The sequence below is a fragment of the Ascaphus truei genome, chromosome 5 (assembly GCF_040206685.1).
Source record: "Ascaphus truei isolate aAscTru1 chromosome 5, aAscTru1.hap1, whole genome shotgun sequence".
Taxonomy (NCBI): domain Eukaryota; kingdom Metazoa; phylum Chordata; class Amphibia; order Anura; family Ascaphidae; genus Ascaphus; species Ascaphus truei.
The window spans coordinates 55,977,384-56,079,883 of record NC_134487.1 but is presented as its reverse complement, the minus strand read 5'-3'; the positions used below and the strand labels follow the sequence as shown (position 1 = coordinate 56,079,883).

The following is a 102,500-nucleotide window of genomic DNA, read 5'->3' as shown; positions in this document are numbered from 1 at the left end:
CACGCGGGCGTAGTGGAGCTTTGAGGAGGTGAAGAGGTGGCAGGGTGGGTGGGAGTCACGTGGCGGGCGCCCAATGGGACAGTCAGCCTTGCCGTGGCCGCCACTGCCCTGCTCCTCCCGTTGGCATGTCCAGCAGTGCACGGGCAAACAGGTATGCACCATTAAGCAAGTGAGGGAGGCACGTGGTGAGAGCGCCCCCCTCCCTCCCCTCCCTACGTCAACCGGGCTGCAGCAGTGGGGACCTCCTGTCCCGGGCAGCGATCGGTGGATCGAGGGACAGGAGGAGGGGAAGGGGACAGGAGGAGGGGAAGGGAACAGGAGGAAGGGAAGGGGACAGGAGGAAGGGAAGGGGACAGGAGGAGGGGAGAGCTAACGCAAAGGCGCATACTTGCGGGAGAGGGCACGAGCAGAGGGTCGCGGTGGTGAGAAGGGAGCCATGTGGGGACCAGGGGGTCGCACGAGTTTGCTTGCAGGGAAGGAGCAGAGGGGCCGCAGCATGGAGAGTACTTACCCTCCAACAGATGTCCGGGCAGAAAGAATGGCCGCTTGTTGGGGGCGGGCTCATATAGAGCCTGGCCGCGCGCTCACAAAGCCTGGGAGCGCGCCAATCCGCTGTCAAGTAGGGGGAGTTTTTTTTTTTTTTAGCGCGAGCAGGAGAATTTTAGCGAGAGCAGGGGAAATTTTAAAAAACCTAGTGTGCTGCTTGGGCCAATATTTACTCGCCCGGGGGTTAAATCCACACGCCCCAGGCGTGTAAATGTATAGGATTGTCGAACACTGTATATACATATATATATATGAGAAAAGAGAGAGAGCGCACACCCCATAGCATAAAACTGTGTATTTAATATTAAAAGGGAAGGGAGGAGGGGGGGGAAAGAAACGCACTCACAAGAGTAAAATGACAATAAAGCAATTTGTGATAATATCACCACCATCCGGTCTCTGTGCTGCAAAGGTCCACAAATATAGGCTCCCTCAGGGCTGCGTGAAGAAGTCGTAGCTCGCCGGAGGTGTAGTTTGCCGACTCGAAATCAGTCCATGAGGTCCCAGAAATCACCTCTCCACCTTTAATGTGGTGTCCTGGGGTGTCAGTACAATACTGGTCTGGTTGGAGTTAAACACTGAACAGTTTTTAGGTCTAAATAGACCAATTCCGACAATATTCATTCAAGACTGCAAAGGGCTATTGGACAAAATAAATAAAATTATGGGTGGATATCAAATTTAATTGTCCCTAGTTTGCATGCAACCCCACAGTATAATTATAAAGGAAACCCTTTAGTGTCCCAATTGATAAGATTCAATTGCAGACGTGAATGCTATTATCTACATTTGGAAACAATTAATAACAATGATAAACAATAATGGTATATTGTTGGATTAGAATCCTAAATGCCTGTGTCCCCTGTCTACCCCAATGGATAGGCATGAGACCTCAGACATGGGCCATGTATTAACATGAATTAGAAATAAACTGGATATTTAATAATGAGCACATAGTATTTAATAAATATATTAATATATTAAGGTTAATACACAATATAAACTAGATCATTAATTTAAAAACACACAAGCAAAAGCACACATAATATTATAATTATCCTTGTGCACAAATTCATTTCCTCATTTAATTATTCACATGATTTTTATAGTTCACATTATTGATCAATTCTACACAATATTTGAAACCCTTTGCTAGCAACTGCGCATATGCCGGGATTCATTTGCTTTTCATTTTGTCATGCAGGTGACTGTGGGATACAAGGTCTGAGTTTGCAGTTCTCCTGTTTCTTTTGCAAAGAAGACACTAATAATTAATCCTTGTGACCCTTTACAAATAGGTCAATTAGATATTCAAGAAGGGGCTAATCGTCTCCCATCAATTCATTCTATATACAAATATATAAAAATTAAAGAAATTAAAATTATTAGATCATTTTAAACATCCCAAATCACTCCTTATAGTGAATTCATTTCTTCTCATCAAGTATTGAGTTATGTTATATAGGTCCTAATGGCCCATGTCTGAGGTCTCATGCCTATCCATTGGGGTAGACAGGGGACACAGGCATTTAGTACACCTTAGGGGGTCCGATCTGCAACCGGGTGGGTGTCTATGGGCTACATACATATACACACACACTCTCCCACACACTTCCCCTCACTCCTTCATATACTCTTCCACACACTTCCCCTCACTCCATTCTATACTCTCCCATACACTTCCCCTCACTCCTTCCTATACCCCTCCCCTGTTCACTCACATCTTTCTATACTGCCATACACTTTCCTTATAAGTAGATATCCCGCATGCCCTCGTCTCCTGTCACTGCTCTCCTGCTCCGGCGCGCGCTGTTACCCCCACCCTCCCACCTCGCGCTCCCTTCTCACGCACCTCGCTCTCCACTTTCTTCACCCGCAGCTTTTGCCACGAGTTAGCCAGCTGCGCTAGCGGCATCTTCCCCGACCGAGCAGCGCGCAGAGCCGGGGCTTCCCGCACGAGCCTCAGTGGAGGGAACAGTCTGTCTTTCCATGGCTGCTCGCCCTCTCCACAGCCGCTGTGGGGGGAGTGGTGGAGGAGAGCCATGGTGGAACCCCTGGGACTGCTCCATGGAACCCCAGGGTTCCACAGAACCCCATTTGGGAAACGCTGGCTTAGAAAATAGTAACTAATTATTCTCTGCTCTTGTACTGGCTAAACCAATGTTATACAATTACCTATTGCTTTACTTGCTTCTCCGCCTTTCACCTGTTCTCTCTTCTTCACTCACTACCATGCCACCTTGTCTCAGTTTGTTATGCTCTCTCAGTGGGGCTTATTCTGTAAGAGGTAATAGCTCAAAAGTGGAGCCATTACATGGATATCCCCATTGAAGTTGGCTTACAGAATAAACCCCAAAACATTTCTACTGATGATTAAGTCCTGCTAAATCCTTTTTAAGCAACGATCTGCTGCATACCACAATATTAAAAAACAAAAGAAATATGGAACTGGCAAAAGGTAATTAAATCGGGTTTAACTAAACCACCTTCAGAAAAAGTAAGAGGGCAATGCTACAGTTCTCAAAAAGACAACAATTGTATTAAACAAAAACCATAAAGCTAAGAAACAAAGGAGCACTCAAAGAAGCCTCTCTAAAGCATTGAATTGTAAGAGTAAAACATGAATGTGCAATATTACAGTCAAAACAACAATATATACGCCAAATAGAAAGTATTCACCAGCAGCAGTAACTCGAGTCCACGCAGAAGTTCATTAATGAAGTGGTGTGTCATTCAGGGACCACTAGGCAATAAAATACATCCCAGAGGAATAGACAGTCCATATACATATATATATATATTCGTAGCACACTTTCCCCTACCTTATGGGAGATTTGGCAGCTACGGTGTGTGTGTGGCTGTGGTGCGTTACCTGTGGCAGGGTATATGAGTGGGCACCCTTCGGGCAGAGTCTCTTGCAGGTATATAACCTGTGGGGCATCGTCTGGCATATTTGTTGCCCGGTGGCCAGTACTACGACACTCCCTTGGCAAGCAGGATCATATTTTCTACTGATGAGCCTGGCTTCTCTCAGACCAGGAGATTTTCTCACTTGGTCGCAGACAGCGAATATTGACGTGAGGGCGGGGACTCGTCCCACTGCAACCACGTGTCGCGGAGGTTCTCAGAGCTCTAAAGCCCAGTCATGGACCTGCTGTTGCGAGGGCGTAAACATGGTGGTCTGATTGGTTTACCAATTTGACTGTTATGTAGGGCACCCCAGGTCTGATATCTATGCAGTGCCTCCAAAAGTAGCGCACTTTCCCCCACCCTATGGGAGATTTGGCAGCTACGGTGTGTGTGTGTGTGTGTGTGTGAGGGTGTGGTGCGTTACCTGTGGCTCACAGGTCTGAACCTCCGCTGCTGGGAGCCTGGGGTGCACCTGATTCGTCTGGTGACAACTGGGTGGGATAAGCTCCTTACAGGCAGGGTGTAAAAGACGATGCACAGGCTTTAGGAGAAAAATGTAGTAGCTCCAGCTACTACTTTTTTCTCCTAAAGCCTGTGCATGGTCTTTTACACCCTGCCTATTTGGATAGACTGGAGCATGCTGACGGTTTAACCCCTGGTTCGCCTATTGAGTGAGTACACTTTTATACTGCTTACCCATGAATGCTTTATTCTCTAACACTAGCCCACCAAGTACATTACAGGTTAACTTTTTTGGTGCCTTATAGATTGGGCCAGTTTGAACCTGTGGGCGGAGTGTATATTTTGAGACTGCATTTCATATGTTACCGTCTGGGACTTATTCTCTTAAGAAGATTATATTGGTATCTGCCTCTGGATAGCATCACTTGGGGGTATTACTCATATTTCTCTAAGACCCTTACAGGAACAATACCAATAATACACACACTCAAGTATATACTAACAACCTTTACTGACCGCAATAATATCGGTACTCTGTACAACACAGTAATATAGACCCCAACCTGATACCACCAGTGAGTTTCCCCCAAAGAACATTGGGTGCCAGGCACCAATACCCTGATGTCCCTTTTTTCCCAATGTCAAGGCCCACCCAAAGTGTTGGAGATTGCGCTATCCTGTGATGTGTTGGTGCACTTAGTTGGGTACCTTCCCGGGGTTCCAGCACCCAGGTAATGCCGATGAACAAAGGGGTCCGTCTGATCCAACGTTGTTGTCGTGGTCCGAGACGGCGTTCGCCTCCGCGTGGGGTGAATTCCGGCGTGGATATATCACCTGAGTCTCTTGCAACTGAGATGGTCTGGTCCCAGACCACAGGCCACAATCACCGCGCGGTATCTTCACTGTGTCCCTGACACTAGACAGTAAATTGGGGAAGCGTCCCTATCTAAGGGGCCTTCCCTGAAGTAGCCACATGCTACACGTGAGCGGGGTCTAAGGGGCAAACTAGGCCTAGTCTCAGAGCCACTGGTTCTTGAGACCCTACCTCTCTGTCTGGCTCCCTTCTCCGACTGGTGTGGTCTCCTCAGCATGCCAAATGTATCTCTTGGTGAGCAGGGGAATCCGGCCGCGCTATTGGCTTCTGCGGCCCATGTGTCTAACAGCCCGAGGGGCTGCTGGGGATTGTAGTTCCCCTGCGGAGTGCTTCTGTAATGGCCACCACTATTGATGAACCTTGATGTGCTGGGTGCACCAACATGGCCAGCAGCTCTTCTGCGCATGCGCACCGTCTCGCGCATGCGCTGCCACACTGAAGATGGCGGCGCCCTGCAAAGGGAGCCGCCAGCGACTCGGTCGCCTGTCTCAACTGCCCGTAGCTCTCCCCACACTCTCCCATCCTCTGCTGCCGGACGCAGCCACAGCGGAAGGTAAGGGGGTGAAGGGGGACCGGGCCACATATAATAAAGATATAGTTGAGAAACTGATTGAGTGAGATATACTTATCCGCTCTCACTCGCTGCGTTTGTCGCAACATCTCCCCTCATTCATCTCAACATGTACCGAGGAGGCCCCTTCATAGAAATATTATATCCTGCACAGCCATTGTGAAAAATCCCCAGTGGGATGTAAAACGCAGCGAGAGAGGAGCGGATAAGTAGATCTCACACTCAATAATCAATTTTGTCATCTATCTCTATGTGTCATGACCAGTTGCAGAGACTACTAGGAGAATCACAGTTCAGAATAACTCTGTTGTATTAATCCATAATGTACTGTAGTTGCTTTAAATCAAAATGTATGTCTTTATGTCCAATGTCTGTTACATACAGAGTTTGCATAGTGAAACATTTCAGTTACATATCAACCATGTCAAAAACAGGTATGTAACAGTATAGGGTTGATCCAATGTTTTTTGCTTACTAAACCATGAAACCAATTATGTTTGTATCCCACATTGAAGTGGAATCACGATTGTCCATGCACCACATTTGGTATTTTATATAACAGTTAAGCTCAATGAAAGGTAACTAATGAAATTCTTAATTAGCATTTGTTCACAGTACTGTGGTGTTATAAAAGCCTCTATATATCATCAAGCCTGTATTGTGAAATCTTTATTACTTTTCCTCCTTTAGGCTTTATTTCTGCTATAAATCTACTTTCTTGCTGATCAGACACTAACAGATACAGCTTGTGACGAATTGGGCCGCAAGGTTTCCTAAAATTCATAGGAAGCTCTGTCCTGCTGCCGATTTTTGTCAGGTTTACTGTAGGTACCTACAGGGTTAATGTGGGGCATCAGGATTTTGCCCCTTTATTAAAGTGTATATTGTATGTGTAATATGTGAAAGCAGCGGTAGTGCTTGGGCCAGTATATTTCCATGTACATTGTATTGTGTTGTAATATATATTTTTACTTTGTGAAAGCTGTGCTACAGCTCGTCTCCACTCCACTCCACTAAGGGCTAACTCTGGACTTGCTCTGCTAGAGCCCTGTAAGCCCTGGGGGCTGAAGCAGTCATATGCCTGGGGAGGAGGAAACCCATATATGGGCATTTTCCTGTACCTACATCCTGTGGACTATGCTAAAGATATGCCCAAATATGGTCATACCTATCTTCTTGGCTTCCGGGCCCACCTTCATCACCAGTAATCTCATCAACTGTGCCTGTGCCGTATGCAAAGACCAAGACTATTGCTTTCCACCAGACTGATTGGTGTCACCCTGATTGGGACATGGGTATAACTACTGCCTTCTCCCCAGCCTTAGAGTTACTTATTCTTGACCTGGTTGCCTTTGTAAAGGGTATATGCTGACAGGGGACTCACCTGTATAGACAGTAAGCAGATGGGGAACTGAGGAGACCCACTGCAGGGGTCTCGGGTGTCCGGCGGATCTGCGGTCTGTGTGTGCAATGTCGGCCGGAGCTGTTGAGTGCTGAATCATGGGGGTGAGTTTCATCAGAGAGAGACCCCCAGGGACAAGCTCAGCACAGCTGCAGGATACCAGCAACCATCATCACTTGGAGGAATGCTGCCTGGAGAGTCGAGCTGCAGCAGCCTCTAAAGGTATGTTTGGGGCATCCAGCTGAGGTGGGTGACTGTCCCCACAACAGAGGGCTACCAAGCCACGTTCCCCTATGTGTCTGGTAAAGGACCACGTTTTGTGGGGAATCCAGCTGCAGCGGGTGTTGATCTCAACTACGCCAGCGAAGTACCCAGTTGGCTACCTTCTACCTTCAGCTGGGTAGCCAAGAGGCTTTTGTGTCTGGTTTCTTTGTGTCTGGTAAAGGACTACCTTTGTGCTGGGTGCATCCACAGGCAGTGGACAGAGGCTCCTTCACAAACCCAGTGGCCAGGAGGCATTCATCTATCATTGGCTACTTGGCCTGGAGGCTTTTAGCCACTGTCCAGTACTTTGTGCTGTGAAACTGCTGGGAAGTTACTCTGGGTGGGTTAAATAAACTATTTAAGCTCACACGAGCCCTCATAAAGACTAAAAGAGCCCAGAATTGCTTGGCTCAGGCGGCATCTTGGAGGACTGTGATACAGCTCTTTTTGTGAGTATTTGCCCACCCCGCCATTTCTTTTTTCCAATATCTGTCCTGGGTGTGTTGGAATCCCTGTTGTGTCCCCATATAATAAACCCCAAACTGATAATACTCCTAGTGTGACCTGTGTCTCAGGTAGCCCTAGGGGCTAGTATAGGGTTGATCCTACCCACAATGGATATCCAAAGTTCTGGACACTGATTGGGGACCTCTGGTAATGAAGCAAACACGTTACGTGACACAGCTATTCGGAAGATTTGCAGCTACCCGGACTGTGGCAGGGTCCTTAATACAATTTACTGTGACACGTCTGCTACAAGTTAATTAACCCCTATATTTTACTATGTAGTAAATATTTTAACGGAAGATATATAGAAAATGGTAGAACAAGCCGTCAGTGAAACATGAGTAATGTAGAATCAGAAACACTGGACATTCAATGTATTACAGACCTACTCATCATAAATACATATTGGACAAACCAAGATAGTTGGTTAAAAAAAACTGAATGTAAGAAATACTATGGTTGGTGTCTATTTTGTGAATAAAATGAGGTTTGTGAAAATAGGTAATAATAAAAACAGTGTTGATTTTTATAAGAGTGCTTGATTTGCTTGTTTTTCATTTACGGGTGCGCCGACGAGTATTCTAAAACTTGCCTTGGAAAATCTGGGGCTACCACCAACAAGATCAAGATACATGCAGGGTACATGCTGCAAACATTTCAGAGATATTTCTGCAGAGACTAATGGCCCATCGGACTAACACAGCAGGGGTCCCTGGCAGTCCCATTCAGTTTGAATCGGACTGCCAGGGAACCTCGCTGTTAATCCGATGGGCCATTAGTCTGTCTGCAGAAATGTCACTGAAATGTTTGCAGCATGTACCCTGCATGTACCTGGTCTTGTTGGGGATTGCCCCAGCTTTGTTTTAGAATACTCATCGGCGCTACAATATGATGAAGGATTATTTTACCCCTGAAATGGTTGAAGCTCAAACTGGTATACGTGAAAGTTCAGGAAGATTTGGAACGGAGAGAGAGATCTCTTATCAGGAAGAGTGCAGAATAGGCGAGGTTTTCACTAAACCAGGGCAGATGCGGCATTGGTAGTTGTGACATACAGTATACAGTAGGGGAGCTGGTGTCTGTTTCTGAAACGCAGATTGTGAATGACTTCTGTTACAAACCTCTTTGCCAAGATCTTGTAATGCAATAAACCATGGTGGATTTCCTCTCATTCTTGAAACTCGACTTTCTTCCAGGTCACTTTCCACACATCCTCCTAATCCCACAATGACATAAGCATATCAGCTACCTCAAAACGTACCATTGCCAGCATCAATGCTAAAAACAGGTCCATATCACCTGGCGCAGGCATCTCCTATCTTCTCTGAAGCCCCCTCCATATTTTCAATGCAAAGACAGTCAACTCAGAATAATTATTCACTCAATAAACCACAGACAGCTATTAAGAAATCTCTTTATTCATATTCAGTGCTTTTTCCTCCCCATTCAATATTAGTGTCATAGAAAAGCACCTCTCAGGACAGCTAAGAAATAAACTAGTATATATTATTGAAAGAAACAGTCACTTTCTACGCGGTGTTCTCTGGTTTCGTTATACAGAACAACCTAACTGAAATAATATATATTTTTGATTGTAGGTTTATATTTCTAATGCAACCCATGACATTTGCTAGCACTATGCTATCTACATGTTTATGCACTAATCATTTAGCAGAAATGGTTCTCTTATCCTGCTCTATAGATCCTTCTAACAATAGCACATACTTGCACGCAATTCTAAGTAAACATGGGTATGGTTTCTATCAAATTGAGAGGGTTTGTGATCGATAAATCTTTGTGATGAAGCTAAAGTGTAATTTGTGTCTATATGTGAAATGCGTATTATTATAGTGATTTGTACTTTTTTATTTTCGGTTCCGGGAGTTTCACAATGAGTCCAATAATACAATGAAGTCGCTAGCACAGGAAACACTGCAAAACACTTTTACCAACTTCCTTTGGGAAAAAAAATATGTTTTTTTAAAAGGAAAAATTATTATTGTCATTATAAAATACAATACAAAAATAAACTCTACATTTGTTCTTAAATTCTGCTGAAGGTGCTTTCAACTGGTCCATGTAAAACATAACACATGGTAGGGTAACTCCTTCCCTGCTGGAAAAGCATAGAATACATTGCACAGCAATTCTTTGCAGGTTCATCTTGCAGCGATGAAGTTAAAATCAGTTTAATGAAGTACCATCTATCTGTATTCCATATATTAATATATATACTCTAGGGGGATATGCATTAAAGTGCGATAGTGGCGATCGCACATAAACTCCTATTTAAGTCAATACTGTAGGAGGTCCCTAATTGCCACTATCACACTTTAATGAATATTAATGCACCAATATATGGCAAGTTCTGTGTTTTTCAATGAACTAAAATATATTTGGACAGGTAAATAAATAGGAAATCTTTCAGCAAAAATAACTTTTGGTTCTACACAATTATAAGATCCATACCAAAGTTATATAACTGTTTTCTTAACTCATGAACTTGTGTTCAAGATTGTGCTCTGTAAAATTCTGTGGGACATGAGGTTTTGTAGAACTATGGATAAATGTTATCAATTACATTACATTTACAGAATACTGTACTTGCTGTTAAAGGGTACTTGCAAATGTCAATAGCTCCCAATAGCCAACAGCAGATGGTAAGAGCTACTGTAGTCTAGCAAGTAACCTCCATATAATCTCTTGCATGAATGAACTCTAAGGCCCAGATCTACAGAGCTCCGTTATTGACTTAACGATTCGTTAACTTCAGCTAGGGCATTGTCAAGTGTCAACGGTAATCTTCAATGCTCAATAATGAAGAGTCGGGTGCTGTTTTTGGCTGGAGAGGGCTTTGCGTTACTATAATGGACATTAGTGCTAATGATATGCAAAAATGGTGTTCCCACACCATATCCACAGAGCTCCGTTATAGTGAAGCAGTGTTAGGACCTACAGATGGGCCATGCCATGAACTGGTGGTAGGCTTAAAATACCTTGACCAAAGAATTGAAACAGAATGGACCCTTTCTTATACACAGATAAGTATTTAACTATATAATATGTCAAGTTAGATGTAGCACTAGGCCTTTTAATCTTTTGTTCCGATATAGTTAATGCAAGGATTTAACATTACGTTAGTTAGGTCACAGCTAAAGGTGGTGTTGCTCACATCCAGAACCTGACATAAGTCTTTTACAGGGTCTGGATAAGTGTAAGACCAGAGTTAGGTATGATTTAACTATCATATTGTTATTTATGGGGTTCTTCTCCTCTCTTCTCTTTCTAAACTTTAATTAAACACCTATTCAGGGTCTAGATGGAAGCCTTTCGTTAAGACAGGCTTAAGCTTAACGCCATGTTATTTGAAGCTAACGCAAGGCAGGCTCACTTAACATGGTGTTAAGCCTGTGCTAATTAAATGACTAGTTATTATTAGCATTGTAAATTTGCATTAACTTAAGGGAACAGAATGTCCAATACTGATTTTGATAACAAGACGTTATGAACCCTGGGTTATGAGCTCTGTGGCTCTGAGCCAGAGGGACCTATGTACTAAGCATCGTAAATGACATTTTTTTGCATAAAATTGACGCACAGAAATCTCAAACAAAATTGCGCTTGTGTGCACCTATGTACTGACCATATTTTTCTCAATGTGCGCCGTCAGTATAAAAAAAATATTTTTAGTCAAATATTTTAGTGTGCACAAATGTTAATGGTAAGTACAAAAAGAAAATTGGATTTGCGCACCAAAATAAAAGTACTGTAAAATGTGCGTTAAATCCCCCCAAAAAAGTCTGTTTATATTGTTAGGGCAGAATTAAGATCAAGTTGCTATTTACCATCCGAAAAAGTATTTGATGCAACACGGATGTTTCATTATATACTGTGGGTAAACAAGATGTTTTATTTTCACAGTATGGAGATTATTAATAATGACACTAATCATTTATATTTACTTATACTATTTATAAATAATAAATATACATCATTCTATTTTATTTATATTGCATCAATCAAGTATCCAACAAATGATGCAGTATGTCAAAATTAATTTCAAACAACAAACTATGCATTGTGTGTGTAGGACACACATTTTATGAAGGTTTGTACTAGTTTTTAGCACACAAATGTTGATGCACAAAAAGAAATGTAAAATATGACCTTAGTACATAAACCCCTAACATTAAATAGTCCTAATGATACTGATGTTGATATTTTACCTGTTTGTATTGGTTATTAAGTCATCAAAAAATAATAATAAAATGATTTAAAAATATACTTTTATGCAAAGTGTACCAGATATATTTAGAAGGTGCAAATCACTTGCAAAATTAGACAGTAGTGATTGTACTCCTTCTATGAATATACATTTAATTCAAATATTTGAAAGTGAAAAAGTCCAACATTAATACCCACAGTTGACATCAGATGGCGCTGCACATGAATTATTGTTCGTTATTATTTTCCTTTTTGGTTTTGAAATAATTTATAATAAATATGTTTTCAACAAAGTGCAATCAGTGTGTGTATATATATATATATATATTATATATATAGTTAAGTTATGGTGGGTAAAAAAAGTGACAAAAACCCTCCACAGTAAAGCATATAGCAAATGGAAATATCCCTGTATGCTCATTTGCATGTTTTAGACAGGTCTGCAACCCCGTCTTTCACCATTATCACCCAGCACACAGCACTTCCACTGCAGCAAGGGATTCTGGGAAATGACATGCAAATGGTCACACAGTGTCACCTTTTGCTTCAAATCCATGTTTAACATGGTTCCCTATAGGCTTAAGCTTGCTGCATGGTCACAGCTTTCAGCACAGCCAGGGTTAAGATGCATAGCCAGCAAACCCACCATAACTTAACTAAGTATGGTAAACCCCATCTTCATTGCTTCATTGCATAGCCAGTTATCAGTGTGGGGTTGGTTAAGGATGGGGTTTACCATACTTAGTTAAGTTATGGTGGGTTTTCTGGCTATGCATCTTAACCCTGGCTGTGCTGAAATCTGTGACCATGCAGCAAGCTTAAGCCTATAGGGAACCATGTTAAAAATGGTTTTGAAGCAAAAGGTGACACTGTGTGACCATTTGCATGTCATTTCCCAGAATCCCTTGCTGCAGTGGAAGTGCTGTGTGCTGGGTGATAATGGTGAAAGGCGGGGTTGCAGACCTGTCTAAGACATGCAAATGGGCATACAGGAATATTTCTATTTGCTATATGCTTTGCTGTGGAGGGTTTTTGTCACTTTTTTTACCCACCATAACTTAACTAAGTATTGTAAACCCCATCCTCATTGCTTCATTGCATAGCCAGTTAACCGACCCCACACTGATGAGACCCATTAAGGTCGAAACGGCTGTCTGTGGGTGGGTTTTCTGGCTATGCATCTTAACCCTGGCTGTGCTGAAAGCTGTGACAATGCAGCAAACTTAAGCCTATAGGGAACCATGTTTATGGTTTTGAAGCAAAAGGTGACACTGTGTGCTCATTTGCATGTCATTTTCCATAATCCCTTGCTGCAGTGGAAGTGCTGTGTGCTGGGTGATAATGGTGAAAGGCGGGGTTGCAGACCTGTCTAAGACATGCAAATGAGCATACAGGAATATTTCCATTATATATATATATATATATATATATATATATATATATATATATATATATATATATATATATATATATATATATATAGCTGTGGAGCGTTTGTCACTTTTTTTTTTACCCATCATAACTTAACTAAGTATATATATATATATATATATTTTTTTTTTTAAAGAACATTGCATTTATTATCAGCAGCCAATGACTGCCAAATTGAAATTTAGGAGTGAGTGGTTGGATACTACCCAAGTGTCATGCTGCATTATCTAATACAGTGAAATGGAACTTGTGCTTTACACTGCTCACTACACCATTGAATAATTAGATCTTTCTGATAGTGATGGTGAATTTGTGCATACAAATTGCCTTTAGCATATTCAGAAGTTATTTAAAGTCTCCATGCTCATGCAGTGATTAGCATGGTGGGGTAATACAGCAAGGATTTCTAGTAATCCACAGAACTCATTATGGCCCTTGGCTCTTCAAAAGGGGCCAAAATGACCTGCTTTGGTGGAATTAAAGAAATTATATCTCCTGGATCAGGGGAGGAGTGAACTCTATCTATCAGACTAGTGACATGTTCCTCGCGATCCTCATATAAAGTGCTAATGTGGAGTATAGGGTGAGTGGGATTACGGTTAAATGCAGTCATTGGCTCTGGTTTCACCTGGTTAAGAGTTACACTAGATGTAGCAGCCCCAGAAGTTGCCATATGGTTGAGACTGCAGGTGAGGAACGTCCCAGAGACCGACACATCTCTGCAGCTCTCAGATAAAGGGTGATTCTCCTTCTCAAGATCCTTTGCCGGTTTTAATGTATCTGTAAAACAAACAAAAAAAAACATCCTGCTCAACTTCTTCTGTTACTGGCTTTGAATAAATGTTTATTTTGAGAACAGTTCATGCCTGCGGTCTTCCTACCTTAAACAATGATCATGCTGTAGTACCAAGCTTAACTGAGTGTGAGAAAGCATTTCCAAAACAACAAGGCTTCTTCTTGATGGCGAACACAGACCTAGGAAATATTATGTCCCAGACCCACAAAAGCTTTAGCTCAGCTCCTATTTATATGAATGGGAATAAAGGTATGCTACAGTGTGGATCTGGGCCTATGAGAGAACATCAAATAACTCAGCTACCCCTATTGCTTGCCCTTAATGTTCACAATAACCCACTGCAACAAGCAATAGGGGAACCTCTAGGGGTGTGATGTTCTCTGCAGAAGGTCATTGTTGCCTTTGTTCTGCTTATATATTTACCACTGCTGTTAATCTATGTTTTCCTACAAGAAGGGTCTGTGGCTCTCAATCAATATTTTGTAAAGCTGTTATCTCCTAGCTCGTGAACATCTAAGCCTATGAGCAGCATTTTCATATACTACCAAGGAGAAGATAGCATATTAAATAGAGGTCTGTGAGAGATTGGAAGACCAACGTAGCCAGGTCCAGGCTGAAGTTCTTCCTCAAAAACAAGCCTTGGTTTTTTTTGTGTACGGCTCACGGAAGTGACACAACACTGGAAGAAATAGCTGCCTGCTACCTTGGCGTACACGAAAATAGGGTATTCGCATTAGACTTTTGTGTTCCAATGTGGTTGGATTGAAAGTGCATCAGTTCCTTACCATGAGTGCAAAAGATGATACATTTTTAAAACGTATTTGCTTTACGGCACGAGCATTATCATTCATTTTATAATGCAATCCATATACATATCAACCCCCTTATAACGCTGTGCTTGGGGGTCCAAAGAATCACATTGCGCTATAAGCGGATCACGTTAGAAATTATTGTACAATGCATACAATTGTACATTAAGTATTTAAGATACCAATAATCGTGTTGTAAAGTATTCATAAATACGAAAATTGGGAGCCACACTTGCATCGCGTTATAAGCGGATTCGTGTTGTAACTGATCGTGGTATAACGGGGTTGAGCTGTATCATGTGTCTAACATCTTTAAAGAGTATATGAAGCACAAGGCTAAACAACAACATGTGATAAGAATAGCGGAGATCAGGTGCCTGGGGGCTTGGTGCTTCAAAAGCAGAAAAGGAGCGCCACCTTGTGGGAAAACACTATTGAAAATGTCAGTACATCTGCTCCATTCACGAAACATCAGTAATTCAGACTTGACACTGCCCAGGATGACATGGGTGAGTGTGCAATGCATCCATTAACCCATTCAGTGCTGGAGGGATCAGCATTGCAGAGCAAGTGTTGTTTGGTAATAATTGCTATCAATTTCATGACAGTCAAAGCTCCAGAAATGTGCACTAGGGTAAAGTTCACATCATTTCTATAATCTACAAAAATGACATAAAGAATATTTGGGGCCGTGCAGCACAGAGGTAAATATAAATAAGAACCACCTCAAACAGGACAGGGACCTCCGCAATTAGAGAATTTAAAGAATGTATCAAACATAATACTTTAATCATTCATCAATAGTTACAGAAAGGAAAGGTCAGCCATTAAAACACATACTGTAAACCCACTCACAGACATGTTTCAACCTTGATGGGTATCATCAGTGTGAGGTTGGTTACTGGCGTTGCATCTCCCAAGCCCTTGCTTAAAAGCTGTGTTTAAAGCAGCATGCATTGGCTAAGGGTTGCTCATGTAATGTGAGCATGAGATAAAAGGTGGCACTGTGTGCTCATTTGCATGTCATTTCCCAGAATCCCTTGCTGCAGTAGAAGTGCTGTGTGCTGGGTGATAATGGTGAAAGACAGAGTTGCAGACCTGTCTAAGATATGCAAATGAATATACAGTAATATTTACAGTTGCTATATATATATATATATATATATATATATATATATATATATATATATATATATATGTGTGTGTGTGTGTGTGTGTGTGTGTGTGTGTGTGTGTGTGTGTGTGTGTGTATATATATATATATGTATATATATATATATATATATATATATATATATATATATATATATATATATATATATCACAGTTGTGTGGGGAAAAAAAGTACACCCTCTTTGAATTCTATGGTTTTACATATCAGGACATAATAACAATCATCTGTTCCTTAGCAGATCTTAAAATTAGGTAAATACAACCTCAGGTGAACAACAACACATAACATATTACACGGTGTCATGATTTATTTAACAAAAATAAAGCCAAAATGGAGAAGCCATGTGTGAAAAACCAAGTACACCTTATGATTCAACAGCTTGTAGAACCACCTTTAGCAGCAATAACTTGAAGTAATTGTTTTCTGTATGACTATCAGTCTCTCGCATCGTTGTGGAGGAATTTTGGCCCACTCTTCTTTACAACGTTGCTTCAGTTCATTGAGGTTTGCGGGCATTTGTTTTTGCACAGCTGTCTTAAGGTCCAGCCACAGCATTTCAATCGGGTTGAGGTCTGGACTTTGACTGGGCCATTGCAACACCTTGATTCTTTTCTTTTTCAGCCTTTCTGTTGTAGATTTGCTGGTGTGCTTGGGATCATTGTCCTGTTGCATGACCCAATTTCGGCCAAGTTTTAGCTGTCGGACAGGTGGCCTCACATTTGACTCTAGAATACATTGGTATACAGAGGAGTTCATGGTCGACTCAATGACTGCAAGGTTCCCAGGTCCTGTGGCTGCAAAACAAGCCCAAATCATCACCCATCCACCACAGTGCTTGACAGTTGGTATTGAGGTGTTTGTGCTGATATGCTGTGTTTGGTTTTCTCCAAACGTGGCGCTGTGCATTATGGTCAAACATCTCCACTTTGGTCTCGTCTGTCCAAAGGACATTGTTCCAGAAGTATTGTGGCATGTTCAGATGCAACTTTGCAAACCTAAGCCGTGCTGCCATGTACTTTTTAGAGAGAAGAGGCTTTCTCCTGGCAACCCTTCCAAATAAACCATACTTGTTCAGTCTTTTTCTAATTGTACTGTCATGAACTTTAACATTTAACATGCTAACAGAGGCCTGTAGAGTCTGAGATGTAACTCTTGGGTATTTTGCAATTTCTCTGAGCATTGCACAGTCTGACCTTGGGGTGAATTTGCTGGGACGTCCACTCCTGGGAAGATTGGCAATTGTCTTGAATGTTTCCACTTTTGAATAATCTTTCTTACTGTAGAATGATGGACTTTAAATTGTTTGGAAATCGCGTGCGTCATCGAAAAAAACTCAAAGGCCAGGTCATGCTCTCCGTCGAGCGTGTGCCTACTATAATCTCGGCCTAAGCAGAGGGATGCAGATCATGGCTGGACTATTGAGATACTGGTGACAATACCTAAAATAAATGCTTTCCTGTAAGGGCATTACTGCTGTACTGTTTTTGTGCTTATCTACAGTAGTACATTTTAATGCGTGTTCCTGCGTTTTTCTCGTTTCAAATATTCTTTTAACAACCTCATAAAGCCTCCAGGTTGGGTCTCATAAGAACAAAGCTGTTTCTGCTCATGCTACCCACTGATTGTATAGAGGGAGGCACAGCTGCACTTGGAAGAAAGCATCTTTGCTCTTCTTTGATAAGTTACACATGGGCTGTAATAGATGGTATGATGGAAAGTGGTCCTGGGTTTCATCTGAGCAGTGATCCATGTATAGCCATGCATAATAATGGTATATTGCTTTCCTCTCTGTTGGCAGTAAGTCCTGGTAAGAACAGGTATGCCAGCAGTAGTTATGGAGGTTTTCCATCATCCAATGGTGAGGTGCCCTAAGTATGGAGGGGAGTGGCTGTATGCTCTGAGTCCCTGGGATAGTGACATCAGGGATGCGCCGGCCTCCTGAAGTATATAAGGCACAACACAGTTAGTTATAGTGTGTTCTACAGTGTTCTCTACAGTGGAAGTAGTGTTCTGGCAGCTGTGGAAAGCTGTTAGGAAATTGTATGGCCTGCATAAGGGATTGTGGGAACACTTTGTGACCCTAGTGAAGTAACTAGCGGTCCAGGTTGACCAATCAGCCTGTCTAAGCCACTCTGTGTCCAGGGACCTGGCACAGAGAGGGTCTCCCTAGCAGAAGAGGGAACCCCACTTCAATTCAGGAGGGCGTACCTGACGAAGGGACAGCACGGAGGGATGTGCGGCTAGAGCCGGCAGCTGCATGTGGCAGTCTGCCACATCACCGTCTACAATAAAGATGCCCTGTTTAAAGATACCCCCACTTTGTGAGTGTGAAATTACTCGCAAGTGGATGGCACCACCAAGAAGGAGTTCCTCACCAGGACCATCTCCCTGCGGAAGCATAGACCCTGATGAGGTGGAGGCGCTGCCATGGATGTAAGTTGAACTCGCACCCACTACCTCAGCTACCTGTCTGTTGAAAATCCCCTACTAACATCAAGCGGGAGACTCAGGGGTTCTGTTGCCTACAGGTGCACCATCACACACACACGTAATGGGAGTTGGTTATTAAGAGTACCCGGGCCAATGTGAGATTGGGGGGGGGGGGAAACCCGTTACACATGTAAAGTTTCACATAGGCTCCCCCAGCTCAGTAGGGCTAGAGTCTCATCTGCTTCATTGGCTTATAATAGTTTCTGCAAGGGAGCTCTGTGATGTTTTGTTTCAAGTCATTATGTGCTTCCAATTAGTGCATCTGCTTTGGGTTTAGATGCTTGTACTTAGCAGTGCATCAAACCTGTGTGCATATTTGAAAGCAGCAAAGTCTGCTATATACACTGAAAATACCCACAAAGTTATAAAGAGCAAGCCCACAATATGCACTTTGTGACTTCACTGTCAGTATAACCTTAATTGAGAAAGTCCGAACATCACTTAAAGCAGCAAAAGGTGAAAAATACTACTGTATGTTTTTGTTTTAAATAAATGAGTTTTGTAGTATTAGATAATAGTGTCTGCATTTTCTTTTTAACTCCTAATGTCATTTTGTTTTGTTACAAATAATTTTATTGAGTTTTACAGCATATGTGGAATCAATACCTCACAGCAGGTATCAGATACAGTTGTATAGAATCGACTCTACACATCTACGTTCAACATTCCATATTTCTAGTTAACTGGTACATTAACGTGGTCTTCGCGATCCTCTAGGTCGATCCAAGCAATATTGCTGTTTATTAAACTTGTACAGGGGAACAGACAAAAAAGTCAAAATTAATTATATTCGATCCATGGTTCCCATGTTCTACAAAAGGTATCTGTTGATTGTTTCGTGAATGCAGTTAGTTTCTCCATTATCATTACTTCGTTAGTTCGTTTCTCTACTGTGTGTCTGGAAGGTGGGGCTATTTTTTTCCATGAGGCCGCAATTCAGCACCTGGTTGCTGTCAATATGATTTAGATCAGTCGTCTCAGTGGGTGGCTTATATCTTCTACTGGCTTTGCTAGTAAGTATATGAGGGGGTCTACTGGGATCGTTTCTTCTGTTGTGTCTCTTATAATTTCTTGGATCATAAGCCAAAATTTCTCTATTGCCGGGCACGTCCACCATATGTGGACCATATCCCCTTTCTGTCCGCAGCCCCTCCAACACAGATCTGGGACTTCTGGGTATATCTGTCTAAGTCGATCTGGAGTTAGGTACTAGTTGAATAGGATTTTAAATATGTTTTCCTTTGTTGTGGTGGAGATTGATATTTTGGCCGCATATTTCCATATATCCTCCCATTCATCTCTGTCTATAGTAACATTTAAATCCTCGGCCCATTTAAGCATGTAGTTATGATCTGGGGTGTTTCCTGACCCTCCATTCCTAGGTAAATTTTTGTAATCAGCCCTTTCTGATATACTCCCCTCTGGCAGTATGACTCAAAGTTGGTCATCTCAGGAAAGGCTGAGTTATGGGATATTTTGTTTATAAAATGTCTTAACTGAAGGTATTTAATATATATGAAGGTCAGGAGCCTCTTCTTTGTTGCATAATTCCTGGAAGATGAGGATCTTCCACTTACCCAGGTGGTCTGCTACTGTCCGTATGTTTTTATTATTATACTGGTCAAACTGTTTTGGTTCACATCCTGGTGGGAAATCTGGATTATTGAGAAGAGGAGTTAATTGGGATGGTGATGAGGCGAGTTTATATTTTCCTTTGGTTCTATTCCAGATGGTCCATGTGCAGCCATCGTTCCCAATTTGAATATTTTAGTATCTGAATCCTGTCCCCCGGGGGACCACAGGGAGTTTGCTAGCGAGGTACCCCCTGAATAATGGGATTCAATACCCAGCAAAACAGCCTCAGATCAGCGTTCCAAACCACCGCCTGCCTCAATTGGGCAGCTTGGTAGTATTTTAGTATATCTGGGACCCCCATGCCTCACCTCGCTCTTGAAGCCAACATGACTGATCTCGCCGTCCTCAGCCTTTTGTTCTGCCAAATAAATTGGAAGATTAGCCTTTGTAGATTTTTAAACTCTGAGGTTGGGATTTGAATTGGGATGGTCTGGAAGTAGTATAATAGTCTAGGGAGAATGTTCATTTTAACTGATATTATTCTTCCAATCCAAAAGATCTGGTATTTATTCTTAATGCCATTTTTTATGTTTTTTAATGTACTGATCATCCTTTGGTGGCTACAGCAACCATTTGGAGAGTCCCATCAACTTCCTCTTTTGAAACAGACTCTGACACACACCTTTTTGAGCTCTACCCTTTGGCAACAAAGTATCACACACAGAACAGCAGACTATTACTCTGAAAGCAGTAACAATAATAAAAGGGTAAAAGGGGACGATAGACAGCACTCTGATAGTGTTAAATATATGCAATTGCAGGGTGCACGGAACAAAAGGGGACCCTTATTCCCCTGTATAGTACTAACAAACCTACGTAAGTACCAGCACTCACTGTCTAATAGCTAAATGATGAAAACAGTTGTAATGCAGAATAAACATTTAATAATAAAATGATCCAGAAATAAATCAAATGTGTTTGCAGAAACCAGTATCACAAATGGGCATGTCACAAAGTGAGGGGTGGGGGGGGGGGGGGAAAGGAAAAGGGGAAAAAACATGAAACACAAGGAATATACAGAAAAAACGGAGTACTTCCCTAAGCCTCCCCCTATACCTGGTCAAATCAGACACCCCTGAAAATAGATAGTAAACATATAGTGTAAGCTAAATACAGCTAAACAGCTAATAGCAGGGCAGCAAGAATCCACTAATGGTACAGTTAAAGCTGAACACAGCTTGCAAGAAAGCAGCTTGCAAATGAGCACCAAGAGTCCACACAGTCAGTGAAAGGTTAATGAGAAATATAAATGAAGTGGTCAAACCCTCAGTGGCTCTGCTCCTTCAGCTGCTCGTGTGGAGTGCTGAACTCAGCACTTTCACTGACTGTGTGGACTCTTGGTGCTCATTTGCAAGCTGCTTTCTTGCAAGCTGTGTTCAGCTTTAACTGTACCATTAGTGGATTCTTGCTGCCCTGCTATTAGCAGTATATGTTTACTATCTATTTTCAGGGGTGTCTGATTTGACCAGGTATAGGGGAAGGGAGGCTTAGGGAAGTACCTCTCGGTCCTTTTGGACCAGGGGGAATGGGCCAGATGAAGAGGTAGTCCCTCGAAACGTCGCCCCCCTAGCATACTTTCCGTTCTCCGTTTTTTGTGTATATTCCTTGTGTTTCATGTTTTTTCCCCTTTTCCTTTCCCCCCCCCCCACCCCTCACTTTGTGACATGCCCATTTGTGATACTGGTTTCTGCAAACACATTTGATTTATTTCTGGTTCATTTTATTATTAAATGTTTATTCTGCATTAAAACTGTTTTCATCATTTAGCTATTAGACAGTGAGTGCTGGTACTTACGTAGGTTTGTCAGTAACAATAATTTGTTACACTTGGTAATATAATGTTACATATCAACTACAGCGTTTCACAGACTGCAGCACAGTTAGAAGGCGGCCATTTCGTTAGGCACAAAATCAGGATTTTTACAGAGTTATAACAGGAGCACAAACGATTGCCATTTCAGGTAAGAATGTAGAATTATACATTGGAAATTGCTTATAAAAATAAGAAAAGAAAAAGGTGGAAAGTACAGTAGTAGTGCTGCCATAGGTGACTGCAACACATTGCAAACAAAATATTTTAAGTTTATCTGGCAACAAATTGGTTACGGAGAGAATAATAAGATTACAAACGCTGTTACCTGGAAATTCTGTAGCTTTTAATGCTACCTATTGTTAATTGTTCATAAAAAAAAAGGTGGTCATAGAATTAGACATTTCCCCCCCAAAAACAAGAAAATGTTATAAATGGTATAAAAAAAAATTATGCTTCAGTGGTAAGTTATCGCATTGTATAACAGTGATAGGCTCCGAGCCACATAGTGGATACCAGAGTCATCAGATACCAGGGCATTCAGAGGAGACTTATGATCAAAATATAAGGTAGGGGTCTAAATGAGCCTTCCCCTTTAAGTAACTTTAGTAAGTCTAAAATGATGCTATAATCAAGTGGGTAATAATGTATAGTGCATATACATTTTGGAGGACCTCGTAGCAAAAAAGAGCCTAAGGCTGCGCTTGTAGTACTGGTGACGGCGACGCGACCGTCGCGTTAAAACAAATGCATTGTCAGCGCTTATAGTTCACGCGACGGCGACAAAGCGACGGAGCGACAGTGCTGCCAAAAATCTGGTAGTCACTGATATTTGTTTTTTTCAGCACCGATCTCTCAATGTAACCAATCGGAGAGCTTCTCCATCCCTCTACCTTCCCCTTTTCTGAGGTCACTGGCCTTGTAGCCAGCGACGTCGCCTAAACTTGAAATGTTTCTTTCGCAATGGCGACGTCATCGGTCGCGTCGCTGGCACTATAAGCGCGGTCTAAAGAGGAAGGTGAGATATATTTAACAGTTGGAGGTCTGATTTGAAACTATATTGGTAAAAAGAACATCTTTAACCTACGCTGGCATGAATTATATAAATGAATATTGCGACTCATCTACTAATGTTATATTTATATTACTACTAAGTAACTTCTGCAGCAATTGTGAGTGCATGGCATATTTGAAAGAGGTTATAATGGTGAAACTGACAGATACTTTACATAGTACCCCAGACAAGAGCCCGAGCTAATCATCGAGTTCTATGTGTTTAAGTCAAGCATACGGCAACTCGTAAGCTCAAGTTTTAACATGATGGCACTTTCTGAAAATTAATCAGGTTAGTACTGTACCCATGATTTACAATATGTGGGCTGTATATTCAGTGTACTGTACTACTGGATGAATATACAGGTAGCTGTGGAAGATGCATGTGAAGGTCTTACCTTTTACAGAAGATGAGATGTGCACAATCACATTTTCCTCTTGGTTCAGGAAACCACTCTCTTGACTTTCAGACATGGCAATAGGAGCACTCTCCTGAATCTCTGATTTAGGTTTTGTACTGCTAAGAACGTATGGATGGACATCCAAGGAAAAGTGACGAGCATGCTTTTTATCACCGAAGGTGCTTGGATCACTCTTCAGGGGCAGAGACTGTGGAGAGGATTTGGAAGAAGACTCTACGTGGGGGGCTATTAGGCTGTCAGTGGCAGTTTTCCGTCTCACTGGCTTAGGCTTCTCAGGTTTGCTGTTTTCAATTTTCATTATGGCTAATTGTTCCTTAAAGGGTTGGGGGAGAGTGTTGGAGCTTGGGATCCATTTCATTTTCTTCCTCGGCCGCTTTATAACAAGATGTTCATTGACATCTATGTCTGCTGGATCCACGCTGGGGTCCACTGTCTGAGTCCCTGAATCACGCATAGTGGGTGTTGTGTCATAATTAGACTGAGCCAGCGCTGCAAGCAACTGACGAACCACATTATCGTACATCAAGTCGCTCTCATTGGTGATGAAATCCAGGCGGTTTAGGGATTTGATGTGGTCCCGGTTTTCATTGCAAAACAAGGCAAGAATGTTGATATCGCAAAACTGTGACTTCTGCCACTGTTTCTTTGTCTTGATGCCGACCTTGTTTAGTTTGTCAAAAATGAAGTTAGACTTCCGAACGATGAAAAGGTGGATTAAATTGATAAGGATGATTAAATTCATGAAACTAAGAAGAGCGATGTCCACTGATGCAATAATTCTTTGGAGCTGAACAGAGGGCAGCTTGCAGTTCACTCTTATATGTAGCTTCGAGCTGCTAGTTTTATGGTGGGGCTCACCCAGTGCACACGTGAATTCATTCTGCTTTTGTGTGGCGTAATAGGTGCTTAAATATGTCATTGGTATAATGCTGAAAAATATGATGAGTAAATGTCTGGCTAAATATAGTTTGGCTAAAAAGTTACTCCGACCTCTTCTTTCCAGGTACTTTTCAAACAGATTTTGTTCCGGGCTTTTTTCCTTCTCTGCATTTTCAATGATCTCTCGCTTTTCTCTCTCGGTGATGCCCGGTCCTTTGGATTGGATTTGCTTCTCTATTTTGGGGGCTCGCCCCTCTGCTGCTCTGTGGTAGCAGTTATCAACCTCTTGCAGCAGGAAGTTGAGCTCTGAAGTTAATCTCGTGGAGGCGAGGAATTCCCAGCCTAGTACAGGAATGTACATTATTCCAGCGAAGGCCAAGAGGGCATAGGGCAGAAACTTGTGCTCAAACAATGAAGGCCATTGACTCACATCCACTCCAGGTAGCGCATCCTTTAGCTCTGTCCAGCAATATCCTCTGGCATACAAGGCTTGGTCACGGGTGAAGTTGTGTGGTGTATAACAATAAATTGGTTCCTCTGCATAACAGAGAGAAAAGTCACTGCTGTGGGCTTAACCTACAAAAGAAGCTCTGAAAAATAAATATATTTAAAAATGATAGAATTTTTGATTTTATGGTTTCGTCAAATAAGCAGCATACCCATCAAATGTAATTTTCTGGCAACATAATAACATTCTGCAGAGCCCATATGTTAACATATCCACAAGCCAAACGTTATGCTTCAAGTAATTAATGAATTTGGACAAGACACGTCAATGGGATTCCATTACGTAAATAAATAGGGATAAGGTTTTAGCTATTTTGGGATCTAATGCTTTCATGTACTGTATAACAGAAATGTTGTTGTTTTTTTGTTTTTTTAACAGATGCACCATATATAGAAAAAGAACATAATTGAATGCAATGCTTGTTTTTATTAAAATGACCATGCTAACAGATGAATAGGATCTTTTTCCAAGCTTGATTAGCATAATTTACAATACAGACACATTCCATAAATTAAAGAAAGGATCCAAACTTGGAATAAATGCGGAGCTCTGCGTAGCAAGAAACAGGGGCTAAGGCCTCGGTCCCGCTGCGCTCGTTGGCGCGGGCGGCCACACGCGAGTTCCCCACCAGCAGGGGAATCCTCCCGAGCCGGTCCCGGTCCCCCCTGGCGGCACATCGCACTACAGTGCGTCAGCCGCTATGGGACACAAGAAAATGGTGATCCCTAGCGTTGACGCGTCACGTGGTGTGGCTGTGAGATAATGGGGAGGGGAGGCTTCGAGAGGAGGAGAGGCTTCGGGGAGCGGGGAGGAGAGTGGAGTGAAAGCAGCATGCCTGTCTGTGTGTGTCTGAGTGCGTGCGTGCCTGCCTGTGTGTGTGTATGTGTCTGAGTGCGAGTGCCTGTCTGTGTGTGTGTATGTGTGTGCCTGAGTGCGTGAGTGCCTGCCTCTGTGTGTGTGTGTGTGTGTGTGTGTGTATGAGTGCGTGAGTGCCTGCCTCTGTCTGTGTGTGTGTGTGTGTATGAGTGCGTGAGTGCCTGCCTCTGTCTGTGTGTGTGTATGTGTGTGCCTGTGTGTGTGTGTGTGTATATGAGTGCCTGTGTGTGTGTGTGTGTTGCTTACCATCAGCAGCTCCAGCCCGAGCCCGTGGAGGGAGGGGGGGGAGAGTAGCGGGTCCCTCCGCTCAAGCCACGCCCCCCCTCCCTGTCAAACCTCCCACTCCCGCCCACCTCCCGCTCCCTACAGACCGCATATCGCGGTCTGTGTATGTCAGCACACCGCCTGTCTGCAGTGCGGGCGCGCTGACTCTGGGAGCGGGGCCTTAGCCTAACAGATATAATTAAAAATGCTTTATTGATGGGGCGACAACATGGAGGTAAAGCAGGTTATTGCTCTAACGCGTTTCCTGCTATTACAGCGCTTCAGCAGAGAGCGTCTGATGAAGTGCTGTAATAGCGTGAAACGCATTAGTGTACTAACCTGCTTTACCTCCATGTTGTCGCCCCATCAATAAAGCATTTTTTAATTAGATCTGTTAGCCCCAGTTTCTTGCAACGCAGTGCTCCGCATGTTTTCCAAGTTTGGATCCTTTCTCTACTACATTTCCTGGCTGGATGCACGCACCAGAAGACAGTTTTTCACCATATCATGAGTAATTCTGGCATTATATGGCCTTTCTATGGATGAAGATTGAACTTTAATAGCTCTAGGGTGATTTACCTGTCAATAGGAACTGTTTAGCCATTGCTATTTCACAGACAGTTTGTGGCTCAGAAAAGCTCCATACACAGGCATTTATTTTATCCCATTAATGAGCTTTCAAACAAGTCTATATTTCCACTCACTGGTGATACAATTATAACTGTTTTCGAATTTAAAGACATTAAGAAGAAAACATATGTTACTACATGACTAATCCTACACTCTGATGCTCTGATTCCAGGTACCCACATCTCTACTGTTTTTGCTTCAAATTCCATAAATTCATAAACTCCTTCAGTCCTGTGAGTTTCTTCAGCACTTTAGGAAATACACAGGACACATGTAAAGTAATAAATAAATGAAGCTATAACGATACCATATACAATTGTGATAAAATCAAATAGTTCTAATACTTGTAAATTAACCAATGTGCTGCCAGAGAGACCAAACGTAATGCATGGCTGGTGCTTTTTGGAGCAAACGGGTTAAAAGAAATCGCGATTATAATTGCATCTTACAATACCCAGTTAAGATCTATACCGTGAAAGTGCACTTTTGTTAAAGATGAACTAATAGAAATATGACAAATGATAATAAAGTTCCCTTTCAGAAGGTGGCAATAATTGCAAAGTAGCTCTTAAGTGTTATATTAGGTTAAAAACACAAAGGCCCATATTTACTAAGGTGTGCTATGACATAGGACAAATACCAGCGCCAGAAAACACTCCGGGCTCATTTAAGTGACAGGCTGTAAGGTGTCTTCTGGCGCTGGCAGGAGTCTGTTGGCAAAGCATCACTTAGTAAATACGCCTGGTATATTTGTGTAATACAGCTAACACAAAGAAAGTTATGGTGAGTCAAAAAAAAGTGCCAAAAATCCTTCACCGTACAGTGTACAGCAAATAAAAATACCACTTGTGAGCACATTGATACTTCTCAGGCTGGTCCATCACCCTGCCTTTCCCCATTTTCTCTTAGGATACTATGCTTCCACGGCAGAAAGGGATTCTGGGTGATAAATCACAGTGCATCACTTTTTGCTTCTTATCCATTTTGACATGGACCCCTATAAGCAGTGTTCGACAAATAGGCATAACCACACGCCCGTGGCGAGTGGATTTAGGCCGCTGGCGAGCCGTGCTTTGGCTCTATGAATTCCCATGCTCGCGCCAAATTTAATTTTTTTTTTTAAATAAATAAATAATCCCTTTCCTTCATTGGGTTGACGCGGGTATCCTCCCCTCCTGCCCCCCAATATCCTCCCCCCCTGCCCCCCGATATCCTCCCCCCCTGCCCCCCAATATCCTCCCCCCTGCCCCCGATATCCTCCCCCCCTGCCCCCCAATATCCTCCCCCCGATATCCTGCCCCCCGATATCCTGCCCCCCGATATCCCCCCTCTGCCCCCGATATCCCCCCCTGCCCCCAATCCCCGCTTGCTGCCCGGGGCGGGAGATAGGCTGAGGGGGGTCCCCGCTTGCTGTCCGGGGCGGGAGGTAGTGTGTGTGTGTGTGTGTGTGTGTGTGTGTGTGTGTGACTGACTGTGTGTGTGTGTGTGTGTGTGACTGACTAACTGTCTGTGAGTGTGTGTGTGTGTGTCTGTCAGTGTGTCTGAGTGTGTGTGCACATCTGTGAGTGTGTGTCTGTGAGTGTGTGTGTGTCTGTGAGTGAGTGTGTCTGTGTGTCACCCTCTCCCCGTGTCACCCTCTCCCCGTGTCACCCTCTCCCCGTGTCGCCCTCACCCTCTCCCTGTCGCCCTCACTCTCTCCCTGTCGCCCTCACCCTTTCCCTGTCGCCCTCACCCTTTCCCTGTCGCCCTCACCCTTTCCCTGTCGCCCTCACCCTCTCCCTGTCCACCCTCTCCCTGTCGCCCTCACCCATCCCTGTCGCCCTCACCCTTTCCCTGTCGCCCTCACCCTTTCCCTGTCGCCCTCACCCTTTCTCTGTCGCGTTCTCCCTCTCTCTGTCACCCTCTCCCTCTCTCTGTCGCCCTCTCCCTCTCTCTGTCGCGCTCTCTCTGTCGCCCTCTCTCTCTCTGTGTGTGTGTGTCTCTCTCTCTCTCTTTGTGTCTCTCTCTGTATCTGTGTCTATCTCTGTGTGTGTGTGTGTCTCTCTCTGTCTCTCTCATCTCTGTCTGTCTCTCACCCACACTCTCTCTCTCACACTCTGGATCTCTTATTTACCCTATATATCTTAACTGCCCTATACCTACACCGAAATAACCTATACTGCTTTCTTCCAGATCTAACTCTCGAGCTTCACACGGAAGACATCGGAATCCCTCCTAAAGCAGAAGACAGTTAGGGAACACCTCCCCTCCAATGTATAACATTGCGGGAATGAGGGTACCTGGACATTGAGGGACTGCGGATCAGGTAAGATCCCAGGCGGGATTGCTGCTTTAGATATTGTGATGCGGGGGCGTCCAGGCACTAGTTATGGGGTTCAGGAACATTTCCACACACATACACACATACACACACACACAAGTAACAAGGACTAATTGTAGTATAATGTAATACAATAAATAAACAAATGTCAAAAACGAATGTTGTTCTTACTAGGAATTTATTCATTTTATTTTTTTTAAAAAGCGGGTCTGAGGGCGGGACTAGGGGCGGGGCTGGGTGGCGAGTAGATTTTTTGTTCGGCGAGTAGAATTTTGGGTGATTTGTCGACCACTGCCTATAAGCTTATGCCTGCTGCATCAAACACTGGGTTAAAGAAGTGCATAGCCAGTAAACCCACTCACAGATGGCTGTTTTGACATTTTGGATCGCATCAGTGTGAGGATGGTTATACTGGCTTTGCAATTTGAAACTGGGAGAGGTTACAACCGGACACAAAGAAAGTTATCGTGAGTAAAAAAAAAAAAAAGTGACAAAAACCTTCCACTGAACAGTGTAAAACAAACAAAAATACCACTTATGAGCACATTCACGTGTCTCAAACAGGTCCACAAACCTCACACCAATTAGACCCAAAAGGTTGAAACAGCTGTCTGTGAGTAGGTTTACAGGCAATGCACTTCTTTAACACAGGCTGTACTGAAAAAGCTGTGTAATGCAGCAGGCATAAGATTATAGGGATCCATTACAAAATGGATTAGAAACAAAAAGTAGCACATTTGGATGTCATTACCCAGAATCTCTGGCTGCAGTAGAATCATTGTATGCTAAGAGATAATGGGGAAAGGCACGCTTGTGGACCTGTGTGAGAGATAACTTGTCTTGCCTTCAAATATTTTCTGAATAAGCTCCTCACCCCTACCACACGCAGCACTTATCACCTGAGATCTGACTCCAAGGGACTTTTCACAGCCCCAAGGTTCAACAAAGAATCTGCCCGCTCCTCCTTCTCTTACCGTGCACCCCAAAACTGGAACAGTCTACCGGGGACTCTCAAAACCACCGCCAATCTAACTTCTTTCAAAGCTAAAGTTGTCTCACATTTTAATGTGGTCTGTAACTGTTACATGCGCCTATAACTTATTGTATCTTTAACTGTTCATGCAATGTCTTCATATTTAATTTATAACCCTGGTAACCTAATGTAATGCAATGTCTTTATATATAATGTATAACCCTGTTCACCTAATGTACACATGTATTTCTAACTATATATCTGTCATCATAACTCTGTACCCAGGTCATGCTTGAAAAGAAGAGGTAACTCAATGTATTACTTCCTGGTAAAACATTTTATAAATAAATATGAATGTGTGTAGTATTTTTATTTGCCATAATACAACTACATACTTTTAAGGGAGCAATCCAAGCACTTTTTTGTTGTTGTCTTTTCTTCATTTATTATTACAATGAAGCAGAGGGTCTCCAGGGCCGAATCCCTTTCATTTAAACTCAACAGACCCCTTGCTTCTGGAGATACTTACCTCTGAAGGGGGTGCAGGTACCTGTGCAGTTTTCTGCTGTTTTCAGCTCCCTCATCAGATGGGCCAAAAGAAAGTTGCACCGGGTGACATCACAGCTTCCTATTGGCCTGCAGGGACCGGGAGCTTTGAAAAACAGCCATATAGTGAACCCTGGAGTAGCTACCGGCACTCCCTACGGAGGTAAGAATCTCCAGAAGCAGGGATTCCCGGAACTGAAATGAATGGGGTTCAGCTCCAGAGACCCCCTGCTTTAATCCTGTATTTTAACAAAAATTCAGAAGAAAAAACAGCTTGGTTTGCCTCTTTAAAGACAAGTTACAAAATAATGTATGTGTTCACCTAAGTAGCTGTACACAATTTACTATACAATATGATGATTGAGATTTTCTTACTTTGTCCTTGAGATTCTGAAGTGAACCATCTTGGTTGTATAATATTACTTCCTACATTGGAAGAATCTATATCAACAAGAGTGCAGTAACTACAGATTCAACACTAGTGGGAGTATGTATGTATAGCTTTAATTATATAGCGCCATCCAGTTACATAGTGCATTACAATACGTTACATAATATTATAATACAATGGGAATAAGCGCTTCAGACATCAAACAATAGGAAAAAAGAGTCACTGCCAATCTAACTTGTCAGTGGGGAGAACTTACAGAGACAGTGGGAGGGCGTTCTGGTAAATGTGTCTGCAAGGGGCCAAGGTCAGTGCAAATGGGATTTATGGTATCAGCCAGCTGAGCTACCTATATATTTCGTTAAAGAGGTGTGTTTTAAGAAAGGTCGTAAAGGTGGAGAGAGGGTGTATCAGTCGGATATTGAGGGGAAGGACATTCCAGAGGTGTGGGGCAGTTAAGGAAAGAGGTTTTATGCAGGAGAGGGCTTTAGATACAAAAGGAGTAGACAGAAGACATCCTTGAGCAGAACACTGGAGTCGGGCGGGTGTATAGCAAAAAATTAGGGCTGAGATGTGTATAGCTTTAAAAGAGAGTAGGACAATTTTGTAAGTGATACAGGATTTAATAGGAAGGCAGGAGAGGGATTTCGGCAGGAGAGACGCTGAGACAGATTTAGGAGACAGTGAAGTGCTTCTAGCACGAGGGTTTAGGATAAATTGTAGGGGAGACAGGTGAGAGGCAGGGAGGCTGAACGGCAGAAGGTTACAATAGTTGGGGGGGAGAGAGAATGAGGGCCCGTGTTAACGGTTTAGCAGTAGAGTATTTTTGCAATGTTACGGGGGGAAAAAACTACAGGTTTTAGCTACATTGTGAATGTGAGGGAGGAGTCAAATGTGATCCGTAGACAGCGTGCTTGTGATACTGGGTGTATGATAGTGCTGCCAACAGTACACTCAGTGGTTGATTTGGGTCCCTGCTGTCCGTATATGTCTGGTTATGTTGTACCATCATATGAGTAACCTGTTATTATCTTGCAGGCTCCAGAGTGATGGATGGTGCATAAAATTCGTTCCAGTGAAGACATGGGATTTTCCACCCAGGGGAGAGTGTAGCCATAGCTGGTCCAGACTGCATCTCTGCCTCCTGTCATGTAAGTCCTGATAGCTACAGGCTGTGGCAGGCTATGCTAGGGGCACTGACCCACCCTCATGCTGACTCTCTGAGTGACAGAAATGGGGGTGACTCAGGATCTGTGTACAGACAATCATGGTACAGACCTTGTGCCCTCCCCTTCTGGAGTCTCTGAGAGTGCCAAAATATAGGCAGTTCCCTTCCACCTCTCCTAGGGAGAGGAGGTGTGTTCTGCGCTTCCTGGCTGGGAGTGAGACATGCCAGTCAGTCCCTCCTGGGCTGTCTGGTAAAAAAGAGATCAGAGGCATCAAGACTACTAGAGACCCCGGCACCATCCAGAGGCCTGGGACCCTCTGACATCCATCTGCATCCGCTGTATTCCATCTGCAGTGACTGCTCAAATAAAGCCCTTTGTTTTATATACCCCTTCCTGAGTCTACAGTCTATTGGGTAGAGGTGTGAAATAAGTCTGTTCTGGTGGGAACTGTCTCTGGACATCCTGGAGCCCACCACAACTTGAGGCGCTGACACCCATGAGTGAAGACTAAAGATCACCAAAAGCCTGTCCTGTTCCCCTCACCATCATGGACCACTCAGCTCTACTGGACCCTCACAAGTATGACCGCACCACAAACAGCAGTAACCAGTAGTACATCTTCCAGAGAGGGGGAGAGACAGAGACATATATATATATATCCAAAAGAGGTCACTGGCACTCCTAGGAGTATAGGTATAAGAGCAGTGCTTGGCCTATAAAGATGAATAATGCATGTAATCACCAGCAAGGTGATAAAAAAGACAGCACTCACCAGGTAAAGTCCAAATAAACTGTATTCAGAGTGTTTCACACAAATTTGTGTGAAACACTCTGAATACAGTTTATTTGGACTTTACCTGGTGAGTGCTGTCTTTTTTTATCAACTTGCTGGTGATTACATGCAATATATATATATATATATATATATTGTGACAGAAACCAGGGGATGGTAATAAATTCCATATATAGGGCTCCCAGGATACTGAACAGTTTCTATTCTGTTTGGCCTGGGAGTGCAGCCTTATAATACATACACTCCATCCCACAGTTTGGCAAGCGCTGGAACTGAGGGATGAGAGATCCATACCAGAGTTTGTCTGCTGCCTGATTTCTGTCACCTGTCATGCTAATTAGAAATCAGGTATGTAAGACTGATTTCCTGTTTCCTCTCCCCTCTCCCCAAGAGCCTGGAGACAGGAAGGCTGCTGGAAGCAGAGAGGGGGAAAGCCTCTCCCCAAACAGGTTAAATGTTTCTGTTCCTTTTTGTCTAAAACTGAAAAGTACCTTGTTTTGTTGTTGGAAGTGGAAAAGCCACTTCCACCCTGAGTTAGGGAAAATCTAAGTTAAGTTATCGCTCAGGTGAGCAGCTTTTTGTTTTGATGTGTTTCTGTTGTATGCACTGTGGCAGTCTCAGTGCCTGGGACTGAATAAACCAGGCATAGCCTGCTTAAAGGAACAGCACGTGACGCCTCGTCATTTAACCTACCCTAAAAGACCGTGTTCTAACAGTCCCGGACAGACGGCGGAGCCCCGGAGTAAGCCGTTTGTCACAATATATATATATATATATATATATATATATATATATAAAAAATATATATATATATTTTATATTTATATTTGTGTGTGTGTAGCAGGGTAACCTCCCTTGCCTCCTCCCTGGCAGTCGCTCGGGAGGGTTTGTGTGAGTTGCATCAGCCATTTTGTGGCCATGGTCCCCCCTTGTCCTAGTTGACCCCCCCTTCTTCCAGAGCGCGCGTGAGGGAGTGAGGGAGCAGGTGCGCGAGCAGCGTGTGACTTGGAGTTGCGGCCGGTTGCCGGGGACGCGAGCGGGGCGGTTGCTAGGGACGCGAGCGGACCAGTTGCTGGGGACACGATTGGGCCGTTGCTAAGGCCGCGGTCGCGTCGCGAGGGTCCCGGCGGCTCGGGAAGCAGGGCGCCGCCATGTATAGTGCTGTTGCTCATGCGCAGGATGCCAGCTAACGCGAGAGGCCCCAAACAGCTCGCGCAAGGCAGGACGGACAGCCCCCAGGGTGCACAGGGGCAGAGCCACATGACTCCAGGGAGCCAATAGGGCTGCAGATCTCCCCAGGAGGGATATAGATACATTTCGCGGGGTTTTGCACACAGCAGTTGGTGACTGGAGCAGCTAGGGGGAAGCAGGTAGGGTGCAGGGGTTAGTGACTCTCTGTACTAGGCCAGCAATCCCCTAGGCCCAGATAGCCCTGAGTCATCCTAGCTGAGTATTGTAGGGACAGGCCCTAGGTTAGGGAACCTGCCCCATTATCTATTGGCTAGTAGTGTACCACGGACAGTGATCGGTTGCTAAGAGGGAGCTGGACTATCTCCACGGAGACCAAGCTAGCAGTGACTGAGGCCTGCTGGCAGCAGACAGACCCTAGCCAAAGTAGAGACGGTGCGGAGCTGTAGGAGGATATCCCGGCGGATACGACCCCAGTGGTATAGCGGCACCTGTGGCTGGAGCCCGGGCAGGTAACCCACAACTCACGTGCACCAACAAGGCCTATCACCAGACATAGTGGCTGCGCAGTCACACACACACTTGTATATGACTTGGGAGTGCGAGACATTGGGTTGGGGTTACTGGACACAGGGTGGGATCACTCTTTGGAAGGTTAGCGTCCGCCGTGACGCATAAGGTTAGCGTCCGCCGTGACGCATAAGGTTAGCGTCCGCCGTGACGCCTATGTGTTAGCGTCCGCCGAGGCGCCTAAGGTGGTAGCGGCCGCCGCGACGCATAGAGTGTGGGCTACTGCTGTAGCGCAAGTTAGCGTCCGCCAAGACGCCCTGGTCAGGTTGCCCTTAGCGAGGGACACCTGTTGTTATGTGTTGATGTTGTATTCATGCTATGCATAGTAGTAAAGGTATTAGTCATTCTCAATTCTGTTGTACGTGGTTATTGAATGTCCTGCGAGGAACCACTCCCCCTCTGGTGGGAGCCATCGCAGGTGGAGGCGCTGCACCTATTGTAAGTGGTTATCCATAGTATCGTATTGCCCCAGCTTCCCCATGGCGGAAGCTCAGCCCTCCTGGTTACAAAACAGGTACAACACCACACTGATCAGAAGTCAGATACACCTACCCACCTAATCTCACTTAGGGTGGGGGTAAGAGGGCTACATACATATGGACTGTGTGTAAGGCTGCGGCCATCTTGAGCTTGGCACTGCAGAAAGAGGAGGTCCTGGCTGTTCAGGATTTCTTCCGCGGACTGGAGGTGGCGTGCTTAGTCCTGACGGAGCCGGCAAAGGGAGAGGTAGTGTCCAGGGAGCTAGTTAAGCCCCCTGGACTAGGCCAGACCCGTTCCCCGTAGGACCCAGCTAGTTTCCCCTACACCGTAGTGGAGTATTGTAGGGCTGCCCAGTAGTAAAGGAGTGTGTGTGTGTGTGTGTGTGTGTGTGTGTGTGTGTGTGTGTGTGTGTGTGTGAGAACCAGTGACACAGACGGAACCACAGCGGAGGATTCCCCAGGCCTGGTGGAACGGCTACGCGGTGCTACCGGACGTAAGGAGAGAGGGGATTGTGTCGGACACCCTGCATCGTGGGATCACAGATGCGGCCTATATTAGGAAATAACCTGGTGTACACGAGTACCCAGGAAGGAAACCACGTGCACCAACACTACACGCGGGAGGGTAGCACTACCTTCACTTACTTTGGGTATTATATATATATTATTGACGGATACCTTGCACCTTTAGGTGCCCAAGGGTTATTGGTGAGTGTTACTGTTATTATTGTATGGGTACTGTGGGACCACATTAAAGAGTGTTGCATAAACCTTGTTATTTTTTTTTTTTAAATCCGCCTTAAAAAAAATGGCCTTTATTTCTTAGTGAATCCCGCTTTTGGCCTCATGTCTAAAAAACGTGATAAATAAATGCATAGTCGGACGCAAATGCACTGATTTTATCACTGCTTTGTGAATAGGCCCCAAAGTGTGTATAGTTATTGGGTGAACAACAAAGAGCTAAATGATTGACAGTGTGATTTGGGGCTGTGGATATGCAATTACATATGCCAGTTTTTTTTTTATTTGTGCATATTTAGATAAACGTTTGGAATTGCTTTGTTGAATATTTCATTTTTATAAGTCAACTCGTAAATAAATAAATGACATGGCTGCAGTCTACTTATGGGTTTGGCCCAGTGTTCTGGCCCAAGCTCACTGTAGCTAATGAGCAGGATCAGGCAGTATAACTCATCCTCTTTAAATGTACCTTCTATTTTCTGTAACTTTATTGGAGTGGGTATATAAGAAACATAGAATAACTTTGGGGTAGCATCTGTGAGAGGAAGTCAGAAAAATTAACGCCTTTCTCTGGGATAACAGTGAAAGGTGTAGTTACTCACTAGGCTGCTGATTCCAAAAGGAAGTGTGTTTGCCTGGACAAGTAGGTAATTAGCCAGAGCTGTTCCAACTAGCAGGGAAGGGCGGGGGGTGGGTGGGGGTGGGGGGAGGGGTAGGGTTGCAGCCCAACTAACAGAGAAAATGGGGAGTTGCCAAGGCAACAGGCTGAGAAGCCAACAGAGAAAGTTACATTAGTAACAAGTTAAGACTGGGGAATGACAACAGCCTCAGAACAGAGAAAATATGCAATCTGGTTCCAGGACACCCAGCCAAAGGCTACGTGTTTCAGCCTGTCATTCCAGATGTAGTGCTTGAACCCTATTGCTTTAACATAGATCAAGAAGAATTTGGTAATATCTACACAATAGCAGGTAGAAGCCGATGGGCTGTGTATACAGCAGTGTTGAAAACTCTATATAGGCATACCCCGGTTTAAGGACACTCCCTTTAAGTACACTCGCGAGTAAGTACATCTCGCTCAATAGGCAAACGGCAGTTCACGCATGCGCCTGTCAGCACTTCCTGAACAGCAATACCAGCTCCCTTCCTGTACCCAAGCTGTGCGCAAGCAGGGAGCCTATAGAGCCTATTACACATGTGTTATTTACATCAGTTATGCACGTGTATGGCGATTGCAGCACAGTACATGCATCGATAAGTGGGAGAAAGGGAGTGCTTCACTTTAAGTACATTTTCTCTTTACATACATGCTCCGGTCCCATTGCGTACGTTAATGCGGGGTATGCCTGTACTAGCCTTTTATACTGTTGTTTGTGAGAAGAAGCACATTTTCTTAGTAGGATAAAGGTATGTGGTATAAATTATCCCATATATTCCTTTGAAGTAAACTGAATACAAAATGCCCATGCGCAACAAACCAAAACATATATCATGGTAACAGATATCATAGTTATGTAAAGAGCCTTGATTTACTGGTTATTTTAATGGTGCCATAGCTGGCCCGGCAGCAGGTAAGATGTGTCCTCCTGTCCTGAGACATTGACCATGATATGTGCAACAGTTGGTGAGTGGGATGTGAGCCAGGGACGGTGATCTGCCTGGAGTAGGATGGAATAAAATGACTGGTTTTGGCTTTGGTTTGCTGCTCCATAAATCATTTGTCATTAACCATATATCTTCTATCTAAATATCTTCCTATACCTGCTCAGTGCTATGCTGGTAAACAAAGGGATATGCTGCACACCAAATTTGAAAAATGAAATACATACAGTTTACCGGTGCTGCTGGTTCAAGGAGTACCTGTCAAAAATATTCCAAGGCAATACCCAGGAAAAAGGGGATCCAACGCTCTACGGATTTTGTAACAAACTAATTTATTGCGCCACACAACGTTTCGACCTAAATAGGTCTTTCTCATGCCTAGTCACTTGAGAAAGACCTATTTAGGTCGAAACGTTGTGCAGTGCTATGCTGGACCATAACGATAATACTGACAACATTTCAATTATAACTATTTTATAGTACAGTGTAATAAATACAAATGTTTGTGTGTCAATAAAGATCTTAGTGCCTAATGAGATATTCTGCAGGACGGTGTTGTAATGCATGTTGTTTGCACATCTACTGTAGATATTAACGTAAAGATGGAGTGCAAACTAACTATAGCTTATCAACTTTGTAAATCAGACACGTATCCCCAAAGAACACATATGTGCACCGCCCATGTGTAAAGTAATAAACTGCCATGTAATATTAGTGGTCAAATACAAAGACTTCCTCTGCCAAGGAATGTTGTTGGGCTAATGTGCCATAAAATGTTGGTCACGGGCCATCCCTTTATTTGGGGTCTCCATCAATTTTTGTTGTTTATTCTGTGGAAGGTTAAAACATAGACCTGAAGAAGTGGCATCAATTTAAGAAACTGTTTTACCAACATTTAAAGAATCAGATGAATGATTAACATCAGCGGAGAAATGCCTTATTTCAATGCCTTGAAAGGAGAAATGCCTTAACCCACAAGAAATGGTGAGAAGGTATGGCGAGGAATACTACTCCCTTAAAGGCTCCTTTTGCATTATTTTACCACATCCAATTATGCTTGCAAATGCCAGGCAAAAGAAGTTAAAGTCGGGGGACGTGGCCAGGACACCTAACAAACAAGACATGTGGCGCTGTAGCTCCGTCTCATATCTAGACCAAAAGGGGCTAAAAAGAGCACTAAGGTGCATAAAAAACGCAGCACCTTCCAATAAAGCCAGGGGAACCCCCCTGCAGGCGAGACCTGGCCCAAGAGCGGTGAGAACCCTGAAAAATCCTACCCCACAGCCTGATTTCGGGTCCTCAGAGCCTCCTCACCGGCACTGTAAAGCAGTATATAAAACGTAACTTTATAAGGGTTCAAAAATGCAAATTTACAATAAAAACGTTAGATTAACGCATATATCACTACAATGTGATGGTAGAGAATCGATGTGAACACCTGGCTCACCCCCCGCCTCCGGTCAGCGATCGGTTCGTGAAACGCCTCCACAGTCAGCTACCTGCTTCCTGGTCTCTCTGAGGCGTTGCGTCGCGTCGCGTCACATCCGGTTCTATGCGTCACGTCACTTCCGGTTTAGGGATTCGCAATCTCTGTCACTTCTTCTCTCCTCCTCTGGGCAGCTATCACTCTACGTGTTTCTCTTCCATCACATTGTAGTGATATATGCCTTAATCCAACGTTTTTATTGTAGGTTTGCATTTTTGAACCCTTATAAAGTTATGTTTTTTTTGATTGGTCTGCACTATGGATATATTTCTTTTTTCATGCACCATCATCTCGCTGTGATCGGAGATTATCATCTTTTCTGAACCAGGAGTTCTTCATGTTGTCCAAAATTGTTTCTCGTTGCCCGTAAAATACTGAGATCTTGTGAGTAGGCTGTACATAAGAGCCAAGAAATCCACAGACTTAATTCACATTAATTTATTGTCTGCACTTAGATTGTTTTTGTTTTATTTTCCTTATATGCTCCCCCTGGATTGCGAACAAAATTCTACTACTTGGGGACCAGAGAAAGCAGTCCCTGCCAGATGGGTTTGAGCAGGGGGTCTTAATTTATTTATTACTGTCACGTTTTTATCACGTTTTTGATTATTCACAAAATTGTATCACTTGATTATATATTTTATTCACTTTATTTTTAGTGATCACTAATAGTGCTAGCGCCGATTTCTTTCACTGTCCCACAGCACATACATTTTAATGGAACAAGAGTTCCATATATGATGTACTGAGCCGTGAGGTTTTGAAAGAACTTTGTGTTGGTCTACCCAAAAAGTATCAAAAAGAGAGCAATAGAAAAATAAAAATGTTGCCAACATTCTGCAAACAACGATAGCTTAATAAAAAAAAAAAAAAAAAAAAAAAGAGGGCCGGAAAAATGAACCTTAGAATGTAATATTCCAGACTGCACTACTAACATTATTTTAGAAGCTTCAACAGTAGTAACAATTACCTATACCTCATTCTTGCCAAGTGTTTGGAAAGTTGTATATGTCACAAACTATGTGCCATATTTGCAAAGGTGGCAATGACTTTGTAATTAAATTACCAATTAGATTGTAAGCTCTTCGGAGCAGGAACTCCTTTTCCTAAATGGTACTTTTATGTCTGAAACATTTCTTCCCTTTATGTGTTATTTATATTATTTGTTATTTATATGATTGTCATGTGTATTACTGCTGTGAAGCGCTACGTGCATTAATGGCGCTATATAAATAAAGACATACACACACATAAAAAAAAATTGTATTTAGCCAATATCTCGTAAGTACAGTAGGCACAGATGGCCCAGCAATAAATTGCTAGGCCGCGTTTATAGTGGCTGCGCGTGCGCGATGGAGTGCGTGATGTGACGCGCGCCTGCAGCTCGTGCAAAACCTGCACTGAGGTCCGAGGCGATGGGGAGGTGTGGCGGAGGCGTGGTATCATGTCCTCATCGGCTAATGGGCGCACGTGACCCAGCCATCGTGCGGCAAAGACAAATATCTTTGCCGAGAATCGCATGCGCGGTCGCGCTTCTTGGGTCGCGCACTCTATGGGCGACCTCGATGAAATTATGCAAAATTGCCTTATTTCAAATCCATGTGAACCAGTGCTATTCTACAGAGCAAAGTTACATTTACTGTGAAGTGGGTGAATTTAAATAGGATTTTTCTGGGAAATGTTCTAATGCAGAATGAATTGGCAATGCTTGGGCAAATAATTTTGTTAATGCTGACGGCAGTCAGTCCTGAATTCACCAGTTGTGAGAGCTTGTGCTCAGGTTTAGTGTGGTTCCACATACATGGTAAATAGAGAGCTTTTCTGAAGGTGAGTTCAAGGATAAAGTAACAGTCCATTTTGTTGGGAATAATCAAGGCAGGTTTATCAGGCAAAATCACATAGATGTCTCTGTAACTCTAGTCCTTAACCATAATTGCCAATGATCATGTTCTGATTCCCAATTTAATATATTTATTAATCAGGAAACATTTAACGATTGCACATGGTGCAATGTGTAAGATGACAAGCAAACACATTTCATAAAGTTAATGCATGCAAAGCATTGCTATTCTGCAGCATTTCTTTTATTATCACTTCAGCTTGTTTTACAGTAAATAGTACTGTGCTATATAATCCTGGGCTCTGCCACTAGTTTTCCAAAGGGGCCAGATCAGAAGAAATGTACACGTAGAGGGCTGGAAAAGTATTGCAGTGTAATTTTAGATACAAGACTTTAAAAACATTTTACTTCAACAAAAGAATAAAAGTGTGAACATGTTAAAAAATGTTTAACATATACAGGTATTTGCATTTCCGTGTAATATTTTTTTCCATTTAACTGCTTGAGCAACTGTCTGGAAATAAGCAGGATGAGATGGTCCTGGTGCAACACGCAAACACTTTGAGGGCTAGCTTTGGCACATTGGATAGAAATTGAAGAGCCCTGGGCTACCAACTGGATTTTCAAGGTCTAGGATTCACAATGCACTCAAGCGTCTGTGGGGGTGGACTTCTAGAGCCAGGCCCGCGGCATTAGGGGGAGGAGATTTGGGGGCCAGGATGTTAAACCAGGGGGGGGGGGGAAGGATAAATGGGCCTCTGCACAAAGGGAGGTTCAGGGCCTCTGTGCTTTTGGGAAAGTGCTGGCAGGTGCCCCTGCTCCAGTGGTGGGGGAGGATTTGGTTGGCCTGCACTGGGCCATAGAGGGGCAGGAGTCGCTGGACTAACAGGCGGACTAGCCCATTCCCTCGGGACAGCAAGTCCATACCCTCTGTCAGTGTCCCTGATATTAGAAAAGACAAACAGTTCTATTGGTTTGACCCACTTAGGCCCCCAAAGGGTGCTAAGCTTCAGCCTTAATTTACACGCCTTCATATCAATGGGAGTAAAGGCTTAGCACCATATTGTTGATCTGGGCCTTAGAGGATAATTCAATGTAGTCCAAAGTGGACATTCAGGCCATTCTTGGGAAAAATTCACATTTTCACCTGAAACCATCCCGAATGGTCGCTTTGGACAGTATAGAATAAGTTCCTTAGTAACAAATGCTGTGACAGATTTTATTTATTTAGGCTTTTAATATTTTTCCCCATTAACTGCCGACATGTATCAGCAATATTATTTTTAACAATTTGCTTAAGTCCTTTTTATGTTAAATAACTTAATGCAAGCTTTCTTATTTTCTGATGTGTCAATATACAACATAACATTAATAAATGTTATATGATCACCATAAATTTACATAGGCCGACCACACTGTAAAAATCATGTCCATCCCCTGTCCGATGGACAAATAAAAAGGGTCTGATAGAATGCAAAGGTAATTTTAAAGGAAGCACAATCACTCTCAGATTTATTTATAACCTATGTTTAAAATATTTATAATAATGACTTTTATTTCAACGTGCTTCATGATTACAATATAGTGCGCGATAAGCAACATTGTACTTTGGATTGTTACAGACACAGTCCCTGCCCTGGTGACTTTACAATCTATGTTTTTGTTGCATGAGGCACAGGGAGATAAAGTGACTTGCCCAAAGTCACAAGGAACTCTTCTGCTTCAAACTCAGTGTCATAGTTACATAGTACATGAGGTTGAAAAAAACGATACGTCCATCAAGTTCAACCTATGCTAAATTTAGATGGATACTGTATCCTGTAACCCTACTTACAGTATATTGATCCAGAGGAAGGCAAACAAAAAACCCCAGTGAAATATCTAATGATATCTCATAAGGGGAAAAATAAATTCCTCCCTGACTCTTATATTGGCAATCAGATTACTCCCTGAATCAACATATTTCTCAGGTTTCCTTATTTGGTATATCTACCTGTAGCCAGGTTCCCCCTGTCATGGCTGACCCCCTCCTCCCTTCTTGCCAGACGCTGTGTGCGAGGGAGTGAGGGGGGGCCGGCGCGCGAGGAGAGAGATCGATCCCTGGTAGCTAGGGACGCGAGCGGCGAGCAGGCCGGTTGCCGGGGACGCGATCGGGCCGTCGCTAAGGCCGCGATCGCGTTGCCACCGGCCCGGCGGCTCGGGAAGCAGGGCGCCGCCATGCTAGGGCTGTTGCGCATGCACAGTAGCAGAGCACAGCGCGGGAGGCCCCAGATAGCTCGCGCATGCGCGAAGACAGTCTGCCAGCCCCCAGGGTGCATAGGGGCAGAGACACCTGACGCCAGGGAGCCAATAGGGCTGAGGGATTTGCCAGGGAACAGATGGATACATTTCGCGGGGTTTTGCAGCTACGCAGTCAGTCAGGATCCGGACGAGCTAGGGGTAAGAGGTGGATGCAGGGGTCAGTGACCCTCTGCATAGGCCAGCAGCCCCCAAGGTCCCAGTTAGGTCCTGAGTCACCTATCAGCTTGTGGAGCTTAGGGACAGGCCCTAGATAGGGACACTGCCCCATTAATTGGTCAAGTAGTCAGGGTCACAGTGCTGAAGCCGTGCGGCCCTGCGAGGTGGGTTCTGGGCTCAGAACACCACCAAAGACCCTAAGATAGGAGAGACATTGTTCGCGCTGGACTTTCAACCCACGCGGTGTGGAGGACAACGTCAGATCGTGCGGATTGATATCGCGGTACCCGTGGCTGGAGCCCGGGCAGGTAACCTGCAACTCACGTGCACCAACCAGGCCTATCACCAAACATAGTGGCTGCGCAGTCACACACACATATGCACAGTGGTATTTGACTCTGGGAGTACGAGACATTTGGGTGGGGGTTACTGGACTCAGGGTGGAGTCACATTGTGGGTGGTAGCGTCCGCCGTGACGCCTAGAGGTGGTAGCGTCCGCCGTGACGCCTAGAGGTGGTAGCGTCCGCCGTGACGCCTAGAGGTGGTAGCGTCCGCCGTGACGCCTAGTGTGGTTAGTGTCCGCCGTGACACCCAATGTGGTTAGCGTCCGCCGTGGCGCATGATGATGTTATGATGTTATGATGTTATTGCGCGATATATGTGTTCCCATTCAGTAAAGCCAGTCCTGTTTTATATTCGTTCGCATTGTGTGGTTGTTTCCTGTGAGGGCCTCCTCCCACTCCGTTGGGATCCCTCCCAGGTGGAGGCGTTGCACCTAGAGATGTATGATATGTATGTACCCCAGGTTCCCCAAGCGGAGGCTTAGGCTCCTGAGAGCCACACAGGTTGCACAGCAGGTAGTAGCGGCGGTATTCATAGGGAATACCTGTTACATTTGGAGGCGCTGCTGAGATAGTCCTGGGGTGCCCCACTTTGTAGTACTGTTACCCTGTCAGTCAGCATATCTGCGCTCACGCCCAAACAAGTGGCCGACTGGGCCGAAAAGCTAGGAGAGCTTCTGCGACACGTGGTCGCCGTAGACGGAGTGCCTGCTGATGTCTCCATGTTTACTGTCTGCAGCGCAGTAAGGACATTACCTGGTCTGGTGGACGCCCGCCTCATCAGCAAGCACTATGACATTGACCGGCAAGAGAATACCCTATTGCTAGCCACTGAACAAGCTATACTTCCTGATAGAGGCCCACGAGTAGTGTATCTATCAGAGACTTTGCCGCACGGGTGCCCTCTAATTTACCCGGGAACTGTTTCCAGTCACGTCACTTCCCTCCCCAGACATGAGGGTTGGGACGACAGAGATATGGCCGCCAGTAACCCATCCGATCAGATATATCCCTACCCAGAGTGACCTTCTCTTCAGATGCTAGGCAAGGGGCCACCAGTTGGGCCGGCAGTCCGGCAACATCACCGGTTACTAACCGGTCCGTGAACAGTTCTACCCCAACCCCTAACAGGCAGCGAGCAGCGATAGCCAGTGGCTCCAACAATGACGGCTCTCTGTTAGGAGTGACATTCCCGCAGCTAGTGGAAGCGATAACTACGTCCGCTCAAGCCCAAAATTATAGGAAATTGAAGGCGTTCTCAGGGACGGTTCCTGTCCCCACAGGTGAAGAGAGTATCGATTCTTGGAAGGAGCACACCCTCAAGGTGATCGACGAATGGCCCTGCTCCGAAACGGTCAGACGGCAGAGAATCCTGGAAAGTCTACGACCCCCAGCGGCCACCATGGTCAGTGCACAGCGTGACCAAGACCCTGATCTCTCTGCTCACCAGATGGTAGACTTGTTAGTCCAGATCTATGGCAAGGAGGAAGAGGAGAGCGAGCTGTGGTTCAAGTATTACGCTCTCAGACAGAAGGAGAAGGAAGACCTGTCCGACTTCCTACAATGCATCCAGCTGGTCCTGTGGAAATTGCGAACTTGCGGCCTCATCCTATCTTCAGAGATGGACGAATATCGGCGCAAGCAGTTCCTCCGAGGGGCCATCCCCACGCATCACATTGTGATTATGATCAGGTGCTCACTAAAGGAGGGACCACCCCCTACCTTCATGGACATTCTGGGAATCGTAAAAGGGCATGAGGCCTATACCAAGCTGCATGCAGGCACCAAAGCCAAAGATCTTCCGGCCAGTGCCACCCCGGGAGCCTCCGCTCGCCGGCCCAAGACACCTGTCAAAGAGGAAGATGCGCCACCCAAGTCGCCCTCAACGAAAAGGCGGGCTTCGGGGAGATCCTCCCCCACCTACCCAAGACGACTGGACCTCAAAGACGTCGTCTGCTATACCTGTGGACAGAAAGGCCATTTCTCTAGAGAGTGCCCTAATGGAGACACCCAAGAAAAGGAAACGCTCCGTAAAGGAAGCTCGGCCAGGACTATGATCTGTCAGAGGCAGACCTCAGAAGCCAAAACCACCGAGGCTACCCCCACGCCTCCCGAAGCCCCTCCTGACCTGAGCCCAGGTGAAGGAACTCCAGGGGGAGATGGCTACTGTCAGGTGGGCCCTTCGGCCATCGTACGTGTGGTAGTAGAGGGAGTCTATGCTGCTGCTCTATTGGACACCGGGTCTCAAGTGACCATAATATACCGGCACTTCTACGACCAGCACCTGAAGCATTGTCCCCTGCGGTCGGCGGAACATATGAAAGTGAGGGGGTTGAGCAACGAAGATTACCCCATCGATGGGATTGTGAGCGTTCAACTGGAGATACTTCAATTGAATACCGGCAAGAAACATCCCATGAGTGTGGAGGCAATGGTGTGCCCAAAACCTCAAGGACAGTGTCAGTATCCGGTCATCCTGGGGACAAATACGGATATAGTACGAGCTGTCATCAGAGCCTACTTGAAGGAGACTAATGAATTGCCAATGGCCGATACCCGCCTAGATCCTGTACTGAGAGAGGAGTGCAACCGAGTATATGCCCTAGAGCGTCACGGGGACCTCTACAATCGTCAACGCGGACTGACGACCATTTCACCAGGGGGAGTGAAACGCATGGCCGTCTGGTGCTGTTATCCGGATCGGGAGGAGATCGATCATCTGTTCTCTCTGGAGAGTGATCCTGAGGAAGAGATCCAGAGAGGGTATCGGGTAATACCTGAAGTAAAAGAGTGGACGACCCGAGTTCCTCTCCGAACCCACGTGTATATCCAAAACATCTCTCCATTTCCAATGGACATCGATGTAGGACAAAGTCTGGGCAGTATATATCCCGTCAGCTCGGTGGAAACCGCGCCCCAGGTGAACGCCGCTGCAGTAGGTGAGCGGTTAGTCGACCTGGACTTCAGCTTCGGAGATTCGACCCTGCCGACCGAGTGGAAGGATCGACTGACAGCCAAGCTGAAGGAAAGAAAAACAGTATTTTCTACCAGCGAGATGGATGTGGGCCGCAGTCGCAGCGCCCAACACACTATTAGGCTGAATGACACCACTCCGTTCCGTGAACGCTCTCGTCGTATCGCCCCCAGGGATGTGGACGATGTAAGGGATGTCCTGGAGGAGATGAAGACCGCTGGAATACTGACGGAGTCGCGGAGTCCTTATGCATCACCCATAGTGGTAGTAAGGAAGAAGAATGGATCTGTAAGATTGTGCGTCGATTATCGAACCCTAAATAATCGTACGGTACCTGATCAATACAATCTTCCTCGTATTGAAGAGATCCTGAACGCTCTGAACGGGAGCCAATGGTTTAGTGTGCTCGATTTGCGATCTGGGTACTACCAGGTACCCATGAGTGAAGAGGATCAGGAAAAGACTGCCTTCGTCTGTCCCCTGGGCTTCTACCAGTTCACGCGTATGCCCCAAGGTATATGCGGAGCCCCTGCCACCTTCCAGCGGTTGATGGAAAAAACAATAGGGGACATGAATCCTCGGGAGTGCCTGGTTTACCTGGACGATATCATTGTCTTTGGGAAGACCTTAGAAGAACACGAGGAGAGGCTACTGAAGGTGATAGATCGTCTTGGCCAAGAAGGATTGAAGCTATCACTCGACAAGTGTAGGTTTTGCCACACCTCAGTGACCTACGTGGGACACATCGTGTCTGCCCAAGGGATTGCTACTGATCCGGCCAAAGTAGAAGCGGTGGTGAACTGGCCGCGTCCCGACAATGTCGCGGAACTGCGATCCTTCCTCGGGTTCTGTGGGTATTACCGTCAGTTCGTGGAAGGGTACTCTAGTCGAGCTAAACTCCTGAACAATTTGCTGAAGATATACCCTGAAGATACTGGGAGAAAGGCCACGTCGGCCCGTCAACCGTTTGGTGATAAGTGGACGCCTGAGTGTGAACGGGCCTTCCTGAATTTGAAGAGAAGCCTGACTGAAGCACCAGTGCTTGCATATGCTGACCCAGAACAACCATATGTCCTGCATGTGGATGCCAGTCTCAATGGACTGGGCGCTGTCCTTCATCAGAAACACCCCGAGGGTCTTCGGCCTGTAGCCTACATCAGCCGCAGTCTGACACCCAGTGAGCAGAAATATCCGGTGCACAAGCTAGAGTTCCTGGCTCTCAAATGGGCGATCACGGAGAAACTTCACGATTACCTCTATGGTGTTACGTTTGAGGTAAGGACCGATAACAACCCCCTCACGTATATCAATACTTCCGCCAAATTGGATGCAGCCGGACATCGCTGGCTGGCAACACTATGTAACTACCGATTCTCCCTGAAGTACAAGCCAGGGCCTCTGAACATTGGGGCCGATGCTCTATCACGATGACCAGGATTGAGTGCCACCCCTGATGATGATGAATGGGAAGAGATCCCTGGACCTGGGATGCGAGCAATGTGTAGTATAGCGGCCGTCATCAATGATCAGGTCGCATTCTCTGAACTAAGAGTTGCCGATTCGTTAGGGTGCCAGTCGCAGGCGATCCCTGCTGCCTACTGCGACCCCGCAGGGATGAACATAACCCAGGACAAAGTCATAAGATGGAAAGACTTAGTAGACTATCAATTGAGAGACCCAGTGATCAGCATAATCCGACAAGCCGTTCAGCGGAAGAACCCTGCTCTATTGAAGAGTGCTCCCCGAGATCTGGTCGCGTTACTCATGCGTGAGGTGGACAAGTTCGAGATAGATAATTGTTTGCTCTATAGGGTAGTCCAATATCATAACCACCCTGATAGGCGACAACTAGTTCTACCCCAAAACTTGAGATATATGGTGTTGAAGTCTCTACACGATGACCACGGGCACCTCGGGGTAGAGAAGACTTTTGGGCTAGTCCGAGACCGGTTTTTCTGGCCCAAGATGCGGGAAGTGGTGGAACAACACTGCCGCCGTTGTTCCCGGTGCAAGACGTTGCCTACCCGAGCAGCTCCCATGGCCCATCTAAAGAGTTCTGGTCCAATGGACCTGGTGTGTATGGACTTCCTGTGTATCGAACCTGATAGTCGAGGAATCGGTAATGTGCTGGTCATCACGGACCATTACACCCGCTATGCACAGGCCTTCCCTACAAAAGACCAGAAGGCTATCACGGTCGCGAAAGTTCTATGGGAAAAGTTCTTCGTTCACTACGGTCTTCCAAACCGACTTCACTCCGACCAAGGGCGAGATTTTGAGAGTACTCTGATCCGAGAATTACTTAAAATGCTGAACATCGCCAAATCCCGGACGACGCCGTACCACCCTGAAGGAGATGCTTTACCTGAACGATTCAACAGGACCCTGTTGGACATGCTTGGAACCCTGAAGGGAATGCAGAAAACAGAATGGAGTCGTCATGTAGAAACTTTGGTACACGCGTATAACTGTACTCGCCATGAGTCCACGGGGTTCTCCCCGTACTTCCTCATGTTTGGGCGGGAGGCCAGACTTCCAGTAGATGTGCGTCTCCGAGTATCAACGGACGGGATATTCAATACCACTCATTTTAAGTACGTGCAAAGGCTAAAAGACAGTCTGCAACAAGCTTATCAACAGGCTGAGAAGTCTACAGCCAAACTGAATGCTGGTAACAAGAGACGTTATGACAATAAAGTCAAGTATCGAGAGTTACGTCCTGGGGATGCAGTGTTACTTCGTAATTTGGGAATCCCCGGAAAACATAAACTGGCAAACCGGTGGAGAGATGGCGTATATGAGGTGGAGTCACAGATGCCTGGCCTCCCGGTTTATCGCATCAGAGACACCGATGGCCGGGTAAAGGTTTGGCATCGTAATCACCTTCTCCCCATTCCCCAAGTGGGAGATGAAGAAGAGGAACTACAAGCCACACCGCTCAACGGTGAGTTCGATCTATCAGAGGTGGGTCAAGAGACTGTAACTAACGAGACTCACTCTGAAACTCCGGAAGACCCTATGGAGGGACCCTCTCAAAGGGACCATCCCGAAGAAGGGGCATCTCCCGAAGGAGCTACGGGTAAAGGGCCCCGTAGGCCAACGCCTACTAAGGTGGCACCAACAGGCCAGCCTTTGGATCCACAGAGCCCGTGTTTTGTACCCTCAGAGACATTTCTCCCCTCAAGGGAAGAGGCTAGGCCTCAGGACTATGCTTATTACTCCCCCGAGGGAGTTGCGGAAGAACAACTCCGACGGAGTCAACGAGTTAGGTAACCGCCAACTAGGGTTACTTACGATCAAATGGGGGCACCCCATTATGAGGCTCAGCAGTGTTCTCGTAGTAAGATACAGTCTGTGATTGTGATGCTCAACGAATTATGCAATCTCGTTTAGAGTTACCTGTGCTAAGTTATATAGTTACTGCATTTTTATTATATAATTTGTGTACATTGTTGGGAAGTTATGTGGTCCAAGCGAGGGCGTTGGAGTTTTCACCAGGGGGAGGATGTAGCCAGGTTCCCCCTGTCATGGCTGACCCCCTCCTCCCTTCTTGCCAGATGCTGTGTGCGAGGGAGTGAGGGGGGGCCGGCGCGCGAGGAGAGAGATCGATCCCTGGTAGCTAGGGACGCGAGCGGCGAGCAGGCCGGTTGCCGGGGACGCGATCGGGCCGTCACTAAGGCCGCGATCGTGTTGCCACCGGCCCGGCGGCTCGGGAAGCAGGGCGCCGCCATGCTAGGGCTGTTGCGCATGCGCAGTAGCAGAGCACAGCGCGGGAGGCCCCAGATAGCTCGCGCATGCGCGAAGACAGTCTGCCAGCCCCCAGGGTGCATAGGGGCAGAGACACCTGACGCCAGGGAGCCAATAGGGCTGAGGGATTTGCCAGGGAACAGATGGATACATTTCGCGGGGTTTTGCAGCTACGCAGTCAGTCAGGATCCGGACGAGCTAGGGGTAAGAGGTGGATGCAGGGGTCAGTGACCCTCTGCATAGGCCAGCAGCCCCCAAGGTCCCAGTTAGGTCCTGAGTCACCTATCAGCTTGTGGAGCTTAGGGACAGGCCCTAGATAGGGACACTGCCCCATTATTTGGTCAAGTAGTCAGGGACACAGTGCTGAAGCCGTGCGGCCCTGCGAGGTGGGTTCTGGGCTCAGAACACCACCAAAGACCCTAAGATAGGAGAGACATTGTTCGCGCTGGACTTTCAACCCACGCGGTGTGGAGGACAACGTCGGATCGTGCGGATTGATATCGCGGTACCCGTGGCTGGAGCCCGGGCAGGTAACCTGCAACTCACATGCACCAACCAGGCCTATCACCAAACATAGTGGCTGCGCAGTCACACACACACATATGCACAGTGGTATTTGACTCTGGGAGTACGAGACATTTGGGTGGGGGCTACTGGACTCAGGGTGGGGTCACATTGTGGGTGGTAGCGTCCGCCGTGACGCCTAGAGGTGGTAGCGTCCGCCGTGACGCCTAGAGGTGATAGCGTCCGCCGTGACGCCTAGAGGTGGTAGCATCCGCCGTGACGCCTAGTGTGGTTAGTGTCCGCCGTGACACCCAATGTGGTTAGCGTCCGCCGTGGCGCATGATGATGTTATGATGTTATGATGTTATTGCGTGATATATGTGTTCCCATTCAGTAAAGCCAGTCCTGTTTTATATTCGTTCGCATTGTGTGGTTGTTTCCTGTGAGGGCCTCCTCCCACTCCGTTGGGATCCCTCCCAGGTGGAGGCGTTGCACCTAGAGATGTATGATATGTATGTACCCCAGGTTCCCCAAGCGGAGGCTTAGGCTCCTGAGAGCCACACAGGTTGCACACAGGGTTGCCACCTTCAACTGATGGCCAACCCGGAGATTTTATTTTTTTAAATGACACTGTTGCCATGACAACGGGCGGCATGCAACGTCACGCGGCGTCAAGTTGCCATGACAACGTGGCACCGCATCCCGTCATGACATGTGGCATCTCATTGTCATGGCAACGGGAATCACGTAATGCTGTTACGTCACGTGACGTTCCCGTTGGCATGGCAACGCAGCGCCATTTTACGCCGCGCAGCTTTATTGACAGTAGTTGTAGGGGGAGATGCCGAAGACATTGCTGTTGCAGGTACGGTTGCTGCGTTAATGGTATATGGAATTGTATATTAGCTTATGTCATTTCTATTATTTATAACCAACACTGATGACAATCTCACAAAACTTCAAGTTTGTGGAAAGCATCTTGAATCACTAGTGGCGGCAGCAGCAGCAGCAATACATTGCCACAAGTTGCATACACACATATACATTGTGTGTGTGTATATATATACACACACAAAAAATATATATATACACACACACACACACACACACATATATACACACACAAAATATATATATATATATATACACACACACACACACACACACACACACACACACACACATATATATATATATATATATATATGTATATATATATGTATATATATATATATATATATATTACACACACACAATATAAATATATATAAATATATATTTATATACATCCCAGTGCACCATATAGTAATAAATAAACAGACTTGAAGCAGGGGAACAGGCACTTGAAGCAGCAGCCCGAGCAGCAGCAGGAGGAGGAGCCAGAGAGGACGGAGTGACAGTGTGATTCAGTGAGCACTGAGCAGCGTGGCATCGCAATGCAGGGCAGGACAGGAACCGGTGAGTGACCTGTAGCTGGCTGTAGTGGAGACAAAGAAAGTCAAGGAGGACTTGACTTCCGAATTGGGGGTACTTGGGAACGCTCGTGTGTGTGTGCGCACGCAGCACCCTCCACCACAGCCGTCCAATCCTCTGCCGCCCGGCTCCTGTCATTGACAGCTCACCACTGCTCACTGCCGGCAAGACCACCCGCCCACCCGGAGATTTCAGGTACAAACCCGTAGCCCGGAGAAAGGGATGCCAAACCCGAAGTCTCCGGGTGAAACCCGGAGAGGTGGCAACCCCGGTTGCACAGCAAGTAGTAGTGGCGGTATTCATAGGGAATACCCGTTACATACCTATACCTTCCCTTTCTAAAAAGATGTCCAACCTTTTTTTCAACAAATCTATTCTATCTGCCATCACAGTCTCCATTGGTAATGAATTCCACATTTTTACTGCCCTTACTGTAAAGAACCCTTTCCATTGTTGCTGATGAAAGCTCCTTTCCTCCAACCTTGAGGGATGTCGTTTGTACTACCCGTGGGATGGATAGTTATTTTGAAAACTTCTTGTATTATCCCTGAATATATTTGTATATAGTTAACATATCACCTCTTAGACGCCTCTTTTCTAATGTGAGCAAATCTAATTTAGCTAGCCTCTCCTCATAAATTAGATTATCCACCCTTTATTAATTTGGTGGCTCTTCTCTGCACTTTTTCTAGTTCCATAATGTCTTTCCTAAGGAGTGGTGCCCAAAATTGTACTCCATATTCAAGGTGTGGTCTTACTAATACTTTGTAAAGGGGCATAATAATGTTTACTTCCCTTCCATCCATTGCCTGTTTAATGCCAGATAAGATCTTGTTTGCCTTTTCAGCTACTGCATGACTTTGGGCACTATTGCTAAACCTGTAATCTACAAGCACTCCTAAATCCTTCTCCATCAATGATTCCTAATTTATCCCCATTTAAATTGTAGGTTGCCTGATTATTCTTGTTTCCTAAATGCATAACCTTACATTTATCTGCATTAAACCTCATCAGCCATTTACCTACCCAAGTATCCAGTCGATACAAATCCTTCTGGAGAGAAATTATATCCTGCTCTGATTCTACTGCTTTACACAATTTAGTGTCATTAGCAAAGATGGAGACTTTTCTCTCTATACCAACCTCAAGGTCATTAATAAGCAAGTTACAAAGCAGGGGTCCCAGTACGATCTCTCAGGTACTCCACTCACAACTTTAGCCCAACCTGAAAAAGTTCAATTTACGACAACTCTGTTGTCTGTCCTTCAACCAGTTTTCAAGCCAGGTGCAAATATTTTTACCAAGTCCATTTTGCTTTATTTTGTACACTAACCTCTTGTGTGGCACTGTGTCAAAAGCCTTTTCAAAATCTAAGTAGACCACATCAGCTGCATTACCCTGGTCTAAATTCCTACTTATCTTCTCAAAGAAACTAATAAGTTTCGTTTGGCATGATCTATCCTTCACAAAACCATGCTGACTATTACCCTTATTCTATTACATACTATTATATGACTTATTCATGTCATATCATATAATTTAAAAATATGCAGTTTACTTACAAGGACAAACTAACTGACCACTTAATGTGCAGTCAAACCACTTTAAACTTGTGTAAAATCCCCTTATTTGCAAACTTATATTTATTCTTTTTTACGCGGGTTGTCACTTACTATAGTTTAGTAACTGTTGTCTTAGTATAAATTATTTCAGACAAATTGATCCCAAAAGGATTAGAGAGATCCTCCAAGAATTGCACTCTGTAGCACTTGGGAACTAATATACTGAACAGTTAGGCCTCGGTCCCGCTGCGCTCGTTGGCGCGGGCGGCAATGTAGCGAGTTCCCCACCAGCAGGGGAATCCTCGCGAGCCGGTCCCGGTCCCCCCTGGCGGCACAGCTGACTACACGCTGTGGCGCGTCAGCCGCTAGGAGACACAAGAGAATGGTGTTTCCTAGCGTTGACGCGTCACGTGGTGTGGCTGTGAGCCAATGGGGAGGGGAGGCTTCGGGAGGAGGAGAGGCTTCCGGGAGCGGGGAGGAGTGTGGATTGAAAGCAGGTGCGTGCCTGTCTGTGTGTGTGTGTGTCTGAGTGCGTGCGTGCCTGTCTGTGTGTGTATGTGTGTGCCTGAGTGCCTGCCTCTGTCTGTGTGTGTGAGTGCGTGAGTGCCTGCATGTGTGTGCGCGCGTGTGTGTATGAGTGCGTGAGTGCCTGCCTGTGTGTGTGTGTGTGTGTGTGTGTGTATGTATGAGTGCTCCAGCCCGAGTCCGTGGAGGGAGGGGGGGCGGAGAGTAGCGGGTCCCTCCTGCAGCCCGTGGAGGGAGGGGGGGGGGAGAGTAGCAGCTCCCTCCTGCAGTCCGTGGAGGGAGGGGGGGGAGAGTAGCGGGTCCCTCCTGCAGCCAGTGGAGGGAGAGTAGCAGCTCCCTCCTGCAGTCCGGGGAGGGGGGTGAGATTAGCGGGTCCCTCCTGCAGCCCGTGGAGGGAGGGGGGGGGAGAGTAGCGGGTCCCTCCTGCAGCCCGTGGAGGGAGTGGGGGGAGAGTAGCAGCTCCCTCCTGCAGTCCGTGGAGGGAGGGGGGGGAGAGTAGCGGGTCCCTCCGCTCAAGCCACACCCCTCCTCCCTGTCAAACCTCCCACCTCCCGCTCCGGCTCCCTACAGACCGCATATCGCGGTCTGTGTATCTCAGCGCACCGCCTGTCAGCAGTGCGTGTGCGCTGACTCTGGGAGCGGGGCCTTAGCCTTAGGTCCTGCAGATCATTAGACTGCTTTGGCTCCTTCAGGACTACTAGGATCAGTTCATTAAAAATGAAAACAATAACATTTTATTACATCAAAAATCAATGTGACACGGTGTGAGTTATTTACAGTGTAATATAGTTCAAAGAATGGAATTCATCCTAGTAGTCCTAAAAGAGCCAAAGCAGTCTAATGATCTGCAGGACCTACCTGTTAGTATATTAGTTCCCCAGTGCTACAGAGTGCAATTCTTGGAGGATCTCTCTGATCCTTTTGGGATCAATTTGTCTGTATTATGTTATCTCCTCTCTTGCACCATAGCTAAAATCTTGTAACATTTGTAGCAGGTGAATGGATTAGATCTACCTTTTTCTATGTACATTATTTCAGCCATTATGTGCAAATTATGTCACAGAAGGGTTTCTCTACAGCAAGAAATGTAAAGTAGCGGTTGACAACTTTGTCTTTTTTGCAGGATATTTTATTATTTTCTTTATATTACCTGAACCAGTGGGTCGATTGGCAGTGTCACGACCCTCTTGGGATCCCTCGGGTACCCGTGGGATAATATAGTTTCTCCACTAGGCAATAATATTTGCCCAGTCGACACAATATGACTGCGGTAGCCAATGGAGAGCTGCAATTTCACTGGAGAGGACATTGCGACTTTCTATTGGTGACCCTGCAACTATATTTGTCTTTTTTTTTGTTTCTCACACTGGCACAAAAAAACTACAAATATCTCAGGAACTGGGACGGTCCTAGGAAATCCAGGACAACTCCTTGGTTTAGGTACATTAAAAAAAAAAAGCTCCGTCTTACCTGTAGCATGAAACGGAGCCAGTCCTGGCGGCAGACACAGGACGTTGTAATCAATTTCCGGGATAGACCGCTGGGGCGGGCTCCACCCCTGCCCACCTCTTCCGCCACCATTGTACTCCTCTGCAGCAGGCATCCCCCACCATCCACCTCCCCCCAAAAATACGGAACATTTACGCGTCCTGACAGACGTTTCTGAGAAAGGTTCCACTGGGGAAAGGTCCACTGGGGAAAGGTCCCACTGGGGGACCGAAACGTCGGTTTTTGTGTATTCTATCAAATATAGAAAATGTATGATTTACTTACCTGCGTGCTGTCCCTTGATGTCGTGTTGCAACCGGTATCGTATGGTCTGTTATTGCTTTATGGGATAAGCACCAAAATGTATTTACTTGCAATTGGTATGCCGGCTGTGCATTGGATTATATATATATATATTTTACTGCAATAGATGCACCCCCCATGTCCCACTGACATGCCTCCATCCCACTGACACGCCCCCCCGTCCCACTGACGCCCCCGTGCTTGCAAATTTCCAATAGCAGGACAAGATTTGTCTCCTGCTTACATGCAGGTGACGTCACTGCTCATGAGCGCCAGCATTAGCCTGCTCACTCCGCTCTTCCCTTCACCCTGGACGCAGCCTAAGGCGGTGGCCAATGGGAGCAAGTCGTTTGCAGCTAGTTGCTTTTGCACTAGTATATATTTGACTCTGAAACTTTAAACAATGACTCCTGATTGTCCCAGCTTTTAATGCTGCCGCTGGTGCATTGCAGCAGGACACATTAATGCGCCAGCGGGAGCAGACACCATTGTGTATTCATCAGCCGCACGTTAAAAAGGAGCGTGGATAACGTGCTATTGTACCCACGCCTGCTACATCTGTACAGTATATCTCACATTTGCACCCTTACTGTTCTCTTCTCCATTCTCTTTACTACATCTCTTCCCCCCCACCCACCTGCTCCCATCCCACTATTACAATGTGTAACCTTTCTCTATCCCCCTCCCTAGTACAACATGACTCTTTATAGCCATGAATTTCATCTCCGTTTCAGCTGCCTTGCCTACCCATCCACAAATGCACAAAAACTCTTCTCAATACTCTCCTAACACTAGGGCCATGGTTAATACCATGCTGGCTGGCTTTATACACCGACCTATCCGTGTTTCCTCACTCTCCCATTCCTTTTAGATGGCATGCTCCTCGGAACAGGGACCTCATTTCCTACTGTTTCATTATGTTTTATGCTGTAAGAATTGTATGTCTTGTTCTTAGTCCACAATGCACTGCAGTCGGTATATGTTGGCGCTACATGAATAAAAGATAATCATAATAATAGCAAGATGACAATAAATCCCGTTACATGTACATTTTACATTTTTTTCTATTGTGATGAATAAATTAAAAAAATATTGGCCCATTCCGCAGGTGACATCAAGCGCTATATTGTGGATGTTTCATTGTAACATCAGAAACAAAACAACGTAGTAGCTATTCGTTACGATTAGTAAATATAGTTCTTACTCAAAGCAGCAGAGCATTGTTGCAGATATGTAGTCCATTACATAGTTGAACTCTTAAGCACATAGGGTCTTGCAATACACAATGGTGCAATTCGTCTCACAAATTGAGGTTAATGCACTAAAGTCCAATTCAGAACTCTGTAACAGAAGAGTGTTCAATTAACAATCAAGCTTAGTTTTGAAATAACTTTGTTCTAAATAAAAGCTTTGTTAAAAGCTTTGGTTTCATTCTAAACGTATCATTGATGTTTATTGAGATTTGGTTCCATCACAATGGAATACTGAACAATTGAGTAAAGTACAATGAAACAGATTGTTGTGGGAGTTTAGCCATAAACAAAATAACCAATATGTACAGTATGATAGACCCTTCATACCAAGTAACTCAAAGGAAGTGGGATAATGCTAGCTGATATATGTAGCCCCTTCATGTTCACAGGTGATTGCTATGTAAGGGATCAGGTGTTATTAGTGTCAACATGATTATATTATTTGTTAAATATGCCACTGAGTATTCCACAGCACAATACTAAGGAATTAGATAGTGATGTTTTCATCTAAAAACAATAGAGCATATTCTTGCAAGCAGACACTCAGAGAGATCTATGAAAATTATATTATATGACCTGGGAGGGCTTCTCCAGAGGAATTTTATTTTTTATTAATTTAGGTTATTTTAGAAGGTAAAGAATGGCAGCTATTGTTTTTTATGCTTACAAATTAAATATGTATCATATGAGTTAAAGCAGAAAAAAAATAGATCAAATCAAAGTGCTGAATAGTCTATTTTTTTACAGTGTGCTAGTCTTATAAAACAATTTGAATAAATCGCAACCTGCAAGGTGAGATTCCATTAAGATCAACTGGGCAAGTTCCCTATACTGCTGGTAAAGTGACCTTATTTCCCTATGTATTGATATAACAAACACTGACAACTGTAACATGTACAGATATGTATGCAATGTTAACACTAAAAAAGAGAATATATATACTAGCTGTACCCGGCGTAATATACATCAATCTAGGCGATCTGAAAGGTTACTTTGTTTGCACCCCTTCCTGTAATGCTTTGCTGTCTCTTGTCCCCTCTTCCCAACTCTCTCTTCCATCATGCCCTGCTCCTCTTTGCACTCTCTGCTCCCCTCCCTTTGCACTCCCTGTTTTACTGTGTGTGCAGACTCATTGGTTGCCCTGGGTGAGTGACAGGCCGATCAGCCTATCACAGAGGGGGAGGTACATGCAGCCTCATTGGCGGCCCTTGGGTGAGTAACAGGCCGTTCAGCCTATCACAGAAGGAGGTGCAGACATCCTTAAAGATATAAATCTAATCTATCTATCTATCTATCTATCTATCTATCTATCTATATATATAATACTGAGTTAAGTTATGGTGAGTAAAAAAAGTGATAAAATCCCTCCATTGCAAAGCAAATATGCAAATATGTAAATATAACTGTATGCTCATCTGCATGTCTAAGGCAGGTCTGCAACCCCGCCCTTCACCATTATCACCCAGCACACAGCACTTCCACTGCAGCAAGGGATTCTGGGAAATGACATGCAAATGAGCACGCAGTGCCACTTTTTGCTTCAAAAAACATTTTTAACATGGTTCCCTATAGGCTTAAGCTTTCTGCATGGTCACAGCTTTGAGCACAGCCAGGGTTAAGGTGCATACCCAGAAAACCACCCACAGACCACTGTTTCGACCTGGCTGTGCTCTTCCAATTCTATCCCTCTCTCTCCCAATTCTCTCCCTCTCTCCCCCAATTCTCTCCCTCTTTCCCCCCTCTCCTCTCCCCTCTCCCCTCCCCTCTCCTCTCTCCTCCCTCTCTCCTCTCCCCTCCCCACCCTCCCCTCTCATTCTGTGTCTCTCCTCCATTTTCTGTCTCTCTCCCCCCCATTCTGTGTCTCTCTCTCTCCCCCCATTCTGTGTCTCTCTCTCTCCCCCATTCTCTGTGCCTTTCCCCCCATTCTCTGTCTCTCTCTCTCCCCTCCATTCTGTCTCTCTCCCTCCCCCCATTCTGTCTCTCTCTCCCCTCATTCTGTCTCTCTCTCCCCTCCATTCTGTTTCTCTCCCTCCCCCCATTCTCTGTCTCTCTCTCTCTCCCCATTCTTTGTCTCTATCTCTCGCCTCCATTTTCTGTCTCTCTCCCCCCCATTCTGTGTCTCTCTCTCTCCCCCCATTCTGTGTCTCTCTCTCTCCCCCATTCTCTGTGCCTTTCCCCCCCATTCTCTGTCTCTCTCTCCCCTCCATTCTGTTTCTCTCCCTCCCCCCATTCTCTGTCTCTCTCTCTCTCTCTCCCCATTCTTTATCTCTATCTCTCTCCTCCATTTTCTGTTTCTCTCCCCCCCATTCTCTCTGTCTCTCTCTCTCCCCTCCATTCTCTGTCTCAATCCCCCCATTCTCTGTCTCCCCCCATTCTCTCTCTCCCCCCCCATTCTCTGTCTCAATCCCCCCATTCTCTGTGTCTTCCCCCATTCTCTGTGTCTCCCCCCATTCTCTCTCCCCCCATTCTCTCCCTCTCCCCCATTCTCTCCCTCTCCTCTCCCCCATTCTGTGTCTCCTCCATTTTCTGTCTCTCTCCCCCCATTCTCTGTCTCTCTCCCCCCCATTCTCTCTCTCCCCCCATTCTCTGTCTCTCTCTCCCCCCCATTCTCTGTCTCTCTCTCCCCTCCCCCATTCTCTGTCTCTCCTCCATTTTCTGTCTCTCTCCCCCCCCATTCTCTGTCTCTCCCTCCCCCCCCCCATTCTCTGTCTCTCTCTCCCCCCCATTCTCTGTCTCTCTCTCCCCCCCATTCTCTGTCTCTCTCTCTCCCCTCCCTCATTCTCTGTCTCTCCCTCTCCCCTCCATTCTGTCTCTCTCCCCCATTCTCTGTCTCCCTCCCTTCTCTGTGTCTTCCCCAATTCTGTGAAACCCCCCATTCTCTCTCTCACCCCCCCATTCTCTCCTACCCCATTCTCTCTCTCTCCTTCCCCATTCTCTCTCTCCCATCCATTCTCCCTCTTCCCCCATTCTCTCTCTCTCCTCCCCATTCTCTCTCTCTCTCCTCCCCCATGCTCTCTTCCCATTCTCTCTCTCTCTCCCCATTCTGTCCCCCCTCCCTTCCCCCCATTCCCTCTCTCTCCCATTCTCTCTCCCCCCCCCATTCTCTCTCTCACCCCCCCCATTCTCGGCTCTCTCTCCCCCCCATTCTCTCTCTCTACCCTCCATGCTCCCCCCCATTCTCTCTCCCCCCATTCTCTTTCTGTCTCTCTCTCCCCCACCCCATTCTGTGTGTCTCTCCCCCCCCCCTTTCTCTGTCTCTCCTCCATTTTCTGTCTCTTTCCCCTCCATTCTCTGTCTCTCTTCCCCATTCTCTGTCTCCCCCCCATTCTGTCTCTCTCCCCCCATTCTTTGTGTCTCTCTCTCCCCCCCACACTCTGTGCCCCTCTTCCCATGCTGTGCCCCTCTCCCCATGCTGTGCCTCTCTCCCCACACTGTCTCTCCCCATCCTGTGCCTGTGCCTCTCTCCATGCTGTGCCTGTGCCTCTCTCTGTCTCTTCCCATGCTATGCCTGTGTGTCTCTCTCTCTCTCTGCTTCTCCCCATGCTGTGCCTGTGTGTCTCTCTCTCTCTCTTTATCTGCCTCTCCTCATGCTGTGCTTGTGTGTCTCTCTCTCTGCCTCTCCTCATGCTGTGCCTGTGCCTCTCTGTCCCCTCCCCCCCCCCCCATTGTGTGAGTGAGTGTGTCCCATTCTGGACCATACCTGCATGGGTGGGGGAAGCCATCTTGAGCCCTGGCAGCAGACACCGGAAGTTCTCACTGACACTTCCGTGTCTCACTGCTGGGCTCCGCAGTTCAGACCCGGCCCCTGCTCTCCACCATGCATTGTCTAGTCTCTGCTGCCCCCTCTGCTCTGATGGTCAAAAGCGGAACAGCCATAAAAAAACAGAACATTTTACAGGATGCAGGGCAGCCGGGTAGAGACTAAAAAACCGGGACAGAGGTTAAAAAAACGGGACTGTCCCGGCTAAAACGGGACTGTCCCGGCTAAACCGGGACACCTGGTCACCCTAGTAATAGTACTAGACAGTGGTGCTAAGGGTTGAAATAATTATATAGCAACAGAGAAAGCAACCTTACAAAAAGCACACGGGCAAACCAAGAGAGTGTAAACAATGAATTTATTATAGTGGGTTAAAAACAAGGGCCGAAAATTAAAAGAGGAGCGGGACTCACATCTACCAGACATGTATACCTAGAGGCAAAGGTACAACAGTGAAGCAAATTTCAACACCAGATTCAAAAAACAACAGAAGCTCCAAGTTGAGCATACATGTGTATCATATGCACACACTGCAGGTTAGTGCACATCCAGCAAAAAATCACTTGTTGTTTATAAACAGATACCCACTCCACAGGGACCCCAACCGTTCTTTCCTGACAAAAGGCTATGGTCATTCTTTATTTATATTTGTTCTTGACACCGATGCTTTAAGTGGTGATGTATATATACATTGATATGTGTGCTGTTCATGCCTCCACTTTCTGCAGCTATCTGTTTATAAACAACAAGTGATTTTTTGCTGGATGTGCACTAACCTGCAGTGTGTGCATATGATACACATGTATGCTCAACTTGGAGCTTCTTGTGTTTTTTGAATCTGGTGTTGAAATTTGCTTCACTGTTGTACCTTTGCCTCTAGGTATACATGTCTGGTAGATGTGAGTCCCGCTCCTCTTTTAATTTTCGGCCCTTGTATTTAACCCACTATAATAAAATCATTGTTTACACTCTCTTGGTATGCCCGTGTGCTTTTTGTAAGTTTGCTTTCGCTGATTATATATATATATATATATATATATATATATATATATATATATATATATACATACACATTATTAAGGTTATGGTGGGTAAAAAAGTGACAAAAACCCTCCACAGTAAAGCATATAGCAAATGGAAATATTACTGTATGCTCATTTGCAAGTCTTAATCTGCAACCCTACCTTTCACCATTATCACCCAAAAAACTGGCTGCAGTGGAAATGCTGTATGCTGGGTGATAATGGTGAAAGGCGGGGATTGCAGACCTGTCTAAGACATGCAAATGAGCATACAGTAATATTTCCATTTGATATATATATATATATATATATATATATATATATATATATATATATATATATAGCAAATGGAAATATTACATATACAGTAAGTCCTCGTTTTACGACGCTTCGCTTTACGACGAATGGCTTATCCGACGCTGTCCAATGCATCCCTATGGCCGGTTTTACGACGCCAAAATGGCTTATCCGACGCTCTTACGACGCTTTGCAAAGTTGCAACATTATGTAAATCAGAAAGCTGCAGTCAGGGAAATCATCCAGATAAGTCTGTGTGAGGGTTTAGTGGGGTATTTATGCCTTTAAACATGTCTAACAGTTTTATTATACAGATCTGGATTCAATAAATATAATATTTACATCATAATGTATGTGTGTGCAGCATAATCTTATTGTTTGAGTAAAATATTTTGTGTATTTTAGCATTAAAAATGCCTTCAGGAACGGAACGTTTGATTTAAACAGTGTTCCTATGGGAAAACGGGTTTCGCTTTACGACGCTTCGCTATCCGACGCCATTTTGAGTAACGCATTGCGTCGGATAACCGAGGACTGCCTGTATATATATATATATGTAGAAAAGAAAAAAGGACAAAAAGCGCACCCCCTAGTGCAGGGGTCATCAAACTCTTAGTCAAAAAGAGCCAAATATGAGTAGCACGGCGATTTAGAATTTTACAAAGAGCCATAAATATATTTTTACAAATACGGTTGATTTAACCGTCATCACATCAGGCTGTCCCCCCATCATTATTCCCCCTCATCACATCAGGCTGTCCCCCCATCATTATTCCCCCTCATCACATCAGGCTGTCCCCCCATCATTATTCCCCCTCATCACATCAGGCTGTCCCCCCATCATTATTCCCCCTCATCACATGAGGCTGTCCCCCCATCATTATTCCCCCTCATCACATCAGGCTGTCCCCCCATCATTATTCCCCCTCATCACATCAGGCTGTCCCCCCATCATTATTCCCCCTCATCACATCAGGCTGTCCCCCCATCATTATTCCCCCTCATCATATCAGGCTGTCCCCCCATCATTATTCCCCCTCATCACATCAGGCTGTCCCCCCATCATTATTCCCCCTCATCACATCAGGCTGTCCCCCCATCATTATTCCCCCTCATCACATCAGGCTGTCCCCCCATCATTATTCCCCCTCATCACATCAGGCTGCTCCACCCCCCTCCCCCCCAGGGCCGCCAACAGAAACCATGGGGCCCGGGACAAATGAAAGGAGCAGCCCCCCCCCCGAACCCATAGCGTACCCCCCACCCCCGAACCCATAGCGCACCTACCACGAAAAAATATCTTTTAACGCGCAACTTTTACTTAACTGTTTTCTTATTGTGATACAGAAAAAAACATTACAATGCAACCTATTTATTTTTATATTTTCAACAAAAGACATGTGACTGCCTGCCTGGGTGGGTGAATGAGGGTGGGTGGGTGGGTGAATGACGGTGGGTGGGTGGGTGAATGACAGTGGGTGAATGATGGTGGGTGGGTGACAGTGACTGGGTGGGTGACAGTGACTGGGTGGGTGACAGTGAGTGACAGTGGGTGGGTGACAGTGACTGGGTGGGAGGGTGACAGTGACTGACAGTGACTGGGTGGGTGACAGTGACTGGGTGGGTGGGTGACAGTGACTGACAGTGACTGGGTGGGTGACAGTGACTGACAGCGACGGACAGTGACTGGGTGGGTGACAGTGACTGACAGTGACTGGGTGGGTGACAGTGACTGACAGTGACTGGGTGGGTGACAGTGACTGACAGTGAATGGGTGGGTGGGTGACAGTGAGTGACAGTGACTGGGTGGGTCGGAAACAGTGACTGACAGTGACAGTGACTGGGTGGGTGGGAGACAGACTGGGTGACAGTGACTGGGTGGGTGGGTGACAGTGACTGACAGTGACAGTGACTGGGTGGGTGGGAGACAGTGACTGACAGTGACAATGACTGGGTGGGTGAGAGACAGTGACTGACAGTGACAGTGACTGGGTGGGAGACAGTGACTGACAGTGACAGTGCCTGGGTGGGAGACAGTGACTGACAGTGACGTGACTGGGTGGATGGGAGACAGACTGGGTGACAGTGACTGGGTGGGTGACAGTGACTGGGTGGTGGGTGACAGTGACTGGGTGGGTGACAGTGACTTACCTTGACCGGGTGGGTGCAGGTTGCAGCCGGACTCTTTCCCCTCCTGCCCCTGATATCCCTTGCGGCAGCTGCCCGGGAGGGGAGGTGGGCTTGGGGGTGCGGGAGGTGCGCTTGGGGGGGGGGGGGGGGGCACGGGAGGTGGGCACGGGAAGCTGGCCGCGGGGGGAAGCAGGGGGAAGCAGGCCGCATGATTACCTGGTACTTCCCCCTCCGTCCCACGTTGGGAGCGGGGGGGAGGGGCCGCAGAAAGAAGAGCTGGTACTTCCCCCTCCGTCCCACGTTTGGGGACCTGCGCATGCGCGCGCCGGGACCGCAGGGGAATCGCCGCCATTTTGCTCCCGCATCGCGCCTGCCCCTCAATTTCAAAACTGAGGGGAGAGCCGCACGGACTTGCCCAAAGAGCCGCAAGTGGCTCGCGAGCCGCGGTTTCACGACCCCTGCCCTAGTGCAATAACCTCCAGGACACAGAATAAAATTATTTAATAAAATAGATGTGTGACAAAAGTGCACACTTACAAGATGGATAAAGAATAAATTCACATAAAGGTTTCTTTGGTACACTGTGTGATTAGCCGGGTGACAGGGAGGAGAGGCCTCCGCCAATACTCCCACCTCTGCAGACCCATAGAGCACCGCCAGGACACTGTAGGTAGCAATAGCAGACTGTGCCGATAAGAAACGATGTCAGGATCTTTCAAAGTAGTGTAGGGTCCAACAGATCTATTCACCACAGTGTACCACCTCAGTAAACATCCCATATTTAGTGTCCACAATGATCTCAAGACACCACGTGATCGGCTTAGACCTGACGAAGTCGGCTTAGACCGACGTAACGCATAGGACTGACGTCACCACGTTGATTACGTGGTGTCTTGAGATCATTGTGGACACTAAATATGGGATGTTTACTGAGGTGGTACACCGTGGGGAATAGATCTGTTGGACCCTACACTACTTTGAAAGATCCTGACATCGTTTCTTATTGGCACAGTCTGCTATTGCTACCTACAGTGTCCTGGCGGTGCTCTACAGGTCTGCAGAGGTGTGAGTATTGGCGGATGCCTCTCCTCCCTGTCACCCGGCTAATAACACAGTGTACCAAAGAAACCTTTATTTGAATTTATTCTTTATCCATCTTGTAAGTGTGCACTTTTATCACACATCTATTTTATTAAATAATTTTATTCTATGTCCTGGAGGTTATTGCACTAGGGGCTGCGCTTTTTGTCCTTTTTTCTTTTCTACATAGTTAACTGGGAGTGATTCTCCTTTGGATCCAGCAGCCGCCCTCATCAATTACTCAACTGGCTTTCGATTTCACACTCCCACTAAAAAGGATTTTGATGACATTTTGTGTCTGAACACTTCGGATTGGACTCTGTTCATTTTGTGGTATATTTTATTTCATTCATTATCAGATTTTTGTGTTAGCGCTGTTTTCTTTCTCTTGTTAGATTATATATATATATATATATATATATATATATATATATATATATATATATATATATATATATATATATATATTGTGATGCCCACACCACGTTGCAGTCTCTTTTCTCCCAATTCAAGGCCGGAAACACTATTTCTCTATATGGGGTTTATTTACAGGGATTAAATCATACACCAACAGGCCCACCGTCCCTTTAAGTCCAAACAAAACATAAAAAGATCACCTATTCCCTTTAGGGAATGCCAACTACACCGTAGCTTTCACCCTCACTAGTTGGATGGTCAGCTAAGCTGGTTCCCACCCCCAAAACATGCCCTGGCATAGGCAACAATGTATACAGTCTCTGCACACAATAATAAAGTGTTTTGCTTATCTGTTAGTCCTTTGGAGCAGACGTCCTGCTTCAGCACGGTCTGTCGTCCTTCCTTCTTCCTGGGATTAATGACCCAGGCAATACCCGCAGACCCTGCGACCACCGTCCAGTGGGTCCAGCCTTCCTTCTTTATCTGGGGAGCACTTTCTCTGTCCCCTTCTCTGGGACAGCAATCTCTCTCTGTCTGGCAGCTTCCTGTGTCTTTTAAAACACTTCCTCATTCACTCAGGAGTCCAGCCTGATTAATCAGGCAGCAGCTACACGCACATGCAGAAATCTGTCCTTATTTTGGGCTTCTTATTTTTTTTCTTTTTATCCCCCTGTTCTTCCATTGTGGCTCAGTAGCTAAAGACACTTATTCTGAAACAATGTTACTGAGTTTTAATCAAGGGAACCTGGTTCAATTTCTGGTGTCAGCTCCTTGTAACCTTGTCGCTTTATCTCCCAAAAAGATAGATTGTAAGCTCATGTGGGCAGGGACTATGTACTGTAATTGTGAAGCGCTTTGAGTCCCATTGGGAAAACAAAAAAGATTTGAAATGTTGACCACACACAATTACATTTTTGTCACATGTATATGTAGTAAAGTGACGAAAGTGAAAACTGAAATTTTAAGAAGACAATCAAAAGGCAAGTTATGAAATGTTCTTCTTACGAGTGATCATGGTACATTAGTCATAGGTTACTGCATTATTGCAGCCCAACTATAGGTTGGAAAATAGAGCAGAAGATATGGTCACACATTGTTTTACACATCTGTGCAGTGATTTTCAAGATTTAGTGGGTACAAAATGTTTCATATTACTTTTGTGTTACAAAGTATTTAAACAACGCTCTGCTGCTCACATTTTATTAACTAAAATGTGTTATATAAAATCTTGCAACATAGTAATATGGCGTAATGAAGCTTCAAGCTGTCAAATACAGTCTTTGGAGGTTTGTGGTACGCCATTATATTATGTTAGGAGTGAAATAAAAGAATATATAAGAATCAAAATAAGTATCAAGTACAAGAAATACCATCTAGATCCTCCTCATAATTCTCTGCTGATTTGTATATTAATGACAATGTTCTGATTGTCTCATTCAAGATTCCATACTCTTCCATCTAATATACAGCAGCCCTAACTTGTCTATGCCGCCTACACTGCTCAATGCCGTCTCTTTTCTGGACATTTGCCTCTACTGCTCTCCAATGGCTAAAACCCCTTCTGTATGTGTCGGACAAAATTATTTTGGTTAGTTTTTAGAAAACGCGTGCGTAAATGCCAGGACACCCGGAGCTCAAGCTTGGAGCGCTCTCCAAGCAGGAGCGCGCTCAGCGCCAGCGGGGACTCAGCCTTAGATTCAGTACCTGGTGGCACCCCCTTGAGCAGCAATGACTTCAACTATGCTTTCCTGTAACTGCTGGTCAGTGTCTCACATCGGCTTTGAGGAATTTTGGCCCATTCCTCCTTATAGAACTGCTTCAACTAAGTGATATTTGTGTGCTTCTTGCATGGACCACTCACTTCATTTTGATGGAGTTTAGGTCCGGATTATGACTAGGCCATTCAAAAACGCGGAATATCTTCTTCTGCGCCATTCTTTTGTAGATTTGCTTGAATTTTTAGAATCATTGTCTTGCTGTATGACTCACTTTCGGTTCAACTTCAGCTCACGGACGGATGGTCTGACATTCTCGTCTAGAATCTTCAGATACAATGCAGAATTCATCGTTCTGTCAATGATGGCAAGCCATCCAGGTCCTTAGGCAGCAAAGCATCCTCAAACCCTCACACTCTCACCACCATGCTTGACGGTTGGGATGAGGTTCCTCCATTCGAATGTAGTGTTTGGTATTCGCCAAACAACGTTTCTCATTGAGACCAAAAAGTTCTACCTTTGACTCATCTGGCCAGAGAACATTGTTCCAAAAGTCTTGTGGTTCATCTATGTGCTCTTTGGCTACATCATTCTTGTTCAGTCTTTTTCTGATAGTTGAGTCATGAACACTCACATTAGCCAAGGCTAGAGTGGCCTGCTGATCTTTTAATGTTACTCTGTGGTTCTTTGTGACTTTGTGGATGATTTGCCAGTTTTTTCTTGGAGACATTTTGGTAGGAAGACTGCTCCTGGATAGAGTGACTGTGGTCTTGAACTTAATCCATTTGTAGACTAGCTGTCTGAGTGGATTGGTGAAGACACCTAAATCCTTAGAAATTGTTTTGTAACACTTTCAAGACTGATGAGCATCAATAACTGCTTTTCTGAGGTCCTCAGAATTTTCTTTTGATCGTGGCATGACGTGTTTCCAACAACTCTAGGGTGAAGACCAAAGTCACAAAGTTTCTGATCTTTATATAGGTTAGTGCCTCCCAAACTCACACCTGAAGATCTACTTAATTATTTAAACACCGGATTCTAATTATCGCCTTCAATTTAGCTGATAAAAGCAGGGGTTTGCTTACTTTTGCACATACCCTTACTCTTAATTACTTGTTGTTTGTCTAATTCACATATTATTTTGTTTCAAAAGACATGTAATTGGTTAATATAAACCCTATTGGATATTTAAGAAAAGACTGGTTGTGATTCAAGAAGGTTATCATGGAAAAACTATGGAACTTCCATAATTATCATTGGGGTTCACAAACTTTTTCTCACCACTGTATGTATATAGATAGTGAGGGAGTCAGAGAGCCAGAGAGTGAGAGAGTTAAATGCCCCCAAATGTATCAACACAGCTGTCTATTCTACATTTTAATAGCCCCCACTTTTAACCTGTAGACATTTTAACTCACTGATTTTTAGTTTAAACTGTCTATTTCGGATCTTGAAAATTGACCTCTGGGAATGTTTTACCTGAATCCATCAAAGTACACAGGACAGTAAGAGAATGCAGATTCTCATCTGTTTCACTAACTACTCCCTGTACGGAAGTGGTTTCCAACCTTTTTTTTGGTTAAGGATCCCAATGTAAAATTCTGCGGAACCTCAGCCCGCCAATAGTTTGTTTAAGATCAGATGGATAGTAAGTAACCCCAACCCTCTCTATTAGCGCGTCTGAGATCTGATGTATTGTAAGGAACCCCAACCCTCTCTAATAGTGCATCTGAGATCAGATGCATTGTAAGGAACCCCAACCCTCTCTAATAGCGTGTCTGAGATCAGATGCATTGTAAGGAACCACAACCCTCTCTAATAGCGCGTCTGAGATCAGATACATTGTAAGGTACCCCAACCCTCTCTAATAGCGCGTCTGAGATCAGATGAATTGTAAGGAACCCCAACCCTCTCTAATAGTGCATCTGAGATCAGATGCATTGTAAGGAACCCCAACCCTCTCTAATAGCGTGTCTGAGATCAGATGCATTGTAAGGAACCACAACCATCTCTAATAGCGCGTCTGATATCAGATACATTGTAAATTCTTCTGTATTTGGTACAATTTTCAAATTACCTGAAAACTGCAGGGATCCCTTTAATGATGCCCGGGGAACCCAAGCGTGCCTAGGAACCCTGGTTGAAAAATATTGCTCTATGGAATTGGCTTTGTATCATGAAAAACATCATGTGCAGATCGCCTTCGTATTTTTGTTTCATTTGACCAGTATTTTTATATACATTTTTAATTAATTTCAAACTCAGGGTTGACGTCCAGATTTATTAAGTGATGCTAAACTATACGGCACTTTATACTCTATTCATTAAAATGCTTCAGGGGGTGCTTTATGGCTTAGCAGCATTTAATACATTCTAGCCGTTAATATTTGCTGCTTCAGCTGATACAGACCAGTTTCCTTCTGTATGTTTATACAAGTAGTTGTGTGCTGTGTGTTCTTGACTGGAGCGCATATGATGAGTGATCTGTTTCTACTCTTAAATATTTGTAAACAGCCGTCTGTGAGTAGGGATACTTGCAATGCACTTCTTTAACCTAGGCTGTGCTGTAAAAGCTGTGTAATACGGCAAGCACAAGCTTGTAGGGATCCAGGTAAAAATGGACAAGATACAAAAGGTGACACGCTGTGTGCTCATTTGCATGCAATTACCCAGAATCCTTGGCCACAGGGGAAGTATGGCATGGTCAAAGATAATGGGGAAAGGCAGGTTTACAGACCTGTCGGAAGCATGCGAATATGCGCACAAGTAGACACGGGCAAAACATTTTCCCAATTTGGAATGCAGATCTCAAATTTAATAGTGTCTTCAGTTGTACATATATCGCCTCAAACGTCCCTCCAAATAAATTAGGGAGACACACCTGTGCTGAGGCACTCGGCTGGGAGATATACTAATGGCTATGCAAAGTATATTTAAATGAGTCCCATTACATACTTCTTAAAAGGATTTTCATATCAACTACAGTATATAGAGTTGATAAGCCTAAAGCACCAACCTAATGAAAATAAGGATGTCAGACCCAACAGGACTAGAACCCAAAACCCCTGATTTTCTAGGGCGCAGCTCTAGTAGTGTGAGCTAAACCACCTGATGGCTAGCAACCCATCACTGTCTACTACTAGCATACCTCCAAGTGATATCTATTTTGTTGTTTGTAAGCTTGAACAGACGTCAAGTATAAAGTAATAATAATAATATATACTGAGGGCTATGACTTACAGAGGCCAGGTAAGATTCAAGTATATTTAAATATCTCCCCGCCAAGTACATCAGATTGCTCCTTTTTCGGCACAGGCATGTCTCCCTAATTTATTTGAAGGGACATTTGAGGGGATGTATATGTAACTGAAGACACTACTAAATTTGAAGGTCTCTCTCTGCCTGTCCCTCTGTACTACATTCCAGTGCACTTACTCGCCAATGATGAGCAAATCCTTTCAGGGACAATGGGGATGGAAATTTGGCAAGCCTCTGAACCCTCCATTGATTTACATTTGTAGTTAAGACAACTCGCCCAGGGGAAAGTAGAGATCAATTTTCTGCTAAAAAGCAAAGTTTCTGAATAATTAGAAGCAGTCCAGAATATTAACAAATAAACAACAAGGAAACATGCACAGGGGTGTATGGGGCATATAGTGTACATCAAGTATGGGTTATCGCACCTCGTTCCAGTGTTTACTCCCATTCAAGTCAAGGGGAGTTAACCAGTCTCGGCACTTGCTATCTGTGCCCCTTTGTATTAAGGTAAACGTGGAGCAATACTGGCACAAAAACCTACACCAGATGTATCAAACAAATACATCCCATTGCTTTGAATGGGAATTTTTCTTTACTACATATGGTGTGCTTTTTTTGCCCGAGAATTGCTCTACTTTTGCCTCTATACACAGACCTCCACAGTGTTTTTAGGGGCACCGTCCCCTTCTACAGGGTTAAAAAAACAAGTCAAAACATTGTACATGTACCTATAGATATTGGCCCATATTTACTAAGTGATGCTCTGCCATCAAACACCTACGAGTCCCGAAAGGAGTCTTATGGTATTGAACCACTTACTAAATATGGGCCTTTGTCTTGCTTAATAAATATGTTTTGTTTTTTTAAAACCTCTGGTGCTACCTTTTTATGTTTTTAATGAAGTCCTTGTCATTTTGAATTGTCTGTCAGGCAGGATGATGGTCTTCACCACACCTCAGTGCATATTTCTTGGTAAATATATAACATGATGGAGAACAGAATAACAATACAGGCCTTAACAAACACACCAGAACTTGACATACATACTGTTACTCATACTGTCACTTTAACAACACACCATATAGATTTTAAGCTTGTCGGGAAAAGGACTCCTTTTTGTCAGTGTTTACTTTTTATGACTTGTGTTCTTATGCCTGTATTACATTAACATGGTATGCATTCTAATGTTCGTATACCAATCCTGGGAAGTAATTAGCTACAGAAATATGCCCTGACCCTTCATAACAAATAACCAGGGAAGCAATAAATGATACCAATGTGGATGTGAACATTAGTACTGTAAGTATTACTTAGGGTATGCTAAGTGTATACCTACAATGTAAAACTAGCGATAACTATGTTTCCTGCATGTGTATAGAAGTAGGAAATAAAGATTTTTGTCACAATCTAACTGGCTTTTCCTACCTATTTTACCATGGGCAGCGCTGGGTATATGAAGGAGAACAGAGTAGAGATGGCGGCATGGATAGAGGATTCTGATTTTTCTAGCTTGCAAGAGAGGCTGGGAAGGGCTCTGATAGTAGAAGAATGGGATCAGCTGTGAATTATTAATCAGCCTCTTGCAGCAGGGCAGATGGAAAGCTTGGATTTAAATTGTTATTCCCCCATGCAACAAATACAGACTATAACCTTCCAAATATATCATTACTTAAAGTACTTATCTAGGTTAATCTCATAAGTGGAATCCTGCCTATACATGATTCTTCATTTTTATTTTCCTTTGTTACTGTTAGAACACTAAAGGACAACTTGGATTTTTTTTAAATCAATATTAATTATAAACTATATTTGCCTATGATACCCAGGGGTTTCATTGATGGTGACACGCATTTTTGATCATTAAACTGATAAGAGGGTCATACACCCCTAAACATAAATCTGTTGCCCCTACTTGGCTATGCTTTTGGAACTTTGCGATTTGAAAAGTGTCAAAATAAAGAGAATTATAAATGAAATGTATTCAATTCTGTGTTATTTTCTCTATTGTTACCGTCACAAACATCCACCAACTCTGTGACATGTGACATCTCGGAGTAAAATTAAGAGGTTTTGTAATTTTGAGGAACATGCTAATGTAAGAAATGTTTGACCCTGGAAGATATATACATCCTGAATATATTACAAATGACTCGGACTTGCCTGGGATAAAATGACATACTGTATTGATGTCTGGTCCAGGCCAGGGTTCCTTACGTCTGGAGCTATAGGGGAGGTTCCTAGCTACTATTTTACAGTATATTGGAGATAGAAGGCTGCAGGAATGCCAAAGTCGCAGTCATCTGTGAGTATTTCGAAAGCAGTCAACACAAATGTCATAATTTTGATCATTAACTGCTGGAAATATTAGTTTTCACTGATATTTCCCTGAAATAAAAAGAAAATCTGCACTTTTTAGTGATATATATATATATATATATATATATCTTACACCCCACCCCCTTCAAAAAAAGAAAAACAAAAAATGCAATTTGCAAAAAAAGAATTGCTGCACTGAGTAATGCCCTGAAACGCCTCCTGAGAAAAAAGGTGTGGGAAAATTCACCTGTGTTACATAAGCCGTCCACATTAAGGCAACAGTACTGGTCACACATTTTTGGGGGTTGTTTTTTTGAATATATATATATATATATATATATATATATATATATATATATATATATATATATATATATATATATATATATATATATATATATATATATATACATACATACATATATACAATCATTGTCTCTAGGTCATGGAAACGTGCAGCTAGTGGACTTTCCAGAGTGTAGGAGGTTAAAGTCCTCTATAGAAGCTTGCTACAGCTGCAACTAATTGAGCAGGCTAGACTCCTGATTGCACAGGGAGTTAAAAGTCAGGAAATGGCTGCACAGAGAGAGACTGCTTTTCTCCAGAAAGGGAAGGAGAGAGAGAGCTCCCCAGCTAAGAAGAGGCCGGCACAGTCCCCTAGGCCCGCTGGATGGTGGTCACGGAGTCTGCTGGGACTGACTGGGTCTTAATCCCAGAAAGAAGAATGAAAGACGCTGAAGCAGGGATGTCCTGTCCATATATAATCACAGCCTAAGCCTTGTTCTATTGCCCTTTTTCCAGTATTCTTGTCAGCTCTATCATAAACCCAGTAACACAACCATGCTGCTTAGGTGTTATATTTGACTCACATTCTTCTCTCACATTCATACTATTGATAAACCCTTTAGATTTTTTTGTCCGAAACATTGTGAAGATACCTTTCCTTTGTAGCTCTACTGCTAAAATTGTAATGCATGGCCTCATTCGCTCCTGTCTTAAATATTGTAACCTGCTACTATCTGGCCTTCCTGCCTCTCACTCAGGGCCGAATTGATGGTGGTTCCATCAGTGCCATCACACCGAGCACCGCGGTTACAGATGCCCCCCCCCGCTCTTCCCCACAACAATATAACTGACTGCCAGGGGAGAGCAAGGGGCCTCTATAAATATCTCTTACCTTGACAGGCGACATCTCCTCCTGCAGGATCCTGGTTTCATGATGCCACAACGTCAAATGGCTTTACGTTGCCATGACGTCACAATGACATGACAACTTGATGCCGGATTGCCATGACATCATGGAGCCACGACATCATGACGCTGTGTCGTCTGAGGAGATGCCGCGTCGGACAATGTAAGAGGCCCAACAATTGCCCCTGCACCGAACCCAACGATAATCCCAGCCGGCCCTGCTCTCACCTTTTGCCCCTACATTACAATCCACATTAAACACTGCTCCTAGAATCACTCCACTCTCTCTTAAATCTGCCTCTGATTCTCTTCTTATATCTCAGTCCTAATGTCTCGTTATATCCCTGCTTGCCTATTGCATTCTGCACAAGGACATCTTCTATCTGCCCCTTTTGTATCGAAAGCCTTTCCCATCTGAAACCTTTTTCCCTTACTAACCCACACCTCTGGAATGCCCTTCCCCTCAATAACCGCCAAGCACCTTCTCTCTTCACCTTCAAAGCCTGTTTCAAAACTCATCTATTTAACAAAGCATTTCAGTAGCTCCAATGTCCCTACTATACACATTTACCATAACACCCTGGTATTGTCTATTGAATACATGCAGAGATATTTTGTTTAGCACAAATTTATACTACCTGCTTCACTGGTATATAGTCTTTAAAGCACTACATTTTCATATAAAATATGTTTTAAGTTATCCTGAAGATGTGTCTAGCACTAAAAGGGATTAAATAAGGGGTATTAAGTGGAATTGATGAATGAAATTCCATGCCCCGGACCACAACAGCCACTAAAATCAGAGACCCTGGTTCAAAACAAGCACCAGCTACATTTGACCTTGGGCAAGTCATCTCATCTGGTTCAAAACAAGCACCAGCTACATTTGACCTTGGGCAAGTCATCTCATCTGGTTCAAAACAAGCACCAGCTACATTTGACCTTGGGCAAGTCATCTCATCTCTCTGTGCTTCTAACAGCAACATTACACTGGAAGATTTTCAGGCCAAAAAGTAATTTGGGGGGTGGGAGGGGTGGGGGGAGTTACTAAGTGTTAGTGGAGGGTATCACACCCTAATCTGGCGTTTGCTGCCACTGACTTGAATGGCAGTATCGGGGTGCGATGTCCCCCGTCGGCACTTAGTGAATCTCTGCCATTGGGCACTGGCTGGTAGATATGGGCAGAATACGCAGTATGCTCTATATAAAAAATACATTAACAGAAGACTGGATTATAAACTCCTTACTTATTAAAACAAATCCTAGTGTCCACATTAAGAACACATTGTATACTGTATGCTGCTTGCTTTTGAATAATATAAGGCTCTGAGCAGTTTCTTCTGCATTACGCTTTATACAGTAACCTTGAGGGGACAATGTGGCACTCTGTTCCACTGAAAAAGTAGTAGCAAAGCGATCAATAATGATAGTGATATCACATAGGACACAGCATTTAATTGCAAATACAGATCCTATACATATCCTTGATAGCTCAGGGGCTATTTATCAAAGTCTTCCAACTGCAAAACCGGGGCACAAATATTGCACAGATTTATTCAAGGAGAAGCTCTTATTGGTTTCCTTGATACTATAAATCTGGGGCAGTTTGTTGCCCTTGTTTTGCAGCTGAGAGACTTTGTTAAACAATCTCCCTTTGTATTTTGAGGTAATTTAGTCACATTTTGATGTAGGGTAGATGCATTTTGGCACATAATGGGTCAGTCCCACGGTGCTGCTAAAAAACAACAACAATTCAGCAATCTAATTGGGTTCCTTCAACAAATGTAACCACATTAAAAGCAAAGGTTTGGCTGCTCTTGTTTCTTTTGAAATTAAGAACACACACACAAAAAAAAAATTATGGGCCTTTCAACAGCAGAATATTTGTCAATCAAGTGTTTTTTTTTTTTTTTACCCTTATCCCATCCTGTCCTTATTAGTTGGCCAGACAAGTTAAAAGAGAAGGGTTGTTTTTGTTTGTCTGTGCAAACTCTTGATAAACAGTAACCGATACACCACACAGAAGGGAATAGCCACAGGAAATCAAACCCCTCTGATATCTAAGTGCATTATGTTTTGTAAACAAACTTTTAGAAATATTCCAAAATACTTATGGGTGTCAGATTTTGGTATATATATATATATATATATATATATATATATATATATATATATATGGCATCAATCACCCAGATCGAACCTCTTAACGCTTTGAGTGGCTTTGGAATGATAGCTTGACTAGTCATCACAAGGTTGCGGTTATCCTGCTGATGACGCATAGCGCATGACGCTCCCTGAATGTCATAAGGGCCCCTGGGTGCTGCGCAGCCAAGAGATTAAACGGGTCGTTGCCATTAAACCATTTTGGTGGCCCCTTTTTTAAGTGCGCTTACATTATGCATACAAGAAATGTAGATGTGTCATCTATTCAATAATACAGTAATGACACTCGCTCATGTTGGGAATTGAAATTAAACAATCGTCATGAAAGCATCAATCTCTACCCCTTTATCAAGAAATGCAGGCAATCAAATGACTGAAGAAGATTTTTTTCGACAATGGTTTTTTTCCCCTCTGCCTATTCCCCATTTGAAATCGTATAGCTCATGTCTTCTTACAAGCAGAAACAGAAAATATAGTGCTGGAGTATAGTATAAAGAGATCACTAGAAGGTGTTACTGCAGTTATTTTCTCTCGTAACCCTTGCACTGCCAGACAAGTCAGCAATACGTTGCTTGCCACTCTGACCATGAAAGGGTTACTTATTTGTTAGTGTTTTAGTCAATAACCTTTTAATTCATATAGTGGTCACGTGGCTGTAATTCTGTATAGAAAGCCTGAAATGTATGCTTCACTTACCAGCAAAGTTCTTTGTGAAGACCAAGGTGACAAGGAGGATGGGAATGAGGACAGTGCCAATGGTAACCACTCGGTCAAATGGAAGCTCAAGCTTCAGCTGCACCAACAGCGCTGCCAGTGACCCTGCTCTGTCATCCTGCTGCCCAGGCAGGATCAGTTCCTTCAGCTTCTCTCCAGCCAGCAGAGCAGTGGCCATGTCTGGATGGTTATCAATGATATGTTGCATAAGCGTTGGAGATTCACGTTCACCCTAGGCGTCCCTCTTCTGCTTTTACTTATTATGTTATCACTGGTCACTGAGGGGAACGCTGATGGATCTCCGGAAGAAGACTAGTCTGCAGAGGCAGACACACGACCAAAGCATGTAAAGAAAAAGACAAGGATGTAAGTCCAATAAAAACAGTGATATCCTTCACGTAATATATAACACCAGCTTTAGTGACGCGTTTCGTAATCCAATGTAGTGGCCGTTGTAGTTGATTATATTTCTTTTATTGAAAATATTTGCCTTTTTACATTTAGTTCTGTAAAAGGCAGCGTAAAGTAAATGTATTTATAAATAAAATGTGAACAATGCATTTCATTAACTTCCCCAGGCATGTAAAATGCAATATATAATTATACAAAGCAGTCACTAAAGAAACATCTGCATTCAGCTGCAGTCTTACAATAGCATAGTGCAACTAAAACACAGAGCTGAGCAATCTCAGTTGCATAGATATATTCAAATGTATTTTACCTGCTGACTGGTCCCTGAGTTCCAAGAACATGATGAGCAAGACAGCTGCCATCTACAGATTTCAGCCAGTCCGAAAACTTACATTTGATGTCACTGCAAACCAGGCAATCTTTCAAAGAGGCTGAATGAGGTGAGATTGTCATTCGCCTGGAAACCAGTTCCTAGTGCTGAAAGATAGCTGGAATATTCCATGTACACCGACCTGCAACCTCAATGCAACACAATTAAAAACACAAAGGTCACGCAGCTGGTGGGAGAATGGGAAGTAAATGGGAATCCATATGATCAGGGAAGGAGAGAGAGAGGGAGCAATTTCATTTACTGCAGGCTACAGAAAGGAGGAGGGGTCTCAAGCTTTGGTGTAGCATTGCAAGCTCCACTGCTCTATACAACAGTATGTGCGCTGCATTTCCCTTCCTCCTGGTGACATAATCAGAAAGGCTATGTCCTCCAAATTGTGCTTGCTGCTTTTGCTAAACTCCCTATGTTACCACATTAAGTAATTGGACAATGGAGATAATCTCAAATTTTCATTCAATGTCTCTGTGCTGGGAATTCTCATTGTAACATTTATACTACTAATCGATACGCGTTTGTCTCTTTCTGAAAGGCGTTGAAAAGATGCGACTTTGTTCTCCTTTGTCGATTTATCATTTCACTTTCATTTAATTAAAAATGACAAACACATTTGTATTGATATTTTAAAACGTGTATACTGTATTAGTTATCCATTTCACTTCTGACATACGGTCCAACGCTCATTATTATTCTTTTATATAGTTCTGTATGTACACAGCACACCTCACAGTAAGGACAGTGAGGAAATTAGAGGGAGACCGGGACCATGTGGGGAATCGATATGTATTACCAGGTGTGGTGCTTTACCTGTTAGGCTCACAGGAGGCCTGAGCCTCCGCCAGTGAAAGCCTGGGGTGTATCCTCTGGAACAATACTCATTTAGGCATTAGGCATTTTAGCACATGGCGAACCATAGAGCATGATAGAGCAGTGAAAACATGGGGCGGGGAAGAGACGACTTGGAACAGGAGGAAAGAAGAGGTTGAGGGTGAGATTAAAGCTATGATAATACAGCATGGAGGCAGGGATAAAGCGCTTTCAATAATTGTATTAAATATATTGGTGTATTTGATTTTAAAAAATGTATGGGAAGCCAGCAGAGGGAATTACACAGTGGTAAAAAGACACTGATGTACAGTAGGTGACAGTGAGACTATTTCAGCAGCAGAATTTAGAAGCCATTACGGGCAGGATTAGGTCAGTTAGACCAGCGGTGCGCAAACTGGGGGGCGCAAAACTTTTTTTTGGGAAGGGGGGGGGGGGGGCACGGCTCACTTACCCGGCTTCCGTGTCCACACGTCTCCATGACAACGCGGCGTCAAATGATGCTGTGGGTCACATGATGTGAGGTCACATGACCCGAGGCATCATTTGACGCCACAGGTGGGGGGCGCAGCGCTGGAAGTTTGCGCACCCCTAAGTTAGACGATATTAAAATAACGAAAGTGGCAAAGAATAAGAGCAATCGTTTAAGTACAAAGAAAAAAAACGGCATGTCAGAGTCAAAATACGGAACAAATGTTCAAATTCAAGCAAAATAAGAGCGAAAACCAGAGATAGGTTTAGACCCTGACATTTTGGCTTTTTTTTTCTTTTTTTGTAAACTCAACTAATTAATCAATGAATAAAGTTTTTTTTTTTTTTTTTACATGTGCCAACTACCCAAGGATTTTGCAGCACGAGTCAATGTCGTGAGAAAATTAGGATAGTGTCCAAATGCTTCACTGAAAAAGTGGATCTTGAGTGATTTCTAAAAAGCTTGGAGGTGGGAGCTTTCCTGATGTCGATAAGGAGATTGTTCCATTGTCTGGGTCCTTATGCAGCATAAGTTATGCTGAATGTTTTTTCCCAAGCCTGGTGGATTTAAATCAAGAAACACACAGCAGTGCATGGTTGGTTGATCTGAGTAGTCTGTTTGGCTGATATGCAGTGATGCATTTCCAGATATATGTTGATGCTATATTCTTCCGTTGTAAGATTACTAGAAATGGTGATATCCAGGATTTTCACTGTCTTGGAGGGTGCTGTGGTCTTGAAATGTTATGATTTTCGGGTCCTTTACATTTATCAATTTAGTTCTGCCGTCCTACAGTATGATAGTCACTGTCTTGTCCGTGTTTAGTTATAACCAACTGTCATCCATAGCAGAGTAGAGCAAAGGTGCACTGCAACTGGAGAAAATCCTTAAGAAATAAGATCACGGCAAACTCCAAAATTAAAAATGAGGATGTTTAATATATAAACTCACAAGGAGATGAACATGACAAACGCACCAACGCGTTTCATCCCGTAGGACTTTATCAAGGTGTCATCCATACATGTTTTTATATCTGCAAGCTTCAATAGCAGTGGAGTAAGATACACCTGGGTGTTATTTGCATATTGGTGATACTTGAGACCATGACTTGCATTGATGGGACCCAGTGGCTTCATGTAGAAGTTAAAGAGGAGAGAGGAAAGAATAAATTCATTCATACTCTTCTGCTTCAGAAAGTGACGCCATGTCAGTAATATGTATATTCCCTATCATATATGTGTTCATCACACTCTGTTACTCCCGATGGAGATATTCAAAATCAGGAGACAAAGCAAATGCTTTAGTGAAAGCGCCTCATTGGACCAGACGGAAATGTTTCGCAGACCTAGTGAACCTTTCCATAGACTCCCCATGGAGATGCCCTCCACTGACCAGGGATGAGGACACATCTCCTTTAAACCTGTGTCAGAACTTTGTTGCCCTACCGCAGCTAAGAGGAAGAGCTATATTCCATTAGTTATGGCTGCCATGGAGAATGTAGAAGACGTTGGAGTTCTGTATAGGGACATGACATTCATCGTCACCCTCAGATATCTTTTGGACCATTTTATTTGAAGTAATGAAATAAATAGATCAATGGTGTCCCTCAGAAAGGAAGGTAATGATTTAACCAGGGGTTGCAAAAATCCATCCACATACCGTGAAAGACCATTTCCCAAACAAAAATCCAATACTCTAAACGATGGGCCAGCCTGGAGAGCATATGAGCATTTTGTGGATCTTCGGAATGTGGTGGAAAATGGGTATGACTGGATACAAACAAAGATACTCATGCTCCCTGTTCTTCACCACATGTTGAATTTCCCCCAAATCTAACAATGCTTTAAAATCAATAAGAAACCTAGCCATGGGGTTGTTATTTAATTTGGAGTAAGAATTCATATCACCCAGCTGTCGGTGGGCCTCTCCAAGATAGTCCACTGAGAGTTGGACCACCACGGCTCGGACCTTATTTGCATTTTTTAGAATAAGAGTTTAATCCTTTTTTAATCTTACTAATTCTTCCCATTCATAAAACACAAAAACACAGCACACAACGCTCATAGTGCATTAAAAGAAATATTATTCCAATCAAACAGTACAGGTAAGTATTATGCGTACATCAAGGGAGAGAAAAACCAGCATGTCAGGGGTTAATGTTACCCATGCGCCAACCGGATCTCCAAACAGGATAACGTCTGTTGTTTAAGCAGCTTCCAGCCTCTGGGTCTTTCGATCCATACACGAAGTCAGTAGAGCCTGTATGGTTGAGTTGGTCTCTCACGGTGGCTTGGTGCACACTCGCAGCCCTCCGATACTCCGCTTCCGGATCTCTGACGTCACTCTGTGACCAGCAGTGGTAGGATGAAATGTGCAAACTGAATATCGCATAAAAGTGCTTTCCAAAGGAAAGTTCGGTTCAGTTTGGACACTTCATCCTACCACTGCTGGTATATCTCCTCAACTTGTGAGGAAATCGCGAAGCAAGTTGCGGTGTCGCCACAGAGTGACGTCAGAGATCCAGAAGCGGAGTATCGGAGGGCTGCGAGTGTGCACCAAGCCACCGTGAGAGACCGACTCAACCACAGAGGCTCTACTGACTTTGTGTATGTATCGAAAGACCCAGAGGCTGGAAGCTGCTTAAACAACAGACATTATCCTGTTTGGAGATCCGGTTGGCACATGGGTAACATTAACCCCTGACATGATGGTTTTTCTCTCCCTTGATGTACGCATAATACTTACCTGTACTGTTTGATTGGAATAATATTTCTTTTAATGCACTATGAGCGTTGTGCGCTGTGTTTGTGTTTTCTGTCTAGCTTTAGGGGGTGTTTTGAGCCACCCCTGGTTCCACGGCTGCAGACACTCCCCTATCAGTGTCCACCAGGTCACGTATTTATTTCCATCATCACTTTATTATCACCCCACCCACGTGATTGATTGTAGCTGCTCACTTTATCCACTTTGTTTCACGTCTTCCCATTCATGCCTATACAGATTGTTAAAATGTGAATATGTGAAGGAGTAACCATCAGTCAAAATGTTCACGTCCCTTTCAACCAACTTTTCGCATGTAGAGATAAATGGACCTTTAGAAAAGTTTGGGGGGAAAAATGACTTTAAGGCCTGAATCATTATACCATTATACCAAAAGAAGGATGATAAAGGTGGAATCAAGGGATCCATATCAACTAATTTTTCCTCCAACAAACTTCCATATCCTGGACTATGCAGTGTTCCTTGAAGGTCTGTAGGATACATGACACAGTGGAAAGAGGCGCGAAACATGTTAGAGTACTACTCGTTCCCCATCTAAGGTTTGTTATGTGCTAAAAAATAATTTTTATCTTCTAAGCAGTGTAGCCCTTTTTCAAGCAGTGCAGGTGGTTAAATTTTTCTCCGCTGTATTTGTGATTTGGCTGGAACACGCTAGTAGGACTCCTATCTTCAAGGATTTCGTGAGGATTCAGTGAGTACTTGAATACTGGAGGCTGTCCGCCACAATACAACTGATTTTCATTTTCATGCATGCAGCGCCAACACTGGGGCCGTAGCCTAAGCCTCTAAGCACACCGTGAATGAAGAAAGTTATGACATGAATCACAAAGGTCTGAAACTCAACGGTGGAGAGATGCAAAATCAATTAAATAAAATAAAGTCATAATTGGGAAATGATCAGCTGTTACCCCAAGGAAAGAGACAGATTAGACTGGTAAAAAATGTATAAAGTGGTAAAATATAGCAATATCCTTGATGTTTGTTGTCCAGTTAAGGTTGCTTGCTGTATCTGCTCCCCAATATCAGGATAACCAATCCTTCAACAATGTAACCTCAAAAAAAGAAAGGGGCACAATTGTAGCAAGCATAAAGATTATTTATAGATAAAAAGTATTTAAAAAAACAGATAATAAAAATAGGGTAATTGCCTGAATATATGACCGCTGCAGTTGAGCCCGATTTTGAGGGTTCCATTATGCCTTCCTCCGAATGTCTTCTGTTGGGTCCTGGAAGTCTGAGGAGGGGAAAAACGATGTTCCTACCACAATAGTGTAACCTCCGCTGAAGTTTTCATCCTCTGGGTGTTGTGCCAGGGGAATCACACTCGTTGCTGGAGCTACTTCGATGGCATCCTCCTTGCCCTTCATTGAACCCAGAAGTGACGTCAAATACGACGATGTCCTGTCATATGAGCGGAGAATCTCCTGGCCTGTCAGCTGCACATCTTTACAGGCTAACCAGAAACCGTTAGCTTACCCTCTAAATTAACTGCCCAGTCATGAGTTTCATCCCTCCATGTTTCAATAATGCCTATAATATCATATTGCTCCCTTGTAGCTATTAATGTAAATGCCCCCATTTAATCTGTCAGACTTCTTGCATCAGCAAGCATGCATTTAAGTTGTTTTCCAGTCTGTGCTACTATTATCTTTTCTGCTCCTGATTCTCTACTCCAATTGGATTTAGTCATTAGAAGTATTCTAGTATTGTCTGTGTAGCCACATGCCCCTGGCTATAGCCTTCTATTGGCCTCAACACTAAGTCCTGAGGAACAGGCAGATTTGGGGTTAAACTCCTGCGCAGGGCCTACACTGCAGTTGCAGCCTGGATGGGTACTATGTTGCCTTATCCAGGGGTAGGTCTAACCGCCAGTTGGAGTGTCATACCTGGGGAGGGTACTGACTGGGTCACATGTATATGGTGTGATGCCTGTCAGTATCTGGACCTGCCCTGTTATGGGGTGGGGTTACAAGCCCTTCCCCACCCTAAGGTATAAAAGCTGACACTCCACCAAATTGAGGTTGCTGTTGAGTATGGGACAGTGTGATACACTTCTCCCTAACAAAGGATAAGGAGATTGGGAGGGGCTATTGGGGCCTCAAGCCCCTGGTGTCTGCTCCAGGGCTGGAGGACGATCATGCTGTTGTACAATAAAACTGCCATTGGACCAACTATGGTGTGTGATTATTGGAATGGAGTATTGCTTGTGGGGACCATCCTGTATCCAGCAGGATCCTCATGGGATGGAGGAGCTGCACAGTAAGAGCCGAGAGAGAGTCTGCCCTGTTGCCACTCCCAAACTACAACTGACGAGCCACTCAGACCTCCTGAACCAGCAGGTGAGCTACAGTACACAGGGAAAACACCCATGTAGTGGCCTGATCTTCCGTGGCGGGGGAGGCGGAGGGGGGGGGGGGAGAACAGGTGCTACATCTGTATTTAATATATTTACTCCCACTTCTCCCTGTGTTCTTAGGGTGCTGGGAGATTGTTATTGTACTTAGGGAGTGTGGAGTTATTTATATTTTGTGAAAGTCCATCAGATATAGCAATGAAGCTGATGGTGCTCCTAGGAAGGGAGTGAGATGGCAGCCGGTCCGCTTTGTGTATCTATTACCTTGTGCTGAATATACTTGTGTTTCGGTTACTTGTTCTAGCAGTGTATTTGTGTGCTAGACAATCCACTCTGAACCAAAGCCCTTAGGGTTGAACCAAACCGCAAACAGGCTTATGATTTTTACTGGTGCTGTCTGCAAACCTTTTCATAAATAAACGGTTATAAAAAAAAAAGGACCTCGTTTCCATTCAGATCCCAACAAACAAAGATACCTAAACAAAAATGGTCCTTCAACGACAAGCTACAGAGAGACTTTCCGTTTTTGAAGAAAGAGTGACAGTGATGTATTTTGCCAGCCCTGCAAATTGACATTTTCAATTAGTCACTGTGGAAAAGTAGATATCAGCAAACATTGTCAAACGAAAAAACACAAGTCATGGCTCGAAGCCGCAGCGGGATCCAGCAGCAGCAGCATTGTAAATATGTTTGGCAAGGCAGCTCCTGGCAACCTGAATTTAATCAGGCCTCTGCTGAAAGTACTTTTGCGTTCCATGTTGTAAAGCACAACCACAGCTTTCGGTCAGTCAGCTGTACAGCCACATTAATTAGAAAATTTTGTGCTGAAAAATTGTACAGTACTGTGCTCGCATAGAGACGGAGGCCTTGGTTACTAATGTATTGTGGCCTCTGGCAATGGAGACCTGAAGAGTGACATCAGCAGCATCAATTTGGTATTTGTGGTCATCGATGCTTCCAACAGGATAGAGGCGAAGTTGATACCTATAGCGATTTCGTTACTTGAGGTGAGGCAGCGAAAGTGAAAATATACACGTGAAAGTGAGTTTACATCTGTACCCGGTGAAAGCTCAGCTATACTGTTTGAAGAAATGCACCAAGCACTAGAGAAGTCGATTCTGCAGGAAAACGTGGTCGGATTTTGTGCTGACAGCACAAATACAAACTTTGGGTGGAAAAAATGGGCAGGAAAAAAACAACGTCTTCCACAAGCTTAATGGAGCAGTCTCTGACAACAACATGATGGGTGTGGGGTGCGCAGCTCGCACCGTTCACAGCGCAGTACAAATAGCTGCTGACTGTCTGCCTCTTGAAAATGGAATCAGTTTCCACATCTACACTGTTCACACCCTACAATTGAAAGAATTGTGCGATATTGTGGATTTGGAATACCAGTGGCTTCTGGGTACTAGCAACACTCGGGGGCTGTCACTAATGACAGCAGTTGACAGAGTGGTGAAGCTGTTCCCAGCTCTCAAATCCTATTTTGCCTCACTAGGAAATTACCCAACAGTCGCTTTGTTTTTAGTGCAGTTGACATTGAGCTAAAACTAACAAACCTGAAAGAAAAACTAATGAAAGGAAGAGAGGCGTGCGTCATGGAGCTAAAGGTGATGGATCTTCTTCGCACCCTGCAGGAGGAAGGAACAGCACAAGAACCCCAATTCCGTCAAACTATTCAGACATTCTATGACATCAACATTACTTACCTGAATTAACTGCAAACTTTGTCATGGTCACTTCTAAACAACATACCTTCTTGGGAAGATGTGGAAAACACACTACAATTTGTATCATCAAGGTTGCAAAAATGTGAAATCAGTGAAACCCAGTTGTTTGATGAAATGAGCTGTGTAAGATAATACACAGGCGAAACAATAGCAATGAGGAATATGTTGGCCCTTTACAAATAAATATTAATAATGAGGAGAAAAAGTCAGCAGACGAACAATGGGTAGAGATTTCCCCCATTTCAGAAACGAGGACATTAGATTGAAAAACATTGGCCTTACCATTCAGTCTGCCTGGAACCAATGCCCCAGTGGAAATAATCTTTTCCAACAAGAACAACACCTGGACAGATGAGAGAAACAGAATGGAACTGGCAAGTCTGAAAGCTTTCCTACGGAAAAACTAGGTGTGCTGCAGAAGATTCAGTCCTCAAGAAGTACTCCAGTCATCAACAATAGAGGTAAGACTATCATTTAATGAAATGATTTATTAATATAAACCAAACTGTCATTTTGCTACACTCGAGAGTTTGTGTTCTGCTAGGAAACTGAAAAATATCAATAATACAGCATAAATGGGGACACTATTAGGCAAAACCATTAGAATATTTATTTTTAAGTGATGTTATTTGTTTTATAAATAATTTTGTAATGTGTCCTGGTTTTTACTTTTGAAAAGCTGGTCACCCTAAAGAAGACACAGGACCTGTATTTTGGTGGGGAAAAGGCCACACAATTATACATGGCTTGCTAGGCCAAACCGAACCCGAGCCTACGAATATAATGGCTCCCACATTATTGCCACATCCTGACCCAGGCAATGGCCACATCATCACCCATAATTGCTGAACGAACCAGTGAGGGCGACGCAACCTTCAGGTCAGCCGATCCAGCCAAACCCGGAGGCCTTCCCCTGATCAGATCTCTAACCATTATGCTGAGATACCTGTGAATTAAACTTTAACACTTTAACACTCCCACTCCAACTACCACCAGATCTTAGCCGTGACAGAAATAGTTGTCGGGAAACTCCAGAAACCAACCATCCCCGCTCTACCTCTGAGCAGGCAATATATCATTTATATACTCTATAGCCATGGCTGGTCCAGCTATCTCTCTACCTTCCCTGTCACGTAAGTTCTAATAAGATGTAGACAGTGACAGGCTATCCTATGGGGTTTTCCCCGCCCTCATGCTGACTTCCTGAGTGACGGGAGTGGAGATGACACTGGGATCTGTCATAGCCAATGGTGGTACAGATACTGGGCCCTCCTTCTTTGAGCTTCAGGAAGGAAGTGCCTAAATTATAGATTAAAGTTAAGCCGCTTAGGGGTGAGACCTTCAGTTGGTTTCCAGCCTGCCCCTGCATGGGGTGGGAGAGTGTTGGAGACGTCTCCTTCCGGCTGGGAGGGAGACATGTGCTCAGCCTCATTGGCTGAGGGCAACAAGCTACTCTAGCCAGGCTTCAATATTACCTGCAGGCCAGTACCATCCAGAAGCCAGTGATCTATCCTAGCAACTGAAGCATACACTGTAATGACACCGGCAGTGCCTGCTACAATAAAGATCCTCCTCATTTATACTTCTGGCTCAGCAGCAGTCTGTTGGACAGAGGTATTGGGGGTAAAGGCTGTCATGGTGGGACTCCAAATGCAGTGTGTGTGCAGCGCACAGCCAAGAAGTGAGAGAGAGCAGGTCTGGCAAAATACACGCTTTAATGGAAAGCCATAAAATAGAGGGTTGCAACCCTTCTACGCGTTTCGTGCAGGTTGTGCACTTTATCAAGAAGTGTTATACACGATACACAGAACATTTAAATACAGCTGACTGCTGCCGTTTTGGCGCCAAACCAATGACGTCACCAATTTAGATTAAGCAATGCGCGTTGTTCCTCTAGCGCATGCGCCGCACAACCAGGACCAGGAGGAACCCCCAGCACATAGCGCAGCAAATCCGCAGCCCCAGGGAGTTACACCCACATGTAGCCTATGACGAACCAAGCCACGCGTGATGAGACACCTCTCCGTCCCGTCGGCCCACGCATGCGCAGATGAACGAGGCTAGAGTTGATAATCAACTCCCCTCCGTCCTGACAGTTCACACATGCGTGGATGAATGTAAACACTACCATGGCCTCCCATACTGACAGCATGCGTGCGCATCCACAAAGTGCACAAGGCAATCAGGTGAATAGACACACGCAGCTTCCAATATTTTGTGCCACAAGGACAACAAAAATAAATAAAAATATACATATTAGACAGAGAGAAGACTAATATTCTGCAGTCAGCAGTAACATATATAGAATACATACAGTGAGAAAACTATCTAGTTATTGAAAAAACAATTAAAAAGTATATTCCTATACCAAATATAAAAACACATGTGCAACCCTCTTGATGAGACAGAGGTCATGATCAAAATTGTAATCCTAAATTATTATTAAGGAAACACCTTCAGGGTGTTTTAGAGCCCCCTTATAGGTTTAGTGCTTTGATTATTTTAGTAATCATTACCCAGTGTTTTGCTCTCCTCCTATCAACACAAGGATATAGGTCCTAGTATTTTTGAGCACCATTCTCTTACCATATCTATGTCATGGTGGGACTGCCTTCAGATCTGCTGAACCCACTATGTCTGGAGGCGCGGACACCAAGAGGAGAAGAACCAGCGGAACCCCAAAAAGACTGTTCTGTTCCCCTACACTATCGCGGGCAACTCATCTCTCCTGTTCCCTCGCAGGTAACCAGTACTACATCAGCAGTAGCCTACCCAAGTTCTCCCAGAGGGGAGGGGGGGGGGGGGAAATGTGCTACAACTCTTTAATATATCACAGAAAATGAGATACACCGCTCCTAAGATGAGAAAAACAGGATTATATTGTAGGTGCAAGAGGAGACATAGCTAATTTGCACAAAACTGAGCGAGACGATCCAAAGTACTGCAATTAATGCACTCAATACATAATGTAATGATAATTAGGACAATAATAGACCTTCAGATAATATCTGATTGGCGACCATAATAGATCAAAGTGGACCTGCAAATATAGTAAAACCTGCAGAATTAGCATCTTTGAGTTATTAGACGTTCTGTAATCAATTCCTAATAGGAACACCTGTGATCACTCATAGGATATGACCAACTTCTGGTGATTGGTCACACTGGGGTAGTCTCGCTACTATTGGCTAGTGAGACGATATCCGTTCCACCCCTTTTTGTTTATATTATAGCTGAATGACCAGCATTTTAGACTCCTCCCCCTGATGAAGCACAGGTTGCGTGCGAAACATATGTTGGCAGAAAGACATTACGCCATGTGACGCTTGTGGAGGGAAGTGGTGATTCATGTGGGAGACTGACTCAAGATAACGGCTTGTATATGGGCATTTGACTTCCTATATTGGTCCTCTCTGGCCACCATCACTATTTGTTTGGAAACTTTTGTATTTTCCTGCTAGTTTTATAGTGCTGCATCAATCGCTTCCGCATTCGGGTCTCATTACCACCAGAGGCAGCATCTTAACTAGCACTGTTTGCACACGGATCACATGTGACCATTGCAATCTGGAGGCAGTCATTTGCATCCCTTTGCCAAATGTGTCCTACAGTTGCTGCTTCTTGTAAGCATGTAATGGTATTCCTATGCTGAAGCAACGCAGGAGTTGTTACCAAGATACAATGTTGCACACAGCACTATTATTGCTCACTCTATATATGTATGTGTAGAGTTTTAGTAACTATTGTACATCCTGTGGCAATATAGCAGCCTACATTCAGGGATACTCTTAGTGTTTACAGCTGGACAAAACTCTGTTTGGGTATGGTTACACTGTATATTATGTATCAACTATGGAACCACATACATATGTGGCAGTTGGAGAATGTTTTACATTTAGAAACAACCATTAGTTGTGTCTCCATCTCCAACTCACTATAGTGAGTATATATATATATATATATATATTTATTTATATATATTGTAAATATACTGTATGCTCATTTGCATATATATATATATATATATATATATATATATTAATTAATCAAAAAAGAAATAGATGATACCGTTCTGTGGCTAACGAAATGCTTTTATTTGTGCGAGCTTTCGAGATACACTGATCTCTTCTTCTCGTGATCAGTGTATCTCGAAAGCTCGCACAAATAAAAGCATTTCGTTAGCCACAGAACGGTATCATCTATTTCTTTTTTGATTATTGAAGCTCGGCTAACACGGTACTGATCGATCTCTCTCTCTCTCGATCTCTCTCTCTCTCTCTCTCTCGATCTCTCTCTCTCTCGATCTCTCGATCTCTCTCTCTCTCGATCTCTCTCGCTCGATCTCTCGATCTCTCTCTCACTCGATCTCTCGATCTCTCTCTCTCACTCGATCTCTCGATCTCTCTCTCTCTCACTCGATCTCTCGATCTCTCTCTCTCACTCGATCTCTCGATCTCTCTCTCTCACTCGATCTCTCGATCTCTCTCTCGCTCGATCTCTCGATCTCTCTCTCTCTCTCGCTCGATCTCTCTCTCTCTCTCGATCTCTCTCTCTCTCTCTCTCTCTCTCTCTCTCTCTCTCTCTCTCTCGATCTCTCTCTCTCTCTCTCTCGATCTCTCGATCTCTCGATCTCTCTCTCTCTCGATCTCTCGATCTCTCTCGATCTCTCTCTCTCTCTCTCTCGATCTCTCTCTCTCTCGATATCTCTCGATATCTCTCGATATCTCTCTCTCTCTCGATCTCTCTCTCTCGATCTCTCTCTCTCGATCTCTCTCTCTCTCTCGATCTCTCTCTCTCTCGATCTCTCTCTCTCGATCTCTCTCTCTCGATCTCTCTCTCTCTCTCGATCTCTCTCTCTCTCTCGATCTCTCTCTCTCTCTCGATCTCTCTCTCTCGCTCGATCTCTCTCTCTCGCTCGATCTCTCTCTCTCGCTCTCTCTCTCTCTCTCGATCTCTCTCTCTCTCGATCTCTCTCTCTCGATCTCTCTCTCTCGATCTCTCTCTCTCGATCTCTCTCTCGATCTCTCGATCTCTCTCTCTCGATCTCTCTCTCTCGATCTCTCTCTCTCGATCTCTCTCTCTCGATCTCTCTCTCTCGATCTCTCTCTCTCGATCTCTCTCTCTCGATCTCTCTCTCTCGATCTCTCTCTCTCTCGATCTCTCTCTCTCTCGATCTCTCTCTCTCTCGATCTCTCTCTCTCTCGATCTCTCTCTCTCTCTCTCTCTCTCAATCTCTCAATCTCTCAATCTCTCTCTCGATCTCTCTCTCTCGATCTCTCTCTCTCGATCTCTCTCTCTCTCTCTCTCTCGCTCTCTCTCTCGCTCTCTCTCTCTCTCTCTCTCTCAATCTCTCAATCTCTCTCTCGATCTCTCTCTCTCGATCTCTCTCTCTCGATCTCTCTCTCTCGATCTCTCTCTCTCGATCTCTCTCTCTCGATCTCTCTCTCTCGATCTCTCTCTCTCGATCTCTCTCTCTCGATCTCTCTCTCTCTCTCTCTCGCTCTCTCTCTCTCGCTCTCTCTCTCTCTCTCTCTCTCTCAATCTCTCAATCTCTCAATCTCTCAATCTCTCTCTCGATCTCTCGATCTCTCTCTCTCAATCTCTCTCTCTCGATCTCGATCTCTCTCTCTCTCAATCTCTCAATCTCTCAATCTCTCAATCTCTCTCTCGATCTCTCGATCTCTCTCTCTCTCTCTCTCTCGATCTCTCGATCTCTCTCTCTCTCTCTCTCAATCTCGATCTCTCGATCTCTCAATCTCTCAATCTCTCAATCTCTCAATCTCTCAATCTCTCTCTCGATCTCTCGATCTCTCGATCTCTCTCTCTCAATCTCTCTCTCTCGATCTCGATCTCTCTCTCTCAATCTCTCAATCTCTCAATCTCTCAATCTCTCAATCTCTCTCTCGATCTCTCGATCTCTCTCTCTCTCTCTCTCTCTCTCTCTCGATCTCTCGATCTCTCTCTCTCTCTCTCAATCTCGATCTCTCGATCTCTCGATCTCTCGATCTCTCGATCTCTCTCTCTCTCTCTCTCTCTCGATCTCGATCTCTCTCGATCTCTCTCGATCTCTCTCTCTCTCGATCTCTCTCTCGATCTCTCTCTCTCAATCTCTCAATCTCTCAATCTCTCAATCTCTCAATCTCTCTCTCTCAATCTCGATCTCTCGATCTCTCGATCTCTCGATCTCTCGATCTCTCTCTCTCGATCTCTCTCTCTCGATCTCTCTCTCTCGATCTCGATCTCTCTCTCTCTCAATCTCTCAATCTCTCAATCTCTCAATCTCTCAATCTCTCTCTCGATCTCTCGATCTCTCTCTCTCTCGATCTCGATCTCTCTCTCTCTCTCTCTCTCAATCTCTCAATCTCTCAATCTCTCAATCTCTCAATCTCTCAATCTCTCTCTCGATCTCTCGATCTCTCGATCTCTCTCTCTCTCGATCTCTCGATCTCTCGATCTCTCGATCTCTCTCTCTCTCTCTCGATCTCTCGATCTCTCTCTCTCTCTCTCTCTCTCTCGATCTCTCGATCTCTCTCGATCTCTCTCTCTCTCGATCTCTCTCGATCTCTCTCTCGATCTCTCTCTCGATCTCTCTCTCTCGATCTCTCTCTCTCGATCTCTCTCTCTCTCTCTCGATCTCTCTCTCTCGATCTCGATCTCTCTCTCTCTCAATCTCTCAATCTCTCAATCTCTCAATCTCTCAATCTCTCAATCTCTCAATCTCTCAATCTCTCTCTCTCAATCTCGATCTCTCGATCTCTCGATCTCTCGATCTCTCGATCTCTCTCTCTCGATCTCTCTCTCTCGATCTCTCTCTCTCGATCTCGATCTCTCTCTCTCTCAATCTCTCAATCTCTCAATCTCTCAATCTCTCAATCTCTCAATCTCTCAATCTCTCTCTCGATCTCTCGATCTCTCTCTCTCTCGATCTCGATCTCTCTCTCTCTCTCTCTCTCAATCTCTCAATCTCTCAATCTCTCAATCTCTCAATCTCTCAATCTCTCTCTCGATCTCTCGATCTCTCTCTCTCTCGATCTCTCGATCTCTCGATCTCTCGATCTCTCTCTCTCTCTCTCGATCTCTCGATCTCTCTCTCTCTCTCTCTCTCTCTCTCTCTCTCGATCTCTCTCGATCTCTCTCTCTCTCGATCTCTCTCGATCTCTCTCTCGATCTCTCTCTCGATCTCTCTCTCTCGATCTCTCTCTCTCGATCTCTCTCTCTCGATCTCGATCTCTCTCTCTCTCAATCTCTCTCTCTCTCAATCTCTCAATCTCTCAATCTCTCAATCTCTCTCTCGATCTCTCGATCTCTCTCTCTCTCGATCTCTCAATCTCTCAATCTCTCAATCTCTCAATCTCTCAATCTCTCAATCTCTCAATCTCTCAATCTCTCTCTCTCAATCTCGATCTCTCGATCTCTCGATCTCTCGATCTCTCGATCTCTCTCTCTCGATCTCTCTCTCTCGATCTCTCTCTCTCGATCTCGATCTCTCTCTCTCTCAATCTCTCAATCTCTCAATCTCTCAATCTCTCAATCTCTCAATCTCTCTCTCGATCTCTCGATCTCTCTCTCTCTCGATCTCGATCTCTCTCTCTCTCTCTCTCTCAATCTCTCAATCTCTCAATCTCTCAATCTCTCAATCTCTCAATCTCTCAATCTCTCTCTCGATCTCTCGATCTCTCTCTCTCTCGATCTCTCGATCTCTCGATCTCTCGATCTCTCTCTCTCTCTCTCGATCTCTCGATCTCTCTCTCTCTCTCTCTCTCTCTCTCTCTCTCGATCTCTCTCGATCTCTCTCTCTCTCGATCTCTCTCGATCTCTCTCTCGATCTCTCTCTCGATCTCTCTCTCTCGATCTCTCTCTCTCGATCTCTCTCTCTCGATCTCGATCTCTCTCTCTCTCAATCTCTCTCTCTCTCAATCTCTCAATCTCTCAATCTCTCAATCTCTCAATCTCGATCTCTCGATCTCTCGATCTCTCGATCTCTCGATCTCTCGATCTCTCGATCTCTCGATCTCTCGATCTCTCGATCTCTCGATCTCTCTCTCTCGATCTCTCTCTCTCGATCTCTCTCTCTCGATCTCTCTCTCTCGATCTCTCTCTCTCGATCTCTCTCTCTCTCTCTCGATCTCTCTCTCTCGATCTCTCTCTCTCGATCTCTCTCTCTCGATCTCTCTCTCTCGATCTCTCTCTCTCGATCTCTCTCTCTCTCTCTCGATCTCTCTCTCTCTCTCTCTCGCTCTCTCTCTCTCTCTCTCTCTCTCGATCTCTCTCGATCTCTCTCTCTCTCTCGATCTCTCTCTCGATCTCTCTCTCTCTCTCTCTCGATCTCTCTCTCTCTCTCTCTCTCTCGATCTCTCTCGATCTCTCGATCTCTCTCGATCTCTCTCGATCTCTCGATCTCTCGATCTCTCTCGATCTCTCTCTCTCTCGATCTCTCTCGATCTCTCTCTCTCTCGATCTCTCGATCTCTCGATCTCTCGATCTCTCGATCTCTCGATCTCTCTCTCTCTCTCTCTCTCTCTCGATCTCTCTCTCTCGATCTCTCTCTCTCGATCTCTCGATCTCTCTCTCTCGATCTCTCTCTCTCTCTCTCGATCTCTCTCTCTCTCTCTCTCTCGATCTCTCTCTCTCTCTCGATCTCTCTCTCGATCTCTCTCTCGATCTCTCGATCTCTCTCGATCTCTCGATCTCTCTCGATCTCTCTCGATCTCTCGATCTCTCTCGATCTCTCTCGATCTCTCGATCTCTCTCGATCTCTCTCTCTCTCAATCTCTCAATCTCTCAATCTCTCAATCTCTCAATCTCTCAATCTCTCAATCTCTCAATCTCTCAATCTCTCTCTCGATCTCTCGATCTCTCTCTCTCTCGATCTCGATCTCGATCTCTCTCTCAATCTCTCAATCTCTCAATCTCTCAATCTCTCAATCTCTCAATCTCGATCTCTCGATCTCTCGATCTCTCGATCTCTCGATCTCTCGATCTCTCGATCTCTCTCTCTCTCTCTCTCTCTCTCTCGATCTCTCGATCTCTCTCTCTCGATCTCTCTCTCTCGATCTCTCTCTCTCGATCTCTCTCTCTCGATCTCTCTCTCTCGATCTCTCTCTCTCGATCTCTCTCTCTCTCTCTCGATCTCTCTCTCTCTCTCTCGATCTCTCTCTCTCTCTCTCTCTCTCTCGATCTCTCTCTCTCTCTCTCGATCTCTCTCTCTCTCTCGATCTCTCTCTCTCGATCTCTCTCTCTCTCGATCTCTCTCGATCTCTCGATCTCTCTCGATCTCTCGATCTCTCTCGATCTCTCTCTCTCTCGATCTCTCTCTCTCTCGATCTCTCTCTCTCTCTCTCGATCTCTCTCTCTCTCTCGATCTCTCTCTCGATCTCTCTCTCTCTCTCTCGATCTCTCTCGATCTCTCGATCTCTCTCGATCTCTCTCGATCTCTCGATCTCTCTCGATCTCTCTCGATCTCTCGATCTCTCTCGATCTCTCTCTCTCTCAATCTCTCAATCTCTCAATCTCTCAATCTCTCAATCTCTCAATCTCTCAATCTCTCTCTCGATCTCTCGATCTCTCGATCTCTCTCTCTCTCGATCTCGATCTCTCTCTCTCTCAATCTCTCAATCTCTCAATCTCTCAATCTCTCAATCTCTCAATCTCTCTCTCGATCTCTCGATCTCTCTCTCTCTCGATCTCTCGATCTCTCGATCTCTCGATCTCTCGATCTCTCTCTCTCGATCTCTCTCGATCTCTCTCTCTCTCGATCTCTCTCGATCTCTCTCTCGATCTCTCTCTCGATCTCTCTCTCTCGATCTCTCTCTCTCGATCTCTCTCTCTCGATCTCGATCTCTCTCTCTCTCAATCTCTCAATCTCTCAATCTCTCAATCTCTCAATCTCTCAATCTCTCAATCTCTCTCTCGATCTCTCGATCTCTCTCTCTCTCGATCTCGATCTCGATCTCTCTCTCAATCTCTCAATCTCTCAATCTCTCAATCTCTCAATCTCTCAATCTCGATCTCTCGATCTCTCGATCTCTCGATCTCTCGATCTCTCGATCTCTCGATCTCTCGATCTCTCTCTCTCTCTCTCTCTCTCTCTCGATCTCTCGATCTCTCTCTCTCGATCTCTCTCTCTCGATCTCTCTCTCTCGATCTCTCTCTCTCGATCTCTCTCTCTCGATCTCTCTCTCTCTCTCTCTCTCTCTCTCTCGATCTCTCTCTCTCTCTCTCGATCTCTCTCTCTCTCTCTCTCTCTCTCGATCTCTCTCTCTCTCTCTCGATCTCTCTCTCTCTCTCGATCTCTCTCTCTCGATCTCTCTCTCTCTCGATCTCTCTCGATCTCTCGATCTCTCTCGATCTCTCGATCTCTCTCGATCTCTCTCTCTCTCGATCTCTCTCTCTCTCGATCTCTCTCTCTCTCGATCTCTCTCTCTCTCGATCTCTCTCTCTCTCGATCTCTCTCTCTCTCGATCTCTCTCGATCTCTCTCTCTCGATCTCTCTCTCTCGATCTCTCTCTCTCTCGATCTCTCTCTCTCTCGATCTCTCTCGATCTCTCTCTCTCTCGATCTCTCTCTCTCTCGATCTCTCTCTCTCTCGATCTCTCTCTCTCTCGATCTCTCTCTCTCTCGATCTCTCTCTCTCTCGATCTCTCTCTCTCTCGATCTCTCTCTCTCTCGATCTCTCTCGATCTCTCGATCTCTCTCTCTCTCGATCTCTCTCGATCTCTCGATCTCTCTCTCGATCTCTCTCGATCTCTCTCTCTCTCTCTCTCTCTCCAAATGCTCATTACAACAGAGTATATATCACATTCAACTAGATTTGTGCATTGTACACTAGGACGCTATTTATCGTCTACCCAATTATACCATATTATTATTTGTCATCTCCCAACAATCTCATTCAGTTCTCCATACAGTATATCCATCTATACACACACATAATGCTATGTATTACAATTAATTGTTTGGATAAGGATACAATGGCTGAGCGATTTTGTCTATATCACCACAACACCTAGAGGAATTGTATACATTTCTATTGTAAATACTTAATTTGATTGTGTATAGTATATATTTCGTATGTACTGTATTCAAATTTTGTTATTTTTTGGTTTTACTATATTTGCTGGTCCACTTTGATCTATTATGGTCGCCAATCAGATATTATCTGAAGGGCTATTATTGTCCTAATTATCATCACATTAGGAATTGAGTGCATTAATTGGGGTACTTTGGATCCTCTGGATAAATTTTGTGCAAATACAACTCTTTAATGTAACTTTTTTTATACATACAAGCCATAACAGCAATCAACCACACCAACAAGGGCGGGATGGAAGGTGGGAAGAAACTTCAGGTCAAAAGGAAAAGGGTAAGGTCCTTCCCCTGCAGCCACCTTATAAGCCCCAGCCCATTATCATCACCAAGCTCCCCCCCTTGATGTCTGCCACAGCCAGCCACTATAGTGCCACCGAACCTTCGCACAGCACCATAGCATCATACAGGTGGGGTTAGTCATGTGCCCTTTGTCCTAAGACTCATGGGGATTCTTTCTTCCCTACAATCACTGTTAACTCTTTAATAGCCAGAGATAAAACTGCATTGCAGGCTGCACCATTGCATTTGTTTCTTGTTATTTGTGTAGCCCTGGTAAGAAATGGGGCTATATGTCTTTCCTCCTCCTGGTATAAGCCCTGGTAAGGGCAGGCTGCCAGTAGTTATCATGGGTTTCCCCCACTTCAAGCACTGCCCTGAGTGGTGGAGGTAGGTCACCTGACCCTGTGTGGAAGGCAGAGACAGGGGCGGTACCTGCTGATGTCATGAAGGGCAGGGCTGTCTCTATTTAGTGTGTCAGTTCCTGTCAGTGACAGGCCAGTTAGTGTTAGAGTCTGTGTCTGGGTGTACTGTGAGCACAGTGTGTGAGCTAGTCAGGTTCCTGAGGAGTAGTGCCTAGTGAGCTATAGGTGGACCAATACCTCTCGCCCTGCATAGGGGGTGAGGGAAGAGCTAGCCCCACCCTGGGTGCCCGTGGCCTGGGGTGGTGGCAGGGAACCAAGAGACCATCCTGAAGGAGAGCAGTTTGTAGGAGAGAGACAATCTGTACCTGCATATGATCCTGCTACTATTCTGCTGTGCTGCACTGAATAAAGAGCTGCTGCTACTTTTAAGTAAAGACTGTGTGAGACTGGAATCTCTCGTCCCTGGGTGGGGACTCTCTGGAAGGATTCCACCCTACGTTCCTGGGGCTTACCAGAGATGGAGGCGTTGCACCATTAAATGAGACAGAGGCACTCACCCCAGTGGCCTGGTCCTGTCATCCCCCATACCATCGCGGGAGTCTCAGGCCCTCCTGTTGCCAGCAGGTATGCACAACCCAGATACACTTAGCCAGACCCTAGTACAGAGGGGGGACCCAATCCGCGATTGGCCCCGGGAAGAGGGGCTACATTTGTATACTCCACCTCTGAGCATCTGTGTCAGTAACATACCATAATTACATCCAGGAATAGCACATTACTATTATTCTGCAGCCCTGTTGTGGAACTGTCACTTCCTCAGGGGTAATGAATAAGGTAGATTGGGTATCCGCTTGTAGGGCTGATCCCCTGACATCCTGGGCCTTCTCTGCTTTGTCCACTGTGGCATGTCTGCATTCCCTCTCTGGTACATGCTCTTCTTTTATGGCCATTCTATGGGATTCTAACAGAGAGGGCACTGTCCCTAACTGAAAGATAATAAAAGAGGGGGGCCTGATCTATACTATAACTGGCCGAACATATCCCTACCTCTACTCCTGAAACTCCTCTCCTCCTGTCATGCTGGAACTCTCTCTTTTTTTTTTTTAAACAGTACAATGGAGCTTAGCATCTACTACTCACAATTAACCCCTTGTACAAAAACATGCAAGAAAAAAAAAAAACAACGTTTTGTTGACGTGTTGTTGCAATGCTTTTTTCTGGAAAATTAACCGTACTTATTATTTTTTCAAATGTATTAAATAAATGTAGAATTTTAAAGTCAGTTCAAAAAAAGAAAAAACAAAAAATATACCATGTAGAAAGCTAAAAAAAAGTGTGTGGGCGAGCACGCGCATTTTAAATGAAACTTTGTCTTATGTCACTGTCTTGTCACAGGAAATTGTATTTGTAATGGTGATGTTTTTAATTAAAAATCAAAACACAATTTCAGTGCCAAAACGCAATGAAGTTTGACTTAGAAAACATGTTTTAGCTATTTGCACTTCTATATTTATAATAACTGTGAATTCCTTGTGTGTGAGAGTCAGTGTGTGTTAGTCAGTGTGTGTGTGAGTCTCTGTGTGGTGTGTGTTAGTCACACACACACACACACACACACACACACACACACACACACACACACACACACACACACACACACACACACACACACACACACACACACAAAGTACCTTCTCAACTCACAGCATACACACAAAAAGCATGCGGCGCGCGCACACACTATATTTGGCTTTGGTCCCGCTGCGGCGGGGCGCGGCGCGAGCCACCAGCTGCTTGCCCCCCGTTCTAGTTGCCCCCGCTGGCTCCTTCCGGCGTGGCTGACTGCGTGCTGTGACGCGTCAGCCAGCCGGAGCTACAAGGAGCTTGTGGTTTTGGCGAGTGTCGCGTTTTGTGGACATCCCAGCAGCCAATCCGATTTCCCCCTTCAGCTCCGATCCCTGTTCGATCCCCCCCTCTGCCCCGACCCCCCTTCCGATTCCCCCCTGCTCCGATTTCCCCCCTCTGCCCGATCCCCCGTTCCGATTTTCCCCCCTTGCTCCGATTCACCCCCCCCCCCCATCCCGTGTGTATTTGCCTCTGTGTGTGTGTGAGTGGAGGGGAGCAGGGAAGCGAGCTGCGTGTGTGTGTCCTGGTTTTCTTTGTTACTTTGGCTGGCTCGGGAGGAGAGAGCGGTGATGCGCGAGAGGCAGAACATTTGTATCTCCCGCTCCCTCCAGACCGCAAGTAGCGGTCAATTGCCTGTCAGCGCCGCCGCCTGTCTGCAGTGGTGGGCGCGCTGACTGAGGGAGCGGGGCCCTTAGGCCCGGGCCATAGAGGGGGGGAGCCGTGCTGCAATGCGCTGACGCTGAGGCCTGCAGAAGCTGTGCGATTCCATGCACATACAGGCGAGCCCAGCGTCCGCGATCGGAGGTGGGGGGAGACTGAGGGAGGAGGGGGCAGTGACGTCGCTGGGCCAATCGCCCGCGATGCACTGACGTCAACGTCACGGCGCCGACGTCACGGCGCCGTGACGTTGACGCAGCCCCGCTCTCATTGAGGTTTTCAGCCGACAGCGCGCTGAAAAACAGCTTGGCGCTCGGCTGAAAACTCCAAAGCCTGAGCACGCCTGCGGACGCTCGCGCGAGCCCCCCTCTCAAGGCATCCTCATTGAGGATGCAGGGGCTCAGCGCTGAGCGTCCGCACGCCTCAGCACGGCCTGTCCTTCTATGGACTCGGCATTAGCCTAACAAGCCTTAGTTTTCTGCAGTAGTACATCCTACCCTGTCACTTTATACACTGTCTCCATCTAGTGGTGAGACTAATGAAGTTCATATATTAAAACATTTTTGTTTTCAAATGTTGGGGAATATGTATTCAAATATATTTATTGGTGCACTGTGTGTCAGTAAAAACTGATTTCCTTTATCATCTGCAACACTTGTATAAAGAATAAATATAATTATGAATATCTTAGGCAACATGATATACCTCAAAGGACTGAAGGAGCGGCTCAGTGAGTAAGGACCCCGAGTTTTGAAGCAGGAGTCTGGTTGAAATCTCCTCGTGACCCTTGGGCAAGTCACTATCTCCACTGTGCCTCAGGCACCAAACACACAGATTGGAAGCTCACCTTGGCAGGGACGGTGCCTGTAAAAGTACCCTATGTACAATGCTGCTTACCGCGCACAATATTGTAATAAATTCAGGAAGTATGAAGAGATGTTCCCTGGCTAGTAAATGAAGAGATTAAACAACTCAAAATGGCACAGGGCTGGACATATTGCAAGAATAAATGACCATTGTTGGACAAAAATGATACTCAACTGATTTTCAAAGTATATCAAAAGATAGACGACAAGTTGGAAGAATTAAATTAGGACATTTGTTGGTGTAGCATGGAAAAGAGAAGCAGAGGTCCCCAAATGGGGCCGTCGCGTCAATAATGGCCCGTGCCTCCAGGGGGTACTTAACGTGCCTTCCTTTCCTTCCCCCCCCCCCCCCCCCCCCCCCCCCCACCACGAGGTTTGGTGATTTGCGCGCGAATCAACAAGGGGAGGGGACTACTGGGGCGGGCTATTTAAACCCTGCGCTTGCAGGAACTGATCACTGATTCTGTTTTTTTTCTCCCTGCAGGTCCCTGTGGCTCCCGATCGTGATCACCGATCCCCAGCACAATGAAGCATCCCAGCAGAATCCAGCCCCCTGCATCGGCAGCCCCACGGAAGCAGCAGCAGCCCTCCCTCAGCCCCGCTCCCAGCCGGAAGACAGAGAGAATCAGCCCGGCATGCCAGCTTCGCCCCCCAGCCTCACTCCGGTGCCTGCTCCGTGCAGAGCAGGGAAATGCAGGTTGCTTTACTCCCCCTCACAGAAAAACAGCCCCCCTCTCCCCATGCTGCCCTGGCCACCTCTCCCCCTGCTGCCCTGGCCACCCCTCCCTTGCTGCCTGGCCACCCTCCCCTTGCTGCCCTGGCCACCCCTCCCCTTGCTGCCCTGGCCACCCCTCCCCTTGCTGCCCTGGCCACCCCTCCCCCTGCTGCCCTGCCACCCCCTCCCCCTGCTGCCCTGGCCACCCCCTCTCCCTGCTCTGCCCTGGCCACCCCTCTCCCTGCTGCCCTGGCCACCCCTCCCCAGGCTGCCCTGGTCACCCCTCCCCAGGCTGCCCTGGTCACCCCCCTCCCCAGGCTGCCCTGGTCACCCCTCCCCAGCTGCCCTGGTCACCCCTCCCCAGCCTGCCTGGTCACCCCTCCCCAGGCTGCCCTGGTCACCCTCCTCCCCAGGCTGCACTGATACCCTCTCCCCATGCTGCACTGTTACCCTCTCCCCATGCTGCACTGTTATCCTCTCCCCATGCTGCACTGAAACCTCTCCCCATGCTGCACTGATACCCTCTCCCCATGCTGCACTGATACCCTCTCCCCAGCTGCACTGAAACCCTCTCCCCATGGCTGCACTGCTACCCTCTCCCCAGGCTGCACTGATACCCTCTCCC

General features: G+C 45.0%; 1 protein-coding gene across 2 annotated transcripts; it reads right to left on the bottom strand.

Annotated features, from left to right (window-relative positions):
- Positions 1-13,262: 13,262 nt before the first annotated feature.
- On the bottom strand, positions 13,263-78,684 carry PANX2 (pannexin 2). 2 transcript variants are annotated; one of them, XM_075599839.1, is made up of 4 exons: positions 78,044-78,684; positions 77,305-77,639; positions 23,357-24,796; positions 13,263-13,971 (listed from the first exon to the last, which is right to left on the bottom strand). In XM_075599839.1, the coding sequence occupies exons 2-4, from the start codon at positions 77,528-77,530 to the stop codon at positions 13,598-13,600; spliced, it is 2,040 nt and encodes a 679-aa protein (XP_075455954.1). In that variant the 5' UTR covers positions 77,531-77,639; positions 78,044-78,684; the 3' UTR covers positions 13,263-13,597. The 2 variants fall into 2 exon arrangements, with proteins under 2 accessions (XP_075455954.1, XP_075455955.1); XM_075599840.1 differs by lacking the exon at positions 78,044-78,684 and having other exon boundaries at positions 23,357-24,849; positions 77,305-77,441.
- Positions 78,685-102,500: the final 23,816 nt, after the last annotated feature.

Coding starts and splice junctions, on each gene's coding strand:
- PANX2 (XM_075599839.1), bottom strand. CDS start 77,530: ATGCAACATATCATTGATAACCATCCAGACATGGCCACTGCTCTGCTG. Junction 24,797..77,304: donor CTTCACAAAGAACTTTGCTG/GTAAGTGAAGCA, acceptor TCTGTTATGCAG/AGGAACCAATTTATTGTTAT. Junction 13,972..23,356: donor CATCTCATCTTCTGTAAAAG/GTAAGACCTTCA, acceptor TTTGTTTTACAG/ATACATTAAAACCGGCAAAG.